The following is a 144,179-nucleotide window of genomic DNA, read 5'->3' as shown; positions in this document are numbered from 1 at the left end:
CAGTAATCAGAGACTCAGTCCCTGGCTTCCAAGAGCTTCCCTTCCAGAATGAAAATAGACAAAAGTTAAGCAAGATTCACTATTTTTTTTTAACGTTTATTTATTATTGAGAGACAGAGAGAGACAGACCGTGAACAGGGGAGGGGCAGAGAGAGAGGGAGACATAGAATCTGAAGCGGGCTCCAGGCTCTGAGCTGTCAGCACAGAGCCCGACGTGGGGCTTGAACTCATGAACCTCGAGATCATGACCTGAGCCAAAGTTGGATGCTTAACCGGCTGAGCCACCCAGGTGCCCCAAGACTCACTATTTTTTTAAGTTTATTTATTTATTTATTTATTTTTTTGAGAGAGAGTGCACACTAGTGAGGGAGGGGCAGAGAGAGAGAGGGAGACAGAGAATCACAAGCAGGCTCCTCACTGCCAGAGCAGAGCCTGATGCGGGGCTCGAACACATGAAACATGAGATCGTGACCTGAGCTGCAATGGAGAGTCGGACGCTTAACTGACTGAGCCACCCAGGTGCCCCAGACAAGATTCGCTATTAAATCCATTTATTTATTAATGTGTTCCTTGAATCAACCAGTACTTATTAATCAGTAGGCACTGTGCCAGGTGCTGGGTACGCAATGGCAAACAAGACAAGCATGGTCTTTGTCCACAAGATGTTCACCATCTGTGAAATGCCAAGGAAAACCCAATCAGCAACTGTTTTCTTTATCTCATTTCCTGAAGAAATTAAGAATATCACTTAATTCTACTCGCAATGTGCTCTTTGTGGCCTTCAGACAATATGCTTGAGGACTTTACCTGCTGAAATGATTCTATTTCTGTGTCAGGCATGCTGCTATTACAGAGAACGACCCTATTTTTAAAGACGGGATTTGGCTCAGAGTCCCTCACAACCTCCGCTCCCTTTCCCTGATGTTGGTGGGTGTCCCCTGTTCGGGGACTCTGTCTTTCTCATGGTGTTCTCCGCAGAGGAACACCTGGCCAGCCTCTCTGTGGTGAGATAGGACCAGCTGGGCTGAGAACCTTGACTGGGGGAATCTCCTAAGACTAGACCCAGTCTGGGCTGACATTCATTTGGTGTCATCCCGATGGCCTGGAATTTGAGATCTCTGCCCGGTATGCCTCCAGCCGACTTCCCAATGTTACCATATTCCAGGAATTTCCAGGATGTCTGAGGAAGATGGGGGCATCTTCCACAGCCCCCTGCAGCCCTGACAGGGGTCTGTGGCTCCTTCCCTAAGCTTTTGGTTCTTCTGGAAGCTTTTGCCTCTACAAATAGTGACTGTAAGGAAAGTACAACACACCTAGCCTGCAACTCAGCTCCCAGGTTTTTACTTGCTCAAACGTCCGTGGTCTTTGGGTGTTTACTATTGTGAGCAACAGCAAAACAGGTATCAAATGTCCCCATTCCTCTTCTCCCAACCCCTGACGGAAGAAGATGAAAATCTTTAGATCTGGGCTTTCCTCCCACCCCTTTTTAAAAATTTTCTTCCTCCGTTAACATGTATCAAGTATTACCAAGTGCCTGGCACTGTAGTGTCACCTCAGCTCCATGGGAGAGATACCACTGGTGTCTCCACAGGTACTGATGAGGTCAATGAGGCTTCAGAGGTTAGTGACGGGTGGGACTGGTCCTGGGACTTCAGGACAGGCAGATATGGCCGTGACCCCACACTGTGGTCATGGAGACCACAAAGATAGGGTGGCCATCTAATTTATTATCCAAACTGGGGCAGTTCTGAAAGTGAAAGGAGGTACTAGGAGCAATGGCACCAGGGCAATAAATGGAAACTAACACTTAACCTGGCAAACTGGGCTGTATGATCACCCTATACATCCAGCACAGCCCAGTGAGTCAGACACAGCCCCTGCTCTCATGGAATTTGGAGCCCGGTGGGAGCTCACACCTGCACAAAATTACCGACAGAATAGTGCGCGCAACAGTGGAGTAGAAGGAAGCGTGGGGTGGGAGGTGAGGATGAGCTCCGGGCGCTCAGAAGAGAAATGGGGTTTGGAGAGCGTGAGAGAAGACTTCTCAAGCCTAGCCCTAGAACATGCACTTCCAATGACGAGAGCTCTCCCCACTGCCCCAGACAAATAAACACCCGCCCGTATCTGCTACGGGCCAGGCACTGTGCCAGGTTTATAAAGATCACTGGGTGTGTTTCCTGCCCCTGAGAGCTCCCGGTGCAAGGCCTCCTTGGTGTTCTCCCCTTGTCCCAGCTTCCATGTCAGAGCAGGATATTTGGGGAGGCCTGAGGACTCATGAGAGTAGGGGGGGTTATTATGACCTGGGCACCTGCTAGGCCTGTGGCCTTTGGTTCCAGGCCCAGCAATAGGCAAGGAGAACCTGGCAGGTGCAGGGAGGGTGGGCAGCCCGCTGCAAGCCTGCCCAGGTCCCAGGGTAGATTCATCCAGGCTAAGAATCCTGGCTGGGTTGTTGGTGCAGAAGGGAGAATCAAGCAGTTCATTTCAAGCCTTGGCTACCCACCTTTAAATTGGAAACAGACTAGGAGGGAAGGAAATCTAGCTGGCGGAGATTTAAAACAACAAGCACAATTCTGCCCTTCCTTGCAACCCCTCCTCCCCCATGTAGACTGAGCTATAAAGAGAGGGGGAGGGGAAGAAAAAAAAAAAGGAGAGAGAGAGAGAACAAGGAAATACCAGTTAGGGGAAAAAAAAAAATTTCCACCGGCCCCTTCTGAGCCTTGGCTGGGCTTAATTAAAGTTACAGACATGTTTAAAGGGAAAGGGTGGGGGGAGTCAGAGCTGCCTTCAAAACATGTTTTTAATTACGCTGTGGAATTTCTCCCTGGGGTATGCCTGCGCACAGTTGAGCATCAAGGACAAGGATGCCGCTTTGGGGTGGGGATGCTGAGCATGACTGGGGTGGGGACCATGGGGAGAGGTTGTTGTGAGGACCTGCCCATCTGGAAAAGAATTGCCAGTGGTCTTTGTGCAGGAGGGAGTGTGAAATGCGGCCCCTCCAAGACAAACGTCGCAGAGTTAGAACAATAGCACTGACCTCTCAACAGACGTTTTTCATTTACCAAGCTCTACCTGTGCTGGTGGTTCTCAGACCCAGCTGCACAATTGGAATTACCTGAGAAGTGTTAAAAACAAACAAACAAAAACCAACCTGATGTCCGGTGTAATTGATGTGGGGCACAGCCTGAGCTCCCCACCTGATTCCAGCTGGCAGCCACCTGGGACCTGCCTTGAAAGAAGGTGGTCAAGAGGGGGTGGGGGGCAGACAACAGCAGCCCTAACTCCGAGATACGGTGGAGAGGAACACCTGCAGAGCCACACTAGTCCTAGGCCAGGCAAAGAATGAAGGAGGAAAAGGAGAATTCTGATCTGGTCTCCCACTTGGCGTGGGGGTGGGGGGATGGGGGACTTCAAATCACAATGTCCTGCAAAGACCAGATACTTCAAAAATACAAGGAGTGAGTGAGGAGAGGAGAGAACGTGTGTGACAAACACTGGAAGGGATGTGTGTGTGTGCTAGCTTGGGTTTGGGAATTTTATCCACGGACGGGTAGGCCAGGCTGGCCCATTCCTCCCCTGGTGCAAGCCCCTCTAAGAGATGGAGCAAGGGACAGTGGGTGGTCAGTAACTCAAGAAGCCCATGTTTCCAAACCAGCAAATGAACAGTTCTGAATCCAGAAAGGGAGAAAGAGAGGGGACCTGAATGTGAGTGGAGGGCAGACCTAAGACCTCACAGGTAAAAAGTAAATGAGATCTCTTTGCTCTTTAGCCTTTACAATGTGCTGTGACCTACAGCGTCCCTGTGATCTCTGTGAAAGTGAGGGTCAATAATAAATGATATGTGTCTATTGAATGTTACCTTGTACCCGATTCTGCTCTAGGTGTTTCACATTCACTTCCTCCTCTCATCCACTCTGGGCGGGGGGGGGGGGGGGGGGGGGGGGGGGGGGCGGGGGGGAGGCCCTGGTATCAGCCCCCATTTTACAGATGAAGTCCTGAGACATGGAGAGATTGAATGGGTTACCCAAGTCATACAGCTAATAGGGAGCAGAGCTGGATAAAAACCTCAGTACTGACACTCTCAACTCTTTGTGTATGCTGAAGGACGAAATGGTCTCATTTCACAGATGAGAAAACTGAGATTCAGTGATGAAACAAGCCCCAAAGTGATTCTTATCCCAGACCTTCCCATTCCCAAATGTCTCACATACCAGACTACTCCGGATAGACATTGCTACGTGGAAGGAAGCTGACTGACTTGGAAGAAAGCCAAGGTTGCAAGCAATTGTCTTAAGGGGAAGAATCTGATGTGTGGAATCTGGGCTAGTTGTCTCGCTTCCTTGGTGAAGACACCAGGAACAACTTCCGGTTTCATTGCTCGTACTTGTCACTCACATGGTTATCTTGCCAGACTTGCTTCCCGGTCTTACTCATTGACAGAAGGACCTAGGATAGAAGGTATGGAGCCAGTGTACAGAACATGCCTCGGGGGGTGCAGTTTGTTAAATCTGCAAAGTGTTGGTGACTTGAGCCTCTGTGTCACCTCCACCTCCTCCAGGAACCTCCTAGACCAGTCTCAGCAAAGGTTCGTTCATTCCATACTTACGGGGCACCTATCATGAAGCTGGCCCTGTGTCGGGTGTGGAATCAAAGTAGTGACAAGGATAGACACGGCCCCTGCCCTTAGGAAGCTCGTAACCAGTGAGGGTTCCATTTCCATGAAGGAGTAAGGACTCTGATTTACAATGAGTGATAAGGGGAGTGCAGGGTGCTGTGGGAACAGCTGTGCTGGGGAGGGTGTTAACAGTGAGATAGGGTCCCTGGGGAAGAGGCTCAATACCCTCCTCCTTTGGTTTGCTTGCCCTAGGGGAACTGCCAACATTCCAATGGTTATCCAATGGGGTCAGTCTTTGTAACACTGGATGGGAATTGGCCAATTTCGATGCTTTGCCATCTTATAGAAAAATGTGTACGGGGAGCCCTGAAAAGTGAGTGTCTTAAGGAAAATTTATATCATATATAATAATATTTTGGTGTGTTTCCTCTAACATATCTTCCCTAGACATATTTTGAATAAAACATTGAGTAAAAAGTTATAACCTTGAGGCACCTGGGTGGCTCAATTGGTTGAGCATCTGACTCTTGATTTCGGTTCAGGTCATGATCTCAGGGTTCATGAGACAGAACTCCAAGTCAGGCTCTGGGCTCTGCACAAACCACAGAACCTGCTTGGGATTCTCCTTCTCCCTCTCTCTGTGCCCCCCACCACTTGTGGGCTCATGCACACCCAAGTGCACTCTCTCTCTAAAAATAAACTTAAAAAAATAAGTTCCAACTGCAACCACCTGCCCTATGCATGTTTTGTTTTTTCTTCAATACATTATCCTTTCCCCTGCACTGATTTATGTTACAATTTGCAATAGTTCCATAGCCAGCATACTCTACTAGCAGGAAAGGAACAAATATTCACTGAGTACCTGCTGTGGTGTCTATCACTTTGCTGAGCACTTATGTACATTTCTTTGAAAGGAACGGCAAACGGTCAGGGCACCTGGGTGGCTCAGTTGGTTAAGTGTCCAATTCTTGGTTTCAGCTCAGGTCATGATGTCATGGTTTATGAGTTTGAGCCCTGAGTTGGGCTCCACACGCTGCCAGTGTGGAATCTGCTTGGGACTCTCTCTCTGCCCCTCCCTTGCTCTTTCTTGCTCTCTCATTCTCTCTCTCAAAATAAATAAACTTAAAAAAAAAGAAGAAGAAGAAAGGAATGACAAAGGGTCAAAGACCATGCAAATGACCCCTAGCTGATCTATATATACTTAAGTCTCTATTCTTAGCCATCAGCAAAAGTTCTCCTTCAGATCTTAGGAGTTTCCTTCCTAAGGTCTCTGGAGTGGGGGTTGGGTAGAATTGCTATTCCATTTCCCCAATTCACATGCCCCCTCCTCTTCTTCCCTCCCACAGTCCCACGCCTGCAACAGAATATGGCTGAAACAACCAGTTGCTTCTTCCTTTGGAGTCAAGTCCTTAAACTCTAATTGAACCTATATTTTAGTAATGGCTTTCAACCATGTGTTGTTAGCAGCAGCCAGAATTGTAAAAACTCACAATAGTATGCCCTGCTTTCTTCCTTTAAGCAACAAGAAATTGTGGAAGGAAAGATGTCGGTAAACAGATTTTTATTGACCTTGCTATGGATCACAGTACTTAGGAGTCATTTGCTCATTCATTCAGTGACCTCATATGCAAGGTCATTCATTGGCGATACACACGAGGTCTAGTGTGCACTAGAAGAAGGCAGGGCAGTGGAGAGATGCAGAAAGAGCACTGGTTCTGGAGACAGGAGGCTGGATTCTGGTTCAGATGTTGTCACTGCTATTCTGACACTACACAGGTCACCTGCCCTCTCTGGGCCTCATCTGCAGAATGAGAGGTTATAATGAAATCTTTGCTACCCGAAGCATTATCATTACCTGGGAACTTGTTAGACATGTGAGATCCCGGTAGGCCTCTACAGAACAGAGTCTGTATTCACGTGCACAGTGACGTCTGAAAAGTACTGAAGCACCCATCTTGGTCCTTGCTGAAAATCTTTGTTAATGCAGTTTCCTAAAATAGAGGCAGAGCAGAACCCAAATGGACAAAAAGTCTTATTGGTCTAATATGTCAGGATAGAGGTAATGAGGGAGAGGCGACAAAAGGAGGAAGTCCTTTAGGAAATAGACCACAACCAAACCCTATTGCACAGATAGGTGCTGATTTGTGTGTCTTATCTGGGTGTGTTTCCAGTAATGTCTTAGCATCACTCTTCCTTCTTTTTGTTTTGTTTTTCCAGATTCGCTTTGTGGTGGAACTTGTATGGCCTTTATCTTTATTTCTGCTCTTGATCTGGTTAAGGAATGTCAACCCGCTCTACAGCCAACATGAATGTAAGCATAATGGAGGGGGGTAGCTCTGGCCAGCCTGGAGGTCCAATACTTTCGTTTAGGAAAGCCTTGGGGGCTAAGGGTGCCAGATTGGATCTACTTATCATTTCATGCCTACAGTACAAAAAACAGAGATTCATTAGCATCATACAAACTAATATTTTAATCCTACATCTTTGCAAATACTTGTATGTAGTTACTGAAGAATTGTGAAATTAGTTTTTGTTTCTGCCAGTTCTTTTCTTTTTTTTCCTGTACTTAAACTCTTACTGGTTTTAAAAGCAGATTATAAATGAGTTTATTTTGGAGACAAGTCTAGGGATATGTTATATACGGTGCTAGAGAAACATGAGAAGGGATGCTGTACAGCCACATGTAGTCATATATTATTTCTTGGATCCCAGAGGTACCTTGGGACATGGAATGAGCCTGTGAGTGCCTCTTTTATACTATGTCATGGTTTCCAGCCAGGATGACATCTTCTCCCTCTGAGCAGCTGACGTGCAGACCTCAGGAGTAATACAAAGCTTCTCAGTCCTCTATTCTTGTTTTTTACTGTATTGTTCATGAGTTTTAAGCCTCAAGTTCTGGGTCAGTTTCCTGTTCATCAAACTCTTGCTTACACCCCAAGGAGCCCATAACCTGCAACCTTCTTGCATGCTTGGGGTAGGTGCTCATAAGAACATAAGGAATAGATGAACCTCCTTTCCTCCTAAAGTGTCAGCAACACTGTGGAGCCATCTTGAGCTAACATCCCTCCACCATCCCTCCTCTGTTCCCCTCCACACTTCCCTCCGTACCTCTACTAGAACATTTGTCTGTCTCCCCACTACACTGGGAGCTTGAGAGGAGAGAGCCTGTCTCTGGTACTCAGCATAGGGCCTGACATCTATTAGAGGCTCCTGCTTCTTAAATGTTGACGAATGAAGGAAAACACCAGAGGGGCCAGGATCCTTCCTGCAGAGGCCCCAGCAACTAGAACCAGCATCCTGTGTGATTCCCAAGACTAACTCCTTGTCTTCATTTCCTGTCCTCAAGGCCATTTTCCCAACAAGGCGATGCCCTCAGCAGGAATGTTGCCGTGGCTTCAGGGGATGTTCTGCAATGTGAACAATCCTTGTTTTCAAAGTCCCACCCCGGGAGAATCTCCTGGAATTGTGTCAAACTATAACGACTCCATGTAAGTGTTGAGATTCCCCCGAATCTTGAGAGCACTGGTTCTTAACCTGAGGAGCTAACAACCCTTCTGAGAAACCGATGAAAACCCCCATCCCTCAAAATGGACACACACATAAAATATTACATTGTGCATATGATTTGGGGGGAGTCGTGGACTCCAGGCTAATGACCTCTCATCTGGGGTCTAATTTCAAGTCAAATCACATAGAAAGAGAATCTGCCTTTGGAATTCCCTTTCAGAGCAGGAGGTGGGAGAACATAATGTGAGCATGTCCTATGGACAGAGGCTCAGGAATGCTCACAGGGTTGTCCTTTACCCACTGAGCTGATCTTCAACTTACATCTGAAGGACACCAACAAGGGGTTGTTGGGAAGTGGGCTTCACTATACTTGTATAACAACACAGGTCAGATGGAAAAGGATATTTGGTTACTCCGGTTGTTTTCCTTAGAGGAGCTCCAGATATAATTCCTCTAGGACAAACCTGTATTTTGACTCAAGAAAAGGAGCACTTGGCAAGTCAGCCCAATGCTCAGAGGTAGCCTTCCCCATTGGGAACAAACGATGGCTGTTTTTGCCCTACAATGGCAGAGTAGAGTAATTGCAACAGAGACTTATGGCCTGTTAGCCTATAATATGTATCTGTTCGCTAATCCCTGGAATATAGGAAGATAGAAGAGGGAACATCTGTTTTCCTAAGAATGTCAGGGAGGTGACATTTTAGTTGGGCTCACGTGGTTGCAAACACCACCTGGAGATTTTAACTTGTAATCTACAACTTCAGCTTGAGTCTCCCTGAGGTACGTGAGAGGAAACACCCACCCAACCATAGAGATCCCATGGGGTTATATGGTGGGATCAGAAGAGTTTTGGAGATGCCTCAGTGGAGGCTAGATGGAGCTTTGGTGGACTGGCACTAGAGGTGTCTATAATCTGAGGGAGTTGGGGAAGAAGGGCTTCAGACTCCAGCTGTACTTGGCATTTGAACCAGGAAATATAGGTTTCACATTTCACACACTTGTTGCAGGTGAAATATTGACTTATTCAAGGTTCTTTTGCTTGCAAGGCACAGAAACCCATTCAAGCAAGCTGAAGCTCTAGAGACAAATATATGATTTGGACACTAGACCTCCTTGCAAAGTCAAGGGAAGCCAAGCAGGCCTCAGGACAAGAACTGGACGGCTGGGGACCAGCTCTCTTCTGTCTGGGCCTACAGGATTCAGCCCTCTGGCCCTCTCTGGGCATCTACTACATTCACCTCTCTCCATGGACCAATGTCCCTGCTTCTCAAAGCCCAGGCTGGCTCTGGTTGTCTAGTTCAGAGCACCTTGCCCCGGCCAATCATAAGAGCATCCTTGACTACCATTCAAATTCCTGGGAACATAGCTGATTGGTTCAGCTTCATTTTGTTGTCCAGTTAGCCATGGGAGAGGGTGTGTGTGTGTGTGTGCGCGCGCATGTACACATGCAGGGAGGAATTGGAGATTTAGCATGGCTGTCCCTGCCTATGAATGGCTGGAAGGGCAGGTGTCAGAGAAGTGGCAATGGTTGGAAAGAACTTCCAGTAATATCTTCTAATGTCATCCTGCTTAAGGCTTCTCTGGACAGAAGACACACAGAGCATGGGGTTGAGAGGTGACCCAGCCCTGCCAAAACTAGAAAACGAAACAAATTGCTCACCAGCTCTGTCTATTAGCCTATATGTACAACAAAGTTCAAATGTCCTTTTCTCCTTTGGCCTTCACAGTATGATAAGGATACATAATGTAGTAGCTGGGTCAAGCATGTGGTATCTTAAAGAATAACAAGGGTGTTATTATTATTATGAAAGTGACAACGATATCTTTCCTGATGAAGCTTTGTCTTTCTTACAGCTTGGCACGAGTGTTTCGAGATTTTCAAGAACTCCTTATGGATGCACCAGAGAGCCAGCACCTTGGCCATGTTTGGAAAGAACTTCAAACTTTTTCCCAACTCATGGACACCCTCCGGACTCACCCTGAGAGAGTTGCAGGTGTGCTGCTCTTGCGTGTTCTCAACCGTCACTTGCCTCATCCATCAGGGAGACAGAAGGCACAGGAAAGAGCAGGGAGATTTGATGGGAAAAGGTACTAGAGGAGGCAGGAAGGAATGGATATAGAGGTGGCATGAAGTTCACCTTGGGGAGGACTCCTCTTTCCATCAGCTTCGAAGTTAGGAAATTGAAGAGGGCAGGAAAGTTCTCATTCCAGGTAAGTCTAGAGACAGAAAGGAAAATGCCGAGAGAGGTTGTACTCTGGGAAGTATGAAGCTAGATTAGATGTGGAAGCAGGAAGAAAGAGGTAAAAGGAAAGGTGTGGAACTGTTTTCATAGAGCACTAGAGAGCAAGCTAGCCAAAGATGTGTGGAAGCAATGCCAAGTAAGGGGCCAGGGAGGTCAGAGTGCATATGTGTATTGTGGCATAAATATATACGATCATTCCATTTCTTCCAGGGATATTCAGCATCCCAGACCCTGAGGCAGAGCAGGTGCATAGGTGGGTGATACAGCCCTGGGGGGATACAGGGAGGTGCTGCAGAAAGTCCAGGAGGCAAGCGGTTGAGGGCAGTGACTGGAAGACATGCATCGGGTCCAGGCTGTATAAGGATGGATGATGGGATGCCAGAAGTGCTGAAATGGCCAGGAGGAAATGGGGGTACAAAGGAATAGAGGTCTCCTGAAGTTCCATGATCCTGTTTAAGGACTGGGGAACTGAGCAGGATGGAAGGCTTGGTGACTTCAAAGAGTGAGCTATGTGGATTCAGGATTTCCACAGCAGGCGGGAGCAATGAGAACGAGCCCCTGGGGGTGGCCACGGTGGCTGAAGTAGAGCAGAGGCGAAGGTAGGCGATGGGGAGGTTGAGGGAAAGAGAGGCCAGGCCATCGGGTCACTGAGTTTGTGCGGGCGAATAGAGGAGCCGGGCATCAGGGTAGGAGAGCCACCTGGGCTCAGAAACAGTGAGAGCTGGATATGGCAGAGGCCTGAGCACCAGCTGGAACCCTATCCCCCTTCCCACCTGCCCCCAGGAGAGCAAATGAGCATCAGGGAGGGAGCAAGCCTTGACAGAAATCCAGTCTTTACAGTCCTGAAGGCAGAGAAAAGGCTGCCAGTGCGGGAACTGTTAAGGGATGTGGCTCAGAGGCTGGGACGGAAGAGGTTTGGAGATGCTGGATCATCCTATGTTCCTGGGATAGGGATGGGGGGCAGTGACTCTCGGGATGACCTTAGAGGATGACAGGGACAAGCAAGGGTCTACCAAGGGGATAGGAGGGGCTGGATAGAACAGCTCCTGCTCAGGGTTCCAAACAAGACGAGCGGGAGAATGGCACACATCAGCCCTCTGGGGCTCCTCACCCATGCAGCTCGACACACAGATCAGAGTGGGTGGTCACCCCGAGGGCTCCCAGGACTGAGAGAACAGTGACCATAACCTGGGGAGGGCGGTGGAGGGAAGCAGGCGGGCTTCCAGAGCTCAGGACAGTCAGGAGGGGAAAGTTCTTTTAGGAGAATTCCCACCGGGCCACCTTCTCCTTCCTCTGCCTATTGGAGCAATGAAGGACAGGGGCATGTTCAGATGGCATGTTAAGATTACTTCATTACATTTTAATTCTTTCAAAAATAGTGACATATGTTCTTTGTGTAGTAACTTTCTACAAACCAGATTATAAACACTACCTTCTTTGCTGCTCTGGATAGAAGAGTTTACTTAGCTCAAGCTAAGTAAGGTGTGAGTAAAATCAACATTTTAATGGTAAGAAAAAAAGGGGGAGAGGCAGCAACCAGAGAACACTTTTGCCCAGGATTAAAGAAGCAGATGAGAACATGGGCTGTCCAACCGCTCGAGTGATTGTCCACCCCATTCATCCAGTGGGATCTGGAAGGAGGCAGACATTTCGTTTCGGTATCTGATTGTCAGATGGAGTCCAGCTGGGAGGAAATGTAAAGGAAGTCATTTCAAACCACAATTTCTCTGTGGTCTTTACAGTGTGTACATGAGAACCAAAGTCACTACTTGCTAACCCCAACACGGGCCTACTTTTGAGTTGGCATACAGGTGGTTCCTTCTTCTGCAGGCCTCCAGGCTGTGAGGGAAATTCTCTAATTGAGAGCAGTTTTGGCGGTCTGGGGAGACAGGGTCAGCCAAGGCTGCCCAAAGGAATTTGGGGGCTGGAAGCAAAGATTTCGCAGAACCCCTGACCTTGGTGGCCGTGAGAGGGGACCATCCCCAAAGTCTCTGAAGGAATTCTAGGCCAGGGACTGGGGTCCACCATCAGCATGGCAGACTACTTTAGGGTCCATTCTAGGGTCACTTGGGGACCTTGCTCACTGTGAACATTTGTCCTCAACCCAAAGCTCCATTGGAGGGTAAAGCCTTTGAGAGCGAGGTGGGCAGCTGTCGTTGGTATGTGCTTTTGCCTGTCAGTTCCCAGTCACCTGGGAAAGTATGCCGATGGTTGACCCAGGCGGCCTTTTCTTTTCCTAGCAAACCTGTAGTGCAGCATTCTCAGCAGGGGAGGATTAATGGTAAAACACCAGACATGAAGCCCCCTCCCCTCTCACCCCCAAGCAAGCTCTGTGGTCTCTCAATCATCTTCAAACACCTTCTTCCCATGAGCCCTACACATTCTCCTTGCTTCTCTCCCACCCCAACCCTCAGCTCCCCTCAGCTCCATGGGCCTCAGCATCCCCCTCCCCCAGCCTCTTCCCAGGGAAGAGAACAAGAAGAACCACATTTTAAACAAAATTTATTTTTCTTTCCTCAGGCCCCCAGTTCACATTTCTCCCTCAGGAGTCTGGTAGAGCTTCTGTCTGGTATCAGCCACCTCTTACATTTTGGGCCCCACACTCTCCCTACAGGGTGGCCCCCACCCCTCTGCAGGTGTGTGGAACCAGCACACTCCTGCCCCTTCTCCCTGGGGCCACAGCAACCCAGTCACCTGGGGTGGGGGGGAATGGCTACCCTCTCCAAGCAAGATATTTGTATGTAAGTTCAGGTGAGTTAGTTAAAGAATAACGAATTGATCAACAGTCTGATGGGGTCCCTAATCTCAGGTCCCGACAATAGGTATTTATTGGGTGCCTCCTGTCACTCCACAGGCATTTATCGAGGCCCTAATTCCATGTCAGGCTCTCATGCTGGGTGTCAGAGAGAGGTGACTTCAAGGGCTTACAGCTGTGTGCCCAGCACTGCTAGGTATGATGAGGGGTATCATGAAAGCAGGGTCTATAGTCCTCTACTCTCCAGAGATGTGTGTGTGTGTGTGTGTGTGTGTGTGTGTGTGTGTGTGTGTGTGTGTGTTGGGGGTGTCACTAAGCCAGTCTATGACATAATGCTATAGGTGAAGAAGTGATTGGGAGAAAGAACAACTGAGGTGGGGTTCAGGGGAAGGAAGAAAGGAAGCAGAGTTTGGAAGACGACATGACTCACATTAGCAGGGAAAGGGGAAGGCAAGAATAAAATAGAGCAGCACCTTTCAGACCCCTCCTGCTCCCAGAAGGGTTCCCTCTTGTATTCCAGTTCCCCTGAAGCCTTTGGGCTTTCCCTATGGGGAAGGTGGGGAGACTGGACTCCCTGGTGGCACAACGTCTGAGAGGCTGCTGTGGAGGGGAGTCTTGGGGCCGGGTGCCCCTGACCCAGTTGCATGGGCAGGCCCGTGGTGTTGTCCCACCCTCTTTTAAGAGGCAATCAGCAGCAACCTCAATCTGGACGAGCCCCGCAGGGAGAGGACCGACCTGAAAAACGGAAGTGAAGGCTGTCAAGCACTCAGCAGGGCAGGCCTCTAGGTCGCCTGGTGAGGAGAGAATGTGGGGCGGGGGGTGGGAGAGGATGGGGTGCTGTGGTGTTAGGACCAGGAAGGAGCAGGGGCATTTGATAAGTAAAGTTAGTTAAAGAAGCACTAAGAGATAAGTTGTCAACCAGGCTCCCAGGGGAGCTGGGATATAGACAGAGGCATTTTCATGTAACACAGATGCTTTCCCTTGATGTTGAAATGATTTCATAAATATCTGGGCCTATAGCCTTCTTTGGTGGCCAGGGCCTCACGAACTGTGGCAGTGGCCTGCTTGAAGCTGAGTGTTGGCCCTGGAAGCAGGCAGTGGAGGTGGGTACCCTGGGTGTGAATCCCCCGGGAGGTGTCAGAATAATAACAACACATTCAGAACAAGCACTTATCCAGGGTTCACTGTTTTCAGGCCTGGGAGTTAGCCACTTCACAGTCCTTACCCCGAGTCACCCTCACAATAACCCTGTGAGTTGTGGCAAGTACAGACGCAAGGGTTCAATCACTTGCTGCAGGGTCACCTTAACTGTTAGGAGTCCTTTATGCCTCCTGATAAAACATTTCTGCTTCTGGAGAGCCTGGGTAACTCAGTTGGTTAAGCATCTGCCCAGTTGTACGGGCAGGCCCTTGGGGTTGACCCACCCTCAGGTCATAATCTCGTAGTTTGTGAGTTCAAGCCCCATGTTGGGCTCTGTGCTGACAGCTCAGAGCCTGGAGCCCGCTTCTTTTTTTTTTTTTTATAATTTTTTTTAATGTTTATTTATTTTTGAAGGACCGAGAGACAGAGAGTGAGCAGGGAAGGGGCAGAGAGAGAGGGAGACACAGAATCCGAATCTGTCAGCACAGAGCCTGATGCGGGGCTTGAACTCACGATCCGTGAGATCACGACCTGAGCTGAAGTGGTGGCTTAGCCCACCGAGCCACCCAAGCGCCCCCTGGAGCCAACTTCTGACTCTGTGTCTCCCTCTCTCTGCCCCTCCACTGCTCACGCTGTCTCTCTCTCTCAAAAATAAATAAACATTAAAAAAAAATTTGTTTTTAATTTCTGCTTCTAGTATGTTTTGAGTGAAGTCAGAGAGAATGTGACTGGGGCCGATCAGAGCATGAAATTACAAGTCCAGGCTATTGGCCATCTCCTCTTTCCCACTTGAAGTTTTTCTTGCCTCACACAGCCCCACCTCTCCTTGCCCATGTCAACACCCTAAGCTGAGAGCCTTAGCTGAGATGGCAGAAATGCCAGGAAGGGTCCTCTACCCTGTGACAACACAGTGTGGACACAGCATGTATGTCCTCTGACCCTAGATTAGGTTTTTTTCAACCTTAACACTAATGACATTTTGGACCAGATGGTTCCTCAGTTTGTAGTGAGGAGGGAAGTTATCCTGTCTACTGTGGAATGTGACCAGCATCCCTGGCCTTTACCCAATAGCACCTCCCCAGACAAAAATGTCTCCAGACGTTGCCAAATATTTCCAGGGGCGACAAAATTGCCCCACTTTAGCTCCTCACCCCCATCCGGTAGAGAGTCACTGTTACAGACCAACTCCACCAGGCATCTGATGACCCCTCCCCTGCCCTGAGCTAACTTTTTCCACCTTCTGTGCCTTCTCACTAAGTTTTGCCAGGCTGCGTCAGCAGTAAATGCTGTGACTGTGTTGGTGACAGCCTACTGGCAGGAGCCCTGACCTCCAAGCTCCGAGGGAACCCAAGAACAGAGTCTTCTGCTGAGAGCCAATTAGAAATGTTTCCAATCAGTTCTACATGTTTTTCCTTTTTTGACTCCTTCCCCATTTGTCACCCTGTTCTTTCATTCATATGCAGGAAGAGGGATACGAATTCGGGATGTCCTAAAAGATGAAGAAACACTGACGCTATTTCTCATGAAAAATATTGGCCTGTCTGACTCAGTCGTCTACCTTCTGGTCAACTCCCAAGTTCGTCCTGAGCAGGTGGGTGGATGTCACTGGTCCCTGGAGTGGAAAGGTGAGCCCTGAGCCTGAGAAAAACAGGGGAGACCTTGCATTATTTTTCCTTCTTGCTTTCACATTCAGAATCCATGCTTTGTTCCAAATATTCAGAAAAATACCTGGGGGTCACTTGAGATAATGGGCCTTCCCATCATAGGATTCTGAAGCAGGCCAAATCCTGGAAACACTTCAAACAGCTTAGATTTTTATAGCTGGAAAGAACCTTAGAGATCACGTAGCTCAGACTCCTCTTATATTTGAGGAAACTGGGGTTTCTTCATGTATTCATCAAATACTTAGGGACATTTTAGGTACCAGACTACAGTGTGAACAATACAGGCAAGCCCCTGCCTCTGGGAGCTTACATTCCAGTGGGAACAACAAGTAATAATCAAATAAGCGCTTCCAGGTTAAGATAGGTGCTGGGAAGAAAACGTGACAGAGTTGGGAGTTCGGGAGGAGCTGGGAGGCATGGGGTGGGGGCCTACTGAAATGAGACAGTCAGGGAGAGCCTTTCTGCCGAGGTGGTATCTGAGTAGACCTGCCTGAACAGAAGGCAGCCATGGAAATAACTGGAAGAGGAGAGTTCGGTGCGAAAACAGGCCACGCATGCGGTGTCTGAGTGTGCTGAGCTAACCTGCCCGGGTGGCAGACCTCTGATTTCCTGCATGTTTTCTTCTCGGTGCCAGGCAATCCGCATTGCACATTCTGACCTAATCCCCCCAGAATCTATTTCATGCACCTTCATAATCTCCTATAGGCATTCACAGTGTGTTCACCACTAACACAAGACTTTCTCATCTGTGAAAGTCTGGGCCTCACAGCCTCCTGCCCAGCCTCCTGGGCCTGTGGGTTCCTGGCGTGATGAACACGGTGAGAATGTAAGATAAGCAGTGGCCCCATAGTGCAGACGCCCCTCCTGCCTTTCCTGGCCAGGTCTGCACCTCCTCCAGACCCCAGGGAAGACTGAGACATAAACAGAGAATTTCAGAGCCGGTGTCAGTCCTGAGATAAAGTCTGAGCCCAGAGGAGGGAGGGGGATCCCACCCGCCTGGGCAGGGCTGGCTCCGTGGAAAGGGGTTTTCAAGCTGGTTCCCTGCACAGCAGTAAAGAAGCCCATACCTGCTTTTCTGGCTTCTCAGGCCCTGAGGTTTTCCCTGAAACTTCCTGAGGGGAACAGAGGGTCAGCCTTGAGGTGGTCCATCAGGGCCCTTGGGACTCAGTGCCCACAGCACCCAGGCCTTGTCCCTTGAAGTCAGGCCTGGTGGCCCTGCTCTGCTCTCCCTCCCACCCCCACCTGAGGGGGTGGTGGCTGCAGCATTGATGGCTCATTCTCCCCTTTGCTTTCTCTTAGCTCATAAAACTTAAGTCCTGGAAATGCCTGTGATGACTTCCAGTTGGTAATAAAAGGGAGATGGAGATAAGGGCAGGAATTTAGGGGAAATTTCTTTCCAGTTCCTCACTGGCGTGACATTTGGATCTCTAGTTGCTGTGCTGCTGGCATCAGAGCTGAGCCTCTCACGTGGGGAGAAGGGGCCAGAGTCACTGGCTATTATTTAGGCTGCTTGCTCTGATTAGCTGGTCCTTCCCTGATCAGCAAACGTGAGAGCTTGAGTCGGGAACCCCAAACTCCTGCTGCTTGCAGATGCCAATGCTGTTGTCCCATCTCTCTCTGGGCCAATCCTGTTGTCCCAGCTCTCTCTGGGCCCCCCCATGCCCTCCCTGCTTCTCAGCCTGGTTGCGGGCTACACCTGCCTCCTGATCTCTAACTCAGTCTCCATCCAGCTGTGCAACTCCTTCCCAGCACCGTGCACCAGAGCTTTCCCCTACGGCAGCAGTGTTCTCTCTCTGTGCTGTCCAATATGGTAGCCACTAGCCGGATGCGGCTGGTAGCACTCAAGACAGGGCTAGTGCAGCTGAGGAACTGAATTTTAAATGTGATTTAATGTAGATCACTTTAAACTCATTATTATTATTTTCTCAATGTTTATTTTTGGGAGAGTGAGAGAGAGGGACAGAGTGAAAGCGGGGGGAGGGGCAGAGAGAGAGGGAGACATAGAATCCCGACGCGGGATTCGAACTCATGAACCGTGAGATCCTGACCTGAGCCGAAAATCAGAGGCTTAACTGACTGAGCCACCAGGTGCCCCGTGATTACTTTAAATTTAAAAAACCGTGTGTGGCTTACAGCTCTCTGATCGGTCATTCTCAGCAAACATGGGATTTTGTTCTTCACCATCAGGACTGGATGCCCCTCCTCGTCCTCTCTGCCTGGCATCCGAGCAGGTCTCCCTCCATCTAGGAAATTGTTAGACGATGAGAGTGGAATAGTTGTCTGGCTTGTCCCTCACCCCGCTCCCACACCCAGCTCTGTAAACTCCTGGACTTGCTTCAAGGTCCAGCTCAAGTGTTGCCTCCCCAATGAAATCATTCATAATCCCTCCTTTCTTTGTCTTGCCCCCTCCCTCTTCCCTACTCAACAAGGAGCAAAGAGGTAGTGATAAAGCACAAGCTCTCGGTTCAAATCTCAGCATGGCGGCACAGTTAACTATGTGACCTCAGGCAAGTTAAATAACCACTCTGTGCCTCTGTGTCCTCATTTGTAAAATGGAGACAGTAAAGGTGCCTACCATATTTGATTGTTATGGGGGTCAAAAAATTAATATATGTAAAGCACTTAGAACAGTGCTTTACAGTGCCTGGCACACAGTAAACGCTCAGTAAACCCTGGCTATTCTTAACACTTCCCTCTTCTGTGCTCTGGTTTCACTGCATTCACTTTAGCACTTACCTGCTCTTTAAATGCCTGCATTTCCAGCTAACCGATAAACTCCTTGGAGAGCAAAAAACTCACCTTATTTTCTGTATCCCCAGTAACCGTTTTAGTCCCTGCAGAAAGGGACTCAGTGAAAGGGCATTGAATGGATGAGTCACTGAATGAAAGAATGAGCTGGAACCTCTGTGGTATCCCAGCTTTTCCACTAGCCTGCTGTGTAATTTTCTCAAGTCACCTAACCCCTCCTCCATCGCTTTTTTCCCCTAGAATATTAGAGGTTTGGACAAAGTGAGCTCATTGATTCCCTCCACCTCAGAATGTTTTAGATGCTGGGATTAGGGTTGGGGGTGGGATTTTGCCTGGGGATAAGAAGCAGAGTGTGGGCAAAACAGAAAGTCTCTGTTGGAACATGCACCCAGTTACAGTCCCCTGAGTTTGATGGAGTCCACATCAACCCAATGTCAGCCATGACCTGTGCCTCATTTAGCGGGTGATGGGGTGGGGTGGAGGGATGTAAGTAGTAGAGCCTAAACCTGCCCTGCTCTCCTGCCCTGAGAACTGTGTAATCTGAAGGTTTGAGGAGACTACAGAGACCAGGGAAGCTCAGGAACCTGTTCACAATACCTAGGTGTCAGGAGTCCAAGACTCCAGGAGGCCAGTTGGTATCCTAGGTGGCCAAGGCTCCCTGGGCAGGGTTGAGGTCTCCTTGGTCTCTGAGGCCATCATGGGGACTGTGATTCAGGGTCCAAGAGTCACTGCCCATGAGCTCCACAGGAGCTGTAGGCTGTGGGCTATCCAGCAGTTAGGGTCACCAGATCAAACACAGGATATCCAAGTTAGTTTGAATTTCAGATAAACAAATGATTTTTTAGCGTAAGTATGTCCCATTTGGACTCTATTTGGAACATACTCATACTAAAAGGTGCTCATGGTTTATCTGAAATCTAAATTTAACTGGGCATCCAGTATTTTTATTTGCTAAATCTATTGAGAAAGGAGAGAGGGGGTTGGTCTCTTGCCATCACTCTGAATGCATCCTAGCCACTCCCACTCCTCAGCTTCAGGGGAGTAGGTCCTGATGGTACCTTAGCATCATGCTAAGAACGGATCTCTCACATTTTAAGTGGCTCTCTGATAAAATGAGGCTTGGGAGCGTATAGTTTCCTGTGGCTGCTGTAACAAACCACCACAAACTTAGTGGCTTAAGACAACACAAATTTATTATGTTCTTGTTCTACAGGTCAGAAGTCTGAAAGTCAAGGTGTTGGCACGGCTACATTTCTTACTGGGGAATCTAGAGGGAAATCCATTTCCAGTTTCCAACATTCCTTGGCTGGTGGCCTCCCCAGCAGTGGCTAGTCAAGTCTTTCTCATATCACATTATTTTGACATTGTGTCTTCTACCTCCTTCTTCCACTAGGTTTAAAACAAAAACAGAAACAAAACAAAACAAAGCAAAAAACCCTTGTGATTCCATTGGGTCCACCCAGATAATCCAAAATAATCTCCTGGTCTAAAAGTCAGCTAATTAGCAAGCCTTAATTCCACCTGCAATTCTAATTCCCCTTGCCCTACAACACAATGTATATACAGTTTCTGTCTGTTAGGACATGGACACCTTTGGGGTGGCTAGTATTTTCTTACAGGGAAGTTTCCAATTTTGCTTCTCTTGCCTGCAGTTTGCTCATGGAGTCCCAGACCTGACACTGAAGGACATCGCCTGCAGCGAGGCCCTCCTGGAGCGCTTCTTAATCTTTAGCCAGCGCCGTGGGGCACAGACAGTGCGTGATGCCATGTGCTCCCTCTCCCAGGGCACCCTCCAGTGGGTGGAAGACACTCTGTATGCCAACGTGGACTTCTTCAAGCTCTTCCGTGTGGTAAGGGAGGCATTTAGCGGCTTACCTCGTGGAAGGTAATTCCTGGGTGCAGTGGAGCCTGTCGCAGGTCATCAGGGACTCACAGATTGACAGAAAGGCTTGAGCCTGGCGTTCACAGTTCTTAAGGAAACTCCAGGCTCCAAAGACCTAAGGAATCTTGACTGATAATATATCTAGAGCAGTTGTCCAGGCACCCAGGAGTCACTGTTGGGTTCACCATTAGTTTTGTGGTTATGAGAGAACCATGGGTGGGGGAAGAATTACAGAGAGGGAGGGAGGCAAACCATAAGAGACTCCTAGATACTGAGAACAAGCTGAGGGTTGATGGGGGGTGGGGGAGAGGGGAAGGTGGGTGATGGGCATTGAGGAGGCACCTGTTGGGATGAGCACTGGGTGTTGTATGGAAACCAATCTGACAATAAATTATATTTAATAACAAAATTAAAAAAGTAAAAAAAGTTATGTGGTTATGTAGTTACGTGGCTAGGTTCACCCTTAGTTATGGGGCAGGTCTGAGTCCACTCCAAATGTGGGACAAATCCTCTCTACCACCGCTAGCAGTGGTGGAAAGGAGAAGGCCTGGTTTGACTCCCTGCCCTACCATTTCATAAGATAGCTGACCTTTACTGGCCCCATTACTCATGTATAAAACAAATATAATACTGTATAGAATGTTAACAAGGGAGACATGGAAAAATAAATGTAAAGCATTTAATAAATTTCAACAAATGAGAGCTTCACACTCTGGGTCTGCTCTTGACCACAAAGGTTGCCTTTTCTGGGTAGAAAAGAGTAACAGAAAACTTCATAGTCTCAAAAATTTGGAAAGCCCTCAATTAGCTCAAACCTGTGTTCTAGAACTGCATCCCAGACACACTTCTTGGGACTTGATAATACCTCCTCTTTTGCTAGGAGGATGAGCGGGAATTATAAAAAGGAGGTGAAGAGCAGCAGTTCTCACACTTCAGAGTGTATGAAAATCATCAGGGCAGCTGGTAAAAGATGCAAGTTCCAAACTGCCATCCCCAGAGACTGATGCAGGAGATCTGGGCTGGGCCCAGAACCTGCCCTGTTACCTTAAGGGATTCCAGTGGACATCATTGCAGGCCGTGCTTTAAGAAACACTCAAAATTAGAATCCTTCAGAGAAGATGACATATATAATAATATAATAACTATATACAGTTATACATATAATTATATATAGTTATTATATATAACTTAATATAACTTAATAATTATATATAGTTATATATAATAACTATATATATAGCTCATGTATATATAAATGTTTCTAGGATCCAGTTGTGTTTTTTCTTGTGCCTACATTTAAAAAATTTTTTTTTCAATTTTTGCTTATTTTTGAGAGAGAGAGACAGAGCATGAGCAGGAGAGGGGCAGAGAGAGAGGGAGACACAGAATCTGAAGCAAGCTCCAGGCTCTGAGCCATCAGCACAGAGCTTGATGTGGGACTCGAACTCATGAACGGTGAGATCATGACCTGAGCCAAAGTCAGACACTTAACAGACTGAGCCACCCAGGTGGCCCTCTTGTGCCTGCATTTTACTTTCTGAAACTGTGTTGTAGGAATACGTCAATCATGAGAACTTCGTTGAGGAATTTGCGTTTTGCCTTTTTATGGTTGCTCTCTCAAGTCTGAGAAAATCCACTCTCAGCTTGTCTTAAAAAGCAAGCTGAAAGCTTTTAAAAATAAAACAAAATAAAACAAGACCCCTCCATTTCTGGCAGAGTTTATACTTCATTCCTTTCGAAGTGTGACTCTCCCTTAGAATGTTACTCTACAATGTTCCCAGCTCATCTCATCGGGTGGGTCTCCAGAGTGGTAAGAGGGGTCGGTACTTATGGATGCCATCACCACTGAGAGCCCAGGACCCCAGAAAGCTCTCTTGGCTCCCCATGCCGCAGGGAGAATTAAAGGCATGTGGTTCAAACTTCTCTGTCCAAAATTCCAAAGGGAGTCAATTTTAGACTCATTCCTTGGTTTGCTTTTAGAATCGGAAGAGGGAGTAAGGTGATAAAGATCCCTTATTCTGGACAGCTGAACACCAGCACAGCTAGGGACTAGTACCTGTGTTTGCAGAGGTGTTAAAGGGCCCTGGGCACCCAGGATCGTGAAATCTTCTGGTCACTAGAAAAAAGACAGGGTTATGCATCTCTTTTTGAAGTACCTTGGCTTCTGGAATAGGCAAATGTACCTTTAGGGCATGACCACCAATACTGGGAAAACAGCTTGTAGTAGGATAATGGGGGACCTAGGCAAAACTTTCCATTAGGGACTGGAACCAAACTCAGGTCACTGGCTTCAGAACGACCAGAAAGCCTTTCCTTCTGTAAGTGCTAGAGTTCAGAAACCAGAGGAGAACTCTGGCTGGTCGTCCTCACTGACCTGAGACCTGTCCTGCGTGGTTGCTCACAACCTCTGTACATGTGTTCATGCACTCAAACCTGACCGGGTGCCTTCAAGGGGCTAGGCACTGTGCTGAGGTCAAGTCTCCAGCCGTGAGCCTTGAGCCATGAGCCCTCCCACCCTCACTGAGCTCTCAGCCTGAGATAAGCAAAAAGGTGTTAGAAAAACCAACACTGACAACATTTGGTCACTGTAGCAGTGGTTCCCAGCCTGGCTGCACATTGAACCACCTGGGTAACTTTTAAAAATTACCAATGCCTGGCTCCCACTCCCAGTGGGCCTTAGTGTTTTTAAAAGCTTCCCAGATCATTTCAATATCCAGCTGGGTTGAGAATCACTGACCTAGAACATAGGAGTTTGATTCCCAGGTTGAGAATCACTGACCTAGAACATAGGAGTTTGATTTACAGTCTCAGTTTCTGTAGATGAAGCATAATAATAGTATCCCAAATGCCACTAAGGCTTCAAAGCGCTTTCATTTGATCACCCATAAGACCAGGGTGCTGTGGACCCCATCCTCCTTGCCATTCTTTTAACAAAGACAACTCATAGCCCCAGAGACACCCTGGAGGAAAAAAAAAAACTCAGCAGGAAGTGGGTCCCCAAGACGACCCCCTACCAGCATTCTTCTTGCTCCTGTTCCTCTCTGGGGAAAGACGAGACCAAGACAGGACGCATGGAGTGCAAGCAAAGAAGACAAACACCCTGTCTGGTGCCCTTGAAATGTCCTTCTTCATTTGAAAAATGGATAGAGTGGCTAAACATTAAAAAATAATAATAACTAACAAGGAAACCCAAAAGAGATTGCAGGCATGAACACCAGAGTTTTGCTTTTACTGCTCCTGTACCTATCTTCTCAGTGTTTTCAGAAAAACAACCCTGAGGCAGCAGAGAAAGGCTCAGGGAAGACCCTCAGACCCTCTGAGACTGCCATCAGGGAAGCAGGGGCTGCTCCGAGGCCAAGGGTGGGGGCCACTCCGGGACTAGGCTGTTGTTGCAGCTGGTTGGCGGGCAGCCACGCTTAGCTGCAGCACGGGGGAATGCTGCACCTTCTGTTCTCCTGGGCTGTTTCTCATACGCGTGTCCGCCAGTGTGCAAATAAGGTTTTATTAAATGCCAAGTTAGTGCTCATTAACAAAGAAAGAGGGGCACTATCAGCAAGCCGGTGTGACCATCCCCACCCCGTGGTGTAAGGTGCGGGGCGTGCGTTAGTGGGTGGGCGTGCAACCTCCAGACCCGGCGGTTCAGCTGAGGGAATCCGGGAGGAGGGTTTGGCCGTTAGCACCAACTGGGGCCAGCTGTGTTTTCCCTCGGCCCCTTGGAGATCAGAAGCCAGTGTTCTCATCCTCAAATAATCCCAACACGGTATCCGCGGCCTGACTCCCACCCCGCCCGTCCCTATACGTACAGTCACGCACACCAAGCGCACGTGCCTGCCAGGGCGTGCGCACAGGCAGGCACGCGCACGCGCACCGCACGCCCAGGGACCTGGGTGGACTGTCGGGTGGCGGGATTTTTCTCTGAGGAGATTTAGGCCCTCCTGGTTTCAGCTGGGCGGAGATAGCTTGAAAGAGCTTGCCTTCACCTGCGGTCTTCTCGGGCTTGATGCCCCTAGCTGGAAAACCAGCAGCTCAGGCCTGGGCCCACGGTATCTGTATCAAGTAGCGTGCGCGCCAACGCTACCTGAAACGTTGCACACCTCGTAAAAATGGTATGTCAGTTTCGGGTGAGGGGTTGGGACGTTTCCCATCAGATTTGGCCCAAGGCTTGCATGCCCCTCCTCCTCCTTCTCCTCCCTCTAAGGTCCTTCCTGTTTTCTCTCCGACTCTGCTGCACAGCTTTGAAATCTTGCTGAGAAGCAAATCTGTCCCTTCTGCTCTGAATGTTTATTTGTGGAAGTTCGGCAGGGGAACGGAGGCTGTGCCAAGACCTGCCACACTGCTGGGAAATCTGAATTTCCCTCCCTTCCCCCTTCTCAATGGCTGTTGATGGAGGAAATTTGGCCTCACGGGCATTTTGGCCCCCGGTTTTCCCGTTTGCAATCGCTTTCAGTGTGGCACAGTTCAGTTTTCCTTACTTGCCCTCAGCCACTATTCTGTCACAGTTTTTACTTTTCTGACTTCATTTCACCTATATCTCTTTCACTGTGGGGTGGCTGAACACTGATTGGAACGCGGAAGGACCCGGTCTTGGGGGGCTGACCGTATGCGCCTTTCAATGTCCTGCTTTGTTCTTGGCTCTGCTCCCTAACTTGCTGAATCGTGGGGAATAAATGTGGGTGGACTGCCCCATGTGAGGTGGCCATGGTTTCTGTTCTCTGGGATCTTTCATTGCAGTTTGTTAAATTCAACTTAGCTCATTTCAATTTTCAGATAATGGTGCTGTGTCACAATTCTCTGGAAAAGCCCCAGTCTCCAGGAATTTATAATGAGGTTCCGTTAATGACTTAACCTCATGATTTCCTCTCCCTCCCGATTCTGAATCTTTGGACTGACAACTTTCTCCCACTTCTGTGTGAGTTTTGGGAGGGAGGGAGAGAAAGGAGTGATACCCAGTGCCAGCAGCATGGGCGAGGGGCAGCAGCTGTTGAATGAAAAAAAAATGATGTCGGAAATTAGGGTTTTTGCTTTTTTTGAAAATTATAAAGCTCACAGCAAGTATATTTGGTTTATAGCATTAGTATTTGTTCTGCCTGCATCTGTAAAACCATGTATCTATTACAATCAAAATCTCCACTGGGTGAATGGATTTCGGTAAAGAAATAAAGAGGAAATAGGAAAGAGAAACATTAATGTACATTAAATGTGCATCTGGCCAATGGGCTTGATTGTTACTGGTCTACTTAGATTTCTTGTGGGCCCCAGGCATACAGGAGGCCAGAGTGTGTTTTCATGATACATGAGATGTTATTTTCATCAATTTAAAAGGAAAAAAATACTGAGAGGTCAAAATGAAAATCAGACACAAGAGGACCCCTGCGAAAGTTGCTCTTCTGATAACAGGTCCTGGGTCCTGGCCTTTGCTTAGCAGATACAGATTGAGCACCAATGTATTAGGGATCAGGTTCTCTCCAGGGTATACTGGTTTTGAGAAGGATTTTGGCCTCAGATAGTTCTTAACCTTTTTATGAATTAGGACTACCTTTGAGAATCTGATAACAGCTCTAAACCTTTTCCCTAAAGAAAAAGAAGTCCACGTAGACACACAGGGTAGAAGTTCATGGAGTCTGTGAAGCCAGGCCCTAGGTTAAGAACTTTTGCATTAAAATTTCTTTCTTACCTACTATTAGTATATGTCCTTCCCTCATATGTCCTTCCCTCAAGTGTCTCATAGTCACAGATTCTTCCTTAACTCTCCTTATGAAGTAATCAGCTTCTCCCCTGAGCATGGGACGCAGTAGTGAGAGGACCAGAGGCTGGGCAGCCTGCTGGAGCACACACAGATCTGGGGGTCAGGACACTGGGTCTTGGCTCTGGGTTGGCCCCTAACTTGCTGTCATTTAAGTGACAGTTTGCTTACTTGTTACACACTTGCTCCCCATTTGTAGAATCAAGATAATAAGACCTATGCTAGTTGTCTAATGTGATAGTGAAATTCACATTAGAGAAGAGATGGAAAAGCACTTTGAAACAAAGCATTTTTGCTCTTACCAAAGCAAGAATGCAGCCACTTTGCAGAGGCCCCGTTGCTCCCTTGTCATTGCTACACTCCCAGAAATGTTCTGCTCAAACACTTAGGTAGGGCATTCTCCTTTCTCAGACCCCTCAGACTAGCAAGAGTCTGTCTCACGCATTGACCTTTCAACTGCCCTTAGATTCCACACTCAGTTTTGCTTTCATCAGCCACAAATATCAGGACTAAAGTCACAGCAAAGGAAAAAAGGCCTAGTTTCTTTGGAGCCAAACAAAGTCCCATCACTTGTCTGTTCACATACTCCAGAGCCCACCCTCTCATTCAGATGCTCTGTCCCTTCCAGTCTTGGGAGACAGCATGTCTCTGTGACCTCTCCTGGTAGAGACAGTTTGGCATTTCCCCCAACCCTGAGTGATTTAGTCTGAATTCTCCACTCATGACGCATTTCCTGGTACTCAGGGTGTCCCCTCCTGGTTGCCCCCTCACCACTGAAGCCTGCTTCCTCTCTTTTCATCTGATGCTTAACAACTGTCAGGTTGCAACAAACATACTTCAAATCCACATTCTCCCAGTTGCCCAGCAACAACTTCCCTCCTGGATAAATCTGGATTTCCTGTAGCAGCAGCCCAGGACTGAACACAGCAAGCCTGTACTGTCTATCCACAGCTTCATCTGCTTTTCACCTCTGTCTGGGTGCTTTCAAAACAGCAGTTCATCCTTCACTCCAGAACCTTCCACCAGTTCCCAAAGGCCATGTCATCCCTGTAAATACACTTTTAACCTGAGGCTACCTATTTACCCTTGTGTTAGATAGATCCTCAGCTTAGAAATAATACTGTTTTCCAGATGGTCTTTTTTGAATCGGAGAAAGTAAAACAAACAAAAATCTCAACTCACAAAAACATTCTTTTGTGTGTCGGCAGAGTGGTATCTGTTTGATTAATCTATTGGGTCTAAAGCATCAGCAAATATTGCTCAAACAAGATTTTTTTTTTTTTAGTAGCTAATATCCTTTATTCTTCCTTAGCAAAAAATAATATGTAGTCCCAAAGGACAGACATATTTCTTATCCCTTGAGAACCCAAACAGAAACCTAGTATAGAGTCTTTTTGGCTGCCAGCTAGGTCCTTCTATCCATTTCTTGAATACAGATCAAGGCCCAGGGATCCCCTCCCCCCACTCCCAGACCAACCACACATGATGGGAAATGATAGGGACATACCCTTTCCATAGCCCTGTTTATATATCCAGTCTTTCTAAGGAGGCCTAATCAGACCTTGAACTTGGGTAGACAGTGCTGAGCCCAGTTGTGACATGGAAGGGTTACTTGTTATTTGGGAAATTAAGAGAATGTGTTGGCATAGGAAGCAGTGGGGTGCGTGTGTGATTGAGAGACAGAGAGGGAGGATACTTGCCATTTTGGTCTCTGACCTTTTTTCCAGAAATGTTTTTACATTTCCATTCAAATAAACTTATAGTCTCTTCCGGTTCTTTTGGCAGGAACAATCCATGTGAATTTGAATAGATAATGGGGGAGGAAACCAAAGGAAGAGGAGATCCCTGGGAAAGTTATTTTATAATTTATGGCAACATCAGTCAGACAGTCGGTGACTAGATATGCATGGAGAGTTCTCTAGAGGGGGTAGGCACTGTTCTGAGATGTAAATGGTAAAAGAGATGTGAATACGAGACCCCCATCATTTACCATCTCCACTGGAAAGAGCTAGGACAAGAATTGCAGATATGGTATAAGCACATTACTGGAGCTTAGTAAATATATGAATAATGAATATTACTATTAGCAAGATCGAAAAAGAGAATATTAACTAGATATAAAAATGCATCTCAAGCTGTTGTTCCTCCTGTCTCCTCTCCCCCAAATTCCTGGTCTTGTTCTTATCTGGCTATGTCTCTAGTCACTCTCTCTTCACATTCCTCCCTCCACCTGGAATTCCTGGCCCTCCCTTTCCATCCACAAACACTGTCCTCACCCTCAGGACCATCACCTTGTCTTCTTTCGAACAGTAACCTTTCCTGTCCCCAGGTGGAACTGACCACTCCTTTCCTGTAAGCCACCATTATATCTGTAGAGACATACGTCATGGAACCTAAAGCCTCAATATACTCTGTCTTTTTCCCACTAGATTATAGTTAATTTACTCATTAATTACTATAAAATATTTATTGAGCATCTGTTGTGCACCATGCCGTGAAGATACAAAATTAAAGCCTATCTTTATGCTTACTATGCTTTATGTTTACAGTATAGTGGAGAAACAGACACATTACAAATATTAGTAAACCAATATAAAAATGATAAATGAATGCCCTGAGAATTCTACTAGCAGCTAGGAGGAGCACCTAATTCATGGGGAAGGAAGGCTGAAAGAGCATGGTAGTGAGGGAAGGAAGACTTTCTGGAGAAGTCAAGGTGGTTTCAGATGAGTTGACAGTGGCCACTAGGAGTGGTGGTGAGAATGGGGTGGAATGGGATGGATTGGCCATTTTATTTATTAGGCTCTGAAGTGATAGGTGTAGCTTTGCAGAGGCCTACAAGAATGTTTGAGACTTGAAAATAAAAAAAAATTATGGCTCTGAAATACAAAGAAAAAGCTTTAAAACTGAAATTAATAAGCATTACATTGAATGTTTAAGGAAGATAATATTATTCAAGTTTAGTTAAATTTAGTATTCATAAAATTTAAAATTCAAAAGCTAGTTTGCAGTCCAACTTTACAAACATTCCTAAGTATTTGCAATGATTGCTAAGAAATCATATTGGATCATTCATTAAGTGAGCTACTCAAAGCTAAATAATTTCAAAAGCAAAATTAAGGGCCTTCAAAAGTGTATATGTAGAAATATATCTATATTGATATGTAGATATGACAGAGACACAGGTGCTTTTCACGTGTGCGTTGTTTGAATTTGATGCAGGATGGAGTTTTAAGACCAGACTATGCCTAGAACCTATGGAGGTAAAAGAGAGGGGATGGAGAAAAGATGTCCACTTATGTAAAACACAGCCTCCGATCATCCTCAGCCCACGGTCAAATGAGGAAAATAGACAACAAACTCACAAAGAAGGGGAAGTAATTAAAAACAGTTGGAGCTGGTGACTTACTGATGTCCAATCTCTTCGGACACATGAATGTGACAGTTCTTTATTTTCCATGCTCTGGGTTCCTAGCCCCTTTTGGGTTCCTTCTCATTACCTAGGACCTGGTTGCTTTATTTCTCTGCACTTAGGACTCTAGTCCTTGACTCCAGCTTCCTCCCATACCAGTTTTTCATATGTCCCTTGGCTACCCTCTTTGCAGTCTGAGGGCTTATCCTGCCCACACTCAGACTGAGTACCAGTTCCTAGGTCTCTAGGCTGAGGATTTTGACAATGGAATGGGAATGGGTATGGATCAGTGATGACTTTTAGGCTTTTAGCTTTGGTAACAGGGCAGAAGTTGGTGCCACCAGATGAAGAAGTGTGCACAAGAGCAGAAGCTGGTCTGGGGATGGTGATGTGATTAGTTTAGGATGAGTTGGATCTGGGCAAAGGTCCAGCAGATGGTTGGGGGTAGAGGTTGGGAGTAGAAGTCATCAACAAAAAGGTAGCAGATTAAATGATGAGGGGAATGAAACTATCCAGAGAGAGTATGCAAAGTGAGAGGAGTGAGGCCACAGAGGCCCTCAGGAACCTCAGCACTGAAGAGAAGGTGGAGGCAGAAGAGCTCCTGGGAAAATCAGAGAAAAATCAGAGCAAACCAGAGAAGAGCAGTGTCACAGACATTGAGGAATGAAAAGGACATGATTAAAAGTGTTGAGAGAAGCAGAGAGGTCTGAAAACACAAGAATCAAAAGTATCTATTAGACATAAAAACTAGGAAGAAACTGGGGATTTACCTAGAATGTTATAGCATCTTGGTTGGATGGTGAGGATGGAAGACAGGAGTATTGGTGATGAATTGATGTCACTGAACATGGACTACTTTTCCAAGAAATTTGGGAATAGAGAGTGGAGGAAGGCAGTTAGACTGTAGCTACCAGGGAATAAGGCATCAGAGGAAGTTCTCTCACATGTGAGGATCTTGAGCACATATATGTGAGAATAGTGAAAGGAAAGCTGAAGATACATCAGTGAGATTCTTGAAGGTAAACTTAATTAAAGGGAGAACTTTGTTTTGATCATTGCAATACCCGCCCCCCCCCCCAGCACCTGGCACATAGCAGACAGTCTATTCCTATTTGTCAAATGTGTAATTATGTCACTTAGAAACTGTAACAGAATGCTGAAAAAAACAGTGGGTTTCATATTCTTTCCAAAGCAGAGTCCTGCAGTAGGTCATTCAGGAGTGATGTGGAGGCTCCACAAATTTTCCCAAGAACCCAGGCTCCTCTTCCATCTGCCACTCATCCCTAGCATGTGCTTGTCATCTGGTGATCTTGAGATGTCTGCTCTACCTCTCTCAGCACATCAGCGTTCCAGTGTTCCTCCTTCAAATGGCGTTCCCCAGGAGCCCCACTTCGTGACTTTTCCTGATACCATATTGGTCCAGTTTTGTCACATGATCACCCCATATACAAGGGAGGCTGGGCAATGTAGTTTTTTAAGCTAGGCATTATCACCATTAGCAAAATCAGATAGACCTACATATTAGGAAATGTAGAAAGAAGTCCAGCTCTATGGGAGAGAAGCAAGAGAGAAGGCTAGAGGGAGAGCCACGTACCAGTTCATGAGAGGCCATGTGTGTATAGCACTGATATTGACTCTTTCTCCTGGAGGCAGTAGGGAGCTATATAAGATCTTTGAGCAGGAGAGGTGACATGGTTGGATTGGCTTGTTAAGTAACTCAGATTACAGTTTGGGGAATGCATTGGAAGGAAGGAATCTAGAAGTTAGGGTCCATCAGGAAGGCTATTCTGATGAAGTGTTCTGGGAGAGAGGCATGGAGAGCATGGGCAAAGGCAGTCCTAGTGAGGAAGAGAAAAAGGATAGGAGGGAGTATTTATTTAGTATTCATTTATTCAGCTATTTACTTATTTTTGCTTGTAAATAGCCTCTATTTTTAAAACTTTCTATTACAGAAACAAGTATAAAAGTTGACTAATATAATGAACTCCCATTTATCTGTCACACAGCTTCAACTATTTTCAACATTTGGCTGTTATTGTAATCTGTTCCTCACTTTTTTTTCCCCGATATCTTTTTTTTTTTTTTAATTTTTATTCTGAGAGAGAGAGAAAGAAGGGGCAGAGAGAGAGAGAGAGAGAGAAAATCCCAAGCAGGTTCCGCACCGACAGCACAGAGCCCCATGCAGGGCTTGAACCCATGAACCATGAGATGATGACCTGAGCTGAAATCAAGAGTTGGACACTCAACCACCTGAACCACCCAGGAGCCCCTCCCTGAAATCTTTTAAAGCAAATCACAGGCAACATATCATTTCACCCTTAGATACTTCCCTATGTATCTCTAACAGATGAAAACTTACTTGTTTTAACAAAACCACAATTCTGTGATCATACCCAACAAAACAATAATTCCTTAATATTATCTAATACCTGATCATGTTCACTTTCCCTCTGATTGTTGCGGTTGGTTTATTAGGTTCAGAATCAAAATAAGGTGCACACATGACATTTTATTGCTATATCTCTTAGAGATCGCCTTTCATCTCTAATAGATCTTATTGGATGTACTTAGGAGGTGAATCAACAGGAGTTGGTGATAACTTGCCACTGGCATACATTTTTACCTGCTGGTTTCCTCCCTGCCTACTGTTCTCAGCCCCACCCTCCCATGGAATGAAAACAGGAATTAAAGTGCTTTGCCCAGCGTATGCTGAAACTATTTTCAAGGAGTTTGAAAAGAAGTCCTGGCAAGACCAATAGCTAGGCTCAGTGTGAAGGTTAAGGAGAGAAGATGCTTCTCAGTGGTGTAGTTTCAGTGGTGGCTTTGCTGCTACTTCCTCTGGTAAATTGTTCTCCTGTCTGCTTTGTAGCTCTCAGAACAAAACCTTTCATTTTCCAGCTAGAAAATGATCTAGAAATGCTGATGTTCCATGAGTGTGCCTATATTTATTCTCCAGTATCCAGGTCAGAGAGAATGCGAGGGCCCCTGTACCTACAGCAGGGAGAAGGGAGGGCAGGACCACTGCTTGAAATGGGAGGCTAGACTGCTCACACCCTAATTCCACCTGCTTCTCAGCTATGCCGTGGCTGGATCAGCCCACCCATCGTTTAGGAGAACCACCTTGGCACATAAAAAGCTGAGGCTTGTGGCTTGTGGTCCACAGATATTTGAGTCAGATATTACACATTGATTTTGTTAAAAATGCAAAGCCCCTGCAGACATACTCAAGATGCACTTTGAAAACCACCATCTTAAAACTTAGAATTCATTCCTAAAAGACACAGGATCAGTGGTTCAATCAGTTCTGAAACTATAAAGAATGAAGCCATTCACTCAGGACTAGAACTTGGTTTCAGGAAAATGAATTTTTCAAATTGGGCTCAGGTTTGGAGCCAGCAAACTTGTGGGCTTCCACATTCCCCATATAGATGGAAAGTGGTGAATAGTTTTGTGTTGTCACATGGGCCTGGGATCACCAGAACACCGCCGTCAACTAGATAATCTGCAAGGAAACTTCTCTTCAAAGCTACAGCAGCAGCTTTAAAAGCAGGATGACATAACTAGCCAAATCTTCCATGTAAGAAAATAGTATTGAACAGAGGAAGAGTCACAGCCTACTCGAAGGGCCACAAAGGGAGCAGAGACGTGAACAGTGCGGAAGCCTGAGAGTGTCTGCAGAGCCCAAGGTACACAGATGGGCACCTCTGTGCACAGCCTTCCCTTACAGTCCAGCAGCTGTGCTGTTTTTCTTCCTCCAGGAGGCCTGTTTGATGTTGCTAAACCAGCAATCAGAATCGCTTTGGCATATTTAATGTCACTGTGAAACTATTTGTGATTGGCTAGCTCAGCGGCATCACTCGGAATTGATTTTTCTCAATTAGATAAAACAAGTTTGCTTTTGAAAGTAATTTAGCAGAAGAGGTCCTGTGATGAAAAAAAAGGAGGAAGTGTTTTTCAAGCATACAGGAGATTGGATAGCACCCATGTGTATACATATAACCTATACATATATATGTATATACACATACTATAAACTTTTTATATATTTTTTTCCTATCAATCATAGCTTCCCACACTCCTGGACAGCAGTTCTCCAGGTATCAATCTGAGATCCTGGGGAAGAATATTATCTGTTATGTCATCAAGAATTCAAGAGGTAAGTAGCCTGATGATACTAATGATAATTTTATTATATCTTTCCACCATTTTACCACACTTACTATATCAAACAACTTAATTTTACCTTAGATCTGTTCAAGGAGAAGTACTGTTTGAACTTTCCATCTAGTAATTTCAAAGCACCTGTTCATATCCTAAATTATCTGTGCTCCTATGTTGGAGGCAAAAAGAAGGGAACCATGGTTCTGATTTCACACCTAGGAAGAAATGGCACCTTGTCTTGTGTGGCAGATTATCAGTGGATTTGCATTGAATCTAATTCCTTCCAGTATTGATTGGTTCATCCTCTTATGCTTTTACAATTCACCTAAAATCTATACTGCTAATAGCAACAACATATATTTACAGACTGCTTACAGGCACTATTTTAAAGTGTCTTAAATATATTGACTCGTTCCATCATAAAATAATTGACATTTTTGTGTTTTGTGAAAGAAGTGCATGTTTTAATTAACATCTGTTTGCCCAAGCCTTTTCCATATAGGAATTGATTCTCCACTCAATAGATGAAAACTACTGGGGGCATAATAATGAAGAGACAAGTATGATCACTACCCTGTGAAACATGCAATCTAATGGGGAAGAGCAACGTAAAATAAACAGTTACCTTCAAGTGTGATTATGAAAGGGAGGCAAAAGCTGAAGTATGATTTTCGCCAAACATTTCTGCCTTCCAGTATTTCTCAGCTGACTTGGGCTTAGCCAACCTGGAAAATTGCATTGCGGAATCTGTCTGCATAAAACTAAGTTCATCCTGAGCAGGGTGTGAGTGCTGCTATGAGGGAAAGTTAGAGAAAGGTCCATTGTACTGATGGCCACCTGTTCTAGTGGGAGTCTCTGACATTCTTTTCTTCATAAGCATTTAAAAAATTCTTAGCAGTATAATAGGGTAGAAAATGGTAGAGAATGTGAAAAAAGTTCCCAAAACATACCAACACTCCTCATTCCGTGTGGGAGTCCCAGAAGTCTTCTTGCCTGTCTAGATAGCAAGTGTAAGCATTTCTGAACTGGGTTGCAGCAGATGGCTCAGTTTATATTAACTGATACTAGACCATTTGACCCCAGAACAGCCCCTTCATCTCCAAGTGCTTTGATTAAATGAGCAACATAATAATGATAATAACCTCTTTCAAGACTTATCATAAGACTTACTGTTGTCGAAGCAATTTGAGATTCCAACTTTATTATTGAAGCCTAGGCTGTGATTATAGGCATGACTCACAGTGTGGATTCTACACAGCACTCAACAGTTTCAGAGGGCAAGTGTTGGCATGTGGACAAAGACAGGGATGGCAGGTAAACATCACTTACTGAAGTAGGGGGAACTGTTTTAAGTCTCCTGTGATTTGAATCCTAATGTTTTCTTTCTTTTTTTTTTTAATTCCCAAGTGCCTTTGGAAATTAGTAGTAAGTGTGTTTGGGGAATAAAAGCAGCATTGTTTTTATTTTGTATTTTCCCCTAAACCAAAGCCAGGTGGCATATGGAACCTGAGACTCCGACAACTCTGGCAACTGTCAACTTAGTTCTTAGCATTACAGATCTACCTTCAGAGGATGAGTCCAGCAAGGACCACAGGTACCCACAAGGAGAGGAGAAGACCACCAGCCTGTTCTTAGTCTGGTGCAGAATTTACAATGTGTTTTTCCAAGAATGGAGACTTGGTTCTATATTTGCTTGCATCTTAAGTCACACACACACACACACACACACACACACACACAGAAACTACAAACTACACTTTCAGGGAAATAGAAGAATTCACCTTTGATAAAATTAAGCTAATAAGAAGGTAATTTTCCAAATATAAGAAACTAAATTCTAAACTACTTAGCCAAAGAAATTTGCTGTGATCTTGCTTTTTTAGGACGGAACCATTGCTTTATCATTTTATTTCCATTTTTTTCCAGTATCCCCATCTTGAGGGGTAACAGAATCCAAGAACTGGCTTGTAAAGAAATATTCTCTACATTTATCCAAGGACATATTACCAAGGAATTCAGATAAAGGGTACTGGAAAAAAGAAGTGTTAGGAAAATACATTGGAATTCACTCTTTGATTTTCTTTGAGCCTCATCCTAGTTTCCTTTTAGGCCCTGAGTAGATGGAAGAAGGTTTTTATTTCACAGCTAGATTAAGAATTGCTGAGAATATGTATGTTTTCTTTTCAATATGAAAGTTAAACGCATATGTGGAGGTCTCCCCAAACTTTGCAGCTCTGGCATCACAGTGATGATGATTCTAACTGCCTTAAAATAACCCGAAGCATTTGCCTTGCCTTAGTTCGTTCATCAACCGAGTGTTCAAGACTTGCTGTGGGTGACCAGGCCTCTCATGCAGGCTGGGGGTCCAGAGACCTTCACACAGCTGATGAGCATCCTGTCTGACCTCTTGTGTGGCTACCCAGAGGGAGGAGGCTCTCGAGTGTTCTCCTTCAACTGGTATGAAGACAATAACTATAAGGCCTTCCTAGGGATTGACTCCACAAGGAAAGATCCTGTCTATTCTTATGACAAAAGAACAAGTAAGTTTTCTGAGTCATGTGTATGTAAAATGGCATCTGATGTTGGTTAAGCTGATGGTTTAACACTTCCAGGGAACCCCAGTCCTGGGGTTAAGTTGGTTTTGTTAAGGGGCCCCAGGCAAAGAATCTTCTTCCAGAAAGTCCATTTCCCCTTGAAGGAAAGGGGCAATGCTCATAAAAACATTTTGGATCTGAGCCAGGGCAAGAACTGAGACCCACTTGGAAGGGGAACAGAGGGGACATTTTCCACTGATCTGACTGAACTAGGGTTAAGTTCTGAAGAAGGGAAGAAAGATAAATGAGGAGGCAACCCAGAGTTACAAGCAAAGCTCAGGTCAGAAGGGCCCTGGCAAGTAAACACGGCTGCAGGATGTTTTTACAAACACAGTGCAGTGAAATTCTGTGTGTGCAGTACTGAGTTACGTTTCAAATGGCAGGTCCCTGGCAAGCCATCTTTCCCGTCTTTTATTATTGTGGGAGGGGGAGGCTTCTGTGGGGTACGGGAGGGTGGAGTGGGGAAGAAATACAACCGGGTGACCTTTTAGTTAAAAATTGAAAAGAGGCAGCAAGGCACGCACCAGAAGTAGCTGTGCCCTAAGATAGCCCACACGACAAATTAAGCAGCTATGTGGAGGGAAATTATTGAGACTAGAGCTGAGATTCCAAGGGGAGGCTTTGTTTGGCTTCTTGTCCCTTGCATGTGAGAATGGCATCTGTTCCTTGCTATAATCCCAGGCAGGCTTCTCAGGCTCCTTCTAAAGCAGAATAAACCACAGGGCAAACCCCATCCTTTGTTTCTCTGATGAGGCCCTTATTAAGATGCACTGTGGCATTTTGTTACTTACTAATGATGAGCTTGTTATTGGTGGGGTACAGCCTATTAATTTAGGTTATTTGTCAAATCCTCCAGCATAGAGTTGAATGAGACATGTGATTTGAACACACTAATGACTATGTTTAGCTCTGAGCAACTGGAGTTTCTTTAAAATCTGTCCCTTCTCTCCTGGCAGCGACCTTTTGTAATGCATTGATCCAGAGCCTGGAGTCAAACCCTCTCACCAAAATAGCCTGGAGGGCAGCAAAACCTTTGCTGATGGGAAAAATCCTCTTTACTCCAGATTCTCCTGCAGCTCGCAGAATACTGCAGAATGTAAGGTCCCAGCTGGTCTTGCCCTTTCTACCTTGGACCTCCCAGAAGTATGAGAGAGTGAGGAAGAGCATGCGCGCCTGTGCACATGCACACAGGCAAATGCACACAGGCACTCAAGTACTCATATTCCTCTGGTAGCAAGCCTTATGTTTGTTTTTTGCTTAGTGGAGTCTTGGGTTCCTCCCCCATCCACAGTCATCATTGGAATGCTTTGTGCCAGAGTCACTGGCTGGGCCCTCCCTTCTCTACAAAACCTACAATGAGGTTTTCTTCCCCAGAGCCTGAATTTTATCTAATGGAAGGGATCACTGTTCTCTGAACCCTGGCTACCCAGGAACAAAGGGAAGAAGGGAGGAAGAGCATTTCCTCAGAGGGAGTCCAAATCTAGCTTTAATGAGGTTCTGAGACAATAGCATCATCAATATTACATGTATTTCTGAGGTATTAAGAAACAGATTCTGTCATTGTAGAGGCTGGGAAGTAGCATATTTTTCTGGGAAATATCAGTAGACTGAGAAAATAAAGATGCTTCCTTGAAATCCTTTCTCAAACACTGAGGGTTTGTGACAGGAGCAGGGAAAGTAGAATAAAAAGTTCTCTCTCACTTTTTTCCTCTCTGTTCTTGTCTCTGGTTTTAGGCCAACTCAACTTTTGAGGAGCTGGAGCGCCTTAGGAAGTTGGTCAAAGCTTGGGAAGAAGTAGGCCCTCAGATCTGGTACTTCTTTGACAAGAGCACACAGATGACCATGATCAGAGTACGTATGGCAGGGGAAGGGGAGGAGAAGGGCCAAGAAAGTTCCATAAATTTCCTTTTCTCACTAAGGGTTGATCTACTGGAGTTGGATCGAAATATAACAAGCATGGGCCAAAGGCACTAGTTCTGGAGTCACTGACTTTGGGTGGGAAATGTTTCTTAAAATCTGAGGGAAATGGTGCAAACTGCCACAACATCAGTGGCTTCCTGAAGTTTCTTGCTTTTATAGATTCACTTGAGGGCCTCAGATTCAAAGGATCATCTACCCAAGGGGCCAGCTCTGTAACTGCAAAGGTGGTTGTGTATGTCTGTCTGCTGTCGTTACCAACTTTGCAAAGCCAGGAGACCAGAGTCTTCTATAGCAGGGATAATTAAAAGAGAACAACAGCAACAACAACAACAAAAAAAAAACCAACAACAACAAAAAGAAAGCTTCTGATATACCATTTTCCCTGTCATTCTTCCCAACCCCCAACATACACATTTTTATTCTATACAGACCTGTGTATTTAAGGGAAATTGGACATAGATAGGTATGCCTTATCGTGGAATGAAACCCACTAGCTTTTTAGGGAGGTTTAAAGTCTATCCCTATTCATTAAAAATTGGAAATGGCCTGAAACAAGGCCAGAGATCCTATGGAATCTCTAAGTAATATAATAATAATGTAATAATATTGCTTCCTCCCAAGGACACCCTGCAGAACCCAACAGTGAAAGACTTCTTGAATAGTCAGCTTGATGAGGAAGGTATTACTGTAGAAACTGTGCTGAACTTCCTGTATAAGGGTCCTCAAGAGAATCAGGCTGATGACGTGGCCACCTTTGACTGGAGGGATGTATTTAACATCACTGATCGCACCCTACGCCTGGCTAGTAGATATCTGGAGGTAAGGCATCTCATTTTCCTCATTGATGAACCAGGAATTCTCACAGTTCCCAAACAGAGATGGATCCTGTTCTCTAAGAGCTTTTGCACACTTGAAAAAGTTCCCTTTTTACATCTCCTACCTCCTGATGGCTCCCTGACTCCACCCTGGCTGCTCCTCCTCCCTTGTAGCCTATACCGTAGTTGTGCTTGTCCTCAGCCCTCTCTTGTCTGCCATAGCTTCGTTCATCATTGGCCTCAAGTTCTGAGGTCCCACTGCTTTGTAGAAACTCTGACCCCCAGGTTCTACAGGCACATCAGACTCAATATATCCCAAAACAGATTTTCCTCCCATAAAATCTGTCCTCCTCTAGCATTTCCTACCCTGATCCCTGTCCTCAGCGTTATTCCTTTTTTTTTTTCTTACAATAGGAATGATTTTCATTTTTTTCCTTCTATAATTAATTAGTTTATTTTTAAAATTTACATCCAAGGTAGTTAACATATAGTGTAATAATGATTTCAGGAGTAGAATTTAGTGACTCATCACTTACATGTAACACCCAGTGCTTCTTCCAACAAGTGCCTTCCTTTATGCCCCTTGCCCATTTAGCCCATTCCCCACCCAACACCCCTCCAGCAACCCTCAGTTTGTTCTCTGTATTTAAAAGTCTCTTATGGTTTGTCCCTTTCACTGTTTTTATCTTATTTTTGCTTCCCTTCCCTTATATTCATCTGTTTTGTATCTTAAATTCCACATATGATTGAAGTCGTATGATATTTGTCTTTCTGTGACTAATTTCACTTAGCATAATACACTCTAGTTCCATCCATGTTGTTGCAAATGGCAAGATTTCATTCTTTTTAATCACTGAGTAATACTCCATTGTATATATATACACCACATCTTCTTTATCCATTCATCCGTCAATGGACATTTGGGCTCTTTTCATACTTTGGTTATTGTCAATAGTGCTGCTATAAACATTGGGGTTCATGTGCCCTTCGAAACAGCACTCCTATATTCTTTGGGTAAATACCTACTACTGCAATTGCTGGGTTGTAGGGTATTTCTATTTTTAATTTTTTGAGGAACCTCCATACTGTTTTCCAGAGTGGCTGCACCAGTTTGCATTCCCACCAGCAGTGCAAGAGGGTTCCTCTTTTCTCCGCATCTTTGCCAACCTCTGTCATTGCCTGAGTTGTTAAGTGTAGCCATTCTGACAGGTGTGAGGTGGTATCTCATTGTGGTTTTGATCTGTATTTCTCTTGATGATGAGTGATATTGAGCATCTTTTCATGTGTCTGTTAGCCATATGAATGTCTTCTTAGAGCTCAGCACTGTTCCTAATTCTCAAGCCAGAGATTTTAGGGTCATCCTTTTTACCGTCTTCACATTTGACCCAACAGCTATTATTTACTGGGTGTTTCTTTGTGCCAAGCACTGTGCTATGTGCTTTTATACATATTAGCTCATTTGGTCCTCACAAGAGCTCCACAAAGTGTGCACTGTAATCATTCTTATTTTACAGATGCAGAAGCTGAGGCTTAAAGAGGCTAAATAAGATCTCCTCCTGTAGCTGTTATGTATAGCAGATAAGATCCAGATCTGGGTGTGTCTGAATTCAGAGCCTGCCCTACTGACCCCTCTACTGTCTCTGTCATGTCCAGTCACCAAGGATAATTGTGCACCCAATTCTAACACATGATGCTTTTTCCCATACCACCAAGAAATTCTTCAACACCAGCTGAATGTCCTGCATTTCAACTCAATTCTGACACTGCCTGGAGTTAGCATCAGATCCCACAGGTTAAGGGCTCAGTCCCATGACACTGGCCCCCACCCCTACTTCAGACACCACCCTCACTTCTGCCCACAAGTTTAGATCACAGGTTCCCATGAATCCTTCTTGGATTCAGTTAATTTGTTAGAGCAGCCCACAGAATTCAGAAACATTTTACTCATTAGATCACTGGTTTATTATAAAAGGATATAACTCAGGAACAGCCAAGTGGAAGAGATACATAGGGCAAGGGAAAGGGTGTGGAGCTTAAGTGTCCTCTCTGGGCACACCATTCTCTCCAAATCTCCACATGTTCACCAATTCAGAAGCTCACCAAACCCCATCCTTTTAAGTTTTTATGGAGGTTTTATTACTTAGGCATGATTGATTAAACAATGGCCATTAGTGATTGAACTCAGTTTCCAGCCCACTTCTCTCCCTCCCCTCCTCCTCTGATCACATGATTGGCTCCTCTGGAAACCAGTCCTCATCCTTAGGTGAGGTATAAAAGTCACCTTATGAACTTAACAAAACACACCTTAATGGTGCTCTTCACTTAGGAAATTCTAAGGGTTTTAGGAGCTCTGTACCAGAAACAGACAAAGACCAAATACATATATCTTATTATATGTCATGGCATCACACTGAGCTTTATCTATCTCCTAAATATCTCTCAACTTCACCTCTTGCTTTTTAGGCTCTGAGTTCTGGAGGCATTGTTATCTCTCTACCAGCCTGTTCCAGTAGCTTCTTCCCTGGGTTCCAGGGTCCAGTCTCTGTTGGATCAGGCATTTCTCCAGAGTTACATCCCAAACACACATCTGCCGGCATCACTCTCATGCTTAAAATCTCACTGACTCAGTCCCCAGGGAACAGAAATCCCTTCCACACCTGCCACAGCCCACCTCCCCAGTCATTGCTTGCTCACACATCTTCTGCTCTTCTCCACTGGCCCTTTTGCCACCCTCAGACATACGCTGAATACTCAGGATTTACTGTGTGCAAATGCTGCCATTTATTGGAGCTTTTTGCCTAAACAGAAAAAGATAATTTTTTGGACATAACCTGAAAGTTCAGGGGCTCTAGGGATTGAATGACGCCATGGGATCCTTATGTCTTTCCATCTCACATTGTGCTTGCTTCTGCTCAGCTTCAATCTCAGCTCGGCCCTCTCCGTTTGGTGGTGCATCAGCTGCTCACAGCCCTCAGTGATTTTCTTCACCCCCAAAATTCTGCAAAAACAGGGAGTGGCTTTCCTATACCATAAGCATACTCTCTGATTGGCCTGGCTCTACCTATCCCTGAGTCTCTTGGGGGATTGTGTACTATGATGGGGAGGTCTGGGTCATATGTCCACCATGGAGTAAGGAAAGCAGAGTTAGCTTAATCTGAGTCTCAGGGACTGAGCAGATTACTGGAAAGTGGAGGAGGCTGTTTCCTCCAAAAGAAGAAACATAAGGCAGAAAAGCCTGAAGTGACTTTTCCTTCCCCATCTGTTGAGCTTCCATTCAGTCATTCTTTGAGAGTCAGCTCTCAGATGTCCCTTCTGCTTCAACATAAATTTTAGCCATTCAGTCCTCTGAGCTTCCTCTACCACCTGTATCCCCATCCCTGGCCACGTCACTACCATCCACCTGCTGTGGTTATAATACAGGCAGGACTCTGGGGGTGGGGGGCAGAGATGGAAGAGAAGAGCTCTATTCCTTTATTCTTGCAGAATGGAGTTCATTGGTTCTCACAGTGTTTTTGTTAGGTACATCAGTAGTAAAGAATACTTCTTTTGTTTGACTTGACATTTGCATGGTGACACAGAGGTCTTAAAGGATTATTTTTTCCATATAGCTTATGCTTAATGTAGCACCAGGCAACCCAACAGGTACTTAATATATACCAACTGTTTAGATGGATAAGAATTCAGTTTCTAGAACCATATTGCTTGGGTTCAAATCTCTGTTACTTGTGCCTCAGTTTCTGAATCTGTAAAATGGGGATATTAATAGTACTTACCTAATAGGCTTGATATGAGAATTAACTGAGTTAATTCATGCAAAGCACTTGGAACAATTCCTGGAATATAGTAAGCACTTTAATACTAACTTTTTAACAATATACAAACCAACCAAAAATAAGGCTTAGGAAGAGGACTGGTATTAGTGAAATCAGACCCAATCGCTGAGCTGTTCCTGGTGCCCTTGTAGGGATTTTTGAAGGAGCTGATCACATCCTGTCTCAGCCACCAAGACTTCCAAGAGCCTTGCAGTCCCATTAACCAAGCTAAGTGCTCCTAAGCAAAGGCCATAGTGGCCACAGGCCAGTGGCCTCCCCCAAGTGTTCCTAAGAGTGGTTTTGGTGGAGTCACAAGCCCAACAGGTGATTATGATGAGGTGTCTGGTCTTCCTGCTGTTGCAGAGGTAGGAGAGAGACGGAAAGCAAGGGGGCAATGAACTGAAAGGGGAAATGTGCAGTGAGGAAGAAACCAATCGTTGCAATGGGTCCTGGGATTTTCTGCGTTTGTTCTTGTGCTTCGGGAAGTCTGGAAGAGACCTGGAGAACCTCCATCTCCCATCCTGATGACTGCTTAAGAGCAGATGGGGATGAGACCTCCTCCCCAGTGGCTCTAAGAGTCTCTTCAGGACAGGAGAGCAAGTATGTTTCTTTACAGGCTGTTTAAGATTCAAATGAAGCTCTCCTTTTCAGGAATATGACTTGCACTAAAGAGGTTTAAGAACTTCCTCTTGGGCCACGCTTGTTGTCTACTTCCCTGCATGTTCCAAGAAAGAAAAAAATCATTTCAGGACTATTAAGCAAAAACAGCCTTTTAAGTGAAAATTATGTTGATCTAGGTCAATGTGGTACTCAGATGTGATATTGAACAATAACACAAGCTGTCAGAACTAGAAGTAAAGACCTTTAAGCCTTTTGTCTTTATAGGAAAAGGGAATGATTTAATTGGTTTTCTCTTCAACTGATAGAAAAGCTAAATCTGCTTCCTTTCTACTTGGAATGAGGCTTTAGTTACTGGAAATTCCATTAAGTAGCCTGGAGAGTTCTCATTCCCCTGGAGCCGCCTTGCTGGGTCACTTCTATGCAATTTTAGGCTACTGCTTGTAGAAACTTCTCAGCTGTCCAGTGAGGACAAATGGGCCTGAATCTCTGCTTCTTATGAGCTAAGTCACTGTGAGAAATTCACTTTACCTGCTAAGGCTCGATTGGCTTATATGTAAAATCCAGATAACAGACTTCAAAGAGTTGATGTCAGGACAAAATGAGAGAAGTGTGCAGAGCAGTCTGTACATTCATGCCATTAATAGTTTGGCATGTGTATAAATTCTCAACCTTGGGTTCTGGCTGTTAGGTGGGGGTGGTAATGCCCTCCTTTCCAGGCGGCTATGAGGGTGAATGGGAGAGGGCTGGATGCATAGTAGAGACGTTCCATGCATGGCAACTCTTCCCCTGAACCACAGACCAGGTAAAGTCTTTCTCAGATTGAAAAACTTTGTGTAAACTTTAATGAGACACTATGAAGCTACTATTTACATTAACCTTAGTGAAATGGCTTAGAATCAAGATGGCCAGATCATTCCTGAAGGCCCAGAAGGATGGCTCTGCCCTGGGCTCCATTTTGTAACTTCTGTGGACGGTGGTCCAGTGGCTCTAGAACTTCTCCTGTCCTCAGAGTACCTGCTCAACAAGACGCTTCTAAAATCTCATTCATTCCATAATCCTCTGATCCCCTGCCCTTAGCAGGGAAAAAGAAAGAAATGAACAAAAGGCAGCCTTCCTAGTGAGAACGTGGGCAATGGGCTAGGGAAAGGGGTGAGGGTAGTGTTTGGGGAGCCTCACATCTCAAACATATGGAGAGATTCATTTCTGCAGGCCTTCTGATCACCGTCTTCCTCACATTTAAGGAGACTGAAGGCAAATGAGTCTTCACATAGGTAAATCTCTTAAACTGGTGTATGTATACTTTATGGTCATAATTTATGTGTGTCTTACATATATTTTTTTCTTGAGAAAAACACAGTGGAAAAATTAACAAATTATTCCTCTGATTACCCTTTAGTTAAAACAAACATACATACCCCTCCCCTTTGATTTCTTTGTTTAGTGAAAGATTAGGCCTGGCACAAATGGGATACTGTTTAGAGTTCACAGTGTATTTAATTTACATAGTATATTTGAATTTCAGGTCTTGAATTTCGCATCAGGAAGCTGAATTCAGCCAAATTTCAATATGAAAATACCTCCAATCAAGGCATAAAATTGTATTTGAACCAGTCAAAACTACCTTTCCCTAAGTCTTGAGAAAACATGCACTCATTAACTGGTTTTGCCTCAGATGTCATCACAGTCAGTATATGTGTATAGCTAATATTTGTTTTCTTCATGGTGATTATCTTGCTGATAAATTAGCCATAGTGGGATTTTCTGGACTGCTTTTCCTCTGTACCTTGCATGCTCCTGGCCACATGCCACCACCACCCAACCAGAATGTGCTCAGGGAGTATAGTTTTCAGGCTAGCCTAAGAAAAAATAGGATTAGAAAGATAAAGCCACTGATCACATAATATCTTTAGAGTCAGGTATATAGATATTTGTGGAATATCTCTCCCACTGCTTTCTTCTGTTGATGCGTTGGCTCTAGATATGCACTGGGAAGCTAGAGAGAAATCAGGGGAGAGGTAGAAAGTGCAGAAGTCTATACCATCAGAGCAGTGCTATTTAGAGGGCCATGAACTAGATCATAAGCAGTGACCTTATTCTCCGCCTCTTCAATCTCTCAGAAGCGTAGAATGGGACTGAGGAAGGAGAACACAGGTGAGGGGTGAGCTGGGGTCATGGGTGAAGGGAAGGGACTTGTATTTGAGGCACTTTTATATGCCATCTCATGTAAGCCTCCTAACTGCCTGCCAGTAGGCATGATTGTTTTCATTTTATATAATTAAAAATGGAGGCTCAAAGAAGTTGACTGACTTGCATAACAGCGCAGCAGATAAGTGGGGGATCCAGAATTCAAGTCCAGACCTGTCTGGCTCTAATGAGGAAGTTCTTTCTTTTATACTATGAGGGGCACATTGGTGGGGGCTCAGTATGTATTGTCTGGATAAATTATATAATGAGTTGAATGAACACAGCAATTATTTTGTAATACTCTGAATGATAGACATTATTTTGATTGGAACTTTTCTGCTTGGAAATAACTAGATTTAGAGTGGGAAACCAAAATGATTTTAGCTGATTTGGTCATTCATATATTCGCATGCACTGAACTACCTACATCTGAAAACAAATAATCCCTGACCCCTAATAGCTCACACTTTATTGGGAGAGATAAGAATGATATTAAATAACGCCATATTAATGGTCTCTCAGAGGACTCCTAGAACAATAATTCAGTCTGATGAAGTAGAAACAAATTGCACAAATCCAAATTCACATGTCACCTATCCTCCAAGAACTGTCAATTCTTCTCCAAATCATCTCTGAAATCCCTGCTTCCTCTCCTTCTCCACGTATGGCCTCTGTTCAGAGTCTGTATTATCTCTCCTAGCTGGTCCCTGGATCTCCATTCTCTTCTACTGCTTCTACTCAGCTCCCACACTGCCTCCAGTGAGGTCTTTGTAAAACCAATTTCACCATGACATTCCTGCTGAAAGCTCCTTAGTGACACCTGGTTGCTGTAAAGGTGAAGACATTCCCAGTCTAGCTCCTCCAGGAGTCTTCCGCATTGTATGAGATGGCATGCTGCCCCAGGCCTCCCACCTGGACAGCCAGACTCCTCCCCGCCTTCACCTGCTGGCTCCCCTTCAGGACTCAGCGCCTGTTTTTCAGGCCTTCCTCTACACATGCTATTCCTCCATCGTAGCCCTTGATAATTATTTGTTCATAAGCCTCCCCATCCCCATAGACCTGAGCCCCTTAAGGGCTGAAACTGTGTCTTATTTATCTTTTGATTTCCCACTTTATCTTAGTGGAGCTGCAGTGACATGAAGTAAATGCCCATACATGCCAAATTAAGACTGAAAATACATATATGCTCGGTCTAAAAGATTGAACTTGCTGGCTAAGCAAGGCAGAAAGATACTTTCAGGCAACAGGAAGAGCATAATCACAGCGCAGAGGTGTGGCTGTAGCATCAGGGGAGTAGGTGGGGGTAGGGAGGAGCAGCAGTGTCTGGAGATGAGACTGGAAAGGTCAGCTGGCCTGGCTTCTGAGAGCTTTTACTCTGTAGGTTACAGGATGCCATCTCCAGCACTTATTCACGGGTTCTGTGATTTGGGGCAACAATACTATTCCACCGCCTGAAAAATGAGGGTGAAACCTGAGCTGCAGTTTGGGAAGTGTTTACCAGAGTGGCTGAACTGGCTATTTGTAATCAGAATGTGCTCTGACTGGACAGTGCCTGACTCTGGTGGTTATGAAACACTTTGAATACAGTAACACTGACCTCCCGGAGTTGTTGGAATGATTAAACTCGAAAGCTTTGAGAGCTCCAGTCTTCTGCAATTATTATCCAGGTTATTATGTCTTTCCTTGGACCAATTAGATAGGAAGCATTATCTGGTGGCTTTGCCCAGTGTATATCTTTGTGCTCCAACTTGTCTTTTTTGTTTCATTATTTATTTGTTTTAGAAACAGACATTTTTTTTAGCAGCTGTGCATTTCCTGTCCCTTTGTTTTCCAGTCGTAGTGCATTTCCTCACTCTCTGTGGTAGAAGGTTTCAGATGTCTGTCCACAGTGCCCAGTGTGTTAGATAAAATTTATTGTAGTGCCTTTGGCCTCTCTGTCTCACCATCCCAACCAACTTGAGCAGCCCAAAGCTATTTTATTTGGTGGCTTTTTCCACGTGGTGGGAAATGAATGTTAAGTGTTAGAGTCTAGAGCTGCCAGGAAAGTCATTCTGGGATGTTTGCCCACATCCATTGGCACTTTTCAAAAGGAACCCCAGGTGTCCACATTAACACCAGCAGGACCACCTCAGGCCTCCACTGGCATTCATCAGCTGCTTTGTTCTCAGCCTTAGTATGGAAGTTAAAGATGTAAGAGGCAGGACCACAGAGCCTACATCTCTAAGGGTGCAGCCTCTCCCTTATCCCTGGACACATCCTGGGTGTATTAGTCAGAATATGTCCGCGCAGGGTGCCATTCCCCTGTGATTATCAAGTTCAAACAAAAAGAGAGATTCTTTCTTTGCCTCCACTGGGCCACGCTTCCACTTGGTATATAATTTAATTCATCTATTACTTAATGTGTTTAGCGTCTGGCAGGTCAGAGTTGAAGAAGGAAGCCTGCTGCTACTGCAGCTTCTCCTCCCAAGGTGGTGTTTGATTTAGCAGAGTAAACAAATGACTGCATTCTCTAGGGCTCTTGAGCACAGCTGCCTTCCGTGGAGAGAGCTTGGACCTCTTCCGCTAGGGTGAACTCTGCTTCCTGGGGAGTATCAGCAAAACAACCAACGAGGAAATGTAGGGCTTGTGCGGACTTCAAGTGCTGGTCACCTTGCCACCGGGGTCTGGCTACAGCAGTTGGGAAATGAAGGGAACGAGGAAGCCTTTTCTCTCGTCCTACTGCCCGCGGCTGTCACAGGGCATTGTAATGGTTCTCTTTCAGATTCTGAACTCTGGTTGCAAAAGTTGCCTGGAATCATCAGCCTCTGAGGCCATAAGACACAGACTTTTTATTCACAGAAGATGTCCTTTGAATTTTTTTCCCATTAGCGTGCTATCTTTATGTTGAGACCCTTAAACTGGCCAATTCTTACCTACCTACAGTATTCTTCCCTAACGTCCATGACCATACAGTTTCTCTCTGTGTAAAATCAGATAGCTTTTCTAGATAGACTCCATGGCCTCAGCCTTGTTAGAGCCTACTATGCTTTCACTTATAAGCTAATCAGACCAGACCAAATATGCCAAAATCCATGACCCTAGCTATGGGTTTAGTCATTCATCTTTGCCTCCCAAACACACTCATGCACACACTCACATAAGTGTACATGCCCATTATCCGAGATTTTAACTTCAGGGACAAGAGCAAGTACCAACAGATAATGAGGCCACTTGCTCTGAGGCAGGTGACCTCCCCATGAGAATACAAGGGTACATCATGAGTCATATCTCAGAGGATGACCCAGGAACTTCTGACTTATGTCCAAAACAGCTTCCACAATTACTGCGCCTTTACTTGAGGGAGATTTGGTGAGGATGACGTTCTGGATTATCTTCATAAGACCTTCCTCTGGGTAGAGTTGTCTGACTTTCACTGGATGGCCAATGAGCAGCTAGTGAACACTAGTGATTTAGGACACACCCCCACCCATATCCCCATTGCCCAGGAGGGACACAGGCTTTGGCTTCAGTCTATAGTATTGTTCGAACCAGATAAAATGCTGTAGATCAGCTTGGGATGGGTTGTGTTCCCAGCCATATTATTGAAAGAAAATAGCTGCCCTCCTTCCCGGACAGACAGCTGTCACAAATGAAGGGCAACTTGGCAGGGGCTTAAAAGCCGTTAGACTTTGTTGACTTTTAAAATATTTTGCAAAAACAGTAATAAAAGTGGTATTTATCAAATTCTCCTTATTTGTGAGACCATTTAGTGTCCTCTGTGGTTAAAATATAGGCTCATTCCATGTATGTCAATCATTTGCCAATAAAGTGGTTTAAAAAAAAAAATAGGCTCACTCCAGAGCAATTTTGCCTCGTTATGCCTCATACATGAGCTTGGAATGATAATTGTAACTGACCTCATGACGTGGTTGTAAGGATTCAAGGGTTAATATGAGTAAAGCCCTTGGGCCAGCTTGGGTATGTAGTAAGCCTTCAGTAAGCATCAGCTTTTATTCTTACCAGGAGGTACTGGCTGGCCCTTCCCAAACACTGTCATGTGACCCTTAAAACACACCTATGAGGGGTAGGGTGTATCTCAGTTTTGCCAATAGGGAAACACAGACCATACAATTAGAAAACAGCAGAATGGGGATGGCATTCAAGGCTGTTTGTCTCTTAAACACTATGCCATATCACTTTCCAAGATGGGGAAAATAGCTGTGAAAATGGGTCAGATGTTTCAGGATAGAAATGAGTGTTTGAGAACCTATTAAGTTTTGTTTTTCCACAGAGTATCAGGGTACCAATCTAGGGGGAGGCAGCAGGAAACATGACTGTGAATCAGCTGCCTGATAAAACAGCCAGGATGGAGCCCACGTCATTGTGGGTCTCAACAATGTCACTGAAAACATCAGCTGCTTATTCCAGTATGGATTTCCCTTTAAGACATGAAAGGAGAGTTCAAAGAGAATGAGCTAGATGGCTCAGAAAGTCACATTATTAAAATATATTTGTTTTTATTAGCTTTTGTTGCTTCAGTGAGAGTTACACTCTCATTAACATTATACCAAAAACTCACTTTTCACTAATTACTCCTAGTTTATCCTCTGAATCCAGGGTGCACAGGATTATGTTCAAAATACAGTAGTAAAGCTATATTTCTTACAGCATTCAAGATGTCTAAATTTAAATCAATTCAATTCAGTAAACACTTACTGCGTCCTTTTCATGAGAAAACACTCTTCCCGAGACCACGGTGAACAAGAATGGCCCTTGACCTCTGATAACTTACTGTCTCTAGAGCTTTGATGACCAAAGCAATAACCTGTGGCAACATGTGGCTAAATTTTAATTAAAGAAAAAAATTCAGTGCCTCAGATGCGCTAGACATTTTCAAGCGCTCAATAGCTTTTTTTGGTTACTGGCCACCATATTGGATAGGGCAGATATAGAACATTTCCACCATGTGGCAAGTTCTGCTGTACAGTGCTGCTCTGCTGGACAGGGGCAAGAGATCCTCCTGTTTGAGAATTCTCTTGCCCTGACTTTGTAGAGTAAGTGTGGCTTACTCTTAGAGGAACGTGTGGAAACAGCACTACCCTTCAGGCTTGATGTTTGAAGACACGGATTCAGATTCTGCTCCTGACCTGTATTGATCTTGAGCAAGGCCCTTTGCCCTTCTGGTGCCAGTTTCCTCTTCAGTAAAGCAAGGACATCAGACCACAAAACCTCTATGACTCCTTCTGTCCAAATGCCCTGTGATACTGTGAGTGAATTTGTAGAATAGTCTGTGTGTCACAGTGTACCACAGCTAAACTATGATGAATCCCATCTCCCAAAATAATTTTTTCATCTTAGAAATTTAATTTCAAATTCACCTTAATTGTCAATACTAAAATTCTATATACGCAGACCTAAACTTGCTAAACTGATTTATTTATTAATTTATTTTTATTGTTTTTTTTTTAAAGATTTTTTTAAGTCATCTCTATACCCAACATGGGGCTCAAACTTATGACCCCAAGATCAAATAGTTGTATGCTCTACCAACTGAGCCAGCCAGATGCCACCCAAACTGATTTTTTTTAATGAGATTATTTTATTACATTTTTATTGGACATGGTCTCCCCAGAGTAAACTTAAATGTGTTTCTTTTTCTTTCCTTTTTTAATGTACTCTAGCAGTCTAGTTTTGATGCTTCCTTGCCTAAGCAGGTTGTCAGTTCTCTGTCCCCGTAGGGTGCTTTTAAGTACTGACCAGGGCTAGGAGTCACACCCTTGGTCTTAGACTGTGGTGAAAATCTATATTCCCCGCCCCCCCCCCAAAAAAAAGGAAATCATAAAATACCAAACCCTGTGTTAGTTCCATCCAGAAAAAATAAACACATGTTTAGGACTTTCAGTGTCATGAGGTACTAAGTCCTTTAGTGCTATGCTGGGCAATGCCTGTTTGCAAAAGAATAGCTGGGTCAAGAAAATTTCCTATTTTTTTAATTCTGTGATATATGACTATACTTGTATTTTTTTTTTAACGTGTTACTTGTTTTGGAGAGAGAGTGCATAAGCAGGGGAGGGGCAGAGAGAGAGGGGAGCAGAGGATCCGAAGCAGGCTCCAGGCTCTGTGCTGACAGCGGTGAGCCCATGTGGGGCTCAAACTCACGAACCATGAGATCATGACCTGAGCCGAAGTTGGACACTCAATTGACTGAGTCACCCAGGCACCCCACTTACTGGTATTTTAAAAAGAAATTCCACTTCCATTTAAGATAACTTAGTATGGTGTCACTTAAGCCTTGGCCCTCTATATTTTCTCATTACCTGTGTTCCTCTTTCCCATATCATCTGGAAAGCTAACAGTTTCTTTTGTTTCCTTTCTTTTTATCTAGAAGACTGAGAACATTACATGGGACCTGCTCCCAGGATGTGGAGCCTGAGGTGGGACAGTTTAGTTCAGAAGGCCCAAAGAGGGTGGATTTGCAGTACTTTGTTGTTCCGATTCAGCTCCTTGGCCACAGTGAGGCTTCTGGTTGACCCTCTGAGGTTTCCTAAAGGAGACTTAGCAGTGAGGGATTGGGTGAAGAGTTGGGCTCGCCTACTTCTTACCAGGTCAGCGGGAGCTCAGGTGTCTGATCAATTCCTTTATGACCTGTCCACCATCCTTGCTTCTCTACTTCAGATATTAGTTGTGGGATCAAGTGAGCTAGAGTTTGATACCTACTCCACCACTTTGGGGAAGTTACTCAACTTCTTGGAACCTAAGTTCCCTGGACTGCAAAGTGAGGATAAATAATAACTGTGCTCTCCTGCTTTATGAGACAGTTGGAAGCGCACAGCTGGGGCAGTGGACCAGGCTATATCTGAGGTTCCTGACATGAGGGGAGGAAGTCTGGGCCTCCTGGACAGTGGGGAGGGAATCCGCGGCCAGCCACTTGCTAGCTGTGTGACCTCTGTCAGATCTCCTCCAGTTCTGTTTCTTCTTCAGTAAACTGAGGATTCCAGGTAACTCGCAGACTCTGTGTAAGTTTATGTGTTCCTTTAAGCCTCTGTCACAACTGCCTCCTAACCAGTCTTCCTGCTTCCCTTCTTGCCTCACCAGTGACTGAAACACAGTTGGACCCCACACATCATACCCTTGCTTAAAACTTTCCACTGGTTTCTTATGCCTTTTTAGAGTTTGTCTTGAAGGCCTCTGGTTAGCATGGAAAGCTGCATGTCCTAGGAAACCCTTTGCTGGTTGGTCACACTGCAAGTGCAGTAGGGCAACTGATGTCCCCATCCACCTTCCTAGTGCTCACCTGTCACCACTCACCTCTGGCCACTGCCACTTGTCTGCACATTGGAAAGAGCATTCAGCACAATGCTGATGCCCTGGCCCTCCCTTTTGAGGGTCTGATGTCATTGTTTGGAGTGGTGTCTGAGAGTAGGTGTCTGTGTAAAGCTCTCCAGTGGTTCTAAACACAGCCAAAGATGGAAACCACTGCTCTGTTCTCATAGGTCTCCGGACACCCCACATGCTGTTCCCTATGCTGGAGCTGACCTTCCCCTTGATTTTTTCTCTTGGCTAATTCCTTATCCTCATCCTACTCAGGAGTTCCTTCCTCCAGGCAGCCCTCCTATACCCCTCCAGGTAGACTTAGCTACTGATGGACTCTCAGACTACCCTGGGCTTGCTTTCATCAGAACCCAGTAATTCTGTATTATGGTTGGTGTACTCCAACCCTCTCTTTATTAGGTCTAGAGTTTCAGAAGAAAGTTTATCTTTCCTCCTTGTATCCCTGGAGCCAGCAGGCTCTGGCACATTACAGGCTCTCGGTAAGTATTCAGTGAACAAATTAATCAAGACAAGGCCATTTGACCTCTCGTGAGTTATATTCTAAGAAACAAACATTGACACAATAACCCTAGTGTATTATAGGAACAAGAAGTTAAGGAAAAATCAGATCCCAGTGTAGTCTAATACCTTAACAAATCTATAAAAGTGAACAAGCCCCAGTGTTCAAATTAAAAGAAATTCTTAGTGCTTTTTTGTGGGTAATGAGTTTTGTCTCTTCCGGGGGAGAAAAAAGACCTATTAGGAAATTCTCCCCCACCCATGTTACCTGTCAAAACTGTAACTGGAAATGATTTTCCTGACTAAATCATTTTGGCTCTTTCTTTTATTTTCTTTCTTCCTCCTTGTTCTAATCCTTCAGCTGGCCATCATTGTGTGTTTGCAGAGAGGCAGGAAGGTTTGCCACTAGGACTATTTCTCTCTCTCTTTAAAACTCTTTTATCGGCTTGCTTTCTGATCTTCAAAGCAGCCTGTATCCAATGTGACCCCACTCCCTTGCCTCCCTGTGCTGAGGAGTGAGAGCTGTGAGTATTTTTGTCATTTTAAAGGCTTGCATATTTGGACAGCCTTGGACAGCCGAGTAGTGCAGCCCTCACTAAATCTGGAGGGATGAGAGCAAGTCAGCGTTTGTAGGCCCTCTTTACCCACAAATCTAGACACAGTGAAAAATTGACACCAGACCTCACAGGTAAGCAGAGAGTAAGTTCATAGATCTCCTTGCGTTTGACCCATCCCTTGGGGCAGCAGCCCTTACCCTCTGCCCTTTTTTGCAGTTGAGACTTTTCTGTTGGTGTTCTTCAAATGCTCTCAACTTTTGTGATTATCTGCAGTGCTTGATCCTGGATAAGTTTGAAAGCTATGATGATGAAATTCAGCTCACTCAACGAGCCCTGTCTCTGCTGGAGGAAAACAGGTTCTGGGCTGGTGTCGTGTTCCCTGACATGTATCCCTGGACCAGTGCCCTGCCACCCCACGTGAAGTACAAGATCCGGATGGACATAGATGTGGTGGAGAAAACCAATAAGATCAAGGACAGGTGATGTTTCAGGCAACCTTGAAGGCCCTACATATCCCCAGGAATTTAAGGGCAAGGAGCATCTCCTCCTAGGGACAGGAGGGTTACTTGGAAAGGCACAGAAACACTTTGGCACCAGAGAACTAAGCTAACTAACTAGTTGGCCCTGTTAGTTGGTGGGACCAGGAGAGCTCAGTTACCCTGTCATCACCAACAACCCCCCCCCCCCGCCAACTCAGCACTTGTCCCCAGCTGGCCTTTGTGCAATGTGGAGATGGAAACCTCTAGGGATTGAATTATCTTCACATAGAGATTCTACAAATAAGGTTTCTCCAAAGTCACTGGGAAATTACATTTGAATACAGAGTGAGGGATTGAGACTGGACTCAGGCTAAAAATAAAATTAAGAGGAGATAAGATATTTCATAAAGCACAATGTAGGGTCCTTGAATGAAAGCAATTACAAGTCTTTTTGTGGCTGATATTTGTAACAGATTTAAACTGTGAATTAGAGAATAGAGTCAGATAGTTTGGAAATTTTTATGGGTGAGATTTCAAGAAATGAGTTCCAAGTCCCCTTGTGCTTATGAAGCATCAGCGAACTGTCCATTTCCATTCACATCCTTTGTCCCTCCCGTTGGTTTCTTTGTAGGTACTGGGATTCTGGTCCCAGAGCCGATCCTGTGGAGGATTTCCGATACATCTGGGGAGGGTTTGCCTATCTGCAGGATATGATCGAACAGGGGATCACAAGGAGTCAGGCGCAGGTTGAAGTTCCAGTTGGAATCTATCTCCAGCAGATGCCTTATCCCTGCTTTGTGGATGACTCGTGAGTCACAGGCTCCCAATCTCCCTCCCAGACACACTAATCAGGTTGCTGGGGTGGGATGGGAGTACTCCTCAGGCTTCAGTCTCTTTGGAAAGAAACCCAGAGAGTCGGGCTGGCTTGAAGAGAATAGAGCTCTAACTGAGGAGCTGGCTTCTCCTAGACTCCAGGCAGGGCCAGATGGTCAAGTGAAGTGGCAGGGAGAAAGGAGTTGGTGTTGTGGGTGGAAAAGGGAAGGTGAAAATAAAAGCAAGGGAAGTGAGGTTGGGGAAGGGGACAAAGGCTTTTTAAATTTCCACTACGTAGTATGTTTGGTATGTGGAAGAGTTCTGGTCAGAGTGTTTCCCCAATGATTGCCAAATCAGCAAATTGGGACTCTGCATTGCAAGTAGGTCTGGTTCCTAGGAGCCTCAGAATAATGCAGCTCCTTCCTTAATTAACATTCCCATGCTGCATGCTTAATGAGAATGTAGAGGAATGTGTTGGATGAGCTGGAACCCTCCCTTCCTGCCCACCCCTATCCCCACCCCCAGGACTGTACATTTGTTGGCCAATAGCAAGCTAAGCAAGTAGCCTATTATTTACTGAAGGTGTATTTGGGGGATGATAGAGGGACAAAGAGGAAGAGGACACTAGGAGGCCTCATTTACCATGGTGGATGGGGGCAGAAATGCTTCCAGGACAGCAGCAGAGACCTACAATTGGCTTAGGATTCAACTCCTAGAAAAGAAAAAAGAAAAAAACTAGCAAGTTCGCCATAGTGCACATTGTGTCTGTGGGGTTCAGAGAGGAGACAAACACACACAGCCTGAAAAAAGGAACAAATTGCTACCTGACAAGGTACTGCTACAAGACAGTAAGATAAAGCCCAGTATGGGCACAGGAAATGCTCTCTCAGCACCCTAGTCCAATTGGTTCTTCTTCCTCAGCTCAACACAAGACTAAAGAGATAATGATGTCGTTCTGTAGTCACTATGGTTTCGGATAATAGACGGAGATGGGATGTGGAGCCACGGGCAAAAGCGGGGTTCCACTTTTAGGATCAGAATGGGAGTGGCTGGCAAGGTAGTGGGGTACACAATGAGGAGGCAGTAGGGATTCTGGCCATTTAGAGTGGGAGAGCCCTCTGGTGGCAGGTCCCCAAAGTGCAGGCTTTATAATTTCTGGTTCTGTCCTTAGGGCCATCTTGAGAAAGAACCCTCCCATACTGGAATTGGGCCCTTCCTTTGACAACCAACAGTTTTCAATAGATAATAGTCTTAAGGGCTTTCCTAGCACATCAAGCGCAGGCAAAATATGTATAAAGTTCACAATAAAATAATTCCAGAATATCAAATCTATCCTGCTTGCTAGAATGAATATCCATGGAATTATTCCACTGGTACATGGCTGGTGGAGTTAGTGGCTATTGGATTACTGATTGATTTATTGATGGGTCATTTGCCTTCTGAAAGTGTCACACTGGTGGCACTGGTTTTTTTGTGCCTCTTCCTGCTTAATTGGGGTTTGATCCTCTGGGATATATAGTGCTAAGCTGCCTGACCTGTTTGGGAGGCCCAGTTATTGATCTCACCTCCAACACCAAGTCCCTTTGTTTGTGGTTCACCTTCTTGGACTTCAGTGTCAGCATGTATCTATTCCAGTCACCACTGCATCAACAGGTTTGTAGTTTTTTTCCCACAAGAATTTACAAGGTCTGTACTGTGTAACATACATAGTACAATTTTATTTACACATATTACTTGTAGAGCATTCATCTGGGCTAACCAAAAAGCTACCATCTTGCTCTAAGGAAAAAGTAATTCTTTCGGGACAAAGTGCATTGCAGTAAAAGATTCATGCCTTTTGAATGCCCAGTGGGGATTTTCTGCCTTTCCCTACATCTGGGCTTTGTTCTCAACACATTCATTTGACAAACATTTAGTCCACCTCTACCAGGTACAGGGCATTCTACTATTCTGCTTCTCTCCTCTTGCTTCAGTTTTATGATCATCCTGAACCGCTGTTTCCCTATCTTCATGGTGCTGGCCTGGATCTACTCTGTCTCCATGACTGTAAAGAGCATCGTCTTGGAGAAGGAGTTGCGACTGAAGGAGACCTTGAAAAATCAGGGTGTCTCCAATGCAGTGATTTGGTCTACCTGGTTCCTGGACAGCTTCTCTATCATGTCAATGAGCATCTTCCTTCTGACCACATTCATCATGGTAAGCCAGATGGAGAAGGCCCAGGAAATCTTGAATAGTTTTGTATTTCCCACCTTTCCTCCTATTAACGAACTCATGCCTACATCAGTCATCTGGCCAGCAAGGATAGCCTGATATGTAGCTGCCTGCCCATTTTAGCCAAAGTGGCCATATGCAGCTGCCTGGTGATTTCAGCCAAGGTGGAAAATACTCAGATAAAATGTCCCCCCAAGGAACCTCTGTATCATACTGTGTTCCCTGCTCCCACTTTCTGCCCAGTGTGCTACAGTCTGCATAGATTATCTAACCCCATTCCATGGACTATCTGGAGAAGCTGCCGTTAGGAGAGCCCAGCACAGAGTGATTGTATGTGCAAAGGGTTCTATCTTTGCAGACACAGAAGAAATGAGTACAAAGAATGTTTTCCTGGGATTACTGCCCTAGCCAGCAGCTGGAGTTGGAATGTGAAGAGCCTTTTCAGTGTATTAGGAGAGAAGACCTGGACTGTTTAATTACCATCACGGTGACACCATTCATGGCTTGATCAGAGGACATTCTGCTGCCTGAACAGTCTCCAAGACCACTCTGTTTCGAAGGATGGAATTTAGAGTCTGTCCTTTCTCCATGGTAGGAGTATTTATAGCTGCAGACAGCACACATAGGTCTATCCTCTGCAAGCTTGCAGCTCCCTCACAGGCCAGACTTGGAAATAAAACAGTATTTCATAATATATTCTTATCCTTCATTTGCAGTTCCTCCACAGCAGATGATCTTCTGTACTTGTTAGATGATAACTTCATAAATTTGGGTAGTTTTTTAAAATGTTTATTAGATGGGATTTGGTATAAACTTCAAGCTTGGTGTTATCAAGCTTGTTCTGCCTCCCTAGCATTGTCATATTAAGTGCTCCTCTGCAGTAGGCAACATGTATGCTGAACCATAGATTCTGGCTGTGTCCCATCCCGTGGTGGATCATACTGGTGTCAACCTGATCCAAGAATATTCCATCATATATCCTGCCCATCCAGCAGATATTCAGTTAAACCAAATCCTATCCCTTCTCTTTGCAGTAAAATGTACCAATTCTGAAGGGTTTTGTTTTCAGTGTTGCACTGAGATTCAGTGTGCTCTGTGACCTTAGTCAAACCCAGTGCTAGAGCCCTGTCAAAATTCTGATGTAGAGGTCATTCTGCTCAGGCAACCTCGCTTTAAATTGGTGGCTTTAAATGTGCAGAGTCCTGGAGCTCCACAAAGAGGAGGGGAGAAGCTAAGCTCCTTATCTTCCTCTAGTGGTCCCTTGTTCCTTCCCATCCTTCAGTCTGCTCCTTTTTCCATTTCCAAGGCATTTTGTGTCCTCAGGATTAAAGGAGTCAAAATGCATAAGCGTCAGACTTAGGCAAAATGGATAAACGTGTGTGTTTTCTTGCAATGTCTGAGAAGTGACATTGAGATCTGCCTTCCTAAGAATGGGCATTAAGACTTCAAAGCTTTTAGGACGTGAGGTAAAGAATGTTCACTAAGAGTTTCTTGCACAAAGAGGTTTCTCCTTGTGGGAACCAGAACATTGTTCCAGTGATGACGGAAACAGAGCTTTCCACACCAGAATAGGATTCCTTAGGATGACGCTCCCATCTTTGCCTTGTTCTTCCTTCCCACCTCAACTCTGCAGGAAAGAATCTGGAAGCTGGACAATGGGGCGGGTTCCACTGTTATTCAGGCTATTAGGAACAAAGAAGAACAGTGGTCATTAGAGGAAGCTAAGGCCTGTAAGTCTGTTGGGTCAGCCAAGTAGCTGTCCCCTCTGCCTTGTCAGTGAGAGACTACACAGGTCTGGAAGTTTCTAGGACTTTGCTTTGAGCTGGGGTAAGAAACTGATTTTATTCTTCTGAAAATACCAGCAACCATCTTAAAGTTCTTCCAGCCATAGCCACATGTTCAGCCATGGACTTGCTTTTCCTGAGTTGTGTGATTAAGGAAAAGGACTGCTCTTTCCAGGTGATGTGCGGAGCTCTTTGACACACAAAATCAGGAGCTCTGAGTCCTAATTTTGACTTTCATTTAGAGTTCCTCAGAGTTTTGTTCTAGTTAGGCATAGCCCTCTTCCACCCTCCTTTGCCATTTGTTTTACTCTATTTTTTAATCTGTTCCATTGTGCCTGGCAGGCACAAGAGTGTGAATGAGGGAGAATCGGTAGCAATAGCAGCTAAGTGGCGCATCTGTTCCACTCAGCTTCCACACACTCACACATTGCTCATTGTCTCTCTTTCCTATGAGGAATCTGGTGCTTCAGGGCACCACTACCACTTGATCAGAACCCATTCAAGAGATGAACCTATTTGTGCCTTTATGCTCCCGAGAAAAGAACAAGACAATCTATATGTATTTGGAGTTATGTGCAAAGCGTAAAATTCCTCATAGGAGGTCTATAGTAAAGGAGAACTAAGAAAGCCTAATAAGCGTGAACATCTCAGTTTTTCCTATAATGTGGTTGGGCAACAGCTCACTTACTGAAAATTGCTGATTTGGTCCTGATTTCTACATAGCCATTAGTTAATGTTAAAGATACTTAGTATTTGCCACGGGTTCTATGAAATGTATTTGGATGATATTGTTGGAGGAGGATGCTTAATCCACTTCCAAGTGATGTGGATTAATTACTGATATTTTTACCAGTGTGAGTAGTAAATCTGAGAAGACACATGATTGAGTCAGCAGGTTAGGCCCCAAGCAAAACATTACATCTTGTTGGGGGCTCTCCTATCTCCCTTTCTTGTCCCTCATCTCCTCAGTGTATCTTGGAGCTCTTGATGTTCTAAGATCTTCCTCCCCTCGACTTCCTCCTCTAGACTTATTTCTCCCTTCCCATCAAAGATTTGCTTACTTAATACATAATAATTACTCATACTGATAGGCAGCCTAATATGTTACCCTCCCAGGGAGAATGACACTCATAGGATTAAAGGAATTCAACACACTGAGTCTCAAATGTGGAAATTTAGGCACCAAAGATGGTGGAGAGACCACTTTGGAGCAGAGGGCTTCTGAAGGCCCAGAATCGCTGCACAGAGGTTGCCCCCTGAGAGGGATGGTGCCGTGGACATGGGTGGAAATTACTGACTCAGATGGCCTCTTTGGTTTCAGCATGGAAGGATCCTGCATTACAGCAATCCATTCATCCTCTTCCTGTTCCTGTTGGCCTTCTCCACTGCTACGATCATGCAGTGCTTCCTGCTCAGCACCTTCTTCTCCAGGGCCAGCCTGGCAGCAGCCTGTAGTGGTGTCATCTACTTCACCCTCTACCTGCCACACATTCTCTGCTTCGCCTGGCAGGACCGAATGACGGCTGATCTGAAGATGGCTGTGGTGAGGGACCTTGGGCTTACTCCTAATATATGATACATTTTCTTTGAGGGGTCTGTAGTGGTCCTGGAAAACAGGCCTGCCCTTTGAGGGGATCCACTTTGCCTTTTGGCTCAAAGGGAAGTAAGGTTTAAAGACATAGGGGCAAAAGTTGGAGCAGTCTTCACCCTGAGCTACCTAACCGTCCCTCTTTACCAAACCCGCCTGATGAGTCTGCCCTGGGAAGCAATCAAAAACCAGTTCAACTCATTGGTCCCTTTATGTGTCCACAAGAGGAGAAGAATGTGGACCATTTCACTCAGTTTTATTTTCAAATCATGTGAAAAGATGCAGAAGGGAGGGAGCTAGCCCCCTAACTGTTAGGCCCAGAAAGATGTTTCCATTCTTTAAAAACTTTTGTTTTTCTCCGTAAAAACTTGAATCCGGGTAGCTTACAAGGGTCTTCATCATGGTATACCACTGTGCAGAAAGGGTACAGAAATGAGCCAGTTAAGAGCCAAGCCTTCTTGCCAGTAGAGGATTCTAGAAATTGACTTTTTATTTCTTGAAAGATAGACTTCTTAGTTCACAATTCCTAAACTAACAGTACTGCCTTTTTCTCTATCATTTTCAAATGGGCCATTTCCACCCTCTCATTAACCAGGCTCAAACAGTTTTCATGCTCTCTTGGGTGCACTGTTTTGTCTTTGAGAACTTCCCTCCATAGTTCTCTATGCAGTGGAGTCAAGAAAGGACTACCACCTGCTTCTTATTGAGGAAAGATCCAAGGTGTAAGTTGTCCTAATCAAACTCAAACTTATCTGGCTGTAGAGCTGTCAGGGCATCTGCCTTTTACTTCTCATGTTAAACAAGAAATTAATTGTTGCTATTTATAGTATCCAATTTTCTAAAATCATAATGGGCTAGTAGCAAGAAGTCCTTCTGACTCAGCCTGTGGGCAGAGCTGGGCTCTCTTGATATACTGAGTAGACATCAGTACTTTGAGGCCACCACTAGCTTCATGGGTGTATGGATCCACCAAGAAGCTATAGTTCTGACAGCTGTGTGGACCAGGGCTGAGCTGATATTTTTACAATGGTTTTTGTGAACCTACAGCTGGAGAATCTCTTCCTTCAATAGACAGACAATTTGAACCCTACCCTGGGTCCTGCAAGCTACAGAGAGGCCTCTGAGCAGAGGAAATGAGAAGAGCCCGTCCCTCTGTATGTGCTTGTGTGCTTTATGCCATACAAGGGACCACCTGTGGGGATTTGGCTGTGGACCTTCCTCTTCAGCTTCCTTTTGGACACCACCTATTTAGTTGACTTGTTCTCTCTACAGAGAACCTAAGAAAATGATTGTCCCCAGTCTGGAGATGAGAAAAGGTGACATCAGTGTAATCTGAGGCTTTTCTGGCCTCACTGACAGACCTCAGGAAGTCATGGGACCATCCTTTTCCTGGCCCCTAGACTGCCCTAGGACACCAATGACTTTGTGGACCCTTCTAATGGGATTCACACAGAGAAGCTCAAGTTATTCCCATTGTTCTGTCAAGAACTGTGTGATGTTAAGAAAGAGGTAGGAAGAAGGGGGGAAAGGTAGGAAGGTGAACATGAGGACCTCTGGTCCTTTGGTGTGTTGTGCTTTTGTGGTATTTGTCTTTCCCATGACACAACTGTATTCCATTGAACAGGTGAGAGATGGCCCAGTGAGTATTGGGCAGGGGTCCCCAAGTCCTGAGAGGCATTTTCAGAATTTTCTTCCTGTGGAAAGACTGCCTTAACCCCTCCCTGGGGTATCCTTATACCCGGACACAACCTGGACACTCTTTTGGCCCTCCTTCCTAGCCTGAGGGCATCTGGCTGCTGTTGTGTTGAATAAAAGACCTCTGCTGATCTCCTGTGCCCTCTGCCTCACTGCAGAGCCTGCTGTCTCCTGTGGCATTTGGGTTTGGCACTGAGTACCTGGTACGTTTTGAGGAGCAAGGCCTGGGGCTGCAGTGGGGCAATATCGGGAATAGCCCCATGGAAGGGGATGAATTCAGCTTCCTGATGTCTATGAAGATGATGCTCCTTGATGCTGCTCTGTATGGACTGCTTGCCTGGTACCTCGACCAGGTTTTTCCAGGTAAGTGTCAACCTCTTGAGGGTAAAGGTACTGGTACTGGGTTCTTCAGATTCCCAGCCCTCTCCCATCTTTTCATCTGGTTTAAATCTCATCCTTCCTAAGTTCTTTCAATTTGGACTTTCATAGCCAGCATTTGAAACTTAAACTTAGGTCAAAAATCCATCAGTGAATGTTGGTGGCCCTACTTTAGAAGTAGATCCAGAATCTGATCCCTTGTCACCACCTCTACCACTACCTTACCAGTCCAATGCTCCTTCTATAGTCATCGCCTACCAGTCTGTTCTCCATGCTGTATTCAGAGATTCTTTCAGAATCTGGGTCAGATAGTGTCAGCCTTCTGTTCAGATCCCTCCAGTGGTTTTTCCTCTTGCCCAGAGTAAAATCCAGTGTCCCAGCCCTGGCCTATAAAGTACTTCATTATCAGCCTCTAACTGTTTGCCCCATTTCGTGTCCTTCCCTTCTACCTCATGTTCTCTGTTCCAGCCACATCCGCCTCCTCACTGACTATTCTTCAATACACTAAGTACATTTCCTCCTCAGGACCATTGCACCTGCTGTTCTCACTGCCTGGAGCATGTTTCTATATCACCCTCCCTACATACCTGCAGGCTTGCTTCCTCACTTTTGTTCAGTCTTATGTTTAGATGTCACCTCATCACTGGAATCTTTCCAGATCGAAAATATCTAAATATCTATCCCTATATAAATAACATTCCTTTAGTGCTCCTGAATATCCCACTTTATTTTCAAGACATCACTATCTGCCGTGATGTATCTTTATGTGTTTGTTTCTTGGGGCCAATGAGAGTGGGCCCACAGTCTGTTTTGTTCAGTGTTTCAGGCTCAGTGCCACAAATAGTACCTGACTTTGGGTGGACATTGAATGAATACCTGATTAATCTGCAGCATGGAAAAGCAACTCCTGAATCAAAACTGGGTGTTTGCACAGTTTTCTTTTGCTGTGTAGAAATCAGATTTTCCTTCAAATCAGCATTTCCCAGTAGCTAGAGAAGTCCAACCTCCATTTGAGTGGGTTCCAAGTCAACCAACTGCCACCTAATGCTGTGGCAGCCATGACCAGGCTTTCAGTGCTATGGCCAACAGCAGGCAGGGGGAGTGAGGCTGGGCCCAGTCCCTGGGGAGGGATGAACTCACATCGTCTTGGGGCAGCCGTTGTTGGCAGAAATACATAGGCAGCAACCCTGGAATAGGAGAAGGATTGCTAGGCTGAGCCAGAAGGCCTGGGTTTGGATCCTAGCCATGTGACTATCTTAGTTTCCTAGGGCTGCCATAACAAAACATCACAAACTGGGTAGCTTAAAACAATTTTTTTTCTTTTTTTTCTTTTTGTCTCACAGTTCTGGAGACTAGAAGTAGAAAATCAAGGTGTTGGCAGGGCCATGCTCCCCCTGAAATCTGCAGGGGAAGGAGCCTCCCCTGCCTCTTCCCCCTTCTGGTGGTTTTTCAACAATCTCTGTCTTCACGTGGCATTCTCCCTCTGTGTGTCTGTCTTCACAGGGCCATCTTCTTATAAGGATACCAGTCATATTGGATTAGGGTTCTATCTAGTCCAATGTGACTTAATCTCAACTAAGCACATTAGCAGTAACTATTTCCAAACAGGGCCAGAGGTTAAGACTCTGGGGTCTTTTTTTTTCTGATACCAAATGTGTCATTTTTTCCCAGCATCAGCTATTTCTCTAATGCAACCAGGTGTCCAACAATACGATTCAATTCTAATAGTAACTACCCAGAATTAGCACAGACCCCACAAACAGATTCAGTCCTACAAGATTGTTCCCACTTCAGATACCAGCAGCAAATACAGTGCCCAAGCTACCATACTTTTGTCCAACTGAACACAAATTCAGGTGTTCTCACAACCACACCCCCAGTTCAATAATTCACTAGAACAACTCACAGAATTCAGGAAAGTTGTCTATTTACAATTACAGCTTTATAATAAAGAACACAACTCAGGAACAGCCAAACGGGAGAGGTGCTTAAGTGGAGGTACAGGAGGGGTGGTGCATGGAGCCTCCATACCCTCTCCAGGTGCACTACCTTGAGAGCATCTTGATGTGCTCACCAACCCAGAAGCTCCCTGAATCTCCTTCAAAAGTTTCTATAACTCCATCTCCAGCCCCCTTCTCTATCAGGATGGAGGGTACGGCTGAAAGTTTCTATCCTCTTTTCCCAGGCCTGGTCTTTCTGGCGACCAGCCCCCATCCTGAAGCTATCTAGGGCCCCTACCCTGAGTCACCTCATTAGCATAAACACAGATATGGTTGAGAAAGGGGCTTGTTATGAACAACAAAAGACATTCCTATGACTCAGGAAATTCTAAGGGGTTTACAAGCTCTGTGCTGGGAACTGGGGACAAAACCAACTATTTTGTATTCTACCATGGACCTCAACGTATCTTTGGGGGTTGGGAGGGGGTGCAATTCAACCCATAATGGTGACTTTGAGCAATACACTTGACCTGCTTTGCCTCAGCTTTTCTATCTCACTGGGCCACTAGGAGATATAATAATTGAAAACTAGTTGGATTGAAAATGAAATTTGTCCATAATCCAAGGGCTTTATTTTAGCAGAGCTGAAACTTTAATTTGTCCAACAACTATTTACTGAGCAGCCCCTATATGTTTGGCTTAACACTAGCATTTGGGCAAAGAGGGGTGGAAAAGACAAACCCAGACCTACGCTTGAAGGGCTGACGTTCTAGTGGTCATGGAACATGGGATGATATTAAATAAACAAAGTATTCTTACAAAATTAACATTTTAAAGGGAGCAAAGCCTGCTAAGAGAAGTGGAGAATTTGGGAGTCTTTTCCTTGAAATCCAGATGGATCCAATAGCATAGGATAGTTTAGATCAGTGGTATTAGAACCAGATTACCCATATTGGAATTCCTATACCTCTGTTTAATTATCTGTGACCTTGGGCAGAAGAATCAAACTCAGTGTGCCTCAGTTTCCTTATTCACAAGAATACCATTGCCTATCTCCTAGGGTTGTTTCCAGGATTAAATTACTTAATGCAGGGGCACCTGGATGGCTCAGTCAGTTAACCTGATTTTGGTTCAGGTCATGACCTCAGGGTTTGTGACTTTGAGCCCCACACCAGCCTTTGAATTGACAGCGCAGAACTTGCTTAAGATTCTCTCTCTCCCTCTCTCTCTGCCCCCATCTGCTCTCTATCTCAAAGTAAATAAATAAACTTAAAAAATATATTTAATGCATGAAAAGTGCTTACAATAATGCCTGACATGGAAAGAGCATCCAATAAATGTTAGTGACTATCATCATTACTATCATCTGGTGATTGTTGAGAAAGGGCATGATTAAATTATTTAATAAAATGTTTTCTTGGAAAACTAATGTCAACCAAGATCATCAGTCTTAGTGTTGCTGGGTCCACCCAAAAAAGTGACCTTTTGAATTCAAACATGTTGGAAGGAGTAGTCTTTGTGGGAGCCCCTGGGTAGCTGTGTAATGCTTATGAACTATAAATATCTATAGTTCTACTTTGAGATTCAGAGAAATAAATTCCAGATTTTATAGAACTGTGGTAATGCAGGACTCCTTTGGCTTTTTCCCTGTCATTTCAAATGATTTACCTGTCATTTTTAGGGAACTATGGAACCCCACTTCCTTGGTACTTCCTTCTGCAAGAGTCCTATTGGCTTGGTGGTGAAGGTGAGTTGTTTAAAATTTTTTAATAAAAATCTTAATGTTTGAAACTAACTCCTTTGGCTATGTCATGGATACACATAGGCTATAGAGGTGGCTCCTTCTGTCAAGTGTGTGATTCCTGATTAGTTAGCTACCTCCTGAGGGCTCTGCCACCGTGGTGCAGCATCATAGCCTCTAGGAACCCACCTTTGGGAGTTGCTGGGCCAGGGTGAATGGCTGAGCATTGCTAAACCCTTGTGTCCTATACAGCTTGCGCCCAGCGGATTAAATTGCCTAGTAAAAAAAGGCCAAACCACGTTAGGGTGCAAATGACTTTTGCAACTCCTCAATTTAAAGCAGGGAGATCCATAGAATCATGAAGAAACCTTTGTACTGGTTATCTTTTGCCTCCCCTCCTGCTTTTTTATTCCTTTCCAAAATATAAATTAATGCATTCTCCCAAGGTAAAGGTATATCCAGAGGTTGGGGCGAAGCTATGATCTTCAAGACAAACACTCCCAGACTCTTCTCTAATACTCATCTTACTTATGGTTGGGGAAGAGGGGTAAGGGAGTATTTGCCCAGAATGCATCTTAGCTAAAATGTACCTCTCCTACTAAACAGGACAGGAATCCCAGGGAGAGTTCTAGAAGTTCCATAGACTCTTTTGTGAGGTATGAGAAGGCAAGAAATTCCTGCCGTGATTACTGGGGACTTCCTTGGAGCTGGTAGTTTCTGGAAGCAAAAGAAATACTTTCCAATCTCTTCCTCACCTACCTGCACTTTATTTTATACTATTAGGTCCAGGCCAGGATTTATCCTTTAAGCACTAAGATAGATGTTTGTTTTCTGTAGGTGATTAGCCTGGGGCCTTTAAAAAAGGCTTGGGTGGTTTATTTTGTTTTGTTTTGTTTTGTTTTGTTTTTATGGTTCAAACAAATAGCACTTCAACAGCCCAGTATTTTTCTGTTATGTTGGTTTGTCTATCTTGTCTATAACTTTTAAATTTCAACCATAATAAAGTTATCCATTGTAAATGGGGTTTTTCAACACAGGAGCATATTCCTGAACATTTCTAATTTCAGTGAATATCAAAACTTGTGGGCATTTTTTCCCTCTACAATTTCAGCAGATAATCTGTCTCTCAAAGAAAAAATTCTTAAGACAAATGTGCTCCTTCAAAAATGAATCACATGTATTTTTGCTAACAGCAGCCAAATATTTTTCACCTGCCTCACAGACTAGACTGAAATAGATTCCTAACTGTCTCTAAAATCAGAAAAGAGCTGAGTTTTCCCACTTAATCCCCTCCTCTCACAGACAAAGAAATGGAGCTCAAGAGGACCAGTGTCTTGTCTAAGTCACTTTTGTCACTTGGGACAAAATCTGGAACTGGGACACACATTTCCTGGCAAGGAACTCACCCGCTGACTAAACTATGTAGAAGATCTCCCCCTGCTATTTTGTTGCATGTTTGTGCAGTAGGATAGCTAGTAAAGTTATCAAAGGAATTGTGGGTAGTCGATTTGAAAATCCCCCAGGAAGCAGAAATAGAAGTGCCAAAGGTGGCAGGTCCCTGGCCACCAGGCCCATTACTTGCTCCTCCACCCACAGCCTGCAGATCGAAGAGGGCGACCAGGAATGACAGAGTCCCTGGTTGGCTGCTGCATTAAAAAAAGCTCGCCCTGCCCACATCTGTGCTCCTGAGACCAGAGCCTTTAGATTCTTGGCAACAGTGGTTTCCTCCTGCCCCTGCTTACCTCTCTGGCTGGCTTGCTCTTCAGCTTGCTTCTCTTCCCCTTCCAGGATGTCCTGATGTCCTTTTAAACCAAATGCCAAATTTACAAAAAAAGAAAAAAGAAAAGAAAAAAGAAAGCCTCTGTGTGTGTTTACACCACCTTCACAGTTTGCTGTTGTTTTTAATGTTTATTCATTTTTGAGAGACAGAGACAGTGCAAGCAGGGGAGGGGCAGAGAGAGAGGGAGACACAGAATCTGAAGCAGGCTCTAGCCTCTGAGCTGTCAGCACAGAGTCTGACATGGGACTCGAACCCACAAACCACAAGATCATGACCTGAACCAAAGTCGGACGCTTAACCAACTGAGCCACCCAAGTGCCCCAACGATTTGTATAAGCCTATACCTCAACCAGTCCTAACTCTGGTGTTAGTTCCAAAAGACTTGAATGCCCATAAAAATGCTTAGGTAAATTATTTTTCAATCTGTAATTTAAGCTGGCTACCCATCATATCACCTTGAATGGTCTTCTCTCAAGATTCATCATGACTTTAACATGTTTTTGATTGGAGCAGGAACTACTGTTGGTGAGGTAAAGAAAATTACCCCATTGCAAACTTGGTCCTGGTTTTGTGAATTTTTTTTAATTACAATTTCTGACATTGTGGGCCCCTGCTGGCATGTTAAGAGGATGAGGTGAAACACCTGTTACAAAATACACTCTGGGCTCAGCAAAGATTGACAGTCCAGCCAGCCAGCAATACCAGCCATTTTGAGAACTTTAGGCCCACAGGCCCCTGGGAATGCTGACTTGGCCTTCTGAGGGAACTGTTTTCCAGCTATGGTAGGAAACTCTGCAACTACTTCCTTCTCCCCTCCTTTTCCTGCCTTTACTGATTGTTAGCTCTCACCAGGAATAACAGTGGCTTCTGGTTGGTGCAGGCTGTTCAACCAGAGAAGAAAGGGCCCTGGAAAAGACGGAACCCATAACAGAGGAAATGGAGGATCCGGAACACCCAGAAGGGACCCATGGTAAAAACCTCCATTAGGGGCAGAGAACAGAGGCAAGGGAAAGGCTCAGACTACTGTAAAAGGCTAGAGCAAAACCCTTCATACCTGGTGTGAAGTAAAACCCAGGATACTGACTCTGTGGTGACAAGGGTTAAAACCTGATAGCTCCTCAAAGGCCAAGCTGCACGTGTGTGGGATGAATGGTCCAGCCAGACATTAACGCATATTTCCTAGAGAAAGCAAATCCCAAGTATGTGGTGTGTTTGTGCCCTTGTTAGGCAATTCCCAAGTGAGTTGCACAAATGTGCTGACTTCCGAGGATTTAGCAAGAACAATAACTTGGGTCACTGGGACTTAAAGCGGATATGAGCTATAAGGAAAGACAAAAATAAATGCTTCTGTGCACAGGAGGAAGGAGTCTAGTGGAGCTGACTACACTTCATTCGTAGTTTACAAATCTAGAGGTCCATTCATTCAAACCATCAAAAGCCTTTCCTGACCGTGGAAGTTACCTAACAATTCCTGAGCTGATGAATTAGGTTTGCAACTATTCCCTGGCTTTGCCTTCTTTACCTTCTCTCTTAAACCAGTTCTGTACTTCTCCCCATGTTCTCCATTCCCTAAGCATGTACACTTCTCTGTTATGCTAAAATGCTCTTGCCATCCTCACCTTGGGGTCAGAGAGGCAACATGGCCTCTGGACTTTGCCTGCCACCGTGTGAGAAGGGTCTGGCCTCTGGCCTACCCCAGGTGCTATTTCACAAAGCTGAAGTCAATGATGCACGGCTCATCAGAGAGCTGGTCTGCAGTCAATAGTGCCTCTGGGAAGGCCCTCCTCCCAGAGTGGAATTCTAAGGCCAAAATTGGGGGGCTGGGGCCTGGCCCACCTTATTTTTAGGAGACACCAGGAGGCACACATAGGAGAAGCATTGGGATGTTGTTTTGTAGGGGAGTAAATGCTCAGAACTACGATGTTAACAAATTAGGGGGTGCTATATAGGGTGAACTAAAGGAGAGAGTGACTGGAGGTTGGGAGAAGTGGACACCACATTAATGAGGGTCTGCACCAGGAGGGTGTCAGAGTGGATGAGTGGAGGGGCAGAGTTGGAGGGGCGGTAATGAAGAAGAGTGGACTATACCCTGGGGCACCTGGTTGGCTCAGTTGGTTAAGCATCTGACTTTGGCTCAGGTCATGATCTCACAGTTTGTGAGTTCAGGCTCTGCATCAGGCTCTGTGCTAACATCTCACAGCCTGGAGCCTGCTTCAGATTCTGTGTCTCCCTCTCTGTCTGCCCCTCCCCAGCTCACACTCTCTGTCAAAAATAAACATAAAAAAAAAAAAAGAATGGAGTTTACCCAGTAACTGAGAATCTATGAAGTATGAGGAGCAAAAAAGCTGCTTTATACAAAGTTAATGCAAAGGCCTGAGCCAAGATGACTAAGAGAGGGGCATTACAGGACCAGACGTGGGAGAGTCTGAAGGAAAGTTATGTTTTGGGAGGAAGATAAGGAGCCTGAGCTGCTACCAGAAGCCCATGAGGAAATGTCCCTACAGACTTGGAAATGGCAGCCTGGCCTGAAGATTGAGCTTAGGGACTAACTCTCCAAATAGACAGTGAGTGCACTCTGGGTTCGAATCTCAGCTCTGCTGTTCATGAACTATGTGACCTTGATTGGATATTTGATGTCTCTGTGTCTTAGGTTTCCCCATCTATAAAAATGGGCATAATAACATCTACGCCCACAGAGCTGTTATAAGGGTAAAATGAGGTAATACATATAAAGTATTTGAAACAATGCCTGGCACATGGTAACTGCTCAATAAGTGTTAGGTACTATTATTACCATTGTTATTCTCTAGTAATCCATACAGAGGCTATAACTAAGGCCATGGGGGAAAAAGACAGTGGCCTGAAGAAAGAACCTTGGGGAATGAATACATTAAGGCATTACACTAATATCATGTTCATTTTTTTCCTCCAAGACTCCTTCTTTGAACGAGAGCTTCCGGGCTTGGTTCCTGGGGTATGTGTGAAAAATCTGGTAAAGATTTTTGAGCCCTACAGCAGGCCAGCCGTGGACCGTCTTAACATTACCTTCTACGAGAACCAGATCACTGCGTTGCTTGGTCACAATGGAGCAGGGAAAACCACCACCTTGTAAGTTTTATGGGCAAAGAGCCTGGATTGCCATTCTATCCTGTCATTTCCGGCTCTCTTCTGCCCCATTAGCTACAGTTTACTCTTTCCCATTGAGTATTAGTGACAAAAATATACTATGTATTTGTGTCCCAAGTGTGTATAAAGCACACTGCAATATTTAAAGCTCACTCACATACGTTGTTTTATTTGATCCTCACAAGAAGTGGGAGAGGGAGGTAAAGTAAGTTTATTGCCCCTTATGTGTGCTGGGGAAGTGGACATCCAGAGAGTCAAAGTGACTTTCTGGTGTCACCAATTTGCAATGCTTCAGTGAGAGCAAGAGCTAGATCTTATCAATTGTCTCATCTATGACACTGTAAGCCTGTCCTCCCACCCCCAACCTCTCCCGTGTCACTACCATCAATGATGGTGATAAAACTATGACCATCACCACCACATACCCCTGGTCTACAGAGAGTACTACTTATTTTCAAAGAGGATTCCTTTAGCTCTTCCTGTAAGCGGCCTGAGGTGATCTCTGAAAATGGTTCGCTATTCACTTGACCTGGAAAACCCCACAAAATCATGCAAATCAAGAGGTTCAAATCTTCATGTTCACTTTAAGAACACAGGTGAAACTGCCCAGGCCATCAAGGGTATGCATATCCGAAAAGCCACCAAGTATCTGAAAGATGTCACTTTGCAGAAGCAGTGTGTGCCATTCTGACACTACAATGGTGGAGTTGGTAGGTGTGCCCAGGCCAAACAGTGGGGCAGGACACAGGGTCGGTGGCCCAAAAAGAAGTGCTGAATTTTTACTGCACATGCTTAAAAATGCAGAGAGTAATACTGAACTTAAGGGTTTAGATGTAGATTCTCTGGTCATTGAGCACATCCAGGTGAACAAAGCCCCCCAAGATACAGCATAGAACTTACAGGGCTCGTGGATGAACTCTCCCTGACACATTGAGATGATCCTCACTGAAAAAGAGCAGTGTTCCTAAACTTTAAGAGGAAGTTCACAGAAGAAAAAGATACCACAGAAGAAACTGAAGAAACAAAAACTTATGGCCCAGGAGTAAATTCTACATAAAATAAATGCAAATAAAAGTAAAAACAGAGAAACAAAAAACAAAAACAAAACAAAGAGGATTCCTTTTCCTACCTGTAAGGGTTGGTGGTAGTTCTGGAGAAAATAAAAAGGGTGTAGTCTCTAGAGGGGCCTGTGGGGTAACCGGCTGACAATTGAAGGTAAAGTTCAGGAAGATGCAAGCTCTGCATAGAAAAGTCAAGAAGTTCCCTTCACTTTTCTGAGGGACCAGAGCACCATCTGCTGAGAAGGAGACCATGGCTAGCTAAGGTTTCCCAAGGAGCGTCAGAGGCGGCCCTCGCAGGGGGCAGGGAAGCCACGTGACACACAGTCTTCAAGTCCTTTGACCTCTTACAGAGCCCCAGGAAGGAACAATGTAGTGTACACCCTACATTGGAATGTTCTCTGAGGGCGGTTCAGGGTGAATGGAATGTGGGGCTGGTGCCATTATATTTGGTTCTGTTTCCCTCTAGTGGTTGATCAACAGAGATTTCAGCTTGTAAGTACAGGTCCAGATAACCTGAGATTGTATCTGAACTCAGGGACAGAGCTGGACCAGGCAGCCCTAAATCCAAGTGATTTTTCTCCTTGTTAACTAATATGGGCAGAGAGCCCAGAGCGCCATCCAGGACCCCAAGGGTTCTCAAAGGCAAACACATGACTGCATCAACTACTGAAATGCAACTTCCCCCGGGGGTTGAAGCACAATGTTTAATAAAAATAGTAATAATACTTTCGAGTTTTGCTTTACGCTGGCATAGTTCTAAGTGTTTACAAGTATTAGCTCATTTAATCTTCATAACAAACCCATGAGGCAGGCATCATTATTTCTCATTTTACCAAAAAAGGGCCAATGTTGATATTGGGCTTCTTGTTTTGAATCCAGAAATAGTATTGTTGGTGGTAATTCCCCTGTCTTCCTTCAATCATTCAATCAGCAAATACATATTGAATGCCTGGGCTCTCATTAAGACCCTGCCCTATGCTTTTGTGGTAATAATATGAGGCACAGCATTGATCACACGCTGCACACTTTAATTAAGCCTCCACATCACCAGGAGCGGTGATGGCTGAGCTGGGGAGGGATCTTTAGCTGTAAGTGAAGGTTCTGCAGCTGGGAACGCCAGGAACCTATCAGTGCCTGCCTGGGGCACTAGGAAATAAGTAGAAGCAAAGACGACAGATGTGGATCCTCAGTAGGGCTGGATGTACACACTGGTTCTAAAGCCTGTATGGGAAACTGTTGGTCCCCACAGCTAATAATGGTTTGGGTTCAATTGAGAGCCAGTGCAGGAATCACTGTGAGAGTCATCACTGACCCTAGAGTGGGGGGCTGCCATCCCAAAGCAGTCCTAATGGCCATCTTTTCTGCCACTGACTCCTGTATTTGGCAGGTCCATCCTGACGGGTCTGTTGCCACCAACATCAGGGACTGTGCTCATTGGGGGAAAGGACATTGAAACCAGCCTGGATGCAGTCCGACAGAGTCTTGGCATGTGTCCACAGCACAACATCCTGTTCCACCAGTAAGTAGAACAGGAATTGAGATCGTCCCCTTGCCTTGCTCTCCCCTGCCCCCCAACACACATGTTCTCTAGAGCTGAGCTCAAGGATGCCTGTTCTGGGGGCAGCAGGCAGTGTGTTCTTGTTTGGTTTCCCCATGTTCAAGGTCCTTTGTCCTGCTTGCTATAAGAGGTATCCCTCAGAAAGTCAGGCTATGCCTCTGGCATTGGGAGCTGAGGTCTAGCCCCTAAGAAAATACTTCCCCCTGCTCTCTGACAGAGTGGTCCATCCTGGGGCCCCTTGTTCAGTTCTGAAATATTCCCTCTCAGGGACCAAGAGAGGAGACCATTGTTCCTGTTTCTCTCTTAAGCCAGGCACTAAAAACTGACTTTTCAGGAGGCTTTTCACTTGCTTTCCCCCGAAACTTTTATTATTTTAAAAGCTATATTGTGTTTAGAGAAAGGAAGGAAAGAAATATAAATGGAATGGGGCATCTGGGTGGCTCAGTCAGTTAAGCATCTGACTTCAGCTCAGGTCATGATCTCACAGCTTGTGGGTTTGAACCCCACGTTGGGCTCTGTGCTGACAGCTCAGAGCCTGGAGCCTGCCTCAGATTCTGTTTCCCTCTCTTCTTTGCACCTTCCCCGCTTGTGCTCTGTCTCTGTCTCTCTCAAAAATAAACAAACATTTTAAAAAAGTTAAAAACAAAAAAGAAGAAAATGGAAGTCACCTGTAATTTCACCATCCATAACACCTTGGTGTATGATTTTTCAGAACTTCTCCTATGCAGGCGTGTGTGTGTGTGTGTGTGTGTGTGTGTGTGTGTGTGTGTGTTTTAATTATAAAGGAGAGTAAAACTCTGCATACAATTTTGTAACCTGCCATTTTTTAATGCAGTTAGGGTTTTTTTTTCACTCAGGATGTCATGAACATCTTTTCATGTCATTATATATTCCTCTATAAAATAATTTTTTGTTTATATACTACACTATTATATAAATGTACCATCCTTTCTTATTAGATACTTAGTATGGTCTGTTTTTTGTTTTGTTTTTTTGTGTTATAAACAGCACCACAGTGATCATCTTGATTGCTAAAACTTTGTGCTCACCCTTAATTCTTTCTATAAGGTGAATCATTAGAGGTAGAATTGCTGAGCCCATTGCCTTTCTCATTGCCCTGTCCCCATAGCCTCACAGTGGCTGAACACATCCTGTTCTACTCCCAGCTGAAAGGGAAGTCCTGGGAGGAGGCCCAGCTGGAGATGGAAGCCATGTTGGAGGACACAGGCCTCCACCACAAGAGGAATGAAGAAGCTCAGGATCTGTCAGGTGCTCGGTATTGGAAAAAGACAGGACTACAGATGGCAAATGAATTGTCTTCCAGGACACAGGGCCCTGAGAGGGGGAGGCTTATTACAGACCTCGTAAGAGGTGGAACACTTCTATAACGTTATTCTGTGCACCTAAGAGCACCCCACCTCTGGATCATTTCCCACATGGAACCCTATGTTAGAGCAGCCTGAGCTGTATTGATTCTGGTGTTTATGTGTTTGGACTAAAATGTGAGAACAACCTTCAGATGGTCTTATCCATTTCTGCATTTCTTGCCTTTTCTGCATTTAAAGCGGACCCCACTAGGTTTGAACACTATATAAACATCTAAGGAGGCAGCGTCAAGCTGCTGCTGGTCTTAAGGTAACCCCCCTTATACCACAGCCCTGGGCCTTTCTCTTCCAATCCTCCACAGCTCTCATGAACCTGTTGCCTTGTGCGTACCTCTAGGTGGCATGCAGAGGAAGCTGTCTGTTGCCATTGCCTTCGTGGGAGGTGCCAAGGTGGTTATTCTGGATGAGCCTACCTCTGGGGTGGACCCCTATTCGAGACGCTCAATTTGGGACCTGCTTCTGAAGTATCGCTCAGGTAATAGCCACTGCTCGGTGCCCTTTCTTCTCACTGAAGCTCTATCTGTGATCTCCACTCTCATTCCTGGTGCTCTGTAACTGAGTATAGTTAACAGCCATAACTACACTCTGATGGGACTTCAGCAGTCACTCAAGTAAATCTAAGTTCCCGTGGAAGCCTCCTGAAGTTTTTACACAAATGTAAACAGGAATCACTGATGGAGCAGACTACTTCCCAAAATATTCTAAAAGGTTCTCTCAACCTGCGGCCCTTCTGTCTGGAACAATGTGTGCAGCTCTATGCGAAATTCCTCCTTGACTAAGAAAACCCAGGTCACATGCAGACATCCCAAGGAACTCCATAACTGTCAGATGGTCACTCAAGACTAGGTGTGAGGGTGACACGCAGGTGTCCACTGCTCCAGAGGACTACTGCAGATAGCAGGGCAGTGTCTCAAAATGGGACCTTCTTTCCTCTATCCCAGCACCTTCCAACCAGAGGGTGCAGATCCAGAAAGACAGCAGGCAGAGCTCAGCGTGCCCATGAACAAGACGGCATGGGTGAATCCCGTGGTCAGTTTGCCATCCTGGAATCCTCATTACTGTTTTCTTTTAGTGACATCTTCTGTTGGTTTCAAAGGGTGTGTGTGTTCTTTGCAAAGATTATAAGTGCAATGATTAATGCTCCAGAGAATATGCATATGGAACTCAATAGATGCCAATTACTATAATAAATATGTCCCATACATGGTGATTTATTTGAATCAGGTCCAATGCCAGATGAAGAGATACTGTGTGTGACAGTGTTTTACAACATGGAAGATGCTGTCAAATGTTAATTGTTGTCACTATTATTCCAGTTTTCTGGACTTTGCCACAGAATACCTGTTTTTATTTATCAACTTCAAATTTTTATGCCCATGTAAAAGGGAGGTTACTCTACATCCTCTCCCATCCAGCCTTGCCCAGTCCTGCCTGGTGATCCCCCTGACCTCTGCCCTTGCAGGCAGAACCATCATCATGTCCACTCATCACATGGATGAGGCTGACCTCCTCGGGGACCGCATCGCCATCATTTCCCAGGGAAGGCTCTATTGCTCAGGCACCCCACTCTTCCTGAAGAACTGCTTTGGCACAGGCTTCTACTTAACTTTGGTGCGCAAGATGAAAAACATCCAGAGCCAAAGAACAGGCTATGAGGTATGTGTCTGCCCAGGGAAAGAGTCCGTTTTGGGTGAACAGAAATGTACAGTGTGGTGCTGCCATCCCAGACCTCTCTACCCAAATCGGGCTCTCGTTGTCGCAATCAACCTCTTTGTTTCTGAGACTGTTTGCAGATTTTGATAAATGGACATTTCGAACCCTCCTACAGAGATGCTTTACCCTAAATGAAACAAGTAGTTTTAAACCTGAGATTATTGTAGTCCAGAATCCTAAACTACACACACGGTATGCTGCAATGTAGAAGTGTCTCAGTCTATAAGGTTACACAGTTTTAAGGAGAGTGGTTATTTAAGCTTCCTGTTTTTCATTCTAACATTTATGTTCCCTAATTATTTTTTTTTAATTTTTTTAAATGTTTATTTATTTTTGAGACAGAGAGAGACAGAGCATGAGCAGAGGAGGGGTAGAGAGAGAGGGAGACACAGAATCCCAAGCAGGCTCCAGGCTCTGAGCTGTCAGCACAGAGCCTGACGTGGGGCCTGAACTCACGGACCGTGAGATCATGACCTGAGCCAAAGTCGGATGCCCAACCGATTGAGCCATCCAGGTGCCCCTTATGTTCCCTAATTAAACCCAAAGTCCACTAGTAAATGAAAGCCAAGAAAAGGCTTTCTTGGGGACTATACCCTAAAAATGGTGAAGCCAAACAATACCAATTAGCAGAGACCCCCTCAACATGTCAGGAGACGAAGTTCAGGTCTGGGTAGCAAGGTGGACAACCAGTGTCATCCTGGGTAAATTCCTTAATTCTTCATCATCGTTGGTTTCCTTGCATGCAGAAAATGAAACTGGTTATCTCTGCTTCTGCTTATCAGGGATGTGGTGAAGATAAATCAGGTAAAGCATTATGAATGTGCTGTGGACTCCTTGAGAATAGACACTGTTCACATTTCAGTTGTCCCAATTATTATTTTGTAGCATTACCTATGCCTCTGGCCACTGTGGCGTAAGTGTTCCTGCCTCTAGGCTTTCTAGGTGGATTTCCACAGCCCAGTGTGCATCCATGGGGAAGGAGGAGCACAATGTCTCACACAGGCAGACCCACAGCTGTCATATTATAATGGCAAGCCAAAGGCATCCTTTGAGGTTCTACTACTCTCTGCCTGACTCACACACTGGCCAGGATAAAATCAAATAACCACACCCTCAGAATGCTCACATGAAGCAATACATTCAAATGGTGACAGAAAATCTGTTGACCACTTTTGGTGGCCAGAAACAAATGAAGCTTGGTGGTGATAGCAGTCAGCATCAGGGAGATGTTGTCATTCAAGTGACTGAATCTTGTCTGTTTCAGGGGACCTGCAGCTGTGCATCTCAGGGTTTCTCTACCAGGTGTCCAGCCCACATAGACGAGATAAGTCCGGAACAAGTCTTAGATGGTAAGGAGTGGGGCAGGCTGTATTTTGGTTCTTGTCTGGTGATCATCTCTCGGTGTTGTCGGGTGTGTCCTGTTGTCATAGGCTTTAATGGGGGCAAAGAGAACACTCTGTGTACTTCTCAAGCCTGTGCTCATGCAGTTGCTCATCTTTTTCTTTGGCCTTCCTTCTCCTCCATTCCCAGAGGAATTTGAAAAGTCCTGGGCCTAAGGGCCTCTTCTCTTAAATGAGGAATACAGTCTATGTTCACTCCTTGCCCTGCCCACTCCCCTCCTGGGTCCTTCTGCCTTGGCTGCAGGTGGCATTAGTGTCTGAGAAGGGCTTCTCTAGGTGCCAGGTGGGCCCTTCTGGTGAAGCCATGGTGACATACAGTCTCATAGTGAACTATTCCAGAGAGATTGCATGGACTGGATGCCGAGTTACACATCCCTGTTACACTCCTGACCTTCCCCTCAGCGTCCCAACTTCCTAGTAGTTCTCCCTTGAGTTAGGGTGCATTAAAACTCCTCAGGAGCGCCTCCACCTCCAGGGAGAGGCAGAAGAGAGGCTCTCACCATAGGCACTCACCTCACAGGATCTGACCTCGGGGACCCCAAGCGTTTGCCAACATCTCTCACTGTTCTCCATGAAGGCCCACTCCATCCATCTTCTGGGGTATCTTTGCAAATGGAATACCACATACCCCATATCCCTCAGAGGGGGCAAAATTCAACCCGTGTACTGACTCAGGTTGATGATAGGTGGGGTTAGGGGAATCTGCTTATCAAAAAAAAAACAAACAAAAAAAACAATTTTTCTTTTTTAATTTTTTTTTCTAAGTCTGAGGAATTTACTGATTAAAATCTGATAAAACAAGAAAACTGGACACTATTTATATTCTGTGCTTGAAAGTTGAGGGAAAATGTCAAGGTTTGCCTCACGTTTCCTCTCTCGCCCACTCTGCACTGACAGAACCTGCAGTGAACATGAACACATCCTTTCAGGATGACAGCTTTATGTCTTTCCCTAGCCTGCCTTGCTGTGGGTCTCTCCCTGCTTTCTGAAGTTTCCTCCCAGGAGGAATCTTGGTCAAGACACTGATAGTTTTTAACAAACCAATGCAGTGGTGCACCACAATCAAGTTGGAAACAGGGACTCCTGGCTGGAGTAATTTTTTTTTTTATATTCCTTTATTTCTAAATAAATGTTTATTTTCTTTGACTAGAAGAGGGATGCTGTGAATGGTAGGAAGCGCAGTAAGTTGTTATGTCCCAAGTAAGCGGAGGAATATCATTCTATTCCCTAGTTAGCTCCTTGAAGGAGGACCCACAACTGAGCACCACACACTCACTGACCTCTCTCTGCCAGGCACTGTGAGCCCTGCTGCCCTCCAGGACTACCTCTGGAAGGCTGACACACATGACTAAGACACAATTCCTGGGAATCCAGCAGCTTCGGGCTTGATTTCCTTCCTCAGAGAACAATGAACATGACCCCTGGAGAGCTGTTAGGGCAAAGCTGCTTCCTCACGCAGGGAGCCCTCCAGCCCCTGTGTGAAGTCATCCCAGAGCTAAAGACAATTGAGTCCACTTTACAAACTTGACATAAATCAAGCCTTCCACTCCAGGTAGCCAGAAGGACATGGGTTTGAAGCCATGTAATCCCTCCACGTGGGTAATTTTTAGAACAAAGAAAGCAAAGAACCCACTGGGTGACCCTCACTGAGAGGATTGTCTTCAGAAGTGCATGAGAGCTGGGTTCTGAGTCCCTACAATCCCTCTCCCTTTGACCTCCCTCTCAAGATAATAGGGAACCGCTTTTCATATATATGCTTTAAAATTTTAAATTAGATTCTAGATGTTAAAGTAATACATGCTTATGCATAAAATTCAATTCCGACTGTACGAGGGTGTCAGGGAAATACTTGTCACTGGACACTTCCTCATGCCCTATGTTGTGCATGCCACACTCCCTCCCCTCAGCCCCAGTCTGACTCCACAGCTTCTCAATCCCCTTCTGCATTTCCTGAGATCAGGGTGTTATAGTTTGTTTGTTTGTTCATTTGAGGAGGCAGGTACAGTCCCAAAGGAAATGGCACATTTCTTCAAAAAGTTAGACCAGGCATGGCTGTGTGATTTGGGAAGGAGAGTTCTCACCCAGCTTGGTCATCAGTTCCAGGTGTACGTCTTACACAAGTCACCTGTAGCTTGGGCCAGACCAGGAAAGTGAAAGCAGCTTTGACTTAACCTTCAGGCTCGTGGTGAATAAGAATGAATAATAACAATGATAAAAGCTTTCTTACTAGACATGATGTTCATGATAACAATAGCAGCTAATGCTTACCTAGGCACCAGGTACATCATTCTAAGTGTTTTATGTATATGAACTCATCCAGTCCTCATAAATAACAGTAAAGTGCCTGGCTGCCATTATTTTCCCCTTTGCACAGATGAAAAAACTAGGGTGTGACCTGCTTTCTGTTATATAGCTTGTAAGGGACAGACCATTTGATTGAAAAAAGGAGAAAACTGGGAGGGGGGTGTTACATGACCTCCCCAAGTTTGTCCAGCTAGTTAGTGGGGAGTGCTTTTGCTTACATCTTCCTCTCCTCAGTGCCCTTCACTGGGCCAACTGGGCTAAAACCGGATGGGCTGGAGCATCAGTCCTCTGTGAGGGTTGTGACTGAGGAATGAAATGCCCCTTGCCCAGATGGGAAGAAAGGGGATGTAAGGAAGTTCACAGTCTCCCAGGTTCTGGTAAACAGAGTTGCTAGCAGTCTCTTTTTGTGTCCTAGGGGATGTGAATGAACTGATGGATATGGTACAGCACCATGTTCCAGAGGCAAAGCTGGTGGAATGCATTGGTCAAGAACTTATCTTCCTTCTTCCAAATAAGAATTTCAAGCAGAGAGCATACGCCAGCCTTTTCAGAGAGCTCGAGGAAACACTGGCCGAACTGGGGCTCAGCAGTTTTGGAATTTCTGACACTCCCCTGGAAGAGGTAAGGCAGAGATTCTAGCTGGTTCCTGTCAGGTAGCAGAAAAGGTGGCTCTTTGCAAATGTCTAACACTAGGGGAAGTTTTATATAAGGCAGAAAGCCATAATTCCCCACCCAAGCGTAGTAACTATCTTCACTTTTGGCTCACTTCCTCATACCTTTGTCCATACAGAAACGTGTTTTACGTAGTTGTGGTCACTGTGTGCATACACTTTTATATTTATAGAAGACTGTGTTCTTAGATAAATCGTAATGTATTTTCCCTCCATTAGGAAGCAGTACCCAACAAAACTGAGCTTGGGTCAGACTTTTTTCTGAGAATGGAATGCCTAAACCACATGTTCTCTTTTTTCCTTCTTGACAGATTTTTCTGAAGGTCACGGAAGATTCTGATTCAGGACTCTTGTTTGCTGGTACGGTTCCAGAGTGTGTAGCTTGTTCCCTCCCCACACTCCCCAAGCTCTATATTGAAAATCTAAGGAAAAACTCATGAAACAACAAAGCAGGCAAATACTCCTCCACGGTATTTATCTGACCTGTCAAACAATGCATGTTTTGCATTCTTGGCTCCTTTAAATGACAAAGGAATGACAAACGGAATTACATCTGGGTGGAAGGACTCTAGATGAATCAGGATCCTTAAGGAGTTCAGCCTGGGAGCTTCACCACCCCCAAGCTTCTCATCCCACTTTCTGGTCTCCTGTACCTGCCACATCACCATCCTCATCTGCTCCTCTTATCTCCACCAGGCCTCTGATTCACCCCTGTCTGCATGAGTGACAGCCCACAGAGTCCCTAGAGATAATGGCGACAGTATGCCATCTGGGATCTTCTGTCTTTTTTGAGACAGATAAAATTATTCTGAGCCTTCATTTAGTGCCCTCTGGAACTTTGAAACTGTGGGGACCATAATTTCTGTGAATTCAGGGGTCTGTCTTCTACATGTGTGAGCCTGGACACCAACTAGCTCCTCCTGTGATTTCTAAACCCCAGAGCCACCCAAAGCGTTCATGAGTGCACTTGACTGTGGAGGGTGGAGGACAGAGAAATGGACATGTAGGAGGGATTACATGCCACAGCACAGGCCGCTCTTGATAGAACAATAGGGGTCCGTCCACACTGATAAAATCCTTGATCTGGCTCCTCTCTCTCCATTCTGTTTTCTTCTCTCGCACTCACAGGCAAAGCTGAATGGCCATTCTCCTTTGCTGCCTTGGGCTCCTGTGGTTGGTTATCTCTTTCTACCCAGTGTAGCATATCACAGTATTTTCCTGGGCAAAGACCATTTCCTCCCTGTAAAGTTTCTGATGCCAACTGTTAAGATAATGTGGTTTTCATCTTGCTTCATAAGTGGTCCCAGAAGTCTGTTTATCAGTTATGCCTAGAACTACCAGTGGGCAAATATGCCAGCCCAAATGTGCTCCCTGACCCAGGTAGCTCATGTGGCAGCTAGAAGAGGTGGGCATCCTGGCAGAGTGGGGAGGGAAGGCAGTCCTCTGGAGAGAGTGGTAGCAGCTCACCACAGGGCCCAGCTTTTCTTTCCAGCTTTGCAGACACAGAAATTGAATTCTCTCCCAGGTCACTAAGGCAAAGACTTACGTTAACCAAGACCAGAATGAAAATAAGCGAATTTATATCAGAAACTATGATGGAATCAAGAGTTGGGGCCTTTTATCTGCACAGAATACTCCTTAATAATTAGGTCTTCTCAGGAGAATATCAGAAGACTGGTCAACCTGAGCATAGAATAGGATGTTCCAATGAGACATGCAGGGGTAGAGGTTAGGAGTATAGCTTTTAGAATAGGGCAGATGTGCATAATTTGCTAATTGAGTGGCTTTGGGTAAATACTCAGCCTCTTTGTACCTCAGTTTCCTTATCTGCAAAATGGGATTAATAACAGTATCCACCTGTTAGGATTGTTGAGAGAATTAAATGAGTTAATACACGCCAAGTTTTAACACAATGTGTGATTTCTGATTAAGATTTAGCAACCATTATTTCAACGTTTACAAATCTTTTACTTAGGGGCGCCAGGGTGGCTCAGTCGGTTAAGCATCCGACTTTGGCTCAGGTCATGATCTCACAGTTTGTGAGTTTGAGCCCGCGTCGGGCTCTGTGCTGACAGCTTAGAGCCTGGAGCCTGCTTCGAATTCTGTGTCTCCCTCTCTCTCTGCTCCTCCCCCACTCATGCTCTGTCTCTCTCTCTTCTTCAAAAATAAATAAAAACATTAAGAAATTAAAAAAAATAAATCATCTTTTACCTCAAACTAGTTTAGCCATTTATACTTCAGGGAGCACTTAACATCCATTGTTTCAATTGTCATAATCTTGTGAGGATGCCAAGGCACGGATTAGCCCCACTTGGGGGAAACTGAGCTCACACAGATTGGATGACTTACTTTAAAGTCACACGGGCTTCTGAGTCTTACCCCTGGTTTTAGCTCTCAGATCTAGGAACCTCAATTCTATACTCTCACTGCCTCCCATTTTTCAGATGGCTAAATACATTGTTTTTAATTGGCTCAGTTTTAGAGGATGATGTTTTCTGATCATGTTTCCAAAGTCTGAAGGAACTTGTAGCTGTCCATTGGGTCACAAGTTGCATGGTACCAGAAGGGTCAGTGCTACTTCTGAAGGTGTGGCTCACAGCCAGTGACCGCTAGAGGGCAGTGGAAAGCCAGGGACAAACATGATTCTGACCACCCTCAGCTGGCGCACTCAGCTCTGGCCTGAACAGTGGGCTCCAGTCTGGATGGGGCATCAGAGAGAGAGCAGAACTCATGGGATAGACATGAGGAGAGGCAGCACGAATCCCTCCAGAGGAGGACCAACCACAGCAGACATCAAACCTGAGCCCTGATCAGGGAAAGGAGGTGGAGAGCTGGGGCTCTGGCACCTGGTCGTCAGAAAGCCTAGAGAAGCCAGGATAGTGCATTGCAGGTGCAGTAAGTGTTCGCTGAAAGGATGACTGGGCTGGCCCAACTCCCTTTGCAGCTACCCTTGTCCTGGGGGACTTCAGGAGGGTTAAGAAAGCAGCTGAAACCAACCAATGTTCCTATAAGCTCTCCCTTTATGTCCAACAACACGTTCTATAAATGAACCTTAATCACTGATGATAGAGGCGCCTGGGTGCCTCAGTTGGTTAAATGTCCGACTTTGGCTCAGGTCATGATCTCACTGTTCATGAGTTCAAGCCCCGCGTTAGGCTCTGTGCTGACAGCTTGTAACCTGGAGCCTGCTTTAGTTTCTGTGTCTCCCTCTCTCTGCCCCCTCCCCCTCAAAAATAAACATTGGGAAAATTTTTTTAAAAATCAGTGATGATGAACTATATAGCTTCAACATAACTAGTGACTTGCAGTGAGTAGTTTTTAAAGCACGTTCTCATGCGTTAGCTCATTTAATCTTCATAACAACACTGTAAAATATTTTCATTTTCATTTTACAGGTGAGAAAGCCCAGATTCAGATAGGATGAGTCACTTAGCCCAATTTGTGCATCTACTAAGAGTCAGGATTCAAACCCAGGTCTCCTAACCCTAGTTCATTAGTCTTTCCACCACTTCTCAGTGGCCTCCAAGAATTTAGAAAGAACCAATTCAACTCTTAAATCCACAGCTTACACATGAATATATTTTGCTGTTTAAAGATTCAAATAGTAAAAAAAGGCTAAAATCACTCTTCACCCTCACCCCTCCCCACCCCCCCATCCCCGCCCTTTATCCAGCTCCACCTCTGGAGTGGTAACTGCTTTAACAGTTGGTGGGTATTCTATCACAGCCTTGCAGTTACAGATGTGCGTATGTATGTATAAGATGCATTTTGTTGTATATGATAAACGAGCTACCTAACATAAATATGATCTTATTACACATATCGTTCTGCAACTTCAATTTTTTTTTACTAGTTATACATTTTAGACCTCTCTGTCAATGCATTTATATCTATCCTCTTCTCTTTAGCTACTGTAGAGAATTTTTAAAGGATTTCAGGTGATTCTGTCGACAGATGATTTACACCAAAAAAAGACAATTTTTTTAAGTTTATTTATTTTGAGAGAGGGGGAGGAGAAGAGAGAGGGAGAGCGAGAATCCCAAGCAGGCTCAACGCTCAGCACAGAGCCTGACACAAGGCTTGACCTCACAACTGTGAGATCACAATCTAAGCCAATACCAAGAGTTGGATGTTCAACTGACTGAGTCACCCATGCACCCAAAAATAGAATTTTATTTTATTTTAAGTAGGCTCCATACCCAATGTGGGTCTTAAACTCATGACCCTGAGTATAACAGTCACATGCTCTACTGAGTAAGCCAGCTAGGTGCCCCCCAAAATAGAATTTGTAAAAATTTATTGACATGCCTGAATTGATATTTTGTTGCTGATTTAAAGAAAAATTTAATGTTTTATTTATTTTTGAGAAAGAGACGGAGTGTGAGCAGGGGAGGGGCAGAGAGAGAGGGAGACACAGAATCTGAAGCAGGCTCCAGGCTGTGAGCTGTCAGCACAGAGCCCCATGTGGGGCTTGAACTCACAAACTGCGAAATCATGACCCAAGACAAAGTCAGACACTTAACTGACTGAGCCACCCAGGTGCCCCTCTTGCTGATTTCAATGAAGAGAAAATGAGTTAAGTGAGAAAAAAAACAAAATGGCATATGGGAGCCAGACCCTGTGAGTATTTTTCTAAATTACTAATTCAGTCTTTCAAATCAGGTGGCGCTCCACAGAAGAGAGAAAACGCCAGTCTCCGACACCCTATGGAGAAGGCCAGACAGATTCCCCTGGGCTCCAATGGCTGCTCTGCAGAGCCAGCTCCTCACCCAGAGGACCACTCTTCCTCGAATCCAGAGGAACGCAGACGGCTCAACACAGGAGCACAGCTCATCATCCAACATATGCAGGCATTGCTGGTCAAGCGATTCCACCACACTGCTCGCAGCCACAAGGACTTCCTGGCCCAGGTACTACTTTGGGCCCTTGCCTGTGCTTGGTTGCCGGTGGCCAAGGCCTGCCTGCACTCTGCCGGCCTTTCCATCCTCTCCTTGGCTTTCTCCTGCACAGGAGTTCAAACACAGCAATGAGCACCCTCTCTAGGTTCTATTGGCTTTCTTTGCTCCTTGCCAACCTTTATTTTGGTTCTTAGTAACATGAAGATCCTTTGTAAGCTTTTAACCTCACATAGCAGAGAAAATAAAATAATAGTGATTGTTTTTATTTTTGTTTTTAAGATTTTTGTTTTTAAGATTATTTTTATTTTTACAGCGAAGGGTGAAGTCATATTTTCATTCATTTTTGCATTGACCCTACATATCAAGGTCATTGGCCTCTTTTTTCTTTTTATTACTTTTTTATTAACTTTTAAATTTTAATTCCAGTGTTATTAACCTACAGTGTTCTATTTGGATCAGGTATATCATATAGAGATTCAGCAATTTTATGTGTTACTCAGTGCTCATCATGACAAGTGCCCTCCTCAATCCCCATCACCTGTTTCACCCACCTTCCACCACCTATCCCACCTTTGGTAATCATCAGTTTGTTCTCTGTAGTTAAGAGTCTGTTTCTTGGTTTGTCTCTCTTTTTTTACCCCTGTGCTCATTAATTTTGCCTCTTTAATTCCACATATGAGTGAAATCATATGGTATTTGTCTTTCTCAGACTGACTGATTTTACTTAGCATAATACTCTCTAGCTCCATCCATGTCATTGCAAATGGCAAGATTTCATTGTTTCTTATGGCTGAGTAATATTGCGCTGTCTACATACACCACATCTTTATCCGTTCATGTAATGATGGATACTTGAGCCGCTTCCATTGTTTGGCTATTGTAAATAATGCTGCAATACACATAGGGGTGCATGGATCCTTTGAATTAGTGTTTTTGTATGTTTTGGATAAATACTTAGTAGTGTGATTACTGGATCATAAGGTAGTTCTATTTTTAACTTTTGAGGAACCTCCATACTGTTTTTCACAGTGGCTGCACCAGTTTGCATTCCCACCAGCAGTGCATAAGGGTTCCTTTTTCTCCACATCCTCGCCAACACTTTTGTTTCTTGTGTTTTTTGATTATAGTCATTCTGACTATATGACTGGTATGGGTGGTATCTCGTTGTAGTTTTGATTTGCATTTCCCTGATGATGAGTGATGTTGAGCATCTTTTCATGTGTCTGTTGGCCATCTGGATGTCTTCCTTGGAGAAATGTCTGTTCATGTCTTCTGCCCATTTTTTAATTGGATTATTTGGTTTTTGTGTGTTGAGTTATATCAGTTCTTTATAAATTTTGAATGCCAGCCCTTTATAGGATCTGTCCTTTGCAAATATTTTCTCCCACTCCATAGGTTACCTTTTAGTTTTGTTGATTGTTTCCTTTGCCGTGCAGAAGCTTTTTATTCTGATGTAGTTTCAACAGTTTATTTTTGTTTTTATCTCCTGTGCCTCTGGAGAAATATCTAGAAAAACGTTGCTATTTCTGATGTCAGAGAAATTAGTGCCTGTGCTCTCTTCTAGGATTTTTATGATTTTGGGTATCACATTTAGGTCTCTTCTCCATTTTGAGCTTATTTTTGTGTATGGTATAAGAAAGTGGTCCAGTTTTCCCAACACCATTTGTTGAAGAGACTGTCTTTTTTCCATTGCTTCTTCTTTCATTCTTTGTCAAAGATTAATTGACCATATAATTGTGGGTTTATTTCTGTGTTTTCTTTTGTGTTCCATTGATCTATGTGTCTGTTTTTGTGCTGGTACCATATCGTTTTGTTTACTACAGCTTTGTAATATAACTTGCAGTCTGGAATTGTGATACCTCCAGTTCTGTTTTTCTTTTTCAAAATATCTTTGGCTAATATCTGTGGTTCCCTGCAGATTTTTGGATTGTTCATTCTAGTTCTGTGGAAAATGCTGTTGGTATTTTGATAGGGATTGCATTCAATCTGTAGATTGGGCACTCCTTTTTTTCTTTTTATTTGTTATTCAGATATGGAAACTCTGGTTCACCTCTGGTTGAACATTGGCCTGCTTCAGTGCTCAGGATTGGCCTACTTCAGCCATTCTTCAGTGGCTACCAGAATATTGTGCTTACTGCTACACAGCTTGCCTTTGCACATCTTCCCTTGTAATGTTCCCCAGAAGCCTGACCTTCTTTGCCAGGGGCCTAGTTATGAGGCTACGAGATGTTTAGAACAATGAGTGTGTGTGTATGTGTGTGTGTGTGTGTCTGTGTGTGTGTGTGTCTGTGTGTTGGTGTGGGAGTGTGTCTTTAACATACCACAGCCCACATTGCCATGTTTATTTTCTAACAGATTGTGCTCCCGGCCACTTTTGTGTTTTTGGCTCTGATGCTTTCCATCATCGTCCCTCCCTTTGGTGAATATCCTGCTTTGATCCTTCACCCCTGGATGTATGGGCAGCAGTACACTTTCTTCAGGTGCATAGTCTCTCTCATCCCTAAAGGTCATCATTCGATCCCATGGATTGTGGGGCTCCCAGGTCAGACTGCATGGTGGACCTTCACCTTTTGACTCCCTGGGACAGCAGCTAATGTGGTAGGGGTCCTTGGACTGCCCTCCAAAAGGAAGTTAGTGTACCTGCCACTTGGAAGTGGTGATTCCAAGTGGACAATCAAGACTGCCAAGAGTAAGGAAAGAGAAAGTAAAGGTTGGGTGAGTGGGTTGAACTCCACCTTTTTGAGGCACAGACATGATATGGCATCAGATCACTGGGCATGTCTGAGTAGCACGCTCCCTTCTCGGAAGACCTATGACCACTCCTAGGCAGCATTCTGTGGCTTGTGTATGTGCCCGGTATGTAGCAGCCGTTCAATAAATACTTGTCAAGTTGCATGTTGGCTGCTTTGTCCCTATGTCCCAGTCACGTGTCTGTCAGCTCAGCCCCTGTCACTCTGTCTAGTTTGGACCAGCCAGGCAGTGAGCAGCTTGCAGCACTTGCAGACGTCCTCCTGAACAAGCCGGGCTTTGGCAACCGCTGCCTGAAGGAAGAGTGGCTTCCGTAAGTCTTTGCGCACCCCCGTCCTACCATCACCAGCTGCCCCTCCCGGGGAGGGGGACCCTTATGGTGGGGTTCTGGGATGGCAGGTTGAGAGAGGCTCCACCTCAGTGCAGCTCTCTATTACATGGGTGCTTCCATATCCCTCACTGTCCCCCAGCCTCTCTTTCGACACCCATGTGCAAGGGTGTCACCACTTCTTAGGAAGCCCCTGCATCACCGGCAGCTCTGTATTTCTATAATTCTCAATATAGAAAGTTCCATACTGAACTGACATAAGCTTCCCACTTATTTGAAAGGAATCTGAACAGAGAAAGGAAGGAGGTGGGGGATGTGCTGTTGTTTAATTGGACCAAGAGTGGCATTAATTACATAAATGGCTAACTTTCAATTATTGCTGTAAGTATAGAGAAGGGAGTTATAGAAGGCAGTTGAAACCCACCAAAAATCCAACAATTTAAATATAATTGTAACTGCTCTCATTCAGTATTTTTCAGATATAGATAAGGGCCAAAATAGACTAATTTCAAACTCTTATTCTGTTTCTCAACAGCTAGAGGTGCCAGAAGGAAGAAAGCTGATAAAACAGTCCACAAAGTAGATAATTATTGCCCAGCCCCACACCTAGTCAATCAACAAAATTCTAGTCTTGATTTTTTTTTTTTTTTTTTTTGAGCAGAAACTAACCTCCCAAGAATAGAAGAAGAAAATGCATGGGTCTGAGGAGAAAGAGGAAAGGCTAAGGAGAGGGTTGGGCATTATCTCTCATTTTTAGGGATTTTTTTATCAGCTGGAGCTGCTTGTGAAATATTTTTTTGCCTTCCATGAGGGAGTACCCCTGTGGCAATTCAACCCCCTGGAAGACTCCGTCTGTGTCCCCAAACATCACCCACCTGTTCCAGAAGCAGAAATGGACACCAGACGACCCCTCGCCTTCCTGCAGGTGCAGCACCAGAGAGAAGCTCACCATGCTCCCTGAGTGCCCAGAGGGCGCAGGGGGGCTCCCACCCCCTCAGGTACCTTGACCCTCCGTGGGAAACCAGGGGCCCCGAATCTGCCTATGACAGTAGGGATTAGGGAAAGTAATACACTGTGCCTCCTGAGTTTCTAGCCAACTAACATTTCAAACTGTCAGCTGAGTGAAGAGCCAGGTGAGTCCTGGGGTCCTCTCAGAAAGGTGCCAAAAGGCTCTAACACAGCCAATTAGAGAAGTATCCAATAGCTTCATTTTCCACCAAGCACTGCCTCTTCATTCTAGTCAAAAAAACTTTAAACATTGAAAAAAATATACAAGTCATGTATGCTTGTTACAAAAAGATTAGAAAATACCATTAAGTCAGGAGAAAAAAATCATCATATAATTGGAAATAGCCAATAACCTTTGCTTTTTATCCATCCAAACAGGATTATATTCAAAGTGCTGTCTCAAAACCTGCCATTTTCACTTAAAACATATGTTCATGTCAATAAGTATCCATTTGCATCATTGTTTTTCATGCCTGCATACTATCCCTCTGTTTCGATTTATTTTAATTTATTTAACCTCTCGTTGAACATGTGAGTTTTCAGTTTTTTCCATTATAAGCAGTGTCATAGTGTCCATTCAAATGCATATGTATTTGCACTCTTGTTAACAACCTAATTAAGAAGTTTGTCATGTGCCACATAACTAACATGCATACACATGCATGCATATGCACACACAGACACACACAGCCACCTATGCTTTTCTCTGAGCAGCATCCTCTCTTGGGAGTTCTGAATCCCTTAATGTATCACAGTGAGTCTTTCCCAGGGGTTTCAGAGACAGTGAAAGGGACCAGAGGAGTCTCATCCTGTGTTCAGTTGCTAACAAGCCCCACAGCTGACTTGCCCAGAACTGGGCCTTGTGTGGCCCTCTCTAATGATTTGCCACTGACTGATGATTCCCCAACAATCATAGTGTAACACAGTGGGACGAGCACTGGTGTTGGCATTAGAGAGCCCTGGGTTGGTTACTTGGCCTTTCTGAGCCTTAATTTCCTCACTTATAAATTAAAGGTAACTACTTATTTGATAGCATTATGTTGAGAACTCAATGAAATAATGTGACTAAAGAAACTGTAAACTCAATTGATGACAACCTCAAGCTAACAGTGAGTAAAATAAGAGGCAGTTTGTTTTTCTCTCATGTGGAAGTTTCTGCAGGCAGTCCATGACCTTGTGTTTTGTTGCTCCTCTATGGTAAACACGCCTCAGCCTCACTGCCCAAGATGGCAGAATCTACTTCTCTGGCAGCAGAATAGAAGAAGGGATGAAGAAGAGAGGACAGTGTGCAAATACACCATCTTTTAAGAAAGATTTCCAGAAGCTACCACACTGCACTTTCTCTTGTACATGATTAACCACAACTGAACATCAAGGCAGACTAGGAACTATAGTCTTTATTCTGAGTGGCCTTGTACCCAAGATAAAAGTATGTTACTATGGCCTACAGCAGAAAGTTAGAGCACATAATGGGGGACAACTGAATTTTACCATAGCGTCAGTCACAGTTGCTGGCCTATAAATGATTCTGTGTTTGTAAGCATCCTCCTTTCTCTTTTTTTATGCTAAAAGCATATGGCTTTATACTTCTCAAGCAATATGTTTTCCCCTTGAATCACAACTCAGCCACTGTAGCATCATAGAGATCCCATAGTAGGGAATCAGGGAACTTGCCCCAATTCTCTGTACCCCAAGAGAAAGCTTTGCTTCTGTTGTGATTACTGAGGGGCCCTGTGACCATGTCCACTCAGGTATATCCAGCATCAGGACACTGAGGGTGAGACGCTGGATGTCAAGTCCTTGGCCGGGAAGACAGGGAAAGAAGGCTAAGCATAGCTGTGTGAGGTTTCATTTCATCCGTGAATCCTACCTTCAAGCTGCCCGCCTAGTTTAGGAACTTTTTTCAGTAGTTACTCCTTGGTCCCTGGGCAGGGTGGGCTTTAACAGACCACCATAGCCGAGTCTTGGGAAAAGACGAGCCAGTTCCTGTGATTTTTTTTTTTTTGGTCACTTCTGCATTTCCTCACTATCATTAATGCTTCTCTTGGAAACAAAATTGAATCTCAGGCATCTGCACAGGAGGTGCCCTGTGTGTGTGTGTGTGTGTGTGTGTGTGTGTGTGTGTGTCACATACTCATATTTATACCCACTCACCCTGTTCACTCAGACACACTCTCCTATTCAGCCTGAAATAAGGCCAAAGGGTATGGGCTTCACTCAGAGGTAGTAAATTGTACACATCAGGAAAATGGGGATGGTGATGCAGTCTTCTCTAGGGTCCCTTGCTGCCCTAACATTCTTTGAATGGTGGTGGGCCCTGAGGTGGAAGTGCTCCATCCCTAACTTCTAGAATGCACAGAGATCAAGTTGTAGGAGTATTTTATTTGACAGAATTAAAAAAAATTTTTCTCACAAATTACCAGGCACCAGCAATTGTTCCAGCCTAGATTCTACCAGGGTAGCTTGGTCCCCTGGGTACCATTCTCAGCTTGGTGAGAATACAGGGTGATAGAGTGAAAATAGCTGGGCTGTGGAGACAGACAGCTAGAGATTGAAATCCTAGGCCAATCACCTACAAGTTCTGTAACCTGGTGCAAGTTAGCTGAGCTTTCTGGACCTCAATTTCTCTGGCTGTAAATTAAAGCAACAGTTCCTCTTTCATAAGAGTATAAGGATGAAGGGAGACAACATATATGGAGGATTTAATACAATGTCTGGCTCACAGTAAGCGGTCAGTAGATGGTAGTTCTCCTAGCATTTGAGGAACCAAGTGAAGAAAATGAATTAAAAGGAGTAAAATGGGAATGGGGAAGGGAGACAGAAAGTATATAAAAATATAAGGAATGGTATGTGATGGTATATGTGATGTGTTTTTAATGCCACCAAAAATCCCCTCAGCTACATCTGGGTGGTGCCCGACACCCCAGGCTCCTGATTGACCAGAAACTGAACTAACAGTGTAGACCCAAATTTAAAGTAGTATTGCCACCTGGTGGCCAAACTCATGGGCTTTTTGAATCCTCTAAAGTCGAAATAAGTTTCCAGTTCTGGATATATTTTGAAGCGTATTATTACAATCTGTAAATTATAAGGCACTGCTTGACTTCTTTCATTCATGTCACAAATTTATTGTTTAAGCTACATTCCAGCTACTGTTCTGAGTGCTGGGGACACCACAGAGCTCTCACAGAATTCATGTCCTATGGGGAGGTAACAGAGAAACAAGCAGATCAACTGGAGAGAAAATTTCAAGCAGAGATGCAGATGTGAAGATAATACAGCAGTAGGTTATGATCGAGAATGACAGAAATATAAAATACTTCTCTGAGGAGAAAAATGTAGGTTGATACTTGAATGAGGAAGAGCTAGCCGTGTGAGGTTGTCCGGGCAGAGCAAAGAAGACAGAAGGCACTGCCAAGTGCAAAGCGACCTCAGGAATGAGGAGTGTGCACTGGAGATGCAGGGAAGATACGTGGGGAGGGTGAGGAGTAAGGAGAGTGGCGGCAGAGGGCCTCAGAGAGCAGGGCAGGGCCAGATCATGAGGCCGTGGCAGCCATGGTGATGATCCTCAGAGGATCCCACGGGTTATTTGAGTATGGAAAGCATGGAGTGGGGTATTCTGATTTATATTTTTAGAGCTCAGTCTGGCTTCTAGGTAGAAAATGGATTTTGGAAGGCCAGGGTTGAATGAGGGATACCAGTCTGGAAGTCTGTGTCGAGGTCCAGGTGAGATCTGAGTGGAGGCTTGGACTAGGGTGGCAGTCTGGAACCGGAGGAATGAGGATATTTGTTTTGGAGTTGGCTCTATCCTACCTTGAAAATGGATTGGAGAAAAGAGAGGGGCCAAAGATGACTCCCACTTTTTAGTGTGGGAATTAGGCACATGCCAGTGCTTTAGTTAGTATTTTCCCAGCAGCTGAGTCCATAAATAATTTTTGGAGAAGAACAAGCCTCAAATTCCAAGGTGATTAACACAGATGTCTCATTGCCTCAGAGAATACAGCACAGCTCTGAAATTCTACAAGATCTTACAAACAGGAACATCTCTGACTTCTTGGTAAAAACATATCCTGCTCTTATACGAAGCAGGTAAGAAGAGATTCTTTTATACTTTTAATCCTGGCTTCCTGTAGAATATATTAACTAGAGACAGAAGATAATTGATTCTCACAATGTATCAACTATCAGGGCAGCGGAAAATTTTATTTTCCCTGATTTGAGGGCCTCATCCAACCAAAAAAAAACAATTGAGACATATACAAGTAAAATGTAATTTAAGATTAATTTTGTTTTTGTTTTTTTTTGTTTTATTTAGGCCAAGCCATCTTAAAGTTTAACCCACGTACCATTAAAAGTAACATAAGAAAGCATAGAGTTTATTCAGTAATGCAGCCTCATGTTTTAACTGGTTAAGAAACAGAGACCACATTTAGAGGGAGAGTAAAGGAGAAAAGGTAGAAGAAAAGGAGAGAAGCAAGAGGGAAAGTAAGAAGCAAAGAAGAGAAAGGAAAAAATCAGACCAACATAGGAAAAAGGCAGTGGGATGGCAGTGTGTGAGTGAGCCCACAGGTTGGCCAGGTTAACTGCACATTGCTGTAAATTATCACCTCCATCGCCTTAGTATGCCAGTGAGCTCTTCTGTAAGTGCTCGCTTCTCTCAGCTCTGCAGCTGTTCTTATCAGGCTCCACCCCGGGGATGAGTGGTTTCAGCAGCCCCTATCAGAGATCCACAACAGCATGCTCTAAAAAGAGGGTCAAAGGAAACCCTAATTCAGTCCCCATGTGCTCTGAGGCCTTAAAACATACTAATTTTAGTAGTGCATTCAGTTGCTTCCTCTATCAAACTCTGAACAAGGGATAAATGGACTCAGAACACACTGCTGGTGGTGAGAGCCGCTGCTGAGAGGACAGTGCCAAGCCAGCAGTTAGCAAAATGAAAAATGCCATCCAAGCACAAAAATTAAGAGCAGAGTGCACAGAATTTATTCAATACTATAATAAACAGCAACCACCCAAACTTTGTTCTCAGCAACAAATTTTTGCAATATGGAATTTGGGATTTTGTGCTTGATGACCGTGATAGTTTCTGGGCCTAAACTATGAGGTCTAGAATTGGCATCTGCTCATTTCTTGTCTTATAATTTTACCCCTGATTGGCTGGAATTCAGTCCTTAACTTTGGGCTTAGACTAAGTCAGAACTTTTCCCAAGTGTGCAGGTAATTATGAGAGTCTTATTTATGCAGGATGGAAGATGGGAGGGCTGCAGTCTTCACTCTGAACTGGTATAGTGGTCCATATTTTCTGGGTCCAGATGGTCTGACAAATGACCTGACCACGGGGCCATGCAGAGGGCCCAGCATGTGGGATGTGACTTGGAGAGCCAATGGTGGAGTATGGTACTTCCTCTGCATGTGTATTTGGGTTCAGCCCTTGGGCCTGGAGGCTTCCACACTGTTTGGATATCAGGAAATGCAAAACTGCCCTGGAGGACTGAGCTGCCCCAATGAGTGTTTAGGAAGGAAAGTTAACACTACTGCCTTACTTATGGTATTCATCGTATGATTTGTTTTGGCTTTCAGCTTAAAGAGCAAATTCTGGGTCAATGAACAGAGGTAAGAAACTATTTTTGTAAGAAGTTGAAATCTCATATCCCTCTAAAATAATTGCACATAAAAAAAAGCCACATCTGAAAGCCATGTGGGCTGCTCTGTATGTACTCAGGAATTCACAAGACACGTCCTGAAGGATATGTAGCTCTGACAGTAGGTGCTCAGCAGTTGATCTTGGAGGATCTATATGGGAGGTGGTATTTCCTGAGGAGGAGTTCCAGAGCATTCTCACTTGGAGAGGGTTCTAAAACTTCACAAGGATAACAGTGTAGAAGGCTGCAGTGAGAGGACTCATAACCTAAGCCCTGCCACTCTGGCATATCCCTTTCGAGCCTCAGGGAGTCTGGCCCAGCCCCAGACTCACCCTGTTCCTGGGACATTCTGGAGGCTCAAATGGTTTCAGAGGTTTGGAGGATCATCCAGGGATATTCTAAGAATGAGCTGTACTCCCGGGGTCCCTCAGGAATAGGACCTCTACAATGAAAGCAGAGCTGATGTTGACTTGATTTCCTGGGTAGAGTCTGGACCACAAAAGGGAAATCCCCCTAGAGGGAAGTGCGGGGCTTCAGTTGAAGCAGAAATATTGGGGGGGGGGGGTTGCAGTTTAAATCCCTGAGAAATAAAGTTCCCCTCTTCTGCCTTGCCTAAGCAGCACATTAATTTTATCCTGTCTGGGAGTTTGGCTTTTATCCTGCCACTGAAGGGCTTTAAACCAGAGAGCGACAGGCTCAGATCAGTGTTTGAGGATGATCACTTGAGACTTCCAAGCACTGTGGAAGATCGATTAGAGCAGGAGAGCCAATGCTAGGACCCCAATTATGGGGCTAAAGGCAGAGAGGATGGTGAGGGACTGCCGGAGGCAGGCAGGGGTTGAGAGGCACGGACAGAGAGGCCCAGCGGGACTGATCCTGACCAAATGAAGGTGAGCCCACTGCTGCCAGAAGTGCCCGCAAAGCACAGAAGTGGACCCATAAAGGAATCATTGGTTGGAGTGTAAGGAGAGTCAGGGAAGACTTCAAAGAGAAGATGACGTATAACAGATGAGTTGGAGTTGGCCAGTTGCTCAAAAGAGGGAAAGACACTCCCAGGAAGCTAGCAGCCCCGCAGAGGCAGAGAAACTAAGGCAGCCTGGACCATCAGAGGCTCTGGAAGTGATTTGATGTGGCTGGAATATGCCACTTGAGGGAAGGCATGAGGAGGGGCTAAGTTGGAGAGGTAGGCAGAGACCAAGCTCAGTAAAGATTAGGACTTATCCCGGAGGCAACAAGGAAGTGTTAATAGGTTTGTAAAGTGAAGCCATGTTGTTCCCTGGTCCAGAAAATCCCCCTCAAAGTACACATTTCCCTTCAGAACCTGAGAGAGTTACTGACAAGTAGGAAGCAGCACAAGCACAGTTCATGGCACTGACTTGAGGACTTCTTGTTCCCTTGTCAGGTACGGAGGAATTTCCATTGGAGGAAAGCTCCCAGTTCTTCCCATCACTGGGGAAGCACTCGTTGGATTTTTAAGCCACCTTGGCCAGATAATGAATGTGAGCGGGGTATGTAAACAGATTGAAGATTTGAATAGAACTTTTGACATGCTGGTTATCATGAAACAAATGATCATGAGGGCTAAGCAAGGAAGAAACCCTGGTGCTTGTTCATTATGGTTTTCTAGGGCCCCATCACCAGAGAGGCCTCTAAAGAAATGCCTGCTTTCCTGAAACATCTAGAAACTGAAGACAACATTAAGGTATTGGCCCTACATAATCTGCCCTAGAGCTAAAAATTTGCATAAGCTAGTTATTTTAGTTTTATTTTCCCAGCTTAATTAAATTCCATCCCTTCTCCTGTTGAAATCTAGCATGGAATGTCTTCCAGCTGCCAAACCCTTCTTCCTCCTTACATTCTTTTTCCTGCAGCTCATTTTTTCTCTAAACAGCTGTAGCTCCACCTAACAAAGCCTATTATCTCTGTCCCATAGGTATGGTTTAACAACAAAGGTTGGCATGCCCTGGTGAGCTTTCTCAACGTGGCTCATAACGCCATCTTGCGGGCCAGCCTGCACAAGGACAAGAACCCTGAGGAGTATGGCATCACCGTCATAAGCCAGCCCCTGAACCTGACCAAGGAGCAGCTCTCAGAGATCACAGTGTAAGCCACCATGGCCCCCAACCTCACAGCTTGCTTGTCACCCTCTCCATTCTTTGGACACCCCAAGAGGATTCTCACTAACATGAGCTGCTGGGCTGGATGGCAAGGTTGTTATATTAGGCACACATGAACATGAGACTTTCAAACGCCTTCTGTACCAAACTGTTTGGCCATTCTTTCTCTTGGTATTTATTTGGAAAGTAAGCATGTATATAGTTCTCTTCCCTTTCAGGTCTTGATAACAAGTTGCTCCTGGAGCTTACACAAATATTCTCCTTTCCAGTATGCAAAGTGACTGCCAGGAACTGGGAAAGTTGAGTCAGTCTTTCATCTCCCCGGAAGTAATCATCTTAGATTCTGGTAATATCCCTCAGATGACCAGGTTTTCAAGATATCAATAGATCTTTGCCTTCCTCAAGCTTAGGTTCTTACTGCACATTTTCTGGCAGTAAAAAACAATAATCTTGTGCAATTTTGTAGTATGTGTGCTCCATTTGAGGCCTGTTTTTGGTGGGTATGCCTTTGTTAGTGCAGAATTCTTCTGGTAGGCTGTGAGGGTCCACGTTTTCCTATCCCAGTATATTGCCCTGAACACTGGGCCCTGAACGTGTCAAATGTCATCAGCTAAAACTTGGGCCCTGGTCCCTCTGGCCTTCCTCTGGATACCCTCTGAGGCCCTAAACTAAGGAAGAATAGTTTATCCTACACCAGTTCTCACTCAGTCCAAGTTTCTGTGTCTTCTGCTAAGCCTCTTGAATCTGAAATAAGAAATAGGAATCTTCTGAGGTTATAAAAGTAGTGTATGAAATAGTATATGTTCATTAAATAAAGTTTATAGAATAGGGTTTTTTTAATTTATTTAATGTTTTCATTTATTTTTGAGACAGAGAGAGACAGAGCATGAGCAGGGGAGGGGCAGAGAGAGAGGAAGACACAGAATCCGAAACAGGCTCCAGGCCCCGAGCTGTCAGCACAGAGCCCGATGCAGGGCTCGAACTCACAGACCGTGAGATCATGACCTGAGCTGAAGTCAGATGCTTAACCGACTGAGCCACCCAGGCGCCCCTAGAATTTTATTTTTTATTTATTTTTTTATATGTCAGTTTATAGAATGGGGTTTTAAAAACTTACTTGCCGTAACCCTACACAGTTTTTGCCTCTAAACATTTTTGTGTGTTTTCTTCCAGTTATTTATTCTGTTTTTACTATATGTATGGATCATGTTCTTTGTAGTTTTATCAGGGCAGCACAAAAAGCGCTCCTTTCTCTGTGAGGGCACTGCCCCACACCAGGGTCATAGTTTGTATGTGAAACTCAGGCAGACTTCAGCCCACACCTGCCCCCTTAGCCACATGCTTTCTCTTCAATCCAGGGAAGGGTGAATAGAGCCAAGCTTCTATGTAACTGGCCTGTACTCTTTTCACTTAAATTTACATTATGAACATTTCTCCATGTTGTGATATGTTTCTTGAAAACGTGACTTAACAAGATTTCACACACCCTATTGCTCTACATAGAAAATTCAAGTTATCTATTGACAAATTATGAGAACTAATGAGAGCATTATAGTATATGAGATTAATATAAGAATCCATTTCTATATACCATCAACAGATAATTAGAAAACATAATAAAGTTTGTTTAGATTATCATATTAACATGGAAAATATTCAATGTTCACATTAATATTAGTATTCAGTTGTAACGTGGAACAGGAAGCCACAGATACCCATTTAACCTTGACTCAGTTTGACTAGCACAATTGAGTGAAGCGACAAGCTTCCAGCCACTGAAGGGGATTCTGGAGGCTGCTACCTGGAGATGGGTGAGGACTTCCCAGAGTCTAACTTTGTCTTTCTCCTGCATTTGCTCCTCCTTCTTCACCTCTGTCTCCCCTTGTCTCTCGTCCTGCTGCAGGCTGACTACTTCGGTAGATGCTATGGTTGCCATCTGTGTGATTTTCGCCATGTCCTTCATCCCAGCCAGCTTTGTCCTTTATTTGATCCAGGAGAGGGTAAACAAAGCCAAGCACCTTCAGTTTGTCAGTGGAGTGAGCCCCATAACCTACTGGCTGACCAACTTCCTCTGGGACATTGTAAGTGTCAGATCATGGCACCTCCCTTGCCTCCAAGGCCCAAGGCAGCGGGTGTTTGTCTGCTCTGACTGAGGGGACATGGCAAGGTGGGGCTCTCATACTGTCAGGGCTACAGGAGGTGCTGTGCCGAGGGCCTTGTGTGTTTGCTGTCTCTTTGAAAGGTACAGAATTAGAAGCCCCGAGCTGGGGAAGGATGTGGGGCTCAGCCTAACAACTGCTGAGTGAGGGCACCGAGGGGCCTTCTGACCCACTGAATAATCATTGCACTGCAGGCATGAGGCTGGCCTTCTGGACATAATCTGGAGCTGAAGAGGTGATATCAAGAGGTCCTTCATCCTACATTCTCTTCTTACATACTGACCTACCCCTAAAAGGGGGAGGATGGAACTTCCCTTGTGGTAGAATCACCAAATAAATATAGGACATCAGTTAATTTTAAATTTCAGATAAAACAATGATTTTAGTATGAGTATATCCCACTCACCCCCCCCCCCCAAATATTGCATAGGACAGACTTACACTAAAAAAAAAGTATTGGTTGTTTATCTGAAATTCAAATTTAAATGAGCATCCTATATTTCTATTGGCTAAATCTGGCAACTCTACCCAGTGGCCTTACTTTGTTTTCCCCATTAAATCCAATTAGCCACCACTTTAGGGAACATAAAGAAAAAATTATTTATCAAGTCAACAGCAGACTACCACCTCTCTGACAACCAAGGTTGTTGGGAGCAGGAAGAAGTCAGGGTGGGTTAATTTATGACAGGCCACAGGATCAAAATAATTTGGTAGCAAAGGCTTAGTTATATTGTAGCAGGGATCATTATGATACCAGCTCGTGTTTTCTGGGGACTGTGGGTGGGTAACAAGATCCTTTATTTTATCCCAGTATTCTAAGACTAACGGGAGTCTCTACTTCATGTTATGATAAGATATATCATGGTGGAGGTCAACACAAACAACTTTTTTCACTGTGGTTTTTAATAATTATGATAAATACTAGGGTTTATAAAGACATGATTTCTTTTCTCTTACTCAGCTTCCTAAACACATTCATCACTTAACATTACAAAACCAGAAATCTATCAGTAGCAGCTAAGTTCTTTCCTCTCTGTCCTGTCTACCTGAGAAAACACTGAATGCATGGGGAGGAATCAGAACCTGCAAGCCTCACTTTGGATGAGAACATCACGTGTAGCCACCCACACTGGCCCTGTGCTTTAAACATGAAAGGAGCTAGGCTTGCCTGCATTGAAAAGCTATTCAAGTCCTGGTCTTTGCATTCTACTTTTTTTTAAAGACAAGGATTATAAAATTTATACTTCAGGCTAACCCATGTGTTTGCCTATCTATAGAGATCTCTGAGCCAAAGGAGAAATTTGTGGCTGGAAGGGTAGAGTGGGTATCTCGATGGGAGGTGATATTAGCAAAGTAGACATTTGGCAGGCCAATGAAGAGTTAGAAGATGGTGAATATGATGCTATCATGCTTCTGAGGCTCTAAAATTTTAAGACTGGCCTGGAATCTGAACTGTAGGATCTACAGTGTTGGAGCTTAGCACCCTCACTAATCAGTGGCAAAAAGATAACATATGCCTGAGGGTCATTGTTGAATGAATGAGTGAGTGAATGAATGAATGAATGAATAAGCACTTATTGTTTATATCATTCACTCAGCACAGATAGGATATTTTAGGTTATTTTTTTAATGTTTATTTTTGAGAGAGAGAGCACATGTGCAAGTGCAAGTTGGGGAGGGACAGAGCAAGCTCTGTCTGAAGCAAGCTCCAGGCTCTGAGCTGTCAGCACAGAGCCCGACACACGGGGCTGGAATCCATGAATTGTGAGATCATGACCTGAGCTGAAGTTTGACACTTAACCGACTGAGCCACCCAGGCACCCCCTAAGTTATTTTTTATATGTCATCTGTTTTTCTTTCAATTTTGAAACAATCACAAAATTGTTATAAAAATAGTTCAACACTTTTTTTCTAAGCCATTTGAGGGTAACTTCCCAACAGGATGCTTTTCACACACACACACACACACACACACACGTACACCTCGTACCTCCAGTGTCTACCTCCTATAAATGAGGACACACCCAATACAGTCACAACATAACTGTCAACATCAGGACACTAGCACTGGTGGGTCACCTCCATCTTGTCCTCAGACCCCACTCAAATTTCATTAATTGCCCCAATAATGTCTTTTCTAGAAAAGAGTCTAGCTCTGAGTCACTGCATTTTGTTGTCCTCTCTTTTCACTCTCCTTCAATTTGGAATGGTTCCTCAGTCTTTTCTTGACACCCACAACCTTGACCTTTTAAAGATCATAGGCCAGTTATTTTGTAAAATGTTCTTTGAGTTTGACCCAAGTTTTCTCATGATTAGATTCAGGTTATCGTGAATGGTGGTATCATTCATTCAGTGGTATCATGAATGTACTCTGTTCTTCTCACTGCATCTGATCAGGTAGCTTCTGATTTCAGTTTGTTCTATTACTGATGATGGTCACTTTGGTCACAAGGTGTCTGCTGAGTTCCTCCATTTTATAATTGATAAGAGTTGGGGGAGAGGTACTTTGAAGCTATGTAAATATCCTATTTGTTATCAGACTTTCCATTTATTTATGTATAGCCATGTGGATTAATGGTTCCTGTGTTAATTACAGCCTGATACCATTCTTATTCATTTTGATGCTCAGATTATCCCGTTTGGCCAGTGGGAGCCCCTTCAAGCCAACTTTTGTTTTCTCTCGACTTGTGTCTTCATCTTGCTTGAGCACCTCCATGCTCCCTGGCATAGTGAGATGTTCCAGGCTCATCGTGCACGTCCCTCAGCCCTATCCTGGAATCAGCCATCTCCTTGTGGAACGCTGGTTCCTTCCTATGGAAAATAATCCTCAGAAACCAAGATCTCAGGGCTATATATTTTCTCTGCCACTGAGGTATCAGTGGCTTCAGGCCTTCTCAATGGAGAGAGATGTATGTATATACATAGATATACACGCATTTACATCTGTATTTCTCTGTCTACACACCAAACAATATGAGCTCACTAAAACCTCCATTTCCAATCCCAACACCATGGGTTCTCTGTGTTTCCATATTTGTGACTCTTCCTCAAGAGTGAGGAACTGGCTTCTGTTACCCCTGACTCATTTACCTGCCTGCACAATATACCTGTATGGACCAAGTCTCCCATCTCTGCCACCATCTTCTCCCTCATGTGGACATCCCCCTCTAGTTGCTCCAGCTGCCCCCTGTGTGGAGGTCCTCCTCATTCTGCTCTGGCTCTGATAGCCCCAACCAGATCGACCCCTATAAGGACATGCTCCAATACCCCACACCAGCCGGCCCTCTGTGGGATGCTCTCCTCACTCTTCTCAGGTTCTCATCCTGCTTGGGACTGCTGTGACACCTCCTGTAACCCCATTGTGGGTGCCCACCTCTCCCTGTCCATCCTGATGGCTTTAGGACTGAATTGTGTAGGAAGGGAAGAAAAGGGATCAAGTGGTAAAATGGTATCATCTATTTGAAATTCATGAGGCCAAGACCTAAATATTTTAAGTTTTTTCTGAATCCAGAGACATGCTTAGAAAGTAGAATCAACAGGACTTTGTGACCACTTAGAAAGAGAAAATGAAAGATTAGGTGGAATTTGATAATTCATTCTTTCAAAAGATATAGGCTGAAAGTTTCCTGCACTGGGACGTGGAAGTGGGGAGGAAAAGGAGGACAAAGGATGACTTATCATATGTTTGCTAACTAAGAACTGTTCAGACAGAATCAGAATCCCAGACCATAATAAGTCCTGGAGGAGTCTGCCCCAAGCCTCATTTTATAGAACTGAAAATAGAGGTCTCTAGAGGTTAAGTGCCTTGTTCTCCTCTCTTCAAGATGAATTATACTGTGAGCGCTGCTTTGGTGGTGGGCATCTTTATTGGGTTTCAGAAGAAAGCCTACACTTCTCCGGAAAATCTTCCTGCCCTTGTTGCACTGCTCATGCTGTACGGGTAAGTTGTTTGGCATTAGCTAATGCTGCCCAAAGGAAAGCCAGGGGAGGGGGATGCTCTTCTGACAAAAAAACAGAGTTTCTGGCAGCCACATTAGCTTCCAGCACCCAATAGGGTGTGTGGCTACCGACAAGGAATTTGTCTGTCTTCTGTTTCTGACTCCACACATGGAGGTGTTCCTGGGGCTCAAATGAATCTTCTTCCACACAAACTGTGGCCTGACCAGAGTCTGGGGATCTGTCATTCTCCCATGCCTCACCCAGCTCTGATTCTGATTCATCTATGGCCAGCCTGTCCATCTCAGTGTTTCCAGCTGTACTGGCCAAGAGTTATTTGCACACAGAAGACTGCAGCTGAAAGGCTGTTCCTGAGTCAGGGCCAGAGGATGACACAAGGATTAAATCCCATAGAATCATACAGCAAAGCATGCAACTTTATATCCAGGCCTACCTCTTACTGTATAACACTGTCCTGTAACCACAGACAAGTAATCTGGGCCTCAGTTTCCTCATCTATGAAATGGAGATAGTGATACCTGATCCTTCCTACGTGGGTCAGTAAAGTCCTGCCAGAGCAATGGTCTCTATTCCTCTCTCTTAGAAATAGAGAATTCAGGAACCAGCCTGACTGTGACATACCAACTCAAGTGAATTTTAATGATGAGCCTATTGGGATCTTAGCTTAGGTTTGGTGATCCAGACTAGAGTGGGAAGCATTGCAGGTTAGAGACTGCCCCCTCTGCTTTGTAAAAGGCTTTGTAGTTTATAGGTACATTCACAGCCACCATCTCACTTGCTCCTCACCAAACCCCCATAGGTGGTCAGGGGAGGCATTATTATCTCCCTTCAAAGATAAGGAACAAAGACCAAGGGATGGAGTAGCTTTCTGGTCTTCCTGGGACTCCCACCAGTTCAAACATGTCACCTCGTGTGAAGGGAATGTATTATATTTAGTGGTGGTACAGGAAATGGAATAGAGACTGGAGTTTTGTCCCACTGAGTTATGTCATTTCACACAGATGGGCAGTCATTCCCATGATGTACCCAGCATCCTTCCTGTTTGATATCCCCAGCACAGCCTATGTGGCCTTGTCTTGTGCTAATCTGTTCATCGGTATCAACAGCAGTGCCATCACCTTCATCTTAGAATTGTTTGAGAATAACCAGGTAAGCATAACTTTCATGGCTTTCTTGTTTGATTACTAAAATACTAGAGAGTATTTGATGGTCAGGTAGAGCCATGGGCAAGTACTGTGGCTGGAAAATCTTAGTGCATACATGAATGTTGCTTCCTCCTCTCCTCCCTCTCTCTTGCTCCCTCCCTCCATGCCTACCTCTGTGCCTGCCTCCCTCTTTCCTTTCATTTCCTTTCCGTTCCTTTCCTTCCTTCCTTCCTTCCTTCCTTCCTTCCTTCCTTCCTTCCTTCCTTCCTTCCTTTTTTCCTTTAAGCTCATTTAACTCTTTTAAGTTTATTTGTGTGCTCTGAGTGTCATGGTTTTCTGAGCTCATTCTGCAAGCTATAAATGACTTTCTGTGATCCTAAGCTTTTAGATTTTCTTATTCTTTCAGGGTTTCCTTGGTGACTTTTGGTGTTCGGTTTTCTACACACACACACACACACACACACACACACACGTAATACATTCATGTGATTTCAAAATTTAAAAGGAGCAAAAAGGCACATAGGAAGTCTCCTTCCTACCCCTGTTTCCCAGTCACTTAGGAGGCAAACTTGCATTTCAGTTTCTTGGTGTTCTGGCAACAAATAAGCAAATTATATGTTTTCTTTCTCCCACTTTCTTATACAAATTGTAACAGAATAACATTTACTACATGAAACTTAATCCTGAAGATAGGGTTAGGAATTTATGGTGCTGATGATTCATTTTTATGAGCTATAAATTACAGTTGACCTGTCCACATTCCCCAGACTTCTTGCCCAGAAAGAGCTGGCCAGACTAATCCCTAAAACAATGGCAGTGGCTCCAGGGCTGTTTCTGCTTGCACTCCCACTCCCAGCCTGGTGTGTCCGAGCCTTGCCTGTGGCTGGCCTGGAGCACTCTCAAGCACTGGTAGGCTCATCACATGCCTGTGTCCCCAGTGGCCTCTCTAGCCTGTCCCTCCGCTAGTAGGTCTTCATAGTTCAGAGTGTAAGCACCAGCCAGCACATCTGCACTGCTGTTCTGTGGCCCCTGTCCCTACTCCTACCCCTAGGCCCTGCTGGGAGGACCTGTGGCAAATCTGCACTAACCCCCCCTTCCCCCCATCCCATGGCCTCCTGAGTGATGCTTTCCCAGACCTTGTCAGACTTCTTGCAGCCACTAAGCAAGAAATAAAACCCCAAATTTCCCATGACTGGTAAAAAAAAAAAATGTAACATGTCACAGTCAGACCCCAGAAGGGAGATGGGTGAGAACACAGACCCTGCCAATGGCAGAGTCTTCTGGCAGACTGAAAATCCTCCTCTCCAGAATTGTTTGTCATGGGCTCACAGCCCACTAAGTCTTAAAAAATTGTGTTACTTCAGAATAATTAAAGAGTAAGCTCAAAGCAACTCAAAACATTCTCCCCCCTGAGGGTTACACTCATTTAGCCAACATTTACTGATCATACTCCTTTCCCCTGCATAAAGCCTGGTTGCTTTCATGTAAGTTATCAGATAGACAGATGCTGCAGAAATTCCCAGTATCCCTCAGCAGGCTCTCAGGTCCCAGTAGCTGCTGTCTCTACTGAGTCAAGAGGTATCGACCAGGTGAACACCATGTAATGGATGTGCTGATGGAAACAAGTGTGACCCGCTTATCCTGCCCTGCAGGAACTCCTGTTCCAGTCAAGAAATGACCTGTGCACCAAGCTAGGAACCAATGTGAACCACCGTACACGTCATCCCATAACACAGTGTGTGGTAGAACAGCAAAGGAACGAGACAGATAAAACACTACAGATCAGAGTGGGCCAAAAGAACGGGGCTACAGGGATCAGGAGAATCTGGGTAGAGGAAACACAATTGAGCCTGGCCTGGAATAAGCAGAATTTTATTAGCCCATATCACAAACAATGAAGTACCTATTTTGAGCTAATCATTGATTAAGGTATTTAGAAAGTACACCAAAATAATTAGGACCTGGTTGTTCTCCGGGAACCACTGACTAGTGAGGACAGTAGGCAAGTAAAAAATAATTAGCCCTGGCTGGCAATGTTATAAGTACTAGAAGAGAGAAGTAGGTATGTTACACGGGAATCTGGAAATGCTTATGAGAGAAGGGGTTATTCAAGCTGGCTTTCTAAAGAAGAGCAGGAATCTGCCAAGAACAGAAGGGGAGAGAGCATTCTTTCCTGACAGCAATGATTAATAGAAGCTGGGGGTGCAAAGGCCTGGGGGCAAAAAAGCATCATGCTGGGAGCAGGGGAGGGGGGATACGGGGAGGAGAGTGAGAGAGAGGAGGTCATATGAGCAAAGGTGTGGAGACCAGGAGGAAGCCAGTTGTGCAGTAGGGATGGGCCAGAGAAGTGGGCAGCCTCGGCCTGGTCAGTCTCGCCCCCTCGGTGTCCCCTCTCCCATCTTGGGGGAGGCTCTGCCCAACATCGCTAGGCTAAAGTAGCAAGCACAGTCTGACCATCTGAAAACAAGTCCCCCCAACTCAACACAGACACCAGAAAGTCCCTGGCCCTCTTTTCTACTGGCAGCAGCCAGACACCTCGCTGTCCTGTGGGAGCTGAGAAGCAGAGCTGGAAGATGTGCAGGGCCCCTCTCTCCTTTGGCACAAGCTAGGCTAGGAGCAGATGAAAGAGCCTCAGAACCCAGTGACAGCTCACAGCTGTACCAAAGGAGAGAGAGCCTGGACTGAAGTCCCAGCAGCTGCTGTACCTCCTGGAAACAAATGCCCTGGAGGGCTCACATGTAATTTCAAAGTGAGTCTGCAACGACAGCTCCCCAGGCAGGCTACCTGGCTAGCAGCACCTCCTGTGAGTATTCTAAAATCTCTGTTTCTGTGTGACAGATCCCTCCTGTGGCCAGGCTGGCTGCTAGGCCCCCTGTCTCTTCAGGCCTTCCCCTGCTTCCACCTTATGAGGGCATCCAGGCCCCTCTCTGCTCAGGAAGGGCAGGTGGGCTTGGTCCCCACAGCTAACTGTCCTGCTTTTCTATGTTTCAGACGCTACTCAGATTCAACGCCATGCTGAGGATGCTGCTCATTATCTTTCCCCACTTCTGCCTGGGCCGGGGCCTCATTGATTTGGCACTGAGCCAGGCCGTGACCGATGTCTACGCCCGGTTTGGTGGGTGGCATTCCAGACCTGTGGAACATGGCCCCAGATCCTCTGCGTGTGGGAGGGCTGCCTCCGGAGTTTCTATGCCAGACCCGCAGCCTGGACTGGGTCGGGAGGAGAACACCTGGTTGTTCTGGTAGTGTCCTACTCTCCAGGAGGGATCAGGTGCCTCTGTTTCTGTGGCTGAGGAGCCACAGGAGGGGTCAAGACTAGCTTCCTACTCTTCCCTACTCTGACTCAAGAGGCTGAGATGAGACGTGGGTTCAGCTCTCACTGCTTTGCCTGAGGCTTGGTCTAACTGGGCCAAATGTTGTGACTAGGTCTTTAGGGGCAGCTAGGGCAGCTGAATGGACTTAATTCCTGTCCCCAGGTGAGGAGCACTCTTCAAATCCATTCCAGTGGAACCTGATTGGGAAGAACCTGGTTGCCATGGCAGTAGAAGGGGTGGTGTACTTCCTCCTGACTCTCCTCATCCAGCACCACTTCTTTCTCATCCAATGGTACGTTCAGGCTGCTGCCCTAAGGGTATCAAGGGCAGCTCCTTGCTTCTGTCCAGGGACTTGGCTTCATATCCATGTGGTCGTGTCTCCTCACCAGCCCCACTCCATGATGGTTTTTACACTCTTAAAGCCTGGCTTGTTCTGAATAACACAAGGAGAGACACATTAAAATAGGCACATTGGAGTTTGTGAAGAATCTAAACTCTAAAGTATTTAAAATACAGGGTTTTTAAGGTTTATTTATTTTTGAGAGAGAGAGAGAGCATGAGCAAGGGAGGGGCAGAGAGAGAGAGGGACAGAGGATCCAAGTTGGGCTCCACACTGATAGCAGCAAGCCCAATATGGGGCTCGAGCTCACGAACTGCAAGATTATGACCTGAGCTGAAGTCACACGCTCTACTGACTGAGCCACCAGGTGCCCCTAAATTACAATTTTTAATTTCAGTCACTAATATTTAATCCCTCTCATTTAATTAACAGATACTCATTTCAATTTGAATGATAGCATTGCAAATGATAACGTTTAAGGGAGATCCAAAGTACTGGGAAACAGATTTATGCATTCATAAGAAAATAGACAAAGTGGGGCCCTTTGCTAATTACAGATTTGAGAGTAGAGACAAGTAGTAAGATGGGGGTGACATCCAAGGTGACTGCAGCCAGGAGCAGTGTAGGGGAAGCGATTGTGCCCCTCTGGGTGGGGGTGGAGGTGGGGCTGACTGCCTGCTGTGACCCAGCCCAGCTGTGCCATTCTTCCTTGGCCACTTGACCCAGGCCTGGCCTCGTTCTGACATGGGCACTCAGATTTCCAGAAGGCAGTCCTCTGCAATCCAGGCTGACAGACCTTTATTAGGGCTCAGCACAGGGTCCTGAACTGCAAATCACGGTGTTTCATTTCTTATCATCCTCTCAGGCTGAGTCTGGTCACATGTAAATAAAGATTCAGAGGACTTATATTAGGTTTTGATCCACCAGGAATCAAGTTATTAGAAATGAATCTACCTCCCTACTCACAGGGTCGTGAGGATTGAATGAGATAATAGGTGTCAACACACTTGGAATAAAATGACATGACCAGGAAGTGGTGCTGGTTATGAGGGACAGTGGTCCATAGACCCTCAGCCCTCACAGGCCCCCTTCCATACCTCTGGCCACATCTTGAAGAGACCTTGGGGTAGGAGGGAGGAGGCAGACTTGTTTACCAAAACAGCCTCATTAGCTTCAAACTCTGTGTCAAACAATTGAGCAAGTCTTCCACATTAGGCCTGAAACAGCACCAGAGAAGCATTCCACAATCTCTGGCTTTAGGAAGCCCACACCCATGCCTATGCTGAGAGGCAACCAGGCAAAGAGAAGAAGGGAAGGACAGAAGAAAGGGTGCTTTTGGTAGAGAACATGCTAACGTGTGGAGAGTTCAGGATAGCTGTGAAGGGGGAGGGAGAAGGGGCTGAGAGAAGAGCCTGGAGAGGTAGGCAGAGCCTGGAGAGGTAGGCAGAGCCAAGTCCTAAAATGCTCTCTCACCTCGATGAGGACTTCAAGTTTAAGCCTGAAGGCAGCAGGGAGCTATTGGGGTATTTTGATCAGGCAGGTGAGTGATCTTCCAGGTCTAGAAGGAGAGACCAGACAGGAGGCCATTTGGGCACCAAGGCAAGGCAAGAGTCATTGGTGGCCTGGATAGGAGTTCAGGGCATTGGGAGATGGAGAAAAATAGGTTGATTGGATAAATGGTAAGCAAGGCAAGATTTAGACATGAATTAGATGTGGCCAGTGAGGGAGGAAAGAAAGTTTATAGGCCAGGGTGGTCAGGGAGGGTTTCATAGAAGAAGCTGTGTCTTTAAGGATGGGGAAGATTCTGTTTGGCAGGGCAGGAGGAAGAGAGCATTGAGGCCCTGGAAATGCCTGCAGAAGCTGGGAATTGGGAAAGACCAGCATAGGCTGGGGAGCAAGGGTTGATCAAAAGGTTGGTGGAGGAGTTAGTTCTAAAGATAAGTGGGAGCTGGGTGACATTCACTGAGTGCTTACCATAGATGAAGTGTTTTAATAATGATAACAGCTACCAGGTTTTGGGTTCTGACTCTTTGCCAGAGGCTGTGCCAAGTTCATCTTCTCCACAGTCTATGAGGTGGACACTGTTATCCCCTCCCTACCATATCATCGAAGGAGGTGTCGTTTAGAGAGGTTTAGTGACATGCCCAAGGTCACACATGGGTAGGCCAGAACTGGGAACAAGGCTGACTCTGGACTCGAGGACTTGCCTTCTCTGCCTAATGTCTAACTCTTCTGTTTGGAGTCCTTTTGAGAATCAAGCATTAGGGGATATAAGGCAAGGCTGGAGCTGAAGTGAGGGAACGGGAAGAAAGTAATAGGAAAAGGAGAGTGCCAGGGACGCGGTACACCAACTCAGTCCTGTCCCCTTTCCCTCCTGTAGGGTTGCCGAGCCTGCTAAGGAGCCCATTATAGATGAAGATGATGATGTGGCTGAAGAAAGACAAAGAATTATTAGTGGGGGAAATAAAACTGATATCTTAAGGCTAAATGAACTGACCAAGGTAAGGGAATAGGTGGAGGTGAGTTAGTTTTGAGGTGCCAGTTGGATCCAGAAATGGCACAACAACATAATTACAACATTGTAATTTGCCTTTGGTATCATCAGCAATATGCCCGTACAGGCAATTCATTTTCCTAATTTACGCGAGGTTGTCAGAACTGTGTTTTAACTTGTCTTCCAAGAACACCTAATTCCAGAGCATTCTCCCTAGTATTCATCTTGGGCACAGGCACAGGGCCTCGGTGAGAGCCCCTACAACCGAGCCTCACTAAGCCTTCTCCGTTCCTTCTCTGCACGGCAGGTCGGCTTTGAGGTTTCCCAGTGCTCATGACACTTCTCTGAACACCTGTGCCAACGTATAACCTCCTCATGTTGGTAGTTCTCACCTAAACCATCCTTAGCCCCTTGCTCTCTCTAACCTCTCTCAGTTCTCAGTCCAGTTTCTCTGCATCTTGCAGATTTATTCAGGCTCCTCCAGCCCAGCAGTGGACAGGCTGTGTGTCGGAGTCCGGCCTGGAGAGGTGGGTACCCTGCGGACTCCTGTGCACACCTCTTCTCCCTTCTAAAGCAGAGCTATCCCAAAGAAATAAAATGCAGCCACAGAGGTCACTTGAAATTTTTTAGCAGCCACATGAAAAAAAATTAAAAGAAAAAAAAGAAAACAGGTGAAATTAATCTTGATCATTGATTTTACCCAGTGTATTCAAAATATTGTCACATCAACATGTAATGTATATAAAACATTATTGATTCAATATTTTATGTTTGTTTTTTGTTTTGTTTTACGTTTTCAAAATCCAGGGTGTGTTTTACACATACAGCACATGTCAATTCAGACTAGATGCATTTCAAGTGCTCAGTAGTCACTGTAAGGGAGGAAATCCTCTTTCCTCTACTCTTCTGGGTTCTCTGGGTAGACCACTGTAAATTTGACTGATGAAAGACATTAGGAAGAGAAAAACAAACAGACATTTATTAGCACGTGTGTGGCACCTACACAAGGGACCCATCAGAGGTGAATGACACATGGGGTGGTTAGAACTTGGGCTTGCATTGCATCTTAGCAAAGGAATGATACATTTTCAGAGAAGTGACAAGACAAAAGGGAAAGAGCCTGGAGTCAGTAGGGGTGGCAAATTATAGGAAGGCAAATATGGAGGAAAGTAATGGCAGATAAAGTCTAGTTAGCAAAGTTTGCTATGTAGATTCCTCTGGTGCTGTCTCCAGGCCAAGGTTTCAAAGTTGTTTCTGGCAGTTAACTTTTGTTCTTCCTGGTACAGAGGAGAAGAAGAGACACCTTATAAATTTAAGTCCTGCTTTTAGGCAAACGGGAGGACAGAGAGCTTTTCTCGTATCTGCTGCTACTTAATTGCTTTCAGCTTAAAATCATCCTTATGCCAAAGTGGCATATGTTGGGGTGGCAAATCCTGCTAGCCCGCACCACACATGGCCAGTGGCCTCTGTAATGGCAGCACAGGTCTAGAATGTCTCCCACCTGCCCACACACCTGCCCTAGGGCCTGACATTCCACATTCCTTAGGCTTCTTAGACTCTAAGATGAGGCCAGTTCTGTGTGTCTTCCCTCAGTGCTTTGGTCTTCTGGGAGTGAATGGAGCTGGCAAAACAACCACGTTCAAGATGCTTACTGGGGACACCACAGTGACTTCAGGCGATGCCACTATAGCAGGCAAGAGGTGAGTGTCTTGCTTATCCTGTCTCAGGGTGCCTGTCACAGGTCCTCGGCCATGTTCTCATCCCAGCATAGGGAGAGTGAGCATCAGATTCTGTACTGAGGGTGACTCTGAGAGCATGGAAGAGCTGTGTGGATGAGTAGACCTCCAAGAGAGCATGGTCCACAAGTATAAGACATAGACTCTCTGGGAAACTGAAATTAATTGTGATTGTTAAGACATGCTTCTCTTAGCATGGATTCTTGGAAACTTCTGGGAAGCACCAAGTCAGTGGTTCTTACTCTTTCTGGGGTCATGGATTCCTTTGAGTATCTGATGAACACTTGCGCAGTCTTCCTAAAAAATATACCGTTGTTGGGGCACCTGGCTGGTTCAGTTGGTGGAGCATGTGACTCTTGATCTTGGGGTTGTAGGTTTGAGCCCCACATTGGGTATGGAGATTACTTTTTTAAAATCTTTTTTTTTAAACCATATATATATATTAAAAACATACTTTATATGTGTGTGTGCGCGTGCACATACATACATATACCATTATCCCCCATTACCTCCTTCCATACATTTTTTGCAAAGAGTTTAAGGGAATTTACTGTGCCCTGAATCACATTTATGTTCCCTGAGTCCCTGGTTAAGAACCCCTGTGGTGAAGCATCCTTTCTCTGGATCAAGTTTCTAAATGGGGGCTGGTTTAAGAGCCTTCAGGGGCCTTAGTCTGAATTGGCTATTTCTGTGCTGATCCTTGGCTTTGCCAGGCCAAGGAGCTTTATAAAGGGAAAACTGGCATGTGTCCTTGGATTCTGGAGGGTGCCTGCTGTTCTCTGTAATAAGGTATGAGTAAACACACTGGTCCTCTGTGGCACAGGATCAAGAACATGAACCTATGCTGTTTGCCATTTTCCAGGCTGCTCCTTAAACAGCAGAGCTCACGGGCATTAGATGTGCCTTGAGGAACCCTCTGCCCTGGTTTATAAGAGGGGTTAGGCAGTGCTGACTTCACTCAGCAACTGCCTGACTAAGGCCTCCTTCTGTCTCCTGGAAGCCATCCTCAGCAACATGGCTGAATGTCCACTGAACATGGCTCAGACAGGATGAATTTGGTTCCCCAGCCTTCTCCGCCATCCCTGTTGGGTTTAGAGCAAACAAACAAGCAGGGTGCAACCAGGCCATGGCTTAATCTGTCACATCTGTAGATGCAGCTTAGCCTGCAACCAAGCAAATAACTTGACAGTTGTAACAAAAGGAATCTTGAGGGGCTAAGGGACAGCAGGCAGGAGGATGTAATAGGATTTACCATAAGACATCAAATGACAGCCCAAGTAAGACACAGCCTGATACTTACAAGAGGGAAGCTAGATGAAATGGAAACTGGAACACAACTTTGGATTTAAGATGCAAGATTGGGTTTCTCTGGGAGGGCAGCTCCCATGAATTTGGCAAAGTACTGTCCTTGCTTTCCTGGGTGGTTTTAATTGGCCCAGCCATGCCTGAAGTACTTTTTGTTATAGTGGGGGACTACATGGTGCCTCTCCCATCATATTGCCTGTATCTTTTTTTTTTTTAATTTTAAAAAAATGTTTATTTATTTGTGAGAGAGACAGAGTATGAGTGGGGGAGGAGCAGAGAGAGAGGGACACAGAATCCGAAGCAGGCTCCAGGCTGTCAGCATAGAGCCCAACACAGGGCTCAAACTCAGAAACGGCGAGATCATGACCCGAGCCGAAGTCGGGCGCTTAACCGACTTGAGCCACCCAGGCGCCCCTTGCCTGTATCTTTTGTTCATAGACCCTAAGCTACAAGGGAAGCAGGGAGAGATTGGACCAGTCTATGGACAGTTTGTTTTCATCAAGATAGTGTATTTTCTACTGAGGGAGAATATATCAGTCAAAGGGAGTTAATAGAACTCAATTCACTTCCTCTCTGCTCCCTGCCAGTGTCTGGCTCTGGGTAGTGATCTGACTGGTTCCTCTTTCGCTTACTGTATATCTGCCAATAGACAAAGATAGATCAAGTTTACTTCCTTTCAGAAGCATGCATCTTCTGTATTGCCCAAATGTTTGAAAGGGATCAAAAATCACTGACGTTTTCTAACACTTGATCTTCCCTTTGTCTTTAAACCCACATGTGAGGTGATCCACTCCAAAAGTAAAGCTAATTTTGGGTAAGAGATATTCAGTTTATCCTAGACAGAGAAACTTGAAAAGATCTATTGGATTCAAAGCTCAGAATTCCAGAGTTCATCAGTTTCTAACCAAAGGGCTTCTGCTTTGATTTGTAAATGTTGCGCACATTTCTGAAGCAAAGCAGAAGAGGTAGCTTGCTTATCTCACAGGCGGAAGCTCTCCAGCCCCAGTTCTCTGGTCACCCCCTCTATGAAGGAAACTTGCTAATTGCCTTTTCTTCTTGCAGTATTTTAACCAATATATCTGATGTCCATCAAAGTATGGGCTACTGTCCTCAGTTTGATGCAGTCGATGACCTGCTCACAGGGCGAGAACATCTTTATCTTTATGCCCGTCTTCGAGGCGTACCAGCAGATGAAATCGAAAGGGTAAAAAATGGTTTCTTGTGGCTACTCAGAAGTTTGGTAAACCCTAAACCTGTTTCGTGAGAGTGCATTTATTTAGATGTGGGAAAGTTAGAGCATGCTATCCATTCAACAAATGCTTACTGTGTGTCTACTATGTGCCAAATACTGTTATAGAAAATGGGGGTATGGCAGTAAACAAAACAAGAAAATCCCTGCCTTCATATCTAACAAAATAATACATGCATTTACCCTTTGATTCAGCAATCCCACTTCTGGGAGCTTACCCCAGATATATACCTCCCACAGCGCAAAATGCATATGCACAAAGTTATTCATTATACTAGTAATCACAAAAAATTAAAACATTAGAAATTACCTAAACATTCAGGCATAGGAGATTGGTTGAATACATCTTATGCAGCTGTTACACACATACACACATGCATGCACAGAGAGAGAAAATCTCTGTGAACTGATAATGCAGTTATTTCCAAGAGATATTTTTAAAAATTTTTTAATATGTATTTATTATTTTGAGAGAGAGACAGAGTGCAAGTGGGGGAGGGGCAGAGGGAGAGGGAGACACAGACTCCAAAGCAGGCTCCAGGCTCTGAGCTGTCAGCCCAGAGCCTGACACGGGGCTCGAACTCACAGCCCGTGAGATCATGACCTGAGCCAAAGTCAGACGCTCAACCGACAGAAACACCCAGGTGCCCCCCAAGAGATATTTTTAAGTGAAAAAAGCAAAGGGTAAAAGAGCACATGTAGAATTCTACTTTTTTTCTCCCACTATTTTCTATTGAAGTATAGTTGACATACAATATTATATTAGTTTCAGGTGTATAGCAGTGATTTGTCAACTCCATACATTAAGACACTATTACAATGGGCTGTAGGATGCTACTTTTTAATGTAAGAAAGTAGGAAAACCAAGAAAGCAGACATATGTCTGCTTAGCTTTACAAATACAAATATAGGAATGATAGGCCTAAAACACAATGAATTTGGTAACTAACAATAGGGAAATGGGGTAAAATGGAAATGGGAGGGAATAACACTTCTCTCAGGATATCTTTTTGTATGGTTTTGACTCTTGGAAGCATGTTAGTGTTCTATGTATTAATAAAATAAAACTAAATTAATAAAAATGGGAAGGGGGTAAAAATAAAAACAAAAAGAAAATTCTGACTCTGAAAGCAAATAGAAACAAATTAATCCAATTTTATTTGAAGTAAGTATCATAACCATACAGAAAGGGAGGAAAAGAACTACAAATAACTGAGGGCACAGTATCTGACTATATTTCCTCAGCCTTGGGCAGGCAGAGCAGAGGGAAAGAACTACAAACAAATTCCAAGCTCCTTTTAGTTGATTTGTTTTTTTATGGTGTCATGAGCAAAGCAATTCTGAAACATTTTTAGATGTGTTACTGGATTAAGTAAATGAATACATGTGTTAATGTTGTTTGAAGCCAGAGTTCTCGCTGTGTAAGAAAAGACCTACAAATATGGAAAGGGGGAAAGCAAGAAAGAACCCTGTGGGGTTGGATTGGAATTAAAATATCTCTGTGAACTCATGAAATATTGATATGCATGTGTTTGTGCATGCATGCATATGGGCTTGTGTATATTGCACATATGCATATAAATGTGTATACATACACATGTGCATGTTTGTGTATGTTTATATCTGTCCTCTGAAAGGGCCAAGAAGCAGAAATACTCTAGTAGCAGTGAGTACAACTTAAAGCCCAAATTTTGGTGTCTAATCTCATTCCCCAATAACAGGAACCATAACTCCTCAGACAAATGACAAATTCCAGGGCTGGGAAAATGTAGGTATAAAATGAGCTTGGAACATCTTATTATACCAGAAAGTAAAGTGCTTAAAAAAAAAAAAAAAAAAAAAGAACCATGTCATAGCACATAGGAACCATCTCAAAGGGGCTCCCAATAGCCAAATATGGTACAATTTGAGAGTCAAAATAATTAAATACCATGACAAATTATAAAACATTGGGAGAGCCATGGGAATTCATAACTCCATACTGTTAAATAGATAAACAAGAGAAAAGGGGATGGTTTCTGCCTACACTCAAATGCTTAGAGCCAACTGGTTAGTGTGGAAGAAATTCTAGAGTTGGAAAAATCATTTTGCAGTGATCATAATAAAGATTGGACTGTACAAGAATCATCAATGGCTGCTAAATCTAGGGGAAACTTTTTTGAGAAGGAAGATATTTGTATATCTTAAAAGTATCTCCACAGATTGTTTATTGGTTGTGAGGGGGAAGCATAATAATTTCACAATGGAGAAATTACACAACACCTTAATTGGGTGTTCAAAATCAACATCCCCTGTGAGGGGCACCTGGACATTTCTACCCCTAGAGGTGATACTCTGGGAAGGACACAGCTTCACCTCCATAATATTCTGATTGGGAATGTGTAACCTGAATATTATCATGAGAAAATACCAGACAAACTCTAAAGGAACATTCTATTAAAATATATATATATAGGGGCTGTACCCTTCAAAAGTATCAAAGTCTAAAAGACAAAGGCTATGGAAATGTTCTGACCACAAGAGCTAAGTAGACAGAGTGACTGAGTAATGGACACTAGATTGTATCCTATACTGAAAAGAGAATAATGCCATGAAGGACACTATTGGGCCAGTTGACAGAACCAGACTATGAAGGGTAGATCAAATGAAAATATCATAACAATGTTAAATTTACTGACATTGATAACTATACTGAGGTTATGTAAGAGTATTCCTCTTCTTAGGAAGTAGACACTGAAGTATTTAGGAGTAAAGGGCCACGATATGTAACTACCTTAAATGGCTCTGAAAAAATCGTGTGTGCGTGTGTGTGTGTGTGTGTGTGTGTGTGTGTGTGTGTGTGTAAGAGAGGGAAAGAGGAAAGAAAAGAGAGTAAAGTGTTTATGAGTGTTTTTGTATTATTCTTATTTTTAAACATTTCTATAAGTTGGAAACTATTCCAAATAAGTTAAAAAGTGAAACTTACATTCTAGTGGGACAGATAATAGATAAGTAAATAAAATACACAGTACATTTGAAAGTGAAAAGCCGGTAAGGGAAAAATAAAGTAGGAAAGAATTGTTGGGGGGAGGAATTACACTTTTAAGTAGGGTGGCCCAGGGCAAGCATTACAGAGGAAGTGACCTCTTAGTGAAGACCTAAAAGAGGTGACAGAGGGAGTCACGTGGATATCTGGGGGAAGAACATTCCAGGCAGAGTTATAAGCACAGAAGGCAGAAGCATGGTGGCCTTGTCTCCAAAGACTTGTCTAGTTTTCTTCCTGTGCACATTCATACACACACACTCTCACACTGTTTTCTTAATCATTTTTTCCTGTTGATTTTCCTCAAAGCCCTATTACAACCTGTCGTTTTTCTGTTTATTTTGATTATGTGTCATCCTCCACCCTGTGAGTACAACAACAATGGCTGTGTTCACCATTATTCTCCAGTGCCTGACTCATAGTAGTTGCTCAATAAGTATATATTAGATGCATGAGACTTCAAGTGTGACCCGGTTGAAGGATGGAAGCAACAGGTCTGAGACCCTAGGAGTCTTCCACTCTAGCCATAGTCTGGGACACTGGGTGAGAAGCATAGTCTTGCTCTTCACAAGGCTGAAGGTCATTTCTCAGGGGGCTACACCAAGCCACACTGTGATGTCAGGCACAGTGTGGAAGGGAGACATCTGGCTCCTGAAGCCCATGAACCACCACATGAGCCAGCAGGTGGCCTTGTTTCAGCCTAGCTGGGTCTATCCTGAAGGTGTGAGATCTGGGAGCCCAAGACTTTGAATTGGTGGAGGTTTGATGTGTTTGATTGTATATCTTTTCCAAATGGGATCTCTTTCTCTTCCCTAGGTGACAAACTGGAGTATTCAGAGCCTGGGCCTGTCTCTTTATGCAGACCGCCTGGTTGGCACCTATAGTGGAGGCAATAAGCGGAAACTCTCCACAGCCATTGCACTGATAGGCTGCCCGCCTCTGGTGCTGCTGGTAAGGACCACCAGGACCTGCAGGGACAGATGAGCCCAAGGGCTTAAAATAAGTGCTGTATCTCTGTGTTTGGGGCAGTAGACTTAGAAACTGCTATGGTCTCTTTTCATCTAGACGGTTTCCTATACTGCTTGTTTTGAACAAATCAACCCAGTGTTTGATTCACAACTCTTGGGGGAAACTGGAGTCACAACATATTCTTACTGTGAGTCCCTGGGAACTCTCTTGTGGGCCCACAGGCTTACAGCAGGGAAGTTCAGTCCCTCCGGTCAGGAATTACTACTGAGGAGGTCTGTTTGGGATACAAAGTAGGCAGGAGCATTGGCCTAGATCAAAGGGTCATGTGATTCTCACTGGATCTGTACCAGACTGAAGGCCCTTGTGCCCATGTGGTCTGGGGTTTATGAGGGCAGGAGTCTCAGGACTGGAAGGTGACTCATAAAAGTCACCTGGGCTATCTCTCTGCCTCCTTGTAAATGTATGTGTAGGGTTGTTGCTTTTTTTTATTTTTAATATCATTCTCCCATTGCCTTAATCAACTTTAACCCATTCATGGGCTGAAATGGGCCAATGGGTATCATAATTTCTCTTTATTCTCCTGGTTCATCTTCTGTCTTCCATATCCAAGGCCTAGATTCCCCAAGTCTTGCCCACTGGGGAGGCACTTTGCCCATTGTGTGCCAGAGAGCAGAGAGCACAGCTGCTCAGAGAGAGTCAACCAAGCAGGGTGCAATAACCAGGAGAGGCTGGCTCGAAGCCTAGCTCACTGCCCTCTCTGTCTCCCCACAGGATGAGCCCACCACAGGCATGGATCCCCAGGCACGCCGCATGTTGTGGAACATCATCGTGAGCATCATCAGAGAAGGGAGAGCTGTGGTCCTCACATCCCACAGGCAAGAGATTCCCAGGGGCTGGGATGGAGCAGTTAGGCAGACAGGAGTCCTCCCTACTTCTTACTTCCTCTCTCCTGCCCCACAGCATGGAAGAATGTGAGGCTCTGTGTACCCGGCTGGCCATCATGGTAAAAGGCACCTTTCAGTGTCTGGGCACCATTCAGCACCTCAAGTACAAGTAAGGATATGCTAGCGGATTGCCTTTGTTACCTTTCTTGGGAGTAGAGGGGAGTCAGCCAGGCCCTGTGCTCTCTGCTGACACTTGGGAGGGTCCTGCTGCCTTTATCCCACAGTCAGAGGTATGGTATGGTCCTTGTTCCACAGCAACAGAGAAAGCTGCTGTGCTGAAAGAAACTTGTCTGTGTTGGGCTAATTGCCTGTGGTTGAGGGTTCCCTGAGTCTCCAGATGGGGATCTGATTGGGGCATACAGAGCCTGGCTGAGATGAGGGAGGGTCACTACCACTGCCTCATTATCCCACCACTTATCCCCATGGATCCAGCACTCATGATCAATTGAATAAGAGTCCATGACCAACATAGGGATGGTTAGGGGACCAAATGGCCTGGGAATCAGTTTTCCTTTCTGACACATGTATGCTTTGGGGTTTGAGAAGTAACAATGTAGTATATGACAAACTAACAACGCCAATAATCTTCAGTAGGATTACCCTGTCCCTACAAATTGTAAACTACTAGATATAATGCATTATGAATAATAGTTTGTGTGCCAAAGCCAACAATCAGTTAAAATAAGATTATGATAATAATGCCATGCTTCCTTGCATTCTGATATGCTTTAAAAACTAGGAAGGGTAGATTTATAGTTACCACTCATTTATTTAACAAACACTTTGTAAGAGCCCAGAATATAAAAGTCAGTGTGCTAGTTGGTAAAAGAACAGTACATAACCTACCTTATGTAGGCCAAGAGGCTTAGTTTTGATGTACCCCTGGGACTGTTGCACAGGACACATCATCCTTCATATGCATCAGGGCAGATAAGCCATTGACAGCAAGGTCTAGTAGATTCGCTGCTTTTGGGTGTTTGGCCCCTTGAGCAATGACAGCTAGGTCACTGCACAAATATCTAGGGAGACATCAGCATATGAAGCCACCAGACCCGTGTCATAGCTTCCTGGGCCCAAATGCAGAAGACACGATGGATTCCCTACCCCTTTCCCTCTCACTCCTCACTGTCCTCATGGGAGAACAGGTGAGAGGGGAATGTTTCCAATGTAGAGAGACCGTCAGTTTTCTGGAGCTGAATGGAAAGGTATTTTATTGTAGAGGGGAACAACCCTTGGTCATGGAGGGAGCATTGAAATAAATTAGAACTGACACAGTATACCCTGACATGAGCATGTAGGGAAGCCAGCTAGCCGCACTCCCTGGTGGACCAGTCTTTTTTCATATGTGGGTGACCAGTTCACCTGGTGAGGGGAAGAGAGAAGCACTGATAGTTCTGACCCTAGCAGCTTCATTTTTTCTGGAAGCTTCCACAGGGAAGTGCTGCCTTCCTAAGTCTCTGTTCCCTCCTGGAGATCCCTTAGAAGGACCAGGCAGCATTTCTATCACTGAGTACATACTAGCCCCATATTCCTTCATGTGTAGGTTGTGATCTCCCCAAGGGGCTCAAACCACTTTGACTTCAGCAGGGATGTGGGAGGGAAGGGAGCAAGGAACATCTGTGTCACAGCTCTGGTGACTTACTTCACCGCACAGACATTTAGACCTCTAAAAACTAGTATCAATCTATTTCTCCAGGAACTGTCATTTTTTTTTTTTCTATTAGTTTTAAACATACACACAAGGTCTGTTGTATGGGCCTTTAATCCCCAGTATTTTTGATGTATCTATTCCTTATTTTGGAATTGTCTTAGATCCAGCCACTAACATGCCTGTGCCATGCCGCCACGTGTATCCCGTAGGTTTGGAGATGGCTACATTGTCACAATGAAAATCAAATCCCCAAAGGAAGACTTGCTTCCGGACCTGAATCCAGTGGAGCAGTTCTTCCAGGGGAATTTCCCAGGCAGCGTGCAGAGGGAGAGACACTACAACATGCTCCAGTTCCAGGTCTCCTCCTCCTCCCTGGCCCGGATCTTCCGGCTGCTCATCTCCCACAAGGACAGCCTGCTCATCGAGGAGTACTCAGTTACGCAGACCACACTGGACCAGGCAAGTTGCCTGAGGGGTACCATGTACAGAACTGATGCACAGGCTGGGCTGGAAGCCACATGATAGGGAGCACGGCATGCCTGATTTTTAACACTCTGGTTCCTCTGTCCATTAGAGTAAAGCTTGGTAGATCAGAAATTGTTTTCTAACAATATGTTAGAAATATGTTAGAAATACAAGCAAATTTCACTGACTTGACATCATCCTTTCCCACTATACTATGACTTTATTTCATCCTTCCTGCCTTGTGGTGGTAGCTTTTGTTATCTTTTCAAATCAATTTTACTGATGCTTAATTTACATACATTCAAATGCACCCATTCAAAGTGTTCAATTCAGTGAATTCTCTGTTAACCACGTTCTACTTTCTGTTGACTACTCCACCTGCCTCGTGTAAGTGGAACCGTACAGTTGTCCTTTGGCCTCTAGTTTATTTCACTTAACATCATGTCCTCCAGTTCATCCATGTTGTAGTACGTGTCAGCCTTCTTTTAAAGGCTGAGTCATGTTCCATTGTATGTACATACCACGTTCTGTTTATCCATTCATCCATTTGGACGTTTGCGTGGTTTCTGAGGGTTTTGTTGTTGCTATTTTTTTAAATAAACATCCTTAAGACTGTTTAATAAAGCAATGGGAATAGGCAAGTCTCCATTTCCCCTTTGAGGAGCTGGCTCCCCAGCACCTTCTTGCCAGTGGATGAAGGCAGGAGAGAGAGTCCTAGCCATAGTGCACAATGAATAAAGAACAGAAGAGAGAAGAGATCAGACTCCTGCTTTTGTTTTTGTTTTTTTGTTTTCAGTTTCTTTAGAGGTTTAGGAGGGTAGTTGCTAGCTGAGAATCTGCCCTGAGGCCTTTGAATCCTCCCTCAGGAATTCCTTTGGCTTAGCTCAGAATTCTAAGAAACCAGCCCTATCCTGGGCACTCGTGGCTAGGCTACCTCTCCTGCGGAACATGGCTGCTCTAGCAGGGCTGTATATTAACTGGGAAAAGAGAAAGGAAGTGATGGGTGGCAGATACCATTCTTCTGGAAACATCTACCTACTCTTTCTCTCCTACTCTTGCTTCTAGGTATTTGTGAATTTTGCTAAACAGCACACTGAAATTCATGACCTCCCTTTGCACCCTCGAGCTGCTGGAGCAAGCCGACAAGCCAAGGTACTCCTGTCACTCTCTCCTAGTTCACTATTTGAGGCACATCCTCAGCTTGGGGACTGGTCCACTGGGCCTGAGGGACCCCAAGGCCCAGATACGCCTCCCACAGAGAACTCCACCCACACCACATCACCACATCCCTGACACTCCCCACCAGTTCTGAGCTAAGGCCTGTTCAGTCAGTGGTTGTGTAGTTTCCTTTTGTGATCAGGGAGCCATCTGGGTGGTGTGGGAGAGTGTTTTTGAAAAGAATTTTCCCGTATGTTTTTGCTTATAATGAAAAAACTTGGATTTTGGAAATATGACGCAGGGAAAATAGAGAATATTTAAATGCTTGGGTTGTTGGGATACTTGACATTTATGTTTTTGGTCATATGTTTGAGTTTCAAAGGAAGGAAATTAATTGACACTCCATTTCAATGGTGGACATATTTGGTTAGAGCAAAGATTGTCTGTTTTGGGAAGAGGGCTCTTTGTTCTTTATAAAAATGTCAAGGGGCCCCTGGCTGACTCAGTCAGTGGAGCATGCTACTCTTGACCTTGGGGTTGTGAGTTTGAGCTCTATGTTGGGTGTAGAGATTACTTAAAAAATAATTAATTTAAAAAATGTATCAAGATGGTGGAGGAAGAAGCAACAGAAGGTATGTCCTGGCCTGTGATAACCTTTGGGTTAGGTGCTTCCAGGAGCCTCTCCTGGCATGGTGGTCCATTTAAGGAGCATGTCCACCTCATCCCAGTTGCCAGAAAGAGAGAGAGAGCAAAGTACTGCAGGAGGCACCGGGATCCAAGTGCCTTGGCTGAAGCCTGGGAATTTTTTTTTTTTTTTTTTTAAGGAGGGTCCATGCCCAACATGGGGCATGAACTCAGGACCCTGAGATTGAGAGTCTTATGCTCTACTGACTGAGCCAGCCAGGCATCCCAAGCCTGATTTTAAAGGGACAAATTAATTCAGCCATTCTATCCAAACTTACCTGGAGAATAAAATCAAAGCAGTTTTACAGTAAGTAAAGATGTGCAAAACCTTATTTCCTATAAAATTCTCATTCCTCCCACAGGCTTCTTAATTGCAAAAAACACACAAATCTTGCCATGGATTGAAACACTTCTTTTCCAAGGCCATGCTTGCAATGAATTTTTCCCTTTGCTCTTGACCAGTAGAGATCTAATAGCTACTTGACAAGGTTAACCTTGCCCCCACCCCATCTCCCTAGAGGACCCAGAAAGGCCTAAATAAAGGCATCTGTCCAGGTAATGATAGTTCTGCTAATATTTTCTGGCCACTCTTCCTCATTTATAAATCTTATACTTGATGTTTACACCTGTAGAAAATTATTCTTTGAACGCCATTTCCAGTTATGAATATCTTTTGTAACTTAAAATACATCACTGGGCAGCAAAAGTATTTCTTAGAACTGGCAATGGTCTCCCCACCACCACCCAGTATAAAGGGATAAACCAGGTCATCCCTAGGCCAGGCAGGGGCCGCTGATTGTCTGTGATCTGCAGCATTTAATTCCAAAATTGTCCCTCTTCTTGGATGTGACCATTTTTCTATTTTGTTTGCCACATTTTAGTATACAAATATTAGAAAACCTACTGCAACACATTTATTAAATTGGCACATTTTTATAATAAATTTGTGGCTTAAACCCTAAGTCTGACTTAATGATATATTACCTTTATAAAGGTTTGCAAAAATCCTCTTGTATAACATTGTATGTAAATAAATGTCACGAAACCAATAGTAACTACATTCTTGTTTACATTGTACTACTTTAAAATAATTTCCCTTAATGTCTCTTACAAACAAGAAAAAGGTCATGTCTCTCAATAAGTTCTAGTAAACATTCACCACTTGCCTCCAAAGAAATGTGAGAGCACAGCTTGATGAAATTCAGCAGGCTGGTGGCTTCCCAGCCCCAATTTGTGAGCAAGGACCACACCAACATTTCATTATCTTCAGAGCAGTGTGACTACTTATCAAGGATGTTTTGAGTTCTTAAAGTACTCAGTACTGGAAAATATCTTTTGGGATGAGGTTTATAGAGGGTCACAATCTGTTTTATGGAAACAAGTAAGGGTCAAGGTTTTGATAGAAAACTAGAAGATAGATGATCAGTCAACTACGGTTTATGATTGAGTGACCATCACATGTGTTTCCAGAATCAGGAACAACTCAGACGAGTTCCTGACCCTTATTTTTTTTTTTTTTTGGTATGCAATTTTTTTTAACTGAAATGTAATTGACATACAATATTACTTTCAGGTGTACAACATAAAATGTTGTAAAACTGTAGTGATTTGGCAATTATATTCATTACAAATGCTCATGATAGTCACCATACAACATTGTTACAATATTATTGACTGTATTCCCTATGCCATACTTTTCATCCCCATGACTTATTTATTTTATAACTGCAAGTTTGTACGTCTTTATCATCTTTACCTATTTCATCCATGCCCCCCACCCCTCCCTCTGGCAACCGCCAGTTTATTCTCTGTATTTATGAGTGTTTCTGACTTATTTGTTTTGATTTTTAGGTTACACATACAAGTGAAATCACATGGTATCTGTCTTTCTGTCTTATTTCAGTTAGCATCATAGCCTCTAGGTCCATCCATGTTGTCATGAATGGCAAGATTTCATTCTTTTATGGCTGAATTATATTGCATTGTATGTATGTATGTGTGTGTGTGTGTGTGTGTGTGTATGTCACATCTTTTTCTTTAGTTTTTTTATTTGAGTATAGTTGACACACAATGTTATGTTTCAGGTATACAACATAATAATTCAACTTCTCTATACCTTATGCTATGCTTACCACAATATACCACATCTTTATCCATTCATCTCTCAGTGGACACTTGGGCTGCTTCCATATCTTGGCTATTGTAAATAATGCTGCAATAAACAGAGGAGTGCATATATCCCTGTGAGTTAGTGTTTTTGTTTTCTTTGGGTAAATACCCAGAAGTGGAATTACTGGATCATATGGTATTTCTGTTTTCCACGGTGTTTTCCACAGTGGCTGCACCAATTTGTATTCCCACCAACAGTGCATGAGGGTTTCCTTTTCTCCACATCCTCACCAACACTTGTTATTTCTTATCTTTTCGATACTAGCCATTTTGACTAGTATGAGATGACATCTCATTGTGGTTTTGATTTGTATTTCCCTGATGTTGAGTGATGTTGAGCATCCTTTCATATGTCTGATGGCCATTTGTATGTCTTCTTTGGAAAAATGTCTATTCAGGTCCTCTGCCCATTTTTTAATTGGATTTTTTTTTCTGGTGGTGAGTCTGATCCTTAATCTTACACATTGTTAAAGAGTTTCCATGTATAACTCATAACCTTATCAATTAGTTTCTGAAGTATTGTCAACCTTGACTGGGATCTTTGCCCTACCTCAAAGCATGTTCTTAGCCCTTAATACTAGATTAGTCATCTTCTTAAGAGGATGTGTGATTTTTAAACCAGAGAATTGATAAACCACATTTTGTCCAGATTTGGTAGGCCTACATCCAACCCCCTCCTTACTGACACTCCCACCCACTCCCCATAACTGGTATAGGAATTCATCTCTACCTTCTAACCAGACACCATGTCTCTGCAGTTAAAAAGGTGTCCAATTCTCTAGGAGCTGGACGTAATGCCTGACTTTGATTTGGAGCCTGCTATCCTAACCCCAGCTTCAATTTCTCCCACCTTTCCATGCCCCTGTCAGATTTTCATGCTTCCCAGGAGCCACCTCTGTAGGAACTACACAAAGGGAATTCTGTACCTCATGAATTACCTAAGTTATGATCTTGGTTTTCAAGACAAGAAGAGCATGGTAACGTTTTTAGGCTAAAAACAAACCAAAAGATACCATGACAGCCTTTGGAAACTGCACAGAGGGTGTAGCTTCCCTCTAAGAGGTAAGCATGTGCACACATATGGCATGAGTCTTTGTAATGTCTACACTGTAGAGCCAGAGGGACCTGAGGGGTCATCTGGTCCAACCTTTTCGCAGACAAGGAAACAAGCATGGCCCGTACGTTGGTGATCTGACAGAACCACTGTCCTCAGCGGAGCTCCCTTCAGCAATTGATTGACAGCTGTTTAACTTTTAAAATCTAAAAGCCAATGTGCCATCTCTTCAAAAATCCAGGATGACAAGAGTCCATCTGACCTCCTCCACAGGTCTGATCTCCACACCACTCATTCGCTATGGCCGGAAAGAAACCGTGGGCAGCTGGAAATGCGGGAGCCTTTGCCATGTGGTCATCTGACCAGACCAGCTCAGCAGCAGAAACAAACACATGCAGGCCAGGCAGCGGACTCCAAAGCGGACTCTTTCAGAGAAAAACCAAGACTGACTTGCTCACCTGGAACACCTGACGGTAAAACTGACCCGGGCAAACAAATGTGAAACCCTTTTCATCCAGCCAGCAGAAGTAGAACCCCAGCCTACCCTCCTAGTGGCACTGACTGGATATCACTCTCGTTTTCAATGGATCTGCTTGTGTGTGTGTGTGTGTGTGTGTGTGTGTGTGTGTGATTTTTAAGGAGAAAATAAAGTGCAAACGTGCTTATCACAGACTGAATTCACTCGTCTCCCCGGTGTGTGTCATCTGATATTTAGACCTCCTTTGTGCCTGCGTAGCTTCCTGTCGCTGTGTGAGCTTCTGTGAGAGTTGTCCCAGAAGTGCTAGTCACGGCAGGATTCTGCAACACTGGGGTGGAAGTGAATGGACTGGTCTTGAGGTTCCACGGCAAGTCTGCTTTAGAGGGTTTGAGGAAAACACCCAGCTGGTAATACATGTAAACATTATCCATCGTCAGCCGGGTATTACCTGAATCTAGGTTTCCTGTCTGCTTGCCCAGCTTATTGAGTGCCTACCTCATAGGTGTAATTAGGACAGGAGACAAAGAGGCAAGGGCAGGTGAGAGTGGATCCTCGGTTGGATATGAGATCCAGTATGTATATGTAACTGTTTAAAGATGTCGACGCCTCACTCATACAGTGCTGTGCCATTTCCACAGTGCTGACGTGTGCATCTTCTGCAGGGATGTTAGGGGGTAGTGGTTCACAGGACATCCGATTGCTCACAGAAAAGCTCACGAAGAATCAGAACATAATCGTTTTTAATCCAAACCATTTTAAGAGACTTGTGGATTAGGAGAGCAAACGGTGCCTTGCCAAGGCGGTCTTCTCTATATGGTCCACAGACAGGCTTCCTAGTTCAAGCACTTTCTGAAGCAGGGCTGCTCCACACACATAACACTCAGTGTAATCCAAAGTCCTGGGGTGACAGAGGAAAGCAGGAGAGAGATGCTGACACTCAGTAGCTCTTCCTGAGAAGGGCAAGTGGAAGAAAGTGAACATGAGGAGGTGACCTTTTTTCCCTCGGCGAGACTCCTAGGCTTCCCCAGAGGCAGAAAGCAGAGGGCTTACACAGCTTTAAATCCCGCACAGTTACTGGCCCACCACTTTACCCATTATAGATGTTTATCAGGAAACTACAGATTTACAAAACCACTCTGGTAGCCTCATAGCTTAATCTGGTTTTGACTTTTTTTTTAATCTACCAATGACCCAAACCATAAAACCATTTTAACTAGAATTAAAATAGTTTGGGAAAGCCCAGAGCATGCTGTTGATACTTACCACATGCCCTTGCATTCTGTTTCGTTTTGTCATCTAAGTCAGCAACTACCATATCACAAAGGAGACTAAGGTGTGGGGAGAGGAGCATAATCACTCATTTGTGCTGGGTCGTGATGGTTTGGGGAAGGAGTCCAGGACTGGGAAGAGTCAGATATGGGAGGAAATCCCACCCTGCCTGGGGAGGGAAGCTCAGTTTAGCTGCCCGTCTCAACTACACCTGAGCTCTCCACTGGAAATGTCTGTCTTTTCTGTCATTTTCCCCGGCTCCTGACACACAAAAAACACTCAATAATTACTTGCCAAACTAAACATTATAAAAACCCAGCAAGGAAAGATATGCAGAAAAGAAATAGGTCCAAGAAAATGATACCTCTGAAAGCTAAAGACAGCAGCAAAGGGCAGGTAGACCAACAGGGATGCCATGCTTTTTTAAAAAATACCAATTACAAAACACATGCAGGGGGAAAAAAATCCAGGAGGAACAGGCATGTTTACGCTTCATTTGGGTTTGAAGAGTATTCCTGTTGGAAGCGTGGCTCAAATATCCTGAGAACATATTACTCTATTAAAAGGTCTCCCAATCTGATTTAATAAGATTTACAAAGAAGAGGTAGAGAAATAGAGAGTCAGTTCAGAAAAAAGACCACTCAGGAGATATTCCAGGAATGTGACTTGTTGCCAGATCTTCTCAGGTTCCAGTTCTCTGGGGGAGCTGAAGATTTTGGAATAATGGAGAATCAAAAAAGAATCTTTTACTCTGAATAAAACAAAACAAAACAAAACTCCTAGAAAACTTTACTTTTGCCTGCTATTATGCTCTCCTAAAGAGACAGTAAAGGGAAAGTGAGGCAGACAACAAGCTTTGGGCTTGGAAGAAAGATACCCTGTGACACCTTGGGTACTTGCCCCGGGGCCAACAAGGACACAGTTCTGTAACACCAGTCCTGCAAAGTTTATGGAGAAAGAAAGATTATCCCTAGAAATACGGCAGCATGACCTTGGTGGGACAGCTGTTTCAAGCACCAGACTTAGACCACTAAGCCCAAGCTATGTGGGGCTTGGTTTCCTCAATGTGATAATTCAGTGCCTCAAGCAGATCCCAAGATTAATCATTTGTGACTCCTGATGTTTACAGGGCAGAATTGCTACCACATATTGTCCAAGGTGGTTGTCAAGTTAAGAAAAACTTAGGTGCTAGAAGTTTCAGATTCATAGAACAGCCTTGTAGAACTACAAAATACCTCAGTGTTCAGAAACTAAGGCCTTAACGAACTGTTTTGTTTTGCACCATTTTATTGGAAAAGGAAACCATTTCCCAAAAAGATTAAATTACTTGGCTGGCCATGCAGCCTTCCCTGCGAGTCCCACTCTGGTCTTCCTCCAGTTATTTCACGCCCGTGTCCAAGGAGGCATCAGGCCCAGAACTCTGGAATTCCCTTCCCAAATGTTCTAAAGTCTGCTTGTAGGGCCTGCATGGGCCTCTTTCCTGGATTAAAAGTGGTCTTCAATCATGCAGACTCATGTCTACACGTGGCACGTGAGGCCCCTTGGGAAAGCAGGAGAGGGAGGTGAGCCATGGGGCAGTTGGCTCTGCATCAACGTAGTCCAATATGGAGCTCCGTGGAAACCAAGAAGTCAGAATTTGAACTTCTGTCATCATGAAGGTCATTATGGAGCAGTTTGCTAGCTTAATTTATATTCTTTTTTTTTCAATATATGAAATTTATTGTCAAATTGGTTTCCATACAGCACCCAGTGCTCATCCCAAAAGGTGTCCTCCTCAATACCCATCACCCACCCTCCCCTCCCTCCCATCCCCCATCAACCCTCAGTTTGTTCTCAGTTTTTAAGAGTCTCTTATGCTTTGGCTCACTCCCACTCTAACCTCTTTTTTTTTTTTTTCCTTCCCCTCCCCCATGAGTTCCTGTTAAGTTTCTCAGGATCCACATAAGAGTGAAACCATATGGTATCTGTCTTTCTCTGTATGGCTTATTTCACTTAGCATCACACTCTCCAGTTCCATCCACGTTGCTACAAAGGGCCATATTTCATTCTTTCTCATTGCCACGTAGTACTCCATTGTGTATATAAACCACAATTTCTTTATCCATTCATCAGTTGATGGACATTTATGCTCTTTCCATAATTTGGCTATTGTTGAGAGTGCTGCTATAAACATTGGGGTACAAGTGCCCCTATGCATCAGTACTCCTGTATCCCTTGGGTAAATTCCTAGCAGTGCTATTGCTGGGTCATAACTTAATTTATATTCTTAAAGAATTGAGACATATATTACATGAGAACTCCCAAAAGATACTCTCCTCAGAGCCTTTCCCAAAGCTCACCATGATACACTCAGCTTTCTGGGCAGGTGCCTGATATTAAGCTTCAGATGTATATGTCTTGTGGGACTTGGCCTAAACTAGTCATCCTCTTGATCTTGTACATTCGTAACTTTCACAAGGAACCACAGCTTACTATTACCAAATCCCATAGTCTTCGGTCATGGTGAGTTTCAGGAAGCACATTTCATCTACAAAGCACAGCATGGGTAGCACCTGGTCAGACAGCATTCCGGCCCGCGGTGTGGCAGTGCTGCTAGTTTCGTTTTCCACCATAGCTTGGCAGTCTCTTTGGTCTTGAACGATACTGACTGCTGCCAGAGAAGCAAAGGAGTAAGAGAGAAGAGGAAAGAAACTGAAGGCAGAAGAAGAGGAACAGAAAAAATTCCAGTGTTCCATTTTTCTGGGAATTAAGCAGAAAAGAAGACATAGCCTCTGTCTTCATGGTGTTAACATCCTCACACAGGGGTCAGCCCACTTTCCGAAAAATATCAAACATTTTCAGCTTTGCAGGTCAGACAGTCTCTGGTTGAAACACTCAATTTGGCCACTGTAGCACGGAAGCAGCTGTGGACAGCATTTAGTGGAATGGGTGAGGCTGGATTTGGCTCACAGGCCATACTGTGCCCACCCTGTTCCAGTGAGTAAGCAGAGTTAGTATTAGAGGGACAGCAAAAGCAGCTCCGGGTGCCTTTTAGGGACTCCCAAACCACTTGTTGCCTTTCCCGTTATACAGTGGGGACTTTCACTCCAAATGAGCAAGGATAATTCTTAGGATGGAAAATGAGGACGATTTGCAAGCTCAGAAGCTATCATTTTAGATCTCCAATCTTGATTGATGGCTCCAAAACAGAAGATGATCCTTATCAATAACAACCGACAGCAACCAGCCTACAGGAAGGTGTCACCGAGCTTGGCTTTTTGCCTGCTTCACATCCACCAGGTCTCATGCAACAGGATATCTTATGGGCGGAAGCGTCAATTCTTGGCCTAAAGCAGCGCCAAGGGCCCAGCTCCAAATATCCATGTTCCTTCCCTCAGCTAACCAAGAAGCTCTATAGAAACAAAGTAGCACAGTCAGTAGATTGATTAATGTTTAAATATGGGCTCTTGGGCAAAAATGTCAGGGAAGAACTAGGAAGTCTGCATTTATTTTTAGTCCTCTATTTGGACAGAGTTTCCCTTTTTTGGAGTAACTAGTGGTATTTACCACTATAAAGACATAAGCCTTGAAATTTACAGAATGCTAAGCCATTATAAGCAACTTTGTACATTTTTAAAATTTTTAATTATCATCCATCTCTGAGATTCTGAACTCTTCTCCCCCTAAGGCTCAACATCTCAGGGTCACCCTCCTCCTTGATCTCCTCCTCCTCCTTCCAGCTTCCAGCATCACTAGGTCATTCTCAGCGGTCCCTCTTATTTTGCTTTTATCATTTCCCTTTCTCCACTACCTTTACTGCTTTTTGCCTGGGTGATGTTCCAGCTTCTAACTGGGCTGATCTGTCTTTTCTCCCATCCATTGATACCATACTCTGCTTCCCAAAATTAAGCTCTTGAATTCTGTTCAGTAATCATTACTGAGCAGCTGTTTTGAAATAGGCACTGTGCTAATTACGATGAAACAAGAATAAAGCTCTAACATCACTCCGGTTGGGAAGCTGTCCCAGAAACAGATCAGGTCAATGCAGTAGGAAGAGTGCTATAGACCAAATGTTTATGTCCCCTCAAAATTCATGTGGTGAAATCTAACCCCCAATGTGCTGGTACTTGGAGGTGGTGGGGCCTTTAGGGGGTCCTTAGGTCATGAAGGTAGAACCCTTGTGAATGGGATTAGTCCCATCCTAGAGAGCTCCCCAGCCATTCTGTCATACACAGTTACAGGGAAAAAACAGCCATCTGTGAATCAGGAAGTGGATCTTCATCAGATGCCCAATCTTCCAGCATCTTGATCTTAGACTTCTAGCCTCCAAAACTGTGAGAAAGAAATTTCTACTGTTTATAAGCTACCCAGGCTACAGTATTCTATTGTGGCAGTCTGAACAGACTGAGATAGAAGGAAGAGGAAAAGAGAAGGAGAGAGAGAGAGAATATAAATGAATGACCTATAGGAGCCCAGAGGAAGCCCACTCAATCCTGACAAGCAGGAAGTAGGAGGGAATAGAGAAGTCTTCCCAAAAAGATCATGCACCTACTCAAGTTTCCAGTGATTCTCATAAATCTCAGAATAAGGTACAAAACCCTCAACTTGGCATTAATAGACTTTCATTTGTCCCCAATTTACCCTTCCAGTTTTAATCCTTGTCAGTCCCCATTATATATGTATAATCCAGCCAAACCAAATCCCTAAAAGGCCTTCATTTTCTTATCTCCCTGTTTTTAATCATTCTCCTCCCCCCTAGTATCCAGATATTAAGAACTATTAAGATTCAAAAAGAGAAGACAAACAGCCCTAGAGAACAATGAGCAAGGCAATAAATAGGCACTTCACAGAAGAGGAAACTCATATGTCACTAAACATATGAAAAGATGCTCAGTCTCACTAGTAATCAAGGAAATGGAAATCCAAATAATAGGATACTACTTAGCACCTATCAAATAATACTGTCAATAATACTGTCAAATAATACTGTCTTAAGTCAGCTTGGGCTGCTATAAGTACCATAGACTGGGTGGCTTATGACCAACAGAGATGTACTTCTCATAGTTCTAGAGGCTGGAAGTCAGGGCACCAACATGGTCAGGCTCTGGTGAGAGCCCTTTTCTGGGTTGCACATTGCTGATTTTTGTTGTATCCTCACATGCAGAAGGAGAGCAATCTAGCTTTCTAGCCTCTTATAAAGGCACTCAGCCCATGGATAAGGGCTCTACCCTCATGACCTAATTACTTCCCAAAGACCCCCACCTCCTAATACCATCACATTGGAGACTAGATTTCAATACATGAATTTCAGGGGGCACAAACATTCAGTCCATAAAAGCTATCAAACCTGGGGCAAAGTCACGGGGTTGTGGGAACTCTCACTACTGGTGGGAGCATGTGATGGTTGTCCCCAAGGCCACCCCTACGTTCAGAGACTGGCTAGGAGGACTTGCATATAGTTGTAGTCATGGCTAAGATTTATTACAATGCAATATAGTGTCTGTCCTCCTCTTCCACAATAACAGAGTAATGGCTCGGTGTGTGGTTGCCCAGGTAGGGACTGTGTTCCTTACACTTGCAGCAAGGGGTAGTGTTGTCACTGAGTTCACTCTGGCAGAATGAAGTGGAAGTGATAATGTGCACCATTGGAACCGGAGTGCACTTCCCTGCTCTCTTCTCCAATCTAATATCTGGACTTGGTTTTGTGGTAACCCAGCTTCAACCATGGAAATGACCTCAAGGACTTGGGATGGCAGAGCTACAAGATAGAAGGACTATGGGTTCCTGAGTAGGGAGGGGGGCGGGGGGCAGGGGCTGGGAGGGGGCAGAGCTGCCCAACAATGCAGCACACACCTCCTAGACTATGAGGTGGCCCAAAATCGTTTGCATCTTGCTTACAGCAGCCTAGATTGGTTGACTTAAGTGATGTGATAGAAATATCATTTTTGACTCACCCAACAGCCAAAAACGAGCCATTCTAGACTGAAGCCAAGAAGCCAATGCTGTAACAGGCCCCTAGGCCCTGTGCACTGGCAACAACGGGCCCTGGGTCAGCTAACAAGGAGCTTGCCTTGAAGGGAAGGAAACTGGGCTCCCCATCCCACGTGGGGAAGCATACACACTCCCTCCGAAGAAACTCAGGCAGCTACGTAGGGCATTAAAGCTTCTCAACAGAGCAAGCCTGGAAACCCCTGCTTAGATGTACAAATGTCCTCAGGAGAACCCAGAACACTTCCTGCAAGCCTGGGACCGGCTGCCAGCTCAGCAGCCGGCTCCACACTAATCATTGGGAACTCTTTCTCTAGGAAGACGCAGTAAGCAACATCACTGGACCCAAAAACCAGCTGGGCTGGTGTTGGATAGACCAGGGAGAGAGAGTGTTTATCAAGCAGGATTGAATCTCCATAAAATTATCCGGTTCCGAGCAAGGCTACTAGCAGCTCCCAAGCCATGTGAATCCCAATTCCAACTGGCTACTCACCAGATAACGCTCAGGGATCAAAGATCAGTTGTTACATAACATAGACATGGCCCACAGCAGGGGTGCACGTGCGTGCACACACATACACACACACACACACTTTTATTAGCAGCAGACCTTGGCTTTGATAACTACATTCTACCCCATTTGCTCAGGAGTGTGTTTTTATTTTTAATAACTCCAAATAATGAATGCCTATTTTTGATGTTCTATAAAAAAAAAAAAAAAAAATAGGCCAGCTATCTGAAGGCACTAAGGCAGAAGGAAACTAGGGTATCTGACCCTGGACCTTGCAAAAAGGAGTGTGGAATTTGCCAATGGATGTAGCTATGAAGATATTTTCAATAATTAGCATTTTCAACAATTTTCAGCCTGTCTCTGAGAAACAGCCTGGACTCTTCATTAGAGGCAATAAAAAGATTTAAGGAACTTGCCCAAGGCCAGAGGGAGACTCCATGTCGGAGCCAGAATTAGGCTCAAGTCTTAATGGCCCCCATCGGTCTTCAGCCAACGCTCACACCTTCCAGTCTTTTAATTAAAAAGAAGAGCAGAGAGAGGCGCCTGGGTGGTTCAGTCAGTTAAGCATTTGGCTTTGGCTCAGGTCATGATCTTGCAGGTTCGTGGGTTTCAACCCCGCATCAGGCTTTGTGCTGACAGCTAAGAGCCTGGAGCATGCTTTGGATTCTGTGTCTCCCTCTCTCTCTGTCCCTCACCTGCTCACTCTTTCTTTCTCTCTCTCTCTCTCAAAAATAAATAAAAATTAAAAAAAAAATTTTAAAGGAAAAAAAAGAGAAACAGATGGGTATCAAGCAAAGGCCAAAACTGCATGTATATGCTTGCCAGACCCTCTTCTCAGAAAGCATAGTATTTCTATAATTACCAACAAAGAGCTGAAAGGAAGGAAAGAAGAGAGGAAGGGGATAGGTTTTGCAGTTCTTAAAACACTAATGAGACGCAAAGCTAGGGATTGGGCAGGAGGATAGGTGGAGAAGAGATCTGAAACAGTGCCGTAACTGTGTGCAGAGAGACCAGGTAGCTGAGGTCGTGCACAGAACTGAGCAGGGAGCATCAGGCTGGAACGGACTTTGGGGGACACAGGGACAGTATTTCCTCACGACACTCTCCAACAGCATCATTCCATGGGAAATCCGATGAACAAACATTGTTTCATGAGGTTCTGTGATGAGGTGAAAAGAATGGCAGATATCAGGCCAAACTAGAAGAGACAAAAGGATTTAAGAAAGCTAAAGCAGCAGAGGTGGTGAGACACTTGGACTAAACACTCCGGAGCCGTGACATGCCCTGGGGCTCTGGGAACAGACTCCACGAGCGAGGAGAGGCTGGACAAGAGCCTCCTGTCAGGCTGCGGTTGCAAAAGGCAGGCAGAGGTAAAGCCGGCAGTGGAAGTTCCAGAGCCTGCGTCTCGCAGCTTTAGGAGTGTTGAGAATGTTCTAAACGTGAAAACACATAGGCCTCCTATTCCGTGATCTGCCTTCATGTGGGCGACAGATAAAGAAGAGTTATGGTTGGCCAGAGCAGAAAGAGGGATGGTGGCCTCTTTTAAAACCACAAAAGCCATGGTCTGGAGCAGAGTCCAAGAAGGGAGAAGGCTTGCTTCCTCTCTCTGCTTTCAGCCATGTGGGGACACAAGGGAAGTCAGCAGTCTGCAACCCAGAAGAGGGACCTCATCAGAACTCCACCATGCTGGCACCCTGCTCTTAAACTTCCAGCCTCCAGAACTGTGAGAAATAAAATTTTGTTGCTTATTTAAAAGGGGAGGGGGGAGGTTAAGATTGTCATCAAGGGGTTGATTTCTTGACACCAGGCCCAGATGCCCACCCTCCCGCAGGTGTCATGTTCCCACAAACACACACAGGGCCCACAGCTAGTCTTCAGTGGACTGCCCAAAACAAGGCCTTCATCGTAAAACCTCACCGCACGGGCTTGCCACGCTGTCCCCGGAGCTCATGGAAGGTAGTGCTAGCTCTACCTTTTCCAAACTCTTCATAGTTCTTGGCCCAGTTTTTGTCTGGTTCCGGACTCTTGCTGATGGTGGTGTTTGTGGCCCCTTCCACAGTTGCTGCCTTCAGGACTTGGCAACGCTACTTGATCTTAGGAGCGCCAACCCTTGGTGTGCCCGCCAATGCTGACCCAGACCGTCACTCCTTTCTCCTTGAAAGTCCTGGGGTAGGACCTCTATCTTAGTTTCAGCTTCTGGGTTCCCTGACCCCCCACTATAGCCTACCCCCAACCAACGACCCCAGTGGCCTACCAGTCCTACCACGGGCCTGTTGAGCATGGTTTTGCATAGTTTGGACAGGACCACAGTGGGACTTGTGATTGTACTTCCATTTGTACTTTGTTGCATATAGTATGCCTAATCATGGCTACTAAAGTGTACATGGTTAATCTTACTGCCTGAGCTGCTTCTGTATTAATCCCTTTGTTGTCCTTAAGAGAATTTAAAATAAATACCACTGCTGCCATTGGAGTTCTGTTAAGAATATGTACTAAACCCAGTAGACCCAAGTCTCTGGTGCCTCTAACTTGAGAACTCGATTCATTTGCAACTGTTTCGGAGCCTCTACTAAGGGCCAGGAAGCATAGTACACACTGGGAAAACAGGGACAAGACATGGCCCCCATTCCTGTGGAACTCATAGTCCAATGGGGAGAAATATGAGTACCCAAATGATTATGAGTCAGCATAAGCACCGCTAAGAGGTAAGTGGAAGAAGCATGCTTAACCCAAAGGAGACATGGCTGAGTACATTATTAAAAGGAGAAAAGAAAACAAAGGGAAGGAGGCAGGGGAATGGGAGGGAGCATGTTCTAAGCAGTGGGAGCAACGGGGGGGGGGGGGGGGGTGAGAGACCCTAACTCTGTGCAGTGCATCAGTCTGGCTAGAAGCTGGGAGTACAGGGTGAGCAGGTGCTTCCAGGGGGAGAGAAGATAGGGACAGATCCGTATCCTGGTGGGTCTTGTACTCCAGGCTCTGCAGTTTGGATTTTATCCTGTAACAGGAGATATCCATGGGGGAGTTTGTTCTAACTATGGTTCCCGAATGCTGCACACAGAAATTCAGATTTAGCAGGTCAGAGAGTGGACCCAGGAATCTGCATTTTTATAAGCACTCCCTCTGCTGGATGAGTTTGTTGAAGAGGATGATTGGACAACACTTGTCTAAATACAGCTGTAGGAGATGTAGAGCCATAGAGGGGTGGTGTGATCAGATCTGTTTCAGAAAAGTCACTCTGGCAGAAAGTACCCCATCCATGCTCACTCAGCAAAGCTCCCTAATCCTTTGATAATCCCCCAGTAACCTTCTGCTACCCATGGGGTGTAGAGCTCAGAGTAGGCTCTGAAACAGACAGACTCCTGAGAAAAGAGGCCACTGGGAGGGTCATGCCTGAGTACTCCTGGACTGTTTTCCTTGCGACATTTGTAGCCCCAAACCCAGGTCAACCAGTGCTTGCTGCGAAAACACAAAAGCTTTGGGGCCCTAGGTCCACTGATGGACCTCTGGATTCTAGAGAATACAGGCTGTGCTGGGGGCTGGAGCCTGGGGTAGATCTACGTCCAGTCTAGTCAGGGCCACAGGAGCTCTGGACAGGACAGAACCTGTGCTCGTTTGGTTAACAAAAGCCCAGGGGGAATTTGGGTGCAGGCCATGTCAGCTACTTACCTGAAAAGCCAAGTCTATCATTTCAGAGAATGGAACTCACCCTGCTTGTAGCCCAGTTTCCTACAGCCAGTGGTGATTAATACATTGATAAATACGACAATGACATTCCAACCAAGAGCCTGCCCACTCACCCCCTTGGAGCTGCCTAACCAACTGAGCAGGATTTCTGCAGAAAAATGCCTGCTCATTATCTGGTGATTCTGAGCCTGGTAAAAAACCCAAGCCGACTGACACTGGCTGACAGCATGGAAGGTTAGGTAATGTTCACATTACCCTGGTGCTCACCACCCACGTGCATCCCAGGATGAACCCTCAGAGCCCAGCCCTGGTCGCATCTTCCGTGCCTCTTCCACGGCAAAGCTGCGTCTCCCCCAGGATTGCACGATGCCATAGTCTGTAACATTTCATTTCATATTCTGCCATCTCAGAGGGCAAGAACCATATGTTTCAGGCTTCTTTTTTCTGATTCCCTACGCCAATGAGTGGCCACTCAAATGAGCATGCTTGAAACAACCATGAGGCCTCTGTCTGGGCCCATGTTCAGCCACTGAGCCAACATGCTAAGAGCTCAGCCCTGCAGCCACACAGTCACCAGCTTCTAGACCAAGACATGTGTTTCTTGAACACTCCCTAGATTTTTCTTTTTTTGGCTTACACTTAGCAGGATTGCCCCACCACTGGATGAATCCTGACTGGCATTTGCTGTGACTAAGCCTCATTGACACTCTGGTGGAACACCACTGAGGATCTAGAGAAGAAAATGGAAAAATAATCTCTTTCAACTGCTTTAAACAGCCAGTAGGAGATGATTCCATTTAAAGCAGCTACAAGGTACCTAACTCAAATATTTTGGCTTTTCTGTGTCAACTTGTCTGTCAGTTTCCAGGCCATAAACATTTAAAAAATCATTTGTATGTGATCTAATGACATTTGTGAGTGTGTAGTCAATACCTAAAAAATCTAAGAAACATCAACCTCATATAATTAATCAAAAGATCAGTTTCAATATAGGTATCAAAAATCTTTATCATGGGGCACCTGGGTGGCTCAGTTGGTTGAGCGTCTTGATTTGGGCTCAGGTCATGATCTCACAGTTCATGAGATCGAGCCCCACATCAGGCTCTGCTGCTGACAGTGTAGAGTCTGCTCGAGATTCTCTCTCTCCTCTCTCTCTGTCCCTCCCCTTCATGCACAATTTCTCTCTCTCTCTCTCAAATAAATAAACATACAAAATATTTATCATTAACAGTGAGTTCATAGAGAGTCAAGCATTTGTAATCAGCTTTCAATACCATGATTCAAGCTTGAAGGAATGGCTATCAAAGATACTATTCTACTCTAAAGAACTAAAGTAATAATGTCATTACAGTTCATTAATATGAGGAGTTGAGTGGTTGGCCCTAGTAAGACCCAATCAAGTACACTATGTCTTGGTACAGAGGCCAAGAGGTCAGGACAATCCAATGATGATGGTCTCTTTGCTGTCCATGATGCCTGGTGAGTTTGTAATTCACCTAACTGGTGGGCACTGTCACCACCCATTGTGATATGGAATAAAGATACCTGAAATCTTGAGAGAACTTTAAGATTTAGGATTCAGGAATTGGTTTATTTTAATTAAAATAAACCTTTAAGTAGTCTTCAAAATGATATGCTCTTGTCATCTTATAACTATTTTGTCAAAAATAAGGACATATATGTAAGATACTTTCACATACACGATATTCATTCTATGTCATTTAATTCTAGATATTATTATCCCAACTTTTATTAAGAGGATTAACCTGGGGCTCAGGGAGAGACTCAAGATCATATAACTGGTAAGTCGCAGAGTTGGGACTCACCCAGATCTGTCTGCCCCAATTTTCATATTCCTTCTGCTACACTTTCTATCTATGATACCTAGGTTTGCTCCTTTTATCCAGAAGACACAATTGTTTCTCGATCTTATAGTCAAGAATTTCCAGCTGGTGTAAACAAAAATTACAACGAAAAACTCTACATATTGGTCATATGTGTCCTACTGGTCTAGGGTGTCCCCTGGCATATTTAAACCAGTGCCAATAAGGCCAGAACCAAAGGTTAGGGGGTCCACTGCCACACTTCTACCCTTCCCAAATGCCTTCAGCCCAGGGACACTACTCAGAAGCACAGGACAGGTTTTCAGACACCCAATGACAAAAGTGAGTTTCAGTAGATTAATATTTACTCCTGAAACGTGCACACAAACAGCTGTGCTGCCCTTCATCTTAACAGCCATACAAAAGGCTTTATGTGCCCCTGGCTGTTTCCTCTCAGAGACTGGATATCAGACAGGTTGGGCAGAGTCCTTCCCATTTTCAAATAAACCCCAAATGCCTCAAGCTGTAATAATTGTGTGACAAAGGCTGTGACTCCTTAACTACCCCCCACCCATAGCAAACAGAGTAGGCTGAAGAGACATAATAGGAATGAGGAACACTAACATTTGTCAAGTTCTCATTATGAGCTAGAAGCTTTCAAAATAACCCTGCGAAGTAGTTATTTTTACCCCTGCTTTTAAGATAAGGCCACCCAAACTGGGAGATTGAATTATCTACCAAGCTATAGAACTAATGAGAGACACAGCTAAGATTTAAACCTAAGCCTGTCTCTCTTAACACCCATGGGTTTGGAGGGAGGTGTTCAGGGCTGTGTTTGTTGCATATAGGGGCAAGCTGAAGAATCACTGTAGACCATGGAGACTGAGTTTCAGAGGGGTCCAGGACTCTCCTGCCCGCAATGTCATCCCTACCCTGGTGAGGTGGGAAAGTAACCATGAGTTCTGAGCAGCTCTGAGACCCTAAGATCCTCAATGTCTTCTGGATGACTTAATCAATGACAGTACCTTATTCTATTTCATGTAATGGTTATCTCTTCAATGGTTTCATGGTTATCTCATTTAATTTCGCTTCATATAATTTTATTCTTCCTTATGATGATGAAGGTATTTTTATTCATAGCATACTTCTTTCTGACCTTGGCTAAATCTATGCTAATGAGGTGACTAGTAGTGGGCCCCCTACATAGCTTCAGAGGAAGCAACCATGTGATTAGATCTGGGGGTGGGAGGGGGAAGGGCTGAAAGTTGAGTTCAATCACCAATTGCCAATGATTTCTTCAGCCATGCCTATATAAAGAAACCCCATATAAAAATTGTAAACAACAGGGTTTGGGAGCTTCAAATTTGATAACCATAATCACATACTGGGAGCGTTGGGTACCACTACTTCACCAGGACAAAAACTCCTGCACTGGAGACCTTTCTGGACCTCGTCTTATGTACCTCTTCATCTGTTCCATTTATATTCTTTAAAACATTTTTTTAATGTTTATTTATTTTTGAGAAAGAGAGAGATAGACTGTAAGCAGGGGAGGGGCAGAGAGAGAGGGAGACACAGAATCCAAAGAAGGCTCCAGGCTCTGAGCTGACAGCAGAGAACCCGATGTGGGGCTCGAACCCACAAACCATGAGATCATGACCTGAGCTGAAGTTGGATGCTTAACCAACTGAGCCACCCATGTGCCCCAGGTCCATTTATATTCTTTACAATAAAATGTGATCGTAAGTATGTGTTCCTGAGTTCTGAGTATTGTTCTAGCAAATTATCAAAACTGAGGGGGTAAGAGGATCATGGGAAGCCCCAGTTTTGTAGTCAGCTGGGTAGAAATACTGGTACCCTGGGGACCCCATTTGTACTTGGCATCTAAAGCGGGGCAGTCTTATGGGACTGCACTCTTAACCTCTGGGGTCTTTGCTAACTTCCAACAGTTAGTGTGATAATTGAGTTGAATTGCTGGACACCCAGTTGGTATTGGAGAATTGGTTTTTGATAAAAAATGACACACTTATGCTCCTAGGAAAGTGTCTGGCACATAGTAGGCACTCAACTAATATTTGCTGAATA

At 44.7% G+C, this 144,179-nt stretch overlaps 1 protein-coding gene, 1 long non-coding RNA gene and 1 pseudogene across 6 annotated transcripts; 2 read left to right on the top strand and 1 right to left on the bottom strand.

The window, feature by feature from the left end:
* Window positions 1–24,492: 24,492 nt before the first annotated feature.
* ABCA4 (ATP binding cassette subfamily A member 4) lies at window positions 24,493–129,347 on the top strand. 5 transcript variants are annotated; one of them, XM_042997928.1, is made up of 45 exons: window positions 24,493–24,657; window positions 33,773–33,862; window positions 36,167–36,407; window positions 37,418–37,557; window positions 38,196–38,312; window positions 39,003–39,200; window positions 54,453–54,658; window positions 55,290–55,466; window positions 57,445–57,667; window positions 60,788–61,009; window positions 62,908–63,112; window positions 66,749–66,814; window positions 69,469–69,558; window positions 71,522–71,696; window positions 74,163–74,294; window positions 75,463–75,602; window positions 76,056–76,193; window positions 77,181–77,374; window positions 78,696–78,780; window positions 81,551–81,756; window positions 82,118–82,166; window positions 86,469–86,716; window positions 89,060–89,184; window positions 89,667–89,765; window positions 90,592–90,778; window positions 94,783–94,877; window positions 96,369–96,401; window positions 97,833–97,938; window positions 98,058–98,132; window positions 98,364–98,533; window positions 100,451–100,628; window positions 104,531–104,646; window positions 105,665–105,812; window positions 108,800–108,923; window positions 109,285–109,414; window positions 111,843–111,963; window positions 112,421–112,483; window positions 113,550–113,656; window positions 116,060–116,201; window positions 120,085–120,219; window positions 121,009–121,112; window positions 121,198–121,290; window positions 123,042–123,291; window positions 124,363–124,449; window positions 128,636–129,347. In XM_042997928.1, exons 1-45 carry the CDS (start codon window positions 24,655–24,657, stop codon window positions 128,639–128,641), a joined length of 6,039 nt encoding a protein of 2,012 aa, XP_042853862.1. In that variant the 5' UTR covers window positions 24,493–24,654; the 3' UTR covers window positions 128,642–129,347. The 5 variants fall into 5 exon arrangements, with proteins under 5 accessions (XP_042853862.1, XP_042853861.1, XP_042853863.1 ...); XM_042997927.1 differs by lacking the exon at window positions 128,636–129,347 and adding an exon at window positions 128,466–128,627; XM_042997929.1 differs by lacking the exons at window positions 69,469–69,558; window positions 128,636–129,347 and adding an exon at window positions 128,466–128,627.
* Window positions 59,334–72,868, bottom strand: LOC107179331. Its single transcript, XR_001509928.2, has 3 exons — window positions 72,844–72,868; window positions 68,551–68,610; window positions 59,334–59,364 (listed from the first exon to the last, which is right to left on the bottom strand). It is a non-coding gene; the product is annotated as an uncharacterized LOC107179331 (long non-coding RNA).
* Window positions 72,223–72,760, top strand: LOC102956883 (annotated as a pseudogene).
* Window positions 129,348–144,179: the final 14,832 nt, after the last annotated feature.

This window comes from Panthera tigris, chromosome C1, assembly GCF_018350195.1.
Source record: "Panthera tigris isolate Pti1 chromosome C1, P.tigris_Pti1_mat1.1, whole genome shotgun sequence".
Classification (NCBI taxonomy): Eukaryota; Metazoa; Chordata; class Mammalia; order Carnivora; family Felidae; genus Panthera; species Panthera tigris.
The sequence above is the reverse complement of the archived record's forward strand: the minus strand, read 5'-3'. Positions and strand labels throughout refer to the sequence as shown.

What these genes read in the sequence shown, in the direction of transcription:
- ABCA4 (XM_042997926.1), top strand. An exon ending in CCCTGCTTTGTGGATGACTC is followed by an intron (nt 55,467 to 57,444) that starts GTGAGTCACAGG and finishes CTCTTGCTTCAG; the next exon opens with TTTTATGATCATCCTGAACC. An exon ending in ACACCCAGAAGGGACCCATG is followed by an intron (nt 69,559 to 71,521) that starts GTAAAAACCTCC and finishes TTTTCCTCCAAG; the next exon opens with ACTCCTTCTTTGAACGAGAG.